General features: G+C 36.6%; 7 protein-coding genes, 1 long non-coding RNA gene and 1 pseudogene across 20 annotated transcripts in view; 6 read left to right on the top strand and 3 right to left on the bottom strand.

Moving 5' to 3' along the window:
- Positions 1–6981, bottom strand: part of LOC127409976 (potassium/sodium hyperpolarization-activated cyclic nucleotide-gated channel 1) — a 13692-nt gene extending 6711 nt beyond the window's left edge. The window contains exons 1-4 of the mRNA XM_051644952.1: positions 6941–6981; positions 6238–6427; positions 5026–5130; positions 4782–4919 (exon numbers count right to left, since the gene is read on the bottom strand). Coding sequence (XP_051500912.1) covers positions 4782–4919; positions 5026–5130; positions 6238–6427; positions 6941–6981 — 474 coding nt within the window. The remainder of the gene's footprint in view (positions 1–4781; positions 4920–5025; positions 5131–6237; positions 6428–6940) is intronic.
- Positions 6982–31983: 25002 nt separating this feature from the next.
- LOC127409974 (protein broad-minded-like) lies at positions 31984–85964 on the bottom strand (annotated as a pseudogene).
- A 694-nt stretch (positions 85965–86658) lies between these two features.
- Positions 86659–91734, top strand: LOC127410257 (inactive hydroxysteroid dehydrogenase-like protein 1). The gene is made up of 4 exons (XM_051645426.1): positions 86659–87029; positions 88869–89320; positions 90077–90295; positions 90395–91734. The coding sequence occupies exons 1-4, from the start codon at positions 86810–86812 to the stop codon at positions 90464–90466; spliced, it is 963 nt and encodes a 320-aa protein (XP_051501386.1). The 5' UTR covers positions 86659–86809; the 3' UTR covers positions 90467–91734.
- Positions 91735–97969: 6235 nt separating this feature from the next.
- Positions 97970–98863, top strand: gja11 (gap junction protein, alpha 11). Its single transcript, XM_051645427.1, has one exon. The coding sequence runs from the start codon at positions 97970–97972 to the stop codon at positions 98861–98863; it is 894 nt and encodes a 297-aa protein (XP_051501387.1).
- A 2115-nt stretch (positions 98864–100978) lies between these two features.
- On the top strand, positions 100979–104348 carry gja13.1 (gap junction protein alpha 13.1). Its single transcript, XM_051645428.1, has 2 exons — positions 100979–101124; positions 101856–104348. The coding sequence occupies exon 2, from the start codon at positions 101878–101880 to the stop codon at positions 102745–102747; it is 870 nt and encodes a 289-aa protein (XP_051501388.1). The 5' UTR covers positions 100979–101124; positions 101856–101877; the 3' UTR covers positions 102748–104348.
- Positions 104349–105203: 855 nt separating this feature from the next.
- On the top strand, positions 105204–109172 carry LOC127410262 (gap junction Cx32.2 protein-like). 4 transcript variants are annotated; one of them, XM_051645436.1, is made up of 3 exons: positions 105204–105298; positions 105842–105912; positions 106686–109172. In XM_051645436.1, exon 3 carries the CDS (start codon positions 106720–106722, stop codon positions 107392–107394), a length of 675 nt encoding a protein of 224 aa, XP_051501396.1. In that variant the 5' UTR covers positions 105204–105298; positions 105842–105912; positions 106686–106719; the 3' UTR covers positions 107395–109172. The 4 variants fall into 4 exon arrangements, with proteins under 4 accessions (XP_051501396.1, XP_051501398.1, XP_051501399.1 ...); XM_051645438.1 differs by having other exon boundaries at positions 106654–109172; XM_051645439.1 differs by lacking the exon at positions 105204–105298 and adding an exon at positions 105312–105409 and having other exon boundaries at positions 106654–109172.
- Positions 109173–114982: 5810 nt separating this feature from the next.
- LOC127410261 (gap junction Cx32.2 protein-like) lies at positions 114983–120726 on the top strand. 6 transcript variants are annotated; one of them, XM_051645434.1, is made up of 3 exons: positions 114983–115142; positions 115635–115699; positions 119053–120726. In XM_051645434.1, the coding sequence occupies exon 3, from the start codon at positions 119075–119077 to the stop codon at positions 119822–119824; it is 750 nt and encodes a 249-aa protein (XP_051501394.1). In that variant the 5' UTR covers positions 114983–115142; positions 115635–115699; positions 119053–119074; the 3' UTR covers positions 119825–120726. The 6 variants fall into 6 exon arrangements, with proteins under 6 accessions (XP_051501394.1, XP_051501393.1, XP_051501390.1 ...); XM_051645433.1 differs by having other exon boundaries at positions 115635–118516; XM_051645430.1 differs by having other exon boundaries at positions 114983–115228.
- Positions 120727–122703: 1977 nt separating this feature from the next.
- On the top strand, positions 122704–129133 carry gja1b (gap junction protein alpha 1b). 5 transcript variants are annotated; one of them, XM_051645423.1, is made up of 4 exons: positions 122704–122845; positions 124179–125095; positions 126120–126215; positions 126366–129133. In XM_051645423.1, exon 4 carries the CDS (start codon positions 126382–126384, stop codon positions 127522–127524), a length of 1143 nt encoding a protein of 380 aa, XP_051501383.1. In that variant the 5' UTR covers positions 122704–122845; positions 124179–125095; positions 126120–126215; positions 126366–126381; the 3' UTR covers positions 127525–129133. The 5 variants fall into 5 exon arrangements, with proteins under 5 accessions (XP_051501383.1, XP_051501381.1, XP_051501384.1 ...); XM_051645424.1 differs by lacking the exon at positions 124179–125095 and having other exon boundaries at positions 122708–122845; positions 126370–129133; XM_051645422.1 differs by lacking the exon at positions 124179–125095 and having other exon boundaries at positions 122708–122845.
- Positions 129134–132764: 3631 nt separating this feature from the next.
- On the bottom strand, positions 132765–134583 carry LOC127410266 (uncharacterized). The gene is made up of 2 exons (XR_007892101.1): positions 134316–134583; positions 132765–133119 (listed from the first exon to the last, which is right to left on the bottom strand). It is a non-coding gene; the product is annotated as an uncharacterized LOC127410266 (long non-coding RNA).
- Positions 134584–144179: the final 9596 nt, after the last annotated feature.

Genomic DNA, 144179 nt, shown 5'->3' with positions numbered 1-144179 from the left:
CAGAATCAGCTTTATTGGCAAGTATGCTTACACATACAAGTAATTTGTCTTGGTGACAGGAGCTTCCAGTGTACAACAATACAAAAATAATACAAAAACAGCAGCAAGACATAGATAATAATAAAAAATGAAAAATTGTTATACACATACGTACATACACACACAGACACACACATACATACATACACACATACACATTCGTAGTGCAATCCAATACAAATCTTTTATCTGTTATGTACAGTGCAAATACCAATCTGTTATTTATGGTGCAAATGTTTGTTTTGTTTTTTTTTCAGAGGAATGAAATGGCAGAAGAGGTTGGATGTGTTGGATAAATATAAAAAAAAGATTAAACTCTGTATTACACATAGCTATTGCTCAATGGGGCAGTTTAACTGTTCATGAGATCTGAAGCATCAGCCAGAAGGCAACAGTTCAAAAAGGAAGTGGGCATGGTAAGTGGGGTCCAGAGTGATTTTTCCATCCTTTTTCTTCACTCTGGAAGTGTATAGTTCTTGAAGGGAGGGCAGGGGGCAACCAATAATCCTCTCAGCAGTCCGAATTGTCCTTTGTAGTCTTCTGATGACTGATTTCATAGCCGAACCAAACCAGACAGTTATTGAAATGCAGAGGATAGACTCAGTGACCGCTGAGTAGAACTGTATCAGCAGCGCCTGTGGCAGGTTGAACTTCCTCAGCTGGCAAAGGAAGTACAACCTCTGCTGGGCCTTTTTCACAATGGAGTAAATGTGTGTCTCCCACTTAAGGTCCTGTGAGATGGTAGTGCCCAGGAACCTGAATGACTCCACTGCTGCCACAGTGCTGTTTAGAATGGTGAGGGGGTCAGTGTTGGGGTGTTCCTCCTAAAGTCCACAATCATCTCCACCGTTTTGTGCATGTTCAGCTCAAGGTTGTTTTTACTGCACCAGACAGCCAGCTGTTCAACCTCCCTTCTGTATGCAGACTCATCGTCATCTCGGATGAGGCCGATGACAGTGGTGTCGTCTGCAAACTTCAGGAGCTTGACAGAGGGGTCCTTGGCGATGCAGTCATTGGGGTAGAGGGAGAAGAGAAGTGGGGAGAGCACATGTCCCTGGGGGGCACCAGTGCTGATTGTACAGGTGCTGGAAGTGAGTTTCCCCTGTCTCACAAGCTGCTGCCTGTCCAACAGAAAGCTGGTAATCCACTGACAGATAGACATGGGACAGAGAGTTGGTGTAATGTATTCTGGAGTATAGCTGGGATGATGGTGTTGAAAGCCAAACTGAAGTCCACAAAAAGGATCCTTGCATATGTACCTGGTCTGTTCAGATGTTGCAGGATATGAAGCAATCCCATGTTGACTACATTATCCACAGACCTGTTTGCTCGATAAGCAAATTGAAGGGGATCTTGAAAGGTCCAGTTATGTTCTTCAGGTGGGCCAACACCAGTCTCTCAAATGATTTCATGACCACAGACGTCAGGACGACAGGTCTGTAGTCATTAAGTCCTGTGATTTTTGGTTTCTTTGGGACAGGAATAATGATTGAAAATTTGTAGCAGCATGGGACTTCACACTGCTCTAGTGATCTATTGAAGATCTTTGTGAAGATGCAGGCCAGCTGGTTAGCACAGAATCAGAGACACGCTGGTGAGACGCCATCTGGGCCTGAAGCTCTCCTTGTCTTTTGTTTCCGAAAGCCGCAGCTTACATCATCTTCACAGATCTTAAATGCAGGTTGAGTAGCAGGAGGGGGGTTGCAGGAGGTGTTGGTGTTTGCGTGAAGTGAAGGTCAGAGTGGGTGTGGGGTGTGAGATTGGGCCTTTCAAATCTGCAGTAGAACACATTCAGCTCGTCAGCCAGTTGTTGGTCCACCACAGGGTTGGGGGTAGGAGTCCTGCAATTTGTGAGTTGTTTCATGCCACTCCACACTGACACAGGTTCATTAGCTAAAAACTTGTTTTTCAGCTTCTCAGAGTATCTTCTTTTAGCCACTCTGATTTCCTTGTTCAGTTTGTTCCTGGCCTGATTGTACAAGATTTTATACCCACCCCTGTAAGCATCCTCTTTGGCCTGACTAAGCTGCCTGAGCTCTGCTGTAAACCACGGTTTGTCATTGTTGAACTTTAAATAAGCTCTGCTTTATTGGTCCATCTCTTTACAGTCCTTACTACTGGCTTGGTTGATTTTAATTTCTGCCTGTATGTTGGAAGAAGATGAACCAGACAGTGATCAGAGAGTCCCAAAGCTGCTTTAGGGACAGAGCGATATGCATCCATTATTGTTGTGTAGCAATGATCCAGTATGTTCCTGTCTCTGGTGGGGTATGTAATGTGCTATTTGTATTTGAGCAGTTCATGTGTGAGATTTGCTTTGTTAAAATCCCCAAGAATAATAATAACTGAGTCCAGGTATTGTTGTTCCATGTCTGTGATTTGATCAGCCAGCTGTTGCAGTGCCGCATTCAAACACGAGTTTGGCGTGGTATACACACTCACCAGAATAAACGAGGAAAACTCCTGCAGTGAGTAGAAAGGCTTACAGTTAATAAAGAGCGCTTCCAAATTAGGACAGCACCTCTTTACCATTGTTACATCTGTATACCAACTTTCATTGATGTAAAAGCATGTTCCACCGCCTCTCGTTTTCCCCGTTAACTAACGCTCTGAACAGCTGGAAGCCCCGCAGATGTAACACGCTGTCCGGAATGGCTTCACTCAGCCAGGTTTCTGTGAAGCACAAGGCAGCAGAGGTCCTCCTCCACTCAAAAAGTGTGATGGAGGCTGAAGGTAGCTACCAGTACCACCGCTCCCTATAAGCATATTACACCATCTGCGTAGGGCACCAACTCCCTAGGGGGGCACCATCTTACCCGAGGGTGGTACCAGAAACTCCACCAGCTGCCCTTACTCGCACGTTATACCTTATTCAAGGACCCAAAAGCAGTCGCGGATCAAAGACAATCGCCTCGTGCTCGCACCACGCATCACATTTTGGACCGGTGTCAATTCATCACGGACACCAAATAAAGCAACCATGCGATCGACGGAATGTCCTGTTGCTCGTTGCAGCTGCTTAGGACAAAAAACTCTGAGTAACATAGAAAAGATGACTTTTATTGCATAATTTTTATTTTATATTCTTGAGTCACTGGTGTACTGAACTGAGAATCACCTCTTTTAGAGGTGTCCGACATACTGAGAATTGATGAGTATGCTGCTGTTGAGCATGCGTGAACCGCGGACATGAATGAGGGGGTGAAATGTTTCAGTCAAGAGATGTAAATTAGTTTTACTACTTAAATTAATTTTACTACTAAATGAGTTTCTCCTGCCACTGCTACACAGATGATATGCAGCTCTACCTGTCATTCCAGCCTGACAACCCCACCATCTCAGCTCGTATCTCTGCCTGCCTCTCAGAAATCTCGGCTTGGATGAAGGAATGTCACCTTCAGATCAACCTTGCCAAGACAGAACTCCTCGTGATCCCAACCAACCCATCTGTTGACCACAACCTCTCTATTCATCTTGGTTCAACTACGCTAATTCCAGCCAGGACAGCCCGTAACCTGGGAGTGGTGGAGAATGACCAGCTTAACTTCACTGCCAACATCTCATCAACCGCATGGTCCTGTAACTTTGTGCTTTACAACATCAGGAAAATCAGACCTTTCCTGTCTGAATATGCTACACAGCTCCTGATCCAAGCTCTGGTCATTTCAAGACTGTAATGCCTTGTTGGCCGGTCTCCCAGCTAGCATGATTAAGCCACTGCAGATGGTCCAGAACGCTGCAGAGTGGCTGGTCTTCAATCACCCAAAGAGGGTCCGACTCTTGATTTCACGCCATTGGCTGCCAGTAGCTGCCCACATCAAATTGAAGGCTTTGACTCTGGCCTTCAGGACAGCTAATGGAACAGCTCCCTCTTACTTCAATTCACACCTCCAAGTCTATGTCCCAAATCGCTCTCTGCGTCCAATGAAGGAGTGGAGCCTGGTGGTCCCGTCACAAAGAGGCACAAAGTCCATTTCACGATCATTCACTCTGTCTGGTCCTCTGTGGTGGAATGGGCTTCCAACCTCCACACGATCTGCTGATACCATCTCAGCATTCAAGAAACAGCTGAAAACACATCTGTTCTGCAAGCACTTAACCAATCAACACTAAATGCACATACTTTTTAACAAAAAAAAAAAAGCTAGCATCTTTACTACTGCAGCCACTGTGAGAACTTGGCAGTGCGATACTGAAGATATTGTTGACTTTTGTACGACAAATTGCTTGTTTTGTTCCTCATTTATAAGTTGCTTTAGATAAAAGCATCTGTTAAATGTAAAATATACTATTGAGTATTGTGCATGCAGATTACATTTGATGTTGTTATGAGCTGGATCATGGTTTCTGTAAAAGAGGTGAGTTAATTAAAACTAGTTTATTCACTTTATATGCTTTAAACACATAGAAAAACTGCATTTGTATATAAGTGTCAGTATTGGGTTCTTTATCATTAATGAAACATTGATGACAATAAACACCCGTATTATAAAAACTTAATTGAATAAAATGTAATAATGAGCAATATGCGCTTACATATGGCTTTATTGAATGTGTTTGAGCATGTATTCCACAATGCCGGGGTATTAGCATTATGTACAGTGACGTCATTACACAATGACGTAAAAGAACTGGTGAATCATTTTTTTTAATTGGTTTGTGGAAAAGAATCAGACATCCCATCACTATTGTCCTGTATAAATATGAAAGTGAGAAACCAGCTGTATTAAAACTTAACTTACACCTTCCAATTGAGAGCAGAATCTCAGCAGCCTCGGTACACGGAGAAGACGAATCAGACCCAGAACCCTCACAAACATAAGCACCCGCAACATCTTCGAAGCTATCAGCGAACTTGCATCCGCATGATAATGTTGCTCCTGAGAAAAATTAAACATGCTTTTTTGAGAAGGGTTACTTAATGTATATTTAATATCAATGTTATATGAATGATGCTTGTAATATTAACAGGCTAAACAAAACTACCAAAATAACAATGATAATGTCCACAGGAAAAGCAGCAATCACATCTGGAAAGAACCAAGTACTCAAGTAATCCTTTCGGATATGTTTTGGATCAAGGATGGGCACCTATACAAGAAACAAAAAGGTAAAGCCATAAATTTTTATAAGAATTAATCAAATGCTCATCTAAATGAATAAATAAATAAAGACAAGATAAAAAACAAATACGATAACATCTTAATCCTTAAACTCATACCTCGGGTCTTTAAAGACCCGGGAACTCATTCCACCCCCTGTACCTCATCCATTTTTTGGAGTTGTGTCCAAACCTCTTTAGTATTCCTCAATCTATCTCTTATAAATAGTGTGACACACACACACAAAAGTTTTTATTATTAAGTACCAAAAGTGTATAGGGTCTCTGGACACCCGAGGTATGTAAGAGTGTCGTTTTTTATTATTATAATATTTTTTATAATTATTTCAAATCTATTTAAGTTTACTATCACAGGATATCTATTTATTTGTGTATTACAATAGAAATGAGTACTATATTCATACAAATAAATACTATATCACATTGACTTTCTGTACATCAATGAACTATCAACAATGGTGAATTATCATTATTTTATATGCATATACACATACATAATATACTTGTTATTTATTTATTTTTTTACACAAGGTGGTGCTGATGTTTCAGTGTTTGTCTTGATTTACATTTGACATTGCTATTTGATGAAGAAACATTGAAGTAAACTATAGCAAGTACAACACATGAAAAGTTTATGACTATTGTCATTTGGGTGTACTACAGAAATAATAATACACATAAGCTACATATAAGTTAAACATACATTACACATGTGTAGATTCTGTGTTATGTGTTGCTCAATATGTGTTTGACTGATTCAATATCAGTGTGAAAATAATGAATCCTGTTCTTGATTTGTCCTGATTTGTTACATTATCTCTTTAATTTATGAAAAATAAAACATCAAAATATATTTTATTAGATTGTTTTCTAATTGTCTTGAAAATATTTGTTAAATGTTACACTATCTGGGCATTTTGTACATCCATTTTTGATAGATATAAGTGCCAGGTTTCTAAACCTGAATTTGTAAGAGCGTTTGGGAAAATTACCATGCATTTAAGGGTTAAACATTTCTTGTAGTGAAATTTGATATCTAAATATTACATTACAAGAAAATGAAGACACATTCATACCTGACCATCCAAAAAACCAATCCGAAAATTGAGGCCAACATCAAAACAGAAAACAATGTCTGAAAACACATTAAATGACAGCCAGCATTTGTGGGCAACATCATGCATGTCTTCGGAAAATGCCATTTCCAGAGGAATTGTTATGAGGTTCACGAATGTCAAGGCCACCATAAACATAAGATGGTAATGCCTGTAGGAGAAACAAAAGCAAAAGTCAGCATTTTTATCAGAAAAAAATTTAATATAAGATCCCAGTGTGGTTTAATTGTGTTCATTTATTTACCTACAATTTACCAAAAATTAGGCCTTTTCTAATTTGAGACCGTTTTGGACTAGATGTTTGAAACCAAAATGCAAAACCACTGCTGGAGAAAACAAGCATTTGTGTAATTAACTATACTTTTAACTCAAAATCATACAGTTACTGAGATACAGCCCTTGAGACAACTTCCCATAAGTTCACTACAACTAAATATAAAGACAAGTCCTCACAAATTTGGACGGTAGAAGAAAAAAAACGAAAAAAAAAAAAAAAAAAAAATTAAGTCTCTCAAAGTGAAACTTGTTTTCTTTTGACAAGAGAGACTGTTGCCACGTTCTCCCTTACTAACCTCCTAAAAGATTACTGCCATGTTATTAGTCACTACCAGAAAAAATACATCTTATTAGTTTATATAATGGCGATTACACGGAGTGTAATTACCTTACGGTACTCAATGGGTGTATCACCCAGCTTTCACCCATCGCGACGGAATGCTTGATCAACTCACCGCAGAATACGTTCGTTAGATCTTTATTTTTATTTGAATGTAAAAGAGGCGCGAGGCGCAAGCAGCGCGCGGCACAATCAGTATTATTATAAATATATTAAAATTATGTTAAAATATATTATTTATACATTTATATTAAAATCTTTTTTTTTTTTTTTTTTTTCAGGTACATTCCAGGCGGAGCTTTTGAATGAGGAAGCATTATGCAGAAAACCATTCTATGTTGTGAAAGTCGAATATATATATATATATATATATATATATATATATATATATATATATATATATATATATATATATATATATATATATATATATGAAAACATAACATTTGGTAAAATATCCAAGGAAAGGAGACTCCTGAAGAGGGGTATCTCTGCGTACCAGACTGACCTCTGAGAAACATTTACTCAGAATATTTCACCAATCATGAAATGTGTCCCGTTTCTGTTGGCTGTTTAAAAGAACTAGCAATTCGCCAAAGAATAATTCTTTTGAGTCGGTTCTTTTCAATGAATTGGCCAAACGGGCTGTGCAAAACTGTCTGAATCGATTCGTGATTCAGTACAATTCGTTCGAACCTCTCTCTCACTGAATCATTTGGAGCGGTTTCTTACACAGTAAAACAATATCGGGTTACTTACGAATACAGCGCTGGATACAGTGTAAATTTACCTATTGTCAACTGAAACAAAAGGCTGTCTTTTTGAGAGGTAACTTTGAGAAACTTCAGCAGTGCCATGTGAACAAGGGGCTGTTCAAACTGAACGTATTTTGCGTCCGCTCGCGCTGTTTTTCAGTCGTTTTCCATGTGTGGAAACTGTGTCACGTTTCTGTGTTTTTAGCATCTCTCACTGGAGCGCTGCATTTTTAGATGCTGTGTCAAGTTAAAAAGAACTTCAACTGATAAAAACTAGTCTTGAGACGCCTCCATTCTGCTCTTTTTGTTGTGTTTTGCTTATTTTGCGCGAAAACGCTAAATAAGCGACCCCTGAACCCCCCCTAGATATAAGGTTTATTAGGCAGATTTAGAGGTATGCAACATTTTATTCCAGATTGTTCTGCACCAGGTGAAGTTTCAGCAAATAAACAGTAATGCTTTTTTCCCTTCTATTCTAGTGTACTAAGGGGCTGCCGTGACTTGTTAAAACAGTGTATGTTTACTGTGTCAGTACTGTTAAGAATTGTCTATATGCTTACATAAAATACAGCTATACCAGGAGAAGATACTAGGAAAAGATATTAGAAAGTAAGCGATTTCGGGTTCGTGCTTAAAATCTGACAGTATCGTTCGGGCCAAGTAGGATCGGGCCACACGGGTTCGGGTCTGGTTTCATTTTAAGAGCCGTGCAGACCTCTAGGCAGATTTCTGTGGATACCCATAGATTAAATCCTGCAGGTGCCCATGGCTGGGGAGGAGGTGGGATGTTGTCAGGCGCTTAGCTAAGCTAGCAAGAATGCTGTGTTGAATATATATATATATATATATATATATATATATATATATATATATATATATAGGCCATCCTTGATAGATAGACTATTGTGATTGGACGAAGTAGGTCAGCTGGGTGTCAGCTGATGCTGAGTTTGCCTCTCATGGCCTGACTGAACTAACGTTTGCACTGTATTTTTGTCACCTCACTATTTTACAGCATAAAGTAGGTATACATTCTCCTTTCATACTTCAGTCAGGTGTTGGCAACCTTTGGCACATAGAGGGGTAATCACTGGCACACGAGCATCAGCGAGAAAGGTCATGGCGGTGTTCTGACAATCTGTGCTACCTGCTCAGGATGTGCTACCAGCAGTAAAAACAGTGATATGTAAAGTTAAATCATGGATGGCACATGTCGGGAGGCACTAGAGAACCTGTCATTATGTACTACAACATCATGAAATGTGTTAAAAACCTAGGTAGCACATCTTGTCAGGCAGATAATACCTATCAGGATGTGCTTACCAGCATATCAGATAGTGTGATATGGTGTGAGGCTGTACTAAGCCCTGTCCCTACCCCAAACCCTAACCCTAAAACTATGCGAATATAGCATTGGTAGCACATCCTGATAGGTAGCATATATTTTCAGGGGCTTAAAAAGGAATATTTTGGGTTCAATACAAGTTAAGCTCAATCGACAGCATTTGTGGCATAATATTGATCACCACAAAAACTGATTTTGACTTGCCCCTCCTTTTCTTAAAAAAAAAAGCTAAAATCTGGGTTACTATAAGGCACTTACAATGGAAGTGACCTGAAAATGGCTGTTCTCCGATGGTCTCCATCCAACCTGACAGAGCTTGAGAGGACCTGCAGAGAAGAATGGTAGAAAATCTCCAAATCCAGGTGTGCAAAGCATCATACCCAAATAGACTTGAGGCTGTAATCGCTGCCAAAGATGCTTCAACTTAGTACTGAATTAAGGGTCTGAATACTTATGTCAGTGTGATATTTCAGTTTTTTCTTTTTCTTCCTTTTTAATACATTTGCAAAATTATCAAAAATATGTTTTTTACCTTGTCATTATGGGATATGGAGTGTAGATTGATGTGAAAAAAAATAGTATTTAAAGCATTTTAGCTTAAGGCTGCAACATAACAAAATGTGAAAAAAAAAAATTAAGGGGTCTGAATACTTTTTGAATGCACTGTAGCTAATGACACTCCAGCTATACTGTACTATAAGTAGCTAGCTACTTCATTGCAATTAAGCTGCACAACTATCAATTTTATAAGTGAAAACACAACCTTACTTTGTCACTTTTATTAATTAAATAGCTCCCATTATAATTAACAAGGTTGTTTACTCTGGAAGCGTCCTTTGCATCGCATCACACCACACCTTCTGTTGACGGACACCCCGATTCTTTCAATGTGGACATCCTTAAGTCGACAGGGGGTAGACTGCAGAGTACACCAGTCAGAAGTTGGAGAGGAGGAGCAGTTGGTCAGGTAAAGATGCCATTCAAGAAATAAATCACTGAGGCAAACAAACACTTTTGAAAAGAGCAGAGATCAGTCATTTTTATTTATAGTGCCTTTCACAATACACATTTCAAAAGCAACTTTAAGGTTATACCTCAATGTCTTAAAATGTCTTTAAGCCTCCATGTACATACACTCACTGAGAACTTATCGTCCTAATAAAATGCCTGATGTGGTCTTCTGCTGTTGTAGCTAATCCGCCTCAAGGTTCGACATGTTGTGCATTCTAAGATGCTATTCTGCTCACTACAATTTTCCAGAGTGGTTATCTGAGTTACAGTAGCCTTTCTGTCAGCTCAAACCAGTCTGGCTGTTCTCTGTTGACCTCTCTCATCAACAAGGCATTTCTGTCTGCAAAACTGCTGCTCACTGGATGTTGACACCATTCTAAATAAACTCTAGAGACTGTTGTGCTTGAAAATATCAGCAGTTACGGAAATAATCAAACCAGCCCGTCTGGCACTAAAAATCATGCCATGGTCTAAATCATTAAGATCACATTTTTTTCCTCATTCTGATGGTTGATGTGATCATTAACTGAAGCTCCTGACCCGTATCTGGATGATTTTATGCATTGCACTGCTGCCACATGATTGGCTGATTAGATAATCACATGAATATGTAGGTGTACAGGTGTTCATTATAAAGTGCTCAGAGAGTGTATGCCAATGTACAGTGATTTAGCTATATAGTATTGATGGAGATGTTAAAATTGTTAATATAAATAATTTGTTGTTTTTTCTGTGAGGGACAGTTATATCACAATGAGAGAGGGTGAGTAGCTTGTCAATTGAGCAGGTAAGAATTAAAATTTTGTGATGGGGAAGAATGTTTGATATGATAAACAAGATAAAACAATTTAAGAGTATTCTTTTCTATTTCTATTTATCTAAATTGAACTGTTATTATGCACCATGTAATGAGTTGTAATGAAACAATATTTTGATCATAAATGACTTTTAATATAGCATAAAATGGGTTGATGGCCAACAGGGTATTGGGCTATAGATGTTAATGATGCAATCCTGTTATTAGTACCAACTATTACAATTATAATAGAAATCATAACAAGCATAGTATAGTAGCCTATGTCAAAAAATGTCTTTCATTGAATTTATCCTTAATAATAAATATACCCTCCAAAATAATTAAAAGCTACAAAGCACATGTTGATCAAACCATCTCTTCCTGTCTAAGTGGGCAGATCTTAGCCAGAATAATCTGCAGAATGGGCCAGACATCATGCTGATAGTCATCCCTCAATACTGTTCGCATCTACAGTAATTAAAAGAGGTTTGTGTTTTGAGAAAGCAGAGGCAGCTATGATATGAAGCCAAACATTGTCTTGGTAGATGATATAAAGGATCATTATTTAATGCTACAGGATACTGTCTAATAATCTGAATAATTATGAGATTGACTAGATTTACTCGGTATGAGAATGTTTAATACAATTTCACGACTATTTCATCATCTAAAAAATGTGACAAAAGGCTGTTCCTCATTCGCCACTATACCATGTTGACATGTCACAGAGTTCTAAATAATCCCAGAGGGAATCAGCACTCTTTTTTCCCCATATTGGCTGACTGGAAATTATGGGGAACTCTGTGGAATGGATTTAAACATGTTACACAAAGCCAGAAGTACTATTATAGCTGATAAAATTAAAATACTATTTTATTTAAGCATTAAAAAATATTAATTATTATTAAATAATTATATTTAAAAATATATTAAATATATTAATTAAAATATCATTTTATTTTAAATACATTTATTTTAAATAATATTAAATTAAATTAAAGCACAAGGGATAGGGGAAGTTAAATAAAACACTAAAATAAAAGTTCTGTGGAAGTCTGCTGAGCTTTATCCAAAATTATGCAGGTGCAGACTAAAAGCAGGCCTAGTGATAATTTAGCTGTGACGTTTGTGTGTGTATGTAAGTGTGTATTACTCGATTGGGGCACGTCAATAATTAACAGTGGCATAATCCGTAATGTTTGTGTTGCTGGCACCAACATTGATGTCAATTATATTTGATATCTCAGTTTTTATTTTTACCAAGAATAAGCATTCTGTGAAATGACTGATAATTATGTTTAAGAGGAAATAAGGAAGATGTGCTTTGAAAAGCTGGTCTTGAAGCTCTTCCTGCGTCGTGCCAGGGGCTAATCTCCTTTAGTGATGGGCACCTTTTGACATGATTAAATTTCACAATATAAGGCCATTTATCCTAATAAGTACTTTTTGATACTGGCTCATAATTCAAAAAATTATAGAACTTGCTTCCATTAAAGGGATAGTTCACCAAAAAAGAAAATTCTTTCATCATTTACTCACCCTCATGCCATCCCAGATGTGTATGACTTTCTTTCTTCTGCTGAACACAAACAAAGATTTTTAGAAGAATATCTCAGCTCTGTACTGTATGTCCATACAATGCAAGTGAAAGGACAAGCATCAACACTACATTCTAAACATTTTTTTTTATTTTTTTGCTCTGCAAAACAAAGAAAATCAAAAACTTGGGATGGCATGAGGTAAATGATGAGAGAATTTTAATTTTGGGGTGAACTATCCCTTTAAGTAAGCCCTTGAACAATAGTTAACCTCTTAACAACGGGTGGGTCATAAATGACCCACTTGCATATTTATTTATATTTAATTTATGTTTAATGCATGTGAAACTGCTGAACTGTGAAATTGTAAATTAATATTGACATCCAATATATCATTTGAAAGATCTGGGTCTCAAGAGTTTATATTTTAAAGAGATTTTGACGATCGCAAAGAAACAACAAGATTTTATTAAACGTGTCAAGAGTGAAAATCAAAACTCGGAAAATGAAAAAGGAAGTTCTGACTGTTATTGTCTTCCAGTCAAACACAGATGAGCACAATCCTTCAAACTTCAGTATGCTTTTCATTGCAAGAGTCCAATAAATAAAATCAATTGGAGATTTTAGTACAAAAATATACAAATATGAAGAAATATTGATCAATCTGTCTTTGTTCAGGTTTAATTTATTCAACACAAGTTATCATTCATGTCCATTTTCTGCGAAATCTTGCACTCTGTGTAGTTTCAATAGCAAAACACCCAAACATGGGGGTCTTATGAACAAAATGAGCCCTCTCAAAATGTCTGTGCAGTTGTGATTGGGTAGTCACTCAAAATAGCCAAACAGGACAGTCAACACGAGCAACGTAAAGATTTGCATCATCCATGTTTGTCTCTGGATAAAGCCGGCCAATGAAAAGCTAGATCATTTTTGACTGATGGGTCATGTAGCTAATGAAAAGATGAAAACAACGATATGAGGGTTGTATATACACTGGCTCCCTGGCTTGAGGCAGTGGCTAAAGACCCGGGGTAAATGGCAGAGCAAAAGTCAGATTTGTATTTGTATGGGAAAAAAAATGAACAGATGCATATTTATTGTAAGTAAAAGTTTATATACATTTATAAAATGCATAAATATATATGGAATGCATTATAATATATTCCCAAATAATAATAATAATAATAATAATAATAATAATAATAATGATATCTTCATGTATATTTTGGTTTGTGTGGTATTTTTTACATTGAAATATAAACAAATTGTGTGTTTTGAACCACTTTGATAATTGGTTTACGGAGTTACTACAAGTGGTGTATTGGCGCCTTCAAGTGGCCTTTTTTTGGAAGTACACATATAATTTTTTATACTACAATGATACATTTTTACTCTTGAGTAACAAATTTCTGAGTGTCTACTTTCAAACGAGCTCAAGTTTGTGTTTGTAGATCAAAGGATTCAAGAACTGGAAGAGTTTTACTTTGGGTATGTCATTTCCAAGCTCAAGCACAAAAAGGCCGGATGTTAACTTAAAAAGGCTTGCTTTATGGAGTTTGTATGGGTAGTTGATTTGAAATTCTTTCAGAAAGTTGACAAGTCCTGCTATACTCCATCTAAAACCATTTTATACAGCATTTTGCTAATTCTTTTATGACTTACTTCCATGGAACACAAAAGTAGGAATTTTGAAGGATGTCCCATTCGCTGATTTCAGTACAATGGCAGTTGACAGTGACTCACTTTAAGGCTTAAAAAGGACCCGAGGTATCATAAAAAATAGTCCATGCGACTCATGCATCATATTCCAAGTTTTCTGAAGGCATTTGGTAGGTTTTTGCGAGAAACAACTCTAAATGTTCATGACTGCACCACTTAGACCCTGTTTATACCTGGTATTACCATGCATCTCGGGTGATCCGATAACGTGGTGAAACGCATTTCTGTTTACACCTGGTTACTTAATGCACCTCCTGTGACTACTTGTGTTCAGATTTGAAGGGGAGGGTCTTTGTTTCATGACGACATACATCAGTCACTATATCATTGTGTTACTGCTTGATAATAAAGCGCAACAAAGTCAGAAAAGACAAAGAAAGCAGGAAAAATGCATATACACCTCAAATGTGATGATGTCACATGGGTTTTTGACCACATTCGTATGTGGTTTTTGTGATCTGATCACAAAACGTTTTAGACCCTGTTTAGACCTATAATTAGGGCTGACGACATGTGATTGGATCAACTGTCATTGTATTAAAATGAGCAAACAGGGCATCTTTTAAAAACCCTACTTTTGTTAATTAATATATGGAACACTTTTTCTTTTTGTTGGTTAATTTTTGTCTTTTTATGTCATCGAATATTTTCTTTGGACTGTCTGTTTATATGTGTGTCTGTTATCATTCAGTGTTTGACCACTGGGATGTATGTTGGGTGACGGGAGGGGCATATATTCATAAAAGTTTTCATGTGCTGTTTGTGTTATTTTGAGTATGGAATCAATAAAATTTGCTAATGACAAAAAAAAAATAAAAAAAAAATTTAAATAAATACTACTTCTGTGTTCCACAGATGAAAGAAAGTCATACTAGTTTGGAATGACATTAGGGTAAGAAAATGATGACACATTTTCTTTGTTTGGGTGAACTATTCCTTTAAAAGAAATGGTGGCCAATTACAGGACCTAAGACATACACTTTCCTTTATACACTAATAATTTTAACCTAAAATGATGTTTAATAAAAAAAATAAATAAAAATAAAAATACTCATACACAAAAGCCATGCATATACAGCTTGCTTGGAATAACAGATGAGGACAACTTTTTGGGGATTGGCTAAGGCAATGGTGCAAAGGAAAAAAACAAAAAAACAAAACAAAAAAAAAAAAATAATAACCAAAAACCCTTTCAGTGTCAAATCTCATCGCTGCCTGGTGTCTGTGCAGTAATTTCATAAATGACCTGATGCCAAGTGACAAGCCCCTCAAAGATCTCCTTAAAGGGGCTCATGTTTAATGCAAAAACATCTCGGAATTGGCAGTCTCCCAGAATGTAATGAGCAATCTCAGGCAGCCTCATCTGCACCTTACTGGTCAGAATGGCAATATATTCCTCAAAACAACCATTAAAGGTAAGGTGTGTAATTTTGGCGCTCCTAACAGAATTGTAAAAATAATGATTGTTTTCAAACAGGTTTCCTGAATATTCCCAATTTTCCAATGGTCAGACAAACAGATAATCCCACCCCAAACTCACACCACTGGTTGAGCCAAAGTTACTGTGTTGGACTGGTCGGGATGCTCAAACATTGTTTTGAAAGCTCCACAGAACCACAGCGTTTACACTTTTCGGAGGTAACGTACAAATTGCTTACCTAATTGTCTGCACATTAAACTTAAACGATTATATAAACTGTCAACCAAATCATCTGAAAGTTTCAAAACAACTGCAATTTCCTCCCTAAGCATCATAGTTATGAATCCCATTTTCAGCGTATCACATAAAACTGATTTGTAAATGAAAGAAAATGTCAATTAAAACCATTTATGATAATTTGAACCAATGTATTTCAGGTTTTTACTTGATGTTAACATCCTTCTCCCATTGACTCACTTTTGTTTAGCTATTGTGGTATAAGGCTCTACTTTAAACCAAGAAAATTGCTCTTTGAGTCATAGGTCTAATAAGAAGAAATGGTCTAATCATTATATCCCAGGGATTTCATAACCTGAGATGATTTAGCTCCTTGCCACCAACAACAGGAAATGAACAAACAATGCCCGTCACAAATAACCACGAAGGCCATTTGTAAGAATTTAGGAGCTGCAGTGAAAAATGTCTTCATTGCCAGCTTGTATATTTTCCTCCTAGTCATCCTTCTGAGAAAATGGCCCCTCTCTAGCATCTAAATTTAATGAAGCGTGTAGGTATGTGTGTGTGCATGCAAGCCACCGCTTGTCATCAACAACGTTATTGCCAAGAACTCTTGTGTTGGTTCTATCTACCAGACTTTTCTGCAGCACATGCACAGTGATGACTGTCATTAATGTTTCAGTGAAAGCGCCCCTTCGAGGCCGCTGCTAGTCTGCTGATGTGGCTGTATTGATGAATGAAGAGCATTAAGCAGAAGCTTGTTTGATCTGATCATTGGAGGAAGCCACAGAAGCTGCTGGCATACCAATTTACACCAATCATTCATCTCTCCTTGCATGCTGTCTGGAAGCACTCAAACAAGGATGCTGTTTATTTTTGACTAATATATATACTGTATATATATATATATATATATATATATATATATATATATATATATTGGTGAAAGAAATTCCCAAGACATTTTTGACTGGTGTAGTAGCACAGGGAAAGAGGATATTATTGGTCTTCGGTTACATGGCCACATACATTTGTTATTGGGGAGTTTGTAATCCATTAATTTTATCCTAGGTGGAGTCATTAGTGGTGCTTGCCTTAGTGGAGCTATGTCTATAACCACTGTTACTATTGCTCATACTTAGTGTTAGGGATTGAACAAAACCCCAAAATTGTTAAATGTTGCTGTGTAATTTGGCCTGCATTGATCCTTTGCTAATGCTATGATGGTGAATTACATGATAAAACAGGTTAAAAATCAGACAGTAACACTTTACAATAAGGTTATGTTTGTTAACAGTAATTAGCTAAATATTTTATTTGGACTAACAATGAATATAATTTCTACATATACATTTGTTACGTTAAAAGTTGTATGTTAACATTAGTTATACATTATGAAGTATCATGAACTTACCATGCACAAATAAACATTAAAGAAGATAAATAAATGCTGAAAAAAAAAAAAAAATTTCATGATACCCAATGCATTAACTAATGTTTAAGGAATGTTCCATGTTCAACACAAGTTTAGCTCAATCAATAGCATTTGTGGCATAATGATGATTACCACAAATAATAATAATTTAAACTCTTCCCTCATTTAAGCTCTCCTCAAAGTGGACCATTAAAAAATGGACACTTCGAAAACCAATAATGGCTAGGTCATAATTGATCCTTTGAATTTTGACAAAATGGATGACGACAACCTCAAAATGGACCCTTCGAACATGGACAAAATGGATAACGCTGTCCGCACGGTGGACCCTTCGAAAATGGGCATTGCCTTCCTCCACTGGAACCTTCAAAAATGGACAAAGGTAACCTTAAAATGGACCCTTCGAAAAAACATACTGGCAACGTCACAATGGTACCTTCTAAATCTGTCAAAATGGACAACACCATCCTCATAATGGACGCTTTAAACATGGACAAAATAGATGAAGCTGTCAACACAGTGGACCCTTCGAAAATGAACAGTGCTGTCCTCACAATCGAACCTTCGAATATTGACAAAGGCAACCTCAAAATGGACCCTTCATAAACGGATAACGCCTAGGTCATAATGGATCCTTTGAAATTGGACAAAATGGATAACGCTGTTCGCATAGTCGACCCTTCAAAAATGGACAACAGCAACCTCAAAATGGACCCTTCAAAATTGGATAATGGCCATGTCACAATGGACCCTTCGAAACTGGACACAATTGATAACACTGTGCATGCGGTAGACCCTTTGAAAACGGACAATGCGGTCCTCATAATGGAACATTCGGAAAAGGACAACAGCAAACTCAAAAACACTTCAGAAACTAACTTTCCAAAAATAGACAAAATGGACAACCACATCCTCACAATGTAACTTTAAAAATTGACAAAATGGACAATGCCTTCCTCACCATGGACCCTTTGAAAATGGACAAAATGGACACCACTGTCCTCAAAATTGACTTTTCCCTCACAAGACTTTGTCCTCCATCTTTCCCAAGCATGAGAATGATAAATTACAGACAGTGCCCATTGAAATTGATCAAGCTTGTCTAATTGGCCACAAAAGAATATTTATTCAATACTTGTAAATAGTGTCAGGCTGAAACCTGCTGTTTTAAACCCATAATCATAAAACAAAAGCATTCCCACTTCTAATCAATACTGCACGCTAATATATATATCACAGTCATCCATTTCCCATAGACATGAACACATATTTTTTTTGTTGTTAATTTGATATAAAATGGTATGCACCACTTAATGAAAAAGAAAACAGGGCAAAGGAAACCAAAATAACTCTAGCCAAATGGAATAGTGGGTGTTGAGTGAATAAACGTGCCATCACATTGCATGAACAGCTGAAAGATTTTTTTATTGTGTCTCCTGCCTTCTTTTAAAGTGTCTATTATGAGCGATGATTTTACATAATGCATCAGCATCTGTGTGGTGAACATAAAAGTGGCACAAACTTATGAAACCATTTAATGGTGATGTGATGGTTGGCATCTTTCCTGACAAAGGTTCATTTAGTTCTAGCAGATGGTAATCCAATCAAAAGACACCCTAGGTGTTTGTTTTTGGATGTGTTTTGCTGTAAATGGATAAGTAAACATGCTGCTTTTTGACTAGAGTAACATGGTGGACATTCAGATACAACCATATTTGTACTACAAAATACAATAATACAGATTTTTTTATTTTTTTTATTTTGAGTGGTGCTTTCTCGTGTGAAATTGTTGTGGGTGGTTGACAGAGCATTGCTATGTTGTTGCTTTTGCTTATGTATTCTGAGTGGTTGTAAGTGCACTGCTATGCATTTTCTACGTTGATCTGGGTGGTTGCTTATTGGCCCAAGTCAAAAAAGCCCACCCCCAAGTTTTAATGATATTCTGGTCACTACATAAAGTTTGGGTCCCTCTTTCATTTAATTCTATGGAGTAACACTTTACAATAGGGTTGTAATATGTAAAGGAATGTTTCAGGTTCAATACAATTTAAGCTCAATCTACAGCATTTGTGACATAACGTTGATTACCACATAAAATAATTTCGACCATAATACACACTTAAAAGCATAGCCACAAGACAAACAATATACATGTTAACATGATTTTAGTGTGATAAAATCTCATACTAATTGTGTAACGTTATAGCCAATACTACAACTTTGAGGTCATGTCACAGGTAAACCCTGTAATCTAACCTGTAACCTGTAAAGTAAAAATAAATGTTACAGTGAGGCACTTACATTGGAAGTGAATTAGGAAAATATTAGGAGGATTTAAAGGCAGAAATGTGAAGATTATAACTGTATAAAAGCACATTAATTCTCTGTTAAAACTTGTGTATTATTTGCACTTTTTTAAATCTTTGTTTTAGCAGACATTAACAGATTTTTGCTTTTTGTAAAGAAAAGAAGGGGCAAGGAAAAAAAAAATCAACATTATGCCACAAATGCTGTCAGTTGAGCTTAACTTGAATCAATGTCCATTTTCAAAGGGTCTGATGGAAAGACAACGGTGTTGTCCATTTTCAAAGGGTCTATTATGAGGAGGAAGGTTTTGCATCTGCAACAGTAAGGTTCAACACAGCTTTAATGACACCAGTGAGACCACAACTGACAGGACATTTGTGTACTACTGATCCACTCACCTTTCTAAAGCTGGCTGAGAGTCCACTGTTCTTCTCTGTCCTCCAGAGGACCTCTGTAGGGATCAAAGTGCATTGGTTAACATGTCACACAGCAGTGCAGTCTGAATAAAAAAGCCTCACCTCCCTGACTCCTACTCGGCTTTGGTGTACACTTCTGGCATAATAACTTCACTTGAACACTATCTGGGATCTGTGTTCCTGTGGCGAGGAGACATGTTCATGAACAATGCTACTTTGCCCAGGTTATCTACACTAGTTCATCATCTCACACTCATATTTGAACCATTAGACCCCCTCTGTGCTCTGGTAAGTATTGTGTTTCTGTAATTGCAAACGGACTGCTTGCACGATAATGCTAATGAGACTTTTGCAATTAACCTGATGGTCTCGTCAGGTGGGCCTGAGGGGAGCTGCGCTGATAATGTTATTATGGGTTAGATCACGTCGGCAAAAGAATTGCTGTAAAGAAACAATCTCCCAGTACAATAGGAGCCAAGCTGCGGTAGAATTGCAGAGCAGCAATACAATTCAGATGCTCAGCAACAGGATGTTATTGATGGTGTATTTGGTGCATTTGATGAGAGTCTGGTTCCAACTTGACTGAGGAAGAACATGAACAATACATAATGTCTGTTGTAAATTATTGGCTACTTTTTGTGTGTCAGAAGATGGATGTGTTGGGTCTGTGTGGTAATCTTCTGCCTCTCGGCCTGTTCTCTTTGCCTACTTTCTTCAGTTTCTTCCTTGAAGAACATCTCTTTTATGTTCAAAGTCTGCAGACTTTGATTCTCTTTAGAGTCCGTTTTCACCTTAAGCCTTCTCTATTCCAGGAGGACCAAGAATCGACTTTCTTCCATCTCAACCACTTGCATTAGGAACCAAGCATCAGGCCATCGTTGATGCTATTGGGCTTTCAGTTAGTGAAAATGAGATCTGAAGTCTTGCATTCTGATCACGGGCTAATCAGTCCACATTAGAATGGATACAGAGAGAAAATGGATTCATTCCCTAAGCCCTTGAGATTGTCAAGTTTGATAGAGATGGATAATGCTTGTGATATCTTCTTCAAGACCCTCAAATTGATTGTATGTACATCAATGCACAATACCTTAGTGAAAAGAAAAAAGGTTTAAACTAGCCTTAGCTGGTTTAAGCTGGTCTAGCTTGCCTCTCAGCTTTGCCAAGTTAAGTTCAGCTGGTAAGCCGGCTGGTATCCCAGCCTGAACAACTGACCAAAACCTCTCTAAATCCCCTCTGGGAGACCTGCTAAGACCAGCAAACCTGGTTTAAGCTGGGGCGGGGGGGCTTGGTGGGTTTGAACACCAAACGCTGATAACTAAAAAAAACTAAAAAAAACACAGCTAATAAAAAAAAAACTTGTTTATATGAAACTTGAAATCATCAGGTAATTCTCTACTTTTAATGTCAAAACGTAAACAGATATGTGTACAACACTTACGCACACTGGATTTTCCACTAAGAATGCATTAAAGGTATTTACATGTATTTAAATCAGGGAGATCAATAAGTGCTGATCGGTTTATGTTTAAAGGAATATACTGGTTTCAATACAAGTTCAGCTTAATCGACAGCTTTTGTGGCATAATGTTGATTACCCTCCAAAAATATGTCTTCTCATCCCTCCTTTTCTTTAAAAAGAAGAAAAAAAGTAGTGCAAATCAAGGTACTTACAATGGAAGTGAATAGGGCCAATGTTTTGAGGATTTAAAGGCAAAAATGTGAAGTTTATTTTACAAAAGCAATGACATTAATTATTCTGTTAAAACTTGTGTATTATTTGAGCTGTAAAGTTGATGTTGTTTTTGTGGCCGTTTTAGTGTTTTAGGGTTTACAGTGTTACATCGTCTTAGCAACGAAGTTGTAAAATTGGATAAACTTTACACAGAATATGTTAGTAAGCCATTTAATCACACTAAAATCATGTTAACATGTACAGGTGCATCTCAATAAATTAGAATGTCGTGGAAAAGTTCATTTATTTCAGTAATTCAACTCAAATTGTGAAACTCGTGTATTAAATAAATTCAATGCACACAGACTGAAGCAGTTTAAGTCTTTGGTTCTTTTAATTGTGATGATTTTGGCTCACATTTAACAAAAACCCACCAATTCACTATCTCAAAAAATTAGAATACATCATAAGACCAATAAAAAAAACATTTTTAGTGAATTGTTGGCCTTCTGGAAAGTATGTTCATTTACTGTATATGTACTCAATACTTGGTAGGGGCTCCTTTTGCTTTAATTACTGCCTCAATTCGGCATGACATGGAGGTGATCAGTTTGTGGCACTGCTGAGGTGGTATGGAAGCCCAGGTTTCTTTGACAGTGGCCTTCAGCTCATCTGAATTTTTTGGTCTCATGTTTCTCATTTTCCTCTTGACAATATCCCATAGATTCTCTATGGGGTTCAGGTCTGGTGAGTTTGCTGGCCAGTCAAGCACACCAACACCATGGTCATTTAACCAACTTTTGGTGCTTTTGGCAGTGTGGGCAGGTGCCAAATCCTGCTGGAAAATGAAATCAGCATCTTTAAAAAGCTGGTAAGCAGAAGGAAGCATGAAGTGCTCCAAAATTTCTTGGTAAACGGGTGCAGTGACTTTGGTTTTCAAAAAACACAATGGACCAACACCAGCAGATGACATTGCACCCCAAATCATCACAGACTGTGGAAACTTAACACTGGACTTCAAGCAACTTGGGCTATGAGCTTCTCCACCCTTCCTCCAGACTCTAGGACCTTGGTTTCCAAATGAAATACAAAACTTGCTCTCATCTGAAAAGAGGACTTTGGACCACTGGGCAACAGTCCAGTTCTTCTTCTCCTTAGCCCAGGTAAGATGCCTCTGATGTTGTCTGTGGTTCAGGAGTGGCTTAACAAGAGGAATACGACAACTGTAGTCAAATTCCTTGACATGTCTGTGTGTGGTTGATGCCTTGACACCAGCCTCAGTCCATTCCTTGTGAAGTTCACCCAAATTCTTGAATCGATTTTGCTTGACAATCCTCATAAGGCTGCGGTTCTCTCGGTTGGTTGTGCATCTTTTTCTTCCACACTTTTTCCTTCCACTCAACTTTCTGTTTACATGCTTGGATACAGCACTCTGTGAACAGCCAGCTTCTTTGGCAATGAATGTTTGTGGCTTACCCTCCTTGTGAAGGGTGTCAATGATTGTCTTCTGGACAACTGTCAGATCAGCAGTCTTCCCCATGATTGTGTAGCCTAGTGAACCAAACTGAGAGACCATTTTGAAGGCTCAGGAAACCTTTGCAGGTGTTTTGAGTTGATTAGCTGATTGGCATGTCACCATATTCTAATTTTTTGAGATAGTGAATTGGTGGGTTTTTGTTAAATGTGAGCCAAAATCATCACAATTAAAAGAACCAAAGACTTAAACTACTTCAGTCTGTGTGCATTGAATTTATTTAATACACGAGTTTCACAATTTGAGTTGAATTACTGAAATAAATGAACTTTTCCACGACATTCTAATTTATTGAGATGCACCTGTATATTGTTTATGTCTTGTGGCTATACTTTTGAAACAGTGAGTATTTTAACGTTTACGAATTAAGAGTAAGATAAGTCAAAATAACAATAAATAACACAAATGCTGTCAAGCTTTAACTTGGAATATTCCTTTAAACCCTTTATGACCTAAAAGGAAAACTGTTTAAGGAGTTTACAAGGTTGAAATGGGAAAGGAGGCGGGAAAACGTAAAAACACAAAGAACACAATACTGCAGCTGCATGTGGCTCTCTTTCTCCCGAACTGCCGGGTTCCGCTGCATTTATCCCTCTCCTCGGCTGATTAGCCCAGTTGGGGGCCGGGTATGCGTAGTCATCCTCGTCACACTCCTGCCTCCTTTGCCTCAGGCCGGGGAACCCCCGACATAACGTACACCCCCCCCCCGCCCTTTTCCTTGCCTCTCTAGGGCTGGGGGACGAGGGGAGGCGGCCGTTCCTCCGTCCCCCGGCGGATGGCCACGGCTGCTCCTTTGAGCGGATGGCAGTGGTGAGGACTCCATGACAGCGCATCCATCCTCCTCCTTCCCAGGCTTCAGTACCAATTTAACAAGGTTGAAATGGGAGAGAAGGAGGCAGGAGCCGGCTGAACCGTCAAAATAATGGTTTAATGAAAACTTAAACAAAAAGACACAGAACACAAACGCGCACACACTGCAGCTGCATGTGGCTCTCTCTCTGCCGAACTGCCACGTTCCGCTTCATTTATCCCTCTCCTCAGTTGATTAGCCCAGCTGGGAGCCGGGCGTGCATAGTCACGGCCCAGCCCCGCCCTCCTCGTCGTCACATTTACATTATCACACATTGTTGGCTTTTTAAAAGCATAATCGTTGTAAGATGTGAAGAAAAACTGCTTAACTTGGCCTTAAATACAATCTCACAGCAGATTTTTCAGGAAGTCGAATTTGCTGTTATAACTGGGAATAAATTAATATGAAGGAGAATAAAAAGCATATTTATTTACCAGAAAAAAAATCAGGCTAATGCAATCCTTAAGCCTAATACAGAGACAGATGGTCCTTAATTATAGCTTAATCAGTTTAATTATCCATAATTAGCCTTTTTTTAATTATCCTGCCATTTTGGTCTGTTAGATACATCATCAAAATCCATGTCACAAAAAAGGTTGCTACTATCAATTTACAACAAGCGAACACAAGACAACAGTTCAGCTTTTTTTCGGAAGACTGTTGGCTAACGAGTCATTAAATAATTAACCTGATTAATTCGAAAAGGCTCGTTAAGATTACACAACGACTTAATCAACCGATGACGCACAACTGAGTTTAATGCAGTATTTTTATCATGACATTCACAAATTAAAAGGATGCATGTGGACTTATTTAACTTAACTTCTTGAAGTGCAACAGAGAAAGAGTGAAAAATCTACACTTTGAAGAAACTTTTTCAACATAAAATTATAACTGGAAATTCCTCCTACTACTGGGTAAACACTATGTAATATTTAGCAGTTGTTGAGAAGAAGAAAGACACCTCTCTAATGATCTAATTCATTATTCACTGTGTGAGTTACAGATGGTGAGGGTGCGAGATTGCATCTATGTGCTAATGATGGCCTGTCAAACTGATGCAGCCTCTCTATACAGCTTCCTTAGAAAGGGAATAAGAGAAGGCAGATATTAATGCAGGCCTTCAGAACATGCCATATTTGATTTCTGCTCTGAGGCAGGGCGTCAGCAGGGAGTCTCGACAGACAAGTGATGTGCTTATGGGTGCTCTGTATCCCTCTTCCTGGTCACTGATTATGTTAATGAAGCTAACACCTGAAAAACATTGGAAAAAGTGAGAAAAACTCTGTTAAGGAAACAGTTTACCCAAACATTATTTGTCATTATTTACTCATCCTCATGTTGTTCCAAACCCATATGCTGTTATTTTTTTTCCCATGGAACTCAAAAGGAGAAATTTTGAAGAATCTATACACTACCCTTTTCCATACAATAACACTTCAGAATGACAGTCCATTGAAAAAGCACCATGCAAATAGTTCATACAACTTGTGAGTTATGAGTTTTCTGAAGTCATACGATAACTTTGTGTGACAAATTAAAACTGAAATTTAAGTTAATCACTAATAATCTTTAACTGTGGCAAAGCCCTGTAATCTCATTTGCATCTGTGTCAGATAAAAAAATTATTCCAGGTTTGACGCATTGATGCAAAACACTAAGGGTGTAACGGTTCACTCATCTCACGATTCAGTTCGGTTCAGTTCACGATTCTTTAAACTTAGCCTGAATCAAGAAAAGTAAAGACTGAACGTTTATTTTTATTATTACTATTTCTTTAAAGACATATGCAAAACAGTTCATTTTCTTTAAAATTTTGCTAAAAGTACAGTTCATAAAAGTGCTAAATATCCATCAGAGATGTACTGGGACCAAAAATCAGCCCAGAACAGGGAAATGGTGAAACCAAATGGAAATTACATTCATTTAAAATAATATTGTCTCTGATTCTTTTATAAATATTCTTTTATCTAAATATTCTTTTAAAAAATAAATATATATTGGAAGTGTGTGCTAATCCAGTTAAATTATAATAATTTACTGAAGAAATCAAATCAGACATGACATTTGACTTAAGGATTATATTCCACCATAGCATTATTATACATAATATTCAGCATTATACTGCATATAGTAGATTTTTATTAATATGGCACTATAATTAAACCTCTGTAATCATTATTTTCTCTCGTGCAGTCAGAGCAGATCAGTCTCACGCTTCAAACGGATATTCAATCTCTTGCACTAAAAGGTTTCACTTTCAGTTTCAGCTAAACTCATCCTACAACACCTGTGGCTACTAGTGTGCAATCGTAATTTAGAGCGCCTTGTGTGCAATGAAGCGATTTCCATTTGTATGCCCGCGATTTGTAGGCGTAGGACGTCGTGTGTACTGGTTAGACCAAAAGTCATATGGGCTACTTAAATGGTGTTTTTTTTTAGAGCTTGACAGACTTGGTCACTTTGAACTCTCATTGTATGGAAAAGAGCTGCATGAACATTCTTCAAAAATTCTCGTCTTGTGTTTTACAGCATATGGGTTTAGAATGACATATAGTGGGAGTAAATAATTACAGAATTTAAATTTTGGGTGAATTATTTCTTTAATAAAACAAGAGGTCCGATACAGATGCTATGTGAGATGGGCTACACGTAAATGTCCTGAATCAACAATACTCTACCTGATATACTCTGACATTTAGCTAGGCATAAGTAGCATAATTTAGATGATGAATTTCATTTAGAATTTAATTTTGTTTTAGATGAGTCAACAGATAAATTCAAAGGCCTAAAGTTATGCCTCAAGTTACAAAAGAGCACTCTGGTTCATGGTGAATGGATGAAAATGAGAGAAAGGACAATAAACCTTTATGAGTTTGCCATGTTAAATAAAATATTCCTGCAGTGTAGGCAGTTTCAGGGATATAACTGCAGACTACAGTAGTCGGTTTGCCAATGCCATACCAAATAGATAAACATAATGCTTCAAGAGCAAACAAATAGAAAGCAAATGACTGCGATAACTTACAAAACGTCATGTCCACTTTTAACCTGTCTAGCGACACCCTGTCACGTGTGTGAGTTATAAAGCAGAGAAGAGAACTCAATGAGGGGGAAGAGGCTGGTCCTTTTAAACTTTTCTGTCTGGTCACACCCCGAAGAGGCTCTAAGCCAATCAAAGGCGGCTTTTCAGATACCATGTGATCATCTCTGAAACGGGTTCAGGATGGGCAAGGAAGAGGCCCAGCCATGCCCTCCTCCTCGTCACAATCTCTCTATTCCTAATTCTGAAGGTGTTTAATGAGTCTTTGTTCTTAAGGTTTGTCTGTTTTCACACTCAAATGTGAACATACTTTTATCCTGACTTTTATATAATGAAATTGGTGTAAGAGACATGACATCTGTTAACATCAACATTCTCTACATAAAAAGGCAAGCATTTACACATGAAATATGACATTCTCTCTATTTATGGTTACTTCACTACACAAAAGTTTGTGTGTCCTGACTGAATGAACGGAACAAAGGAGCTTCTTTTGATTTCACAAAAACCCCAGGCTTATATGGTCACAGTTCTTTCTCTAGAATGTGCTTGCCAGTTGTGGGGGTTTGGGGTAAAGGTTGTTTTTTTTTGGACACCCTACCTTGTTTTGTGAGAGTTACATTGGCCAGATGCAGGTCAGCTCAGACTCCTTGGCGCCAGTCCGAATTTCTAGCTTCTTAATGCTTAGAGGATTTTCCCAGAATTATAGGCCATCTTGGTGTAATTCTGTCTTAATTCTTCTTAATTTCCTTCTGCCTGGCTACTCAGATCCTACATTTCCATGGATGCCATTTTTGGCCAATGTCTTTCTGATAGTGGAGTCATGAACAGTGACCTTTACTGATGTGAGAGAGACCTGTAGTTCCTTGGATGCTGTCCTTGGCTCATCACTGTTCTCTTGGAGGAATTTTGGAAGGTCGGCCACTTCTGGGAAGGTTCACTACTAAGCCAAGTTTTTCCCATTTGGAGATAATGGCTCTCACTGTGGTACTTTGGAGTCCCAGATCCTTTGAAATAGCTTTGTAACCCTTCACAGACTGATGTATTTCAATCACATTTTTCCTCATAATGTCTGGAATTTCTTTAGATCTTGTCATAGTGTGCTACTGGGTGAGACCTTTTAGCCAACTTCATGCTGCTGAAAAAGTTATATTTAGGTGTTGATTTGATTGAACAGGGCTGGCAGTAATCAGGCCTGGGTGTGTCTAGTCCAGCTTAACCCCACTATGAATGCAGTTTCATAGATTTGGGGATTTAGTAACTAAGGTGGCAAATACTTTTTCATACAGGCCCAGTTGGTATTGGATAACTTGTTTGCTTCAATAAATAATATTATCATTTAAAAACTGTATTTTGTGTTTACTCTGATTGCCTTTGTTTTGTGCTAGATTTTGTTTGAATTTTTGAAACAATTTAGTATGAGATATACACAAAAACAGAAGAAATCAGGACACAAATACTTTTTCACAGTGCTGTAATAAATAAATAAGTGATGTACCGATGTACCGTCAATGATGCACAATTCGCATTACAGCACAGGCAGCTAGATGCAGCTACCAGAAGAGATGTCGAGCATGCATGTGAGCATCTGTACCACTCTAAAGCAAGCAATGGTCCATATAATTTTATGTTAGGATGATCTTTTGTTTCTTTTATTTTAAATAAAAAAAATTAATCCTGATAGTAATCCCAATTTTTACCAAACGTAACTAATCTGATTACACTGTTTTTTATGTAACTGTAATAGAGTACAGTTACACATTTTTTGGTATCCTGATTACGTAATGCATTGCAAGTATTCTGTTACTCCACAAACCTGCTTATTGCTAGCTGTTACTGCTATAAGTGATCTGTAATTAGATGAGATATTATTTAACTTGGTGAACTTTAAGGAATACAGAAGTTCACCCAAAAATTTTAATTTTGGCATCAATTATTCAACCTCATGGCTATTAGAAACTGTATGACTGTCTTTCATGGAAAACAAGGAGATGTTTTGATGCTCATAATGCTCTGTCCCAAACAACAAAAGCTCCATGGGCTATTGAGCTCCAAAAAGGATAGTAAAGTATATGGCTTGTATGCGGTATTCAAACTTGGCCTATCATGATCGGTTACAAAACATGTTGTGTTTGGTAACTTTGATGATGAACATTGGGTGTGATGCATGTCAGTGAATTCAAATCTGAATAAGCATGAATTAGATTTGAGAGCTTCAGCAGAGGGCAACATTTTCAGTGAACAACGTCTTAAATTTCAGTCTTTTCTACACACAAAGCTATTGAATATATCAGAAGACATGGAATATAGTGTGCTATTAGCTATGAACTACTTTTATGGTAGTTTTTTTTATTTTATTTTTTACTTGATGGCCCCTGTTCAATGTATCATTCTATGGAAAATAGCAGCTCTGAGATTCTACAAAACATCTTATCTTGTGTTACAGAGAAGAAAGAAAGTCATACATGCTTGGAAAAACATGAGTGTGATTAAATGAAGAATTTTCAGTTTTGGGTGAACTATCCCTTTGAAAAGGTTGAATTCAGGTATATTTGGCCAGTTTTTGCCCTTTATCTAAAAAAAAAGAGTCCCAATATACCTGAATTAACCCAATATCCAGAATAAGCTGTATTTGAATGTGTCAACACCATGGATGACAGCTGTGAAGTAACAAAAAAATAACATCAAACATCAGAGCTATTAGGAAGAACAATTAGGACAAATGTAAAATGTCCTGATGTTTTCCATATTAACATTTTATTGTTGATATGGAAAAATAATATTACAGTTTAATTAGAAGTACCTATTATCCTACCATCCATGGAGTTCGCTAGTTCGAATCCCAGGGCGTGCTGAGTGACTCCAGCCAGGTCTCCTAAGCAACCAGATTGGCCCGGTTGCTAGGGAGGGTAGAGTCACATGGGGTAAACTTCTTGTGGTCGCTATAATGTGGTTCGTTGTCGGTGGGGCGCATGGTGAGTTGAGCGCGGATGCCGCGGTGGATGGCGTGAAGCCTCCACATGCGCTGTCTCCGTGGCAACACGCTCAACAAGCCACGTGATAAGATGCGTGGGTTGATGGTCTCAGACGTGGAGGCAACTGGGATTCATCCTCCGCCACCCGGATTGAGGCGAATCACTACGCGACCACGAGGACTTAAAAGCGCACTGGGAATTGGGCATTCCAAATTGGGTGAAAAGGGGGAAAAATCCACACACACAAAAAAAGCAGTACCTATTATCTAAAGACATTAAAATGCATTCACTGCCTATTGTTGCTGATAAAAAAAAAAAAGAGGGAGAGAGAGAAAATAAAACTCTAAAACGGTTCTGCAGCTTTGAACTCACAAGGCACACTGCGTCATGGCTTTCAAAGTGTTGAAAGTGTTCAGTACTGACAGACAACTGCTTTTGAAATCCTGCAAATAAAGGATTGCTTTGGTTGAGTTTTTATTTCAGTTATATCTTCCCCTGCATTCAACTTCAGCATGACATTAAGAGGCATTGTTACAAATAATTTCCATTCCAATCTTTAATTTAGATGAAATGTACATAGATATGGTCTATAGTACTGGATATGAACAAATCCTTAAACATTTCAGGCATTGTTTGAATGGTTTCTCTGTTGTTCAGATAAAACGGTGAACAACAGCATGCACACACACACCCACCCACACACACTAAAAAGTTTAACTTATGGATGAAACAAGGATAACAGTGCATTTGATCTTATTTACTGCAGCCAAGCTCCCAGCAAGAACTGTACACAGTGCTCCCTTAAAACAATACCACCTCTGTATTTTCCCAAAAAGTACTGTATGCTAGTGGCTGTAAAAGGCTGCATGTCAGTGCATATATAAAGTGCAGTGGTCCCAAAAAGTATTTGGACACTTAGGCCACACTTAAAAATATATAGTATGACAATATCTTTACATTATATAACAAAATGTCTAACCGAGTACAATATATTTTAAATAAAGATGATGAACAATGATGACTCCAAGATGTTACAGATACAGTATTACAGCTTCATTTTCTCTTATAGCATAATTTTCTGTAAAGCTGCTTTGAAATGATGTGTTGTGAAAAGCGCTATACAAATAAAAATGACTTGATAAATGACTTGGCACAAAGATAGCACAACCATGCTTTTCAAGCAAAACATTGCACAAACAATAGATGTACTGTTTAAAATGAAGACAAAGATATTTGGACAATTTCTTGTTAAACATTGTGAATTAAGGCTGTCAAATAAAAATGTGAAATTTGAATCTTCGTCTAATTTAATATAAAAATGCACATTAGAATGCTAAAATTAGTGTTGTAACACTCTAGGTGACTGTTACACTCTCTCTTATGGTAAAAGCGCAGAGGTTGTTATCTTGGTATAGAAGATCTCTGGTAGTACTATGGCATGGTATTGGCTACTGTGCAACACTAAGTTAAAATAGAACCATCTGCTGAAATGTTTCTTTTCTCGTTTTACTTTTTTACTTATTATTTTAGAATATAAACTGGCTAAATCTTTTGACTTTATCATTTACGCACATTTGTTAACAACCAAAAATGTTCTTTGCAAAAACAATCACTACAGCACGGTGCTGATTGGTTTATATTGATTTGTTGCACCCTCTTGTGGAAGTAGGAGACTTCTAGGTTTTTCCCCCTACTTGAAAAAAAAATGTCCTTAAAACTCTAATATAATTCGAATTGTGGTTATATTTCAGTGAAAAATTTGAATTTAGATTCTCAGCCCTATTGACAGCCCTACTGTGTATTATGTCTATAGTCAAAGTGATAGTTCACTTAAAAAGAAAAATAATGTCATCATTTATGCTCATGTTGTTCCAAACCTGTATGACTTGCTTTCTTCAATGGAACACAACATGAGCTGTTAGGCAGAATGTCAGTCTTAATCACTATTCAGTGTGATTACATCTTTTTTCCATACAATAAAAGTGAATGGTAACTGAGGCTAACATTCTGCCTAACATCTCCTTTTCTGTTCCACAGAAAACAGAAAATCAAATGGGTTTGAAATGACATGAAAATGAGTAATTGATGACAGAATTTAAAATTTTTGGGTGAACTATTCCTTTAAAGAAGCACATATGGGTGTGCTGCTCTTGTGTCCACATACTTTTTGGCCATATAGTGTCTGTTAATTTCGAGCTTATTGCACCTTAAGAAAGACCTGCTGGTCCTGTATCTGTGTGTGTTGCAGATATCCTGCTGCTGGTGTCGGAGGGCAGCGATGCACATGTAAACCTGGTAATCTGGTCCCATGACGACGCATGTAGCCACACACTGACAGATCTCAGGCCAGTCCAGGTAGTTCCAGAAACACTGGCCAAGCCACTGAATACAAAGCAGCAAAACAAATGGAGGGAGAGAGAGAGAGAGAGAGAGAGAGAGAGAGAGAGAGAGAGAGAGAGAGAGAGAGAGAGAGAGAGAGAGAGAGAGAAACAGACAGACAGACATAGACAGAGTGGGGAATGGAGAGAGAGAGCAAAAAAGAACGTGAGAAAAATGCATAATGTTTAGATCATATATTGTTCAAATGAATCAGTATAAGATGCTGGATAAATAATCTACAAATTCTAACACGATACCCTCTTGACTGTGATCTGATCTGATCCAGTCAATCGCAAACTTACTGTTAGAATTATACTTAAAAGGTGATGTTTGTAATTTGTTTGATGTTAAAATAGTGTAAATACTAAATAATATTTGGCTATGTGGCAGAACAATGTTCTGTTTGTTTGATCATCCTGATCAATACAACATACCAACATTGGCTCACAAATCACTATTAATGACATATTGTAGCAAAACATTTTGAATCTTGGATCTCACATACAGAAATCTCTGTCACATGCATCTTTGCTCTTGAATTATAGTATGCAGAATTCACTTTTATCCATAGGCTTCTGATAGAACATTTGTTTTGTTTCAGGTCTTACAATCCTCCTCAGAAGCTATTCAATTATTCTGCAGTATCACATATGTGGTACCGATATTGCCATACCTGCCTGCTGCACATTCAGGCCACTCCACTAGGCAATTTATACAACATCTGTGTATGTCTTTTAGACACTCTCCCTGGTTTTGTCTAAAACGTGAAACACTCTCCCGAGTGCACAGACAAGGATGCCCTCTATGATGGAGGTGACACTCAATTTAAAATAGAAAATCTTCTTTCCTACAGTTTCTGCTTTCGAAACTAGTTTCTACAAGTTTTGGAGATTCAGATATGTTCAGGGTTGGGAGGGTTACTTTTGAAATGTATTCCACTACAGATTACAGAATACATGCTGTAAAATGTAATTTGTAACATATTCTGTTAGATTACTCAAGGTCAGTAACGTATTCTAAATACTTTGGATTACTTCTTCAGCACTGGTAGATTTTTTTCACTTGTTTTGACTATAAAAACTCTGCCAGTACAGTAAGACAAAATGCACATGTTAAAAATACATTCTCTGAAAAACCGAAATATCTTATGCAATGTTGTTTCTAAAACAAGATCAATCAAACTGATCTTGTTTTAAGGATTTTTAGATATTTTTACAGGAAAACAATAAAAAAAAATTATTATCAATAATACGATTTTTGCTCTAATATCAAAGGTCTTACTAGAAAAAAGAAATTATGATCCAACGTGAATTTTCTTGATAAAAAAAAAATATGATTGTGCCTGGTAACGTGCATATAAAATGGCTAGAAATAGCATTTTAGCTTAGCATAAAGCTGACAACTTACACAAGGTTTATTTCTATTTCTTCTGCTCCAAACTTACTTCAAACTTACTTCTCTGTCTGCTCGTATGAATGTAACACATCATAAGAAAGTGTTTCACCACTGTTCAAATGCACTTTGGATGAAAGTAATCTCTTCAGTAATCAAAATACTTTTTGAATGTAACTGTATTCTAATTACCAATGATTTAAACTGTAACTGTAGTGGAATACAGTTACTTATATTTTGTATTTTAAATACGTAATCCCGTTACATGTATTTCGTTACTCCCCAACCCTGGATATGTTGTAGTTATTGTTGGACTGAGGTACTGTAATTTGATTTTAGTCAGCTGTGAATGTATTGATTAAACCCTTTAGCAGTTTAATAGTTCAGTCTGCACTTTAGCAATAATAATTTTCTTGTCAGAGAGTGTATATAGATTTTCTCCATGATAAATGTTATTAATGCGCAATTACTACAACAAAGTGGCAGCTCTCTTTAGGGTAACTGAGTTTAACAAGATACTGAATATCATACAACACACAACATATCTAACTGAATGTCTCAAAGTATCAGACAGAGACAATTACAGCAGTCTTCTGCTGTTTAGTCTGACAGTTTAATTTATAATGTATGAACAACAAGGTAAACAAAGTTTAAACTGATGCTACAGATCTCTCAAACCTTCTTTCTGCTTTCCCCTGATATTACACAAAAGTTCAAAAAAAGCTGTGTATATTTTAACGCTTTGCATTTTACCCGTGTATTTATGAAGAAAACAAAAACTTGTTTCTCAGAAAGATTTTAAGCTCATTGCTTTTATTTTTTTGACGACAGTGTGTGCATGTGCATTTAATTAAATTGAAAACTTTTTTTAAAAATGTTTTTATTTTATTAAAAGTTTTCAAAAACCAACCAACAACATCTTCCATTTAAACAACAGTAGGCCCACTCAATTTCCAGGTACCTAATTCACATAGAAATTATTTTTTTAGTTTTGTCAGTGGAATTTAAAAAATATCCAGGCCTGTTAAGAGAGTCAAAGGATGACGAATACAAAAATAAAATCCACTGAATGCAGAAAATACAGTTAGTCTTCAATAATATTTTCCTTTGCTGGAAAAGGTCATATTTGACTAAATCTGACAGAAGATTTGAAGCAAAGTTTTGAGATCATACGTATAAACCCAAGAGAGAGTGCGGCACTGAGTAATCACTGCATTAGTCTAGGAAGATTCTCAGTCATTCAGGTCACTGTAGAATGTCCTTGAATCTTTACATTTCTACTCTGGCAGTAACGCACCTGTTCACCTAGCAATCATGATTCACAATGTCAGAAATGCGGCTCCCACAAAGATTTCTGGCTTACGTTGCAGCAAGTGATGAGGTTAAACACCAAGATATCAGCACCATTCAATAATGAGGATTGTGAATTAAGTCAATCGGATGAGTGGTAAAATGTCGTGTACAGCCAACATTTAAAGGGATAGTTCACTCAATACTTCTGATTTACTTTAAAATGTGAATTTAACCTTGAATAGTGCTTTTTCCTCAGTGACTGGTTTATTGACCCATTGGATTTCACACATGAAAACTATGGAAAATAAGATGAAATGGTCATATATGTAAATTACAGGTTTGTCCCCAGATTGTTTTTTGAGTAGTGGAGGAGAGCTTCTACGATTTCCGAAAGTGATGTTCTTCAAAGCATCAGGTGAGAGGAATATAAATTTAAATTCTGGCAGAAGAGGCCAGTCACACTGTATCACTCAGTCATTCACTAACATATCAGATTGAGAAGTAATTAAAAATGTAAAATAACATAATTCAGTACATTTTAGAATACAGCACCAGAGAGGGATTGAAGTCAGACATTCTGAAGGCAGAGAACACCAGAGGAACCACAGCTTTGAGCAACATCTCAACGTAATGAGCGGTGCAAGAGTAGATCGGATGAATGCCTGACTGGGCAATCTCTAAAGGGAGGTGCACCTATAATACAAAAAAAACAAACAAAAAAAAACAAACCATAAATATTATTAAAGTTAATAGACAGCCTGACAGATAAAGGGATAATTCACCCAAATGAGAACATTTTGTCATTTCCTCACCCTCATGTTGCTCGAAACATGTGCTCTTCTTTCTTCAGTGAAACAAAAAAGAAGATATTTTGAAGAATGTCAGAGCTGCTGTTTTCCATACCATGAAAGTGGACTGTGATTTTTACTAACAAGATCCAAAAAGAATAAAAACACCTTAAAAGCAGTTATGACTCATGTGCAATATTCCAAACTAAATGTAATCTAACTGAAGATTATGTATTTTAGTGAATAAAAACTTATATGTATAGTATGTTCCTCACTTAAAGCTATTGTATGGTTTAGAAGACTTAGTTTGAATACAGCGCAAAACAAGTCATATGGACTACTCTAATGGAAGTTTTTTTTTATTCTTACCTTTTGAACATTTTTTATAAAAAATATAAAATCACCATCGACTTCAAAAATTATTCCTTTGGTTTGGATGAGAGAAAGTAAATAATTGTTTTCTTAAAAAAAAAAAAGAAAAAAAAGAAAAACTCGTGGTTACAATGAGGCACTTACAATGGAAGTAGGGCCAATTTTTTGAGGGTTTAAAAAAATTGTGATGCTTAAATTTTTAAAAAAGCACGTACATTAATTCTTCTGTTAAAACTTGTGTATTATTTGAGCTGTAAAATTGTTTAAATCATAATTTTTACAGTAATTTTAGGGTTTGTTGACATTACATCGTCATGGCAATGAAGTTATAAAATTGGCCATAACTTCACAAAGAAAAGGTTAGTAAGCAATTTTATCACACTAAAATCAAGTTATCATGCAAATTTTTTATGTCTTGTGGCTATACTTTTGAAATAATGAGTGTTTAAATGTTTACGGATTGGCCCCAATTCACTTCCATTTTAAGTGCCTCACTGTAACCTAGATTTTTTTTTCTTTTTTTTTTTAAAGGAGGGGCAAGTCAAAATAAATTTTTGTGGTAATCAATATTATGCCACAAATGCTGTCGATTGAGCTTAACTTGAATTGATCCAGGAATTTTTTTTTAAGGATGCTGGACAGCACAGACAACAATAGATCACGTCTGTTATAGTTCACTTTGGATGCAAGAGGGTATCAAAGTAAACCCATGCTAATGATACAGCCAACATTTCATTACCTGGGTCTGTGTCTTCCTGTTAAGTGGGGACCATGGGAAATGTGAGTATTGTCTTCTCTTCTCTTGATTTTCATTCTCTGTCCTCAGCTGATTGATTTACATGCACTGGCACTCCGACAGCACATAAATATGGAACTGTTATCAGACAAACTCCTGTATGTGGAGCATTATCATTTCCCCCACATATTTTTACAGCTGAAACTCTATTAACTGAGCTCTGTTTACCATCTGCTGTTCCGAGAGAGAGATTGCTCCATTCAAATTTTATAGGTGCCACTATAATGACTTTGCCCAAGTAATATCATGGTATTCAACATTTCGTCCTAGTATTAAGGCTCTTCCTATGCAAATGGTGATTGGAATGATAACTCAGGTCAAAATGCACTGTTTTGTTTATGGTATGTGGATATGGAAGCTACACAACCTTATACATATAAATCCAGCAGTTTATTCAACGTGGGAGGGATGCAGCTGTTACTAGCTTACAAAATTCCAGCAGCAGCCAAGCTTAAAGGGACAGTTCCACTAAAAATACAAATTCTGTTATCATTTGCTCACCCTTATCTTGTTTCAAAACCCTATGACTTTTTGTGAAACTCTTCTGTGAAACAAAATAAGGACATGTTGGTCAAAATGATGGCCTCAGTCACCATTCACTTTCATTTTATGGAAAAAATGATCCAATGAATGTGAATAGTGACTGAGGCTGTCATTCTGCCTAACATCTCTAGAGTCAGATGGGTTTGAAACAACATGAGGGTTAGTAAATGATGATAGAACTTGTATTTTGTGTGTGTGTGTGTGTGTGTGTGTGTGTGTGTGTGTGTGTGTGTGTGTGTGTGTGTGTGTGCAGTTTGTTGCTCCAGTCTTCTCCAGCTGCAAGTAATGAAGGTTGGCATGAAAAAGGAGGATTCTACAGCAAGAGGGAAAGATAGTAGGACTTAGAAACGCAAAACAAAGCTTCTACTAATGGATAAGGCTGTAACTCACAGAGCTGTGCAGTCTCTGGGACCACAAGAAGGCAGATGGCAGCAGACAGGAGAAACGCAAAAGCAGACTGAGTGAGCGGCCCATGCCGCCGTGCATGAACAGGAAAACTGTGGAGGAAAACCAGTCTTGACCAGGATAACCACCCTGAAAATAAGCTGGAACATGGGTCAAGGAATCTTCAGTAGATGTTAGAGGTCGACCTATTTGGGATTTTCAATGGCCGATAAAGATGCCAATATCTATAGAGCAATATCGAGAATGTCCATACAGTGATCCCAAAAAGCATTTGGACACTTAAGCCACATTTAAAAATGCATGAATTGTATTGCATTTTATACCAAAACTACAAAATAAGTGACATTTATTTTAAAGAAAGTCCAAGCATACTTTTTGAGATAATTCAAAGTAATTAATATATATTATAGTTTATATATAGTCCATGGACCTCAAGATATATAAAAGTATTTAAGGGGGTCTGATCAGATCTGTTAATGAAAAGAGCAAGTGTAAATGCTCTCCAAGACGGATTCTAGACGGATATAAAACCGGATATAAAACCACCTCCAGAGGTGGATTGAGATGCATTCCAAATGAAACAAGTCAAGTGTAAATGCATCTGGCTGTTCAAGCTACATATGTAAACTTTACTCCACCCAAACAGTACTACGTCATCATGGGGAAAATGCGGAAACATAACAGCTGCTACCGAGTATTTGCACAGGGCTCGGGTTGCACAGTAAATAATAACAAATAAAGAAATGGAAGCCCGTTGTAGGAGAGATATAATTTTTTTAATTTTATTTTTTTATGCAGATTGCTAACAAAACTGAAACTAATCACTGACAATACACACAGCTGACGTGCATGGAAATATCCTACCTACAACAAACTCAGAGGGGGAAAAATACACACAAACACAAGCGCACTGGGCAAAGACACTTGGAATCAAATCAATCACATATTTTAAATTCACCCTGCATTCACATATTCACAGAAGTAAACTGTTTATTTGCATGTAGGACTGGAATTGAAGATCTGGGGCCGTATGAATAAAGCTGCTTAGAGTAAAATTTTAGTCTTAAGTGTGTCAAAATTCTAAGAATTCTAAGAAACGTCATTTTGCTCTTTTTCCTAGACTTAAGAATAAGTGTGATTCATAAAGGTTCATAAGTATTAAGACTTGGTCTCAGCTCCTAAATGATTTAAGATTGCTGGAGAGGTATCCTTACCTAGTTAAGAGTAGCACGATGACTGTGTTATGTTAAAACCACGCACTCTCCAACAAATAAAGCATGTGTTAGACTTACATGATCGTGGAATTTGGGCAAATATGATTCTTAGGTGAGCAAACAGGTGAAATCCATCAACATTTTTTAATTGTATCAGATTTTTTTCATTTAATAAATACATTGAAACCTGTTGTTGTGAATAAAGCATTTAAAAATCTGATGGGCCTAAACTTTCAGAGGGATTCAACAACTAACCAACACACCCTAAATATCACTTAATTTATAAAAATCAATGATGAAAATTAATAATTTTAATATCAACACAATTTAATTATGATTAGTTGGACATCTTCACTCTAGCATGATGAACCTCAAGTGACGTCACTTTACAGTAGTGAATATGTGTTTCTATGGGGGGAAAAAAGACATTTGAAAAATGTCAGAGCTGCATCTGAAAAGAACCAAACCCAAGCACTTTATATAAAATGTATAATGTCTAGATTTCTTCTGCAGTTATGCGCTTGAGATGTTTATGCCCTGCTCAATAATTTACATTTTATTGATTTATTCTTATTTGTAAATATTATAAACTCAAAGTTATGCAAATTTCCATATATATTTGGCAAAACAACTAGTCCAAAACAGCAAGAGAGTCATTCTTATTTTAAATAGGCTTACTTCACAGAGCAAGTGTGTGCAACAGAGAAAGGGACTGCAATCTTTTTGACTAAAATATTGATTTTGATCATATACTGTTGATATGCTGAATGTCAAATTTACTTCTAAATTGAACAGTTATGGGATTATAACAAAGAGTTTGTTTTATTATCTTTAAATTAAGTTTTTAAAATTGAAATCACATTCAATATATACTGTACAGGAAAATACATTAAAACTGTGGACAAATGCTTGTTTTTTTTGTTTTTGTTTTGACAATGTGAAATGTATATGCAATTTATATTGCTATATATATATATTATTATTTTTTTATTTTTTTTTTGCATAAATTGCATAGCACACACCTTTACATTTGCACATTGTTTGAGGTCGACATTTGACAAGATGTAGAATAATGTTTAAAAATACATGAATTGCTTTTTCATTTAATTAAATCAAAGGATGAATTACCAGAAAATACCCTATTATCAAAATAAATCATGAATGAATGAGTGATGTCATGCCATTCTGACATAATACCCTTGCAGGCTCACTATTGGCTGATTCAGTGTTTGAGGGCAGCCATTTTGTGTAGAAGTCATTGTAGTCCTTATTTCACAACACTTAAGTGCAACCTCAGTCAGCACTTAAGAATCAGGCTTAGACTTTACTGAAAGTTGCTTTTAGTGTCTTTAAAATGCTCCTGCTCTTACGCAAGTCCTACTTTTTGCTAAGAATTTTTTAACACTTAAGTCAAAGCTTAAGACCATTCTTAAGAGCATTTCTGAGTTTTATGCATATGGCCCAAATTTATATTTGTTTGTGGAGACACATTTATGACCATGTGTAAATAGAATATGCTCTTTCAATCGGATAGCAATCTTATCAATAAAAACGCATGAAGTGAGCAAGTGTAAATACACACTAAATGAACATTAAAAGGTGGAGTGTGCAATTTTTACACCCCTAGTGTCACCAAATGAAATTGCAAAAATGTCTCCGCCTTTTTCAGAGGTGAGCCAAACTCCCCACAAACTCACGTCATTGGTTGTGCCAAAGGGATTTCCAGGCTGGTCAAGATGCATAAAATGTTGTGAAAGTACCACAGAGCCAGTGTTTACACTTTCAGGGGAATCAACCTACAAATGACTTATAGTTGCCTCTCCATATTCCTTTAACTAATCATTTGATAAGCATTAAAATGTAATGATGAAATAATATAAGAATGCTTCCACTACAATACAAAACAACTAGGATACAGAGCTCAGAGGTGACATTGACTTGTTGCTAGGAAAGAAACTCCTGACAGAGCTTAAGCAGAAGACACAGATCCTGTTTGAAATCATCTCTCAGGAACTTTAGGAACTTGCCATACCTGTAAACACATACACTCACACAGACACATGTTGTTATTCATATCTTTATGAGGACTCGCCATTGACTTCTATTATTTTTATACTGAGCTAATTATATTAATATAGCTCAACAGAAACACACAAGCACACACAAAACTCTTTTGTAAGCCTTCTTCATTAAAGGTGAATAGACATCAAATGTTTCTCCCATAACACTGACTTGCGCTCATTTACATAATTATAACTTTCTCAAGGCAATATTTCTAGACTAATAAGAACAACTATTGCTATTGAATTAAATTTAGTTTTATCTGCACTCTCTCCCTGGGAAACACAGCACCAAATGAGGGTTAACAGAGAGTTACAATTACCTAAATGTGCTGTTCATTAGAATGCATCGTCTGATTACAGTCATAGTAGATTGCCTCAAGTCAACATATCTAAATGGGTTCATATTTAGTTTAACTTGTGTGCTGACAATCCAAATAATGCCAGAAGCTCAGCAAAGCTGCGTAACAATGAATCTTTTTGAATAGCTATGGGGTGAATTCACGAAATAGTTCCGCCACTTTTGCACGCCGTATTTTAAACCACTGAGTATTTAAATTATGTAACTGTAATTTGTTTTCTGCGCAAACACCTCTTTTTTTAATTAGGCTAATTATAGATTGCACCTTATTTCACAAAACTCAACTTTATTTGCCTGACTTCTATGAACCCCCACAGAAAGCAGACGGTAAACGTAATTGTTTGTGTACATTTTCTTGTAACCGTGGCAGCAGTAATTCATCAAAAGACGATCACATGATGGGAGAAGAGTGAGCGTAGACAAGCTAAATTTTAAAGAGCCAATTCAGCAGCGATGCTGTTAGCCTGCTGTCCTAGTAAAGTATGCCAACACACAGTATTACTAAAAACATTAAAGCAACATCAAAACTACATCATGCCAAAGAAATCCAGCTGAAAAAATAAAAATAAAATCATTGAAACCATGCGTTGTGATAATTAAACGTGATCTAGAACATTTAGGTGTCGTTCACACCAAATACATTTTTGCCTCCGTTTGTGCCGTTTTTCAATTATTTTTCTATGTAAACATGCAACAGATGAACATTCTTGAACTTTTGCAGCATCTCGCTGTTTATCCAGCATCTCACGCAGGAGTGCTGCCTTTTTTTTTTAGACGCCGTATCAGGTAAAAAACATTTTTTAAAAATGGTTAAAACGCATTTCGAGACAACTGCATTCTATTTTATTTGTTGTCCTGCGCTTAACTTTCTTCAGTGCAAGAACAAGTTCAGTCTGAACGGCCCCTTAGATAGCACCAGAGGGGCAGGAATTTGTTGATTAGCAGGTTCCCCTTAGCCCCTGTTGGTAGATGTAGGAACTACATCCTCTGGTGCTTAAGAGCATGTTTCCCCATTGACGGCCATACAAAAACAACCATGTATTCTGACAAAATATATATATTTTTAAAAGAAACATTTTGATCACACACATTAACACATCACACCACATCTTTTTCGCATGACCGCTTCTATGTGGCAGGCTTCTTAAAGCATGAAATGTACTTGTTTTTCCCCCATCTCATTCTATTGACCTCACAAGCTCATGCATGAGCCTAAAGCATAACAAAGTACTTTTCAAGGCAAATCAGTTCACTTGGCGGCCATATTTGGAATGCTCCCAAGCGGCTATTTTCTATGGATCCAAACTCTATTTTCCTGACTGGTCCAGCTACTGCACATTCACATTCTGGAGTTTATTGACAGGCGATGTCTGTATCTAAGAGGTGATTGGCTCTTTAACTGTAAGGCGGGTCTTCCAATTTTACATCCACCATATTGGGCTTTCCAATTTCTCCCATTCATTTTAATGCAAGTGGTCCATCTTGGGCTAAACAGTCTTTGAGCGCAAGTACCAAACAAGTACTCACTCATGAGGTTGGAAGCAAACTTAACTCACACATCCTTGTTGGACACACAGAAAAAGACGATGATAAGGAACCTGTTCCCTGCACTACATGAGCATATCTTATGCATTTGACAAAGTAATCTAATAAACAAATGGGAACTCTTGATTTTGCAGTCTTGTGTCATGGTTATTTAAACAATATTGATTATAGAATGAATTAATGAATTAATGAATGAATGAACGAATGAGCTTTATTGCCAAGTATGCTTACACATACAAGGAATTTGTCTTGGTGACAGGAGCTTCCAGTACACAATACAAAACAGCAACAAGACTTTTAATAATAATAAAAAAAATAAATAAATAAAAAAAATATTGAAAATAAAATAAAATATATATTGAATACACAATAGACAATAAATATATACACATGTATATACACACTCACACACACACACACACATATGTAGTGCAAATCTAAATACAAATCGGTTATATACAGTGCAAGGGAATGTAATGGCAGAAGAGGTTGGATGTGTTGGATAATATAAAAAGACTAAGCTGTGTATTGCACATTAATTATTGCTCAATGGGGCAGTTTTAACTGTTCATGAGATGGATAGCCTGAGGGAAGAAACTGTTCCTGTGCCTGATGGTTCTGGTGCTCAGAGCTCTGAAGAGTCGGCCAGAAGGCAACAGTTCAAAAAGTTAGTGGGCAGGGTGAGTGGGGTCCAGAGTGATTTTTCCAGCCTTTTTCCTCACTCTGGAAGTGTATAGTTCTTGAAGGGAGGGCAGGGGGCAACCAATAATCCTCTCAGCAGTCCGAACTGTCCTTTGCAGTCTTCTGATATCTGATTTCGTAGCTGAACCAAATCAGACAGATATTGATGTGCAGAGGACAGACTCAATGACTGCTGAGTAGAACTGTATCAGCAGCGTCTGTGGCAGGTTGAACTTCCTCAACTGGCAAAGGAAGTACAACCTCTGCTGGGCCTTTTTCACAATGGAGTCAATGTGGGTCTCCCACTGCAGGTCCTGTGAGATGGTAGTGCCCAGGAACCTGAATGACTCCACTGCTGCCACAGTGCTGTTTAGAATGGTGAGGGGGGACAGTGTTGGGGTGTTCCTCCTAAAGTCCACAATCATCTCCACCGTTTTGAGCGTGTTCAGCTCAAGGTTGTTTTGACTACACCAGACAGCCAGCTGTTTAACCTCCCTTCTGTATGCAGACTCATCGTCATCTCGGATGAGGCCGATGACAGTGGTGTTGTCTGCAAACTTCAGGAGCTTGACAGAGGGGTCCTTGGCGATGCAGTCATTGGGGTAGAGGGAGTAGTGGGGAGAGCACACATCCCTGGGGGGCACCAGTGCTGATTGTACAGGTGCTGGAAGTGAATTTCCCCTGTCTCACAAGCTGCTGCCTGTCTGTCAGAAAGCTGGTAATCCACTGACAGATAGACATGGGAACAGAGAGTTGGTGTAATTTAGTCCGGAGAATAGCTGGGATGATGGTTTTGAAAGACGAAATTAATTCCACAAAAAGGATCATTGCATATGTCCCTGGTCTGTCCAGATGTTGCAGGATATGATTCAATCCCATGTTGACTGCATCATCCACAGACCGGTTTGCTCGATAAGCAAATTTAAGGGGATCTAGAAAGGGTCCAGTGATGTCCTTCAGGTGGGCCAACACCAGTCTCTCAAATGACTTCATGACCACCGATGTCAGGGTGACTAGTCTGTAGTCATTAAGTCCTGCGATTTTTGGTTTCTTTGGGATGGGGATAATAGTGGAACGTTTGAAGCAGCATGGGACTTCACACTGCTCCAGTGATCTATTGAAGATCTGTGTGAAGATGGGGGCCAGCTGGTTAGCACAGGATCTAAGACATGCAGGTGAAACGCCATCTGGGCCCTGTGATTTCCTTATCCTTTGTTTTCGAAAAACATGGCACACATCTTCACAGATCTTAAGTGCAGGTTGAGTAGCAGGAGGAGGGGGGGTTGCAGGAGGTGTTTGTGTGAAGTGAAGGTCAGAGCAGGTGTGGGGTGTGAGATTGGGCCTTTCAAATCTACAGCAGAACACATTCAGGTCGTCAGCCATTTGTTGGTCCACCACAGGGTTGGGGGTAGGAGTCCTGTAATTCGTAAGTTGTTTCATGCCACTCCACACTGATGCAGGGTCGTTAGCTGAAAACTTGTTTTTCAGCTTCTCGGAGTATCTTCTTTTAGCCACTCTGATTTCCTTATTCAGTGTGTTCCTGGCCTGATTGTACAAGACTGCATCCCCACCACTGAAAGCATCCTCTTTGGCCTGACAAAGCTGCCTGAGCTCTGCTGTAAACCATGGTTTGTCGTTGTTAAATGTTAAATAAGTCCTAGTAGGGATGCACATATCCTCACAGAAACTGATATATGATGTAACAATATCTGTGAGCTTGTCCAGATTGGTGTCTGCAGTATCAAAAACACTCCAATAAGTGCAGACAAAGCAGGCTTGTAGTTCCAGCTCTGCTACATTGGTCCATCTTTACAGTCCTTACTACAGTCTTATCAGATTATTTTCTGTCTGTAGTTTGGAAGATGAACCAGACAGTGATCAGAGAGTCCCAAAACTCCTCTAGGGACAGAGCGATATGCATCCTTTATTGTCGTGTAGCAGTGATCAGTATATTTCTGTCTCTGGTGGGGCATGTAATGTGCTGTTTGTATTTGGGCAGTTCACATGTGAGGTTTGCTTTGTTAAAATCCCCAAGAATAATAATAACTGAGTCCGGGTATTTTTGTTCCGTGTCTGTGATTTGATCAGCCAGCTGTTGCAGCGAGGCATTCAAACACGCGTTTGGCGCGATGTAAACATTCACCAGAATAAACGAGGAAAACACCCGCGGTGAGTAGAAAGGCTTACAGTTAATAAAGAGTGCTTCCAAATTAGGACAGCACATCTTCTTTAATGTTGTTACATCTGTACACCAACTTTCATTGATGTAAAAGCATGTTCCACCGCCTCTCGTTTTCCCAGTTAACTCCGCAATCTGATCCGCTCTGAACAGCCGGAAGCCCAGCAGATGTAACGCTCTGTCCGGAATGGCTTCACTCAGCCAGGTTTCTGTGAAGCACAAGGCAACAGAGGTTGAAAAGTCCTTGTTTGTGCGGGTGAAGAGATGTAGTTTGTCTGATTTGTTAGGAAGAGAGCGGAGATTCACTAGATGAATGCTCGGCAGCGCTGTTCGAAAGCCATGACAACGGAGCCTGACCAGCGCACCTGCTTGTCTCCCGAACAACACAGCCGCGCCTCCAACCAAAATGTCCAGCAAAACGTCTGAATATTCAAAAAACGGGAAAAGATTGACTGGTATATGCTGTCGAATGTTCAGCAGTTTGTCTCTCGTAAAACTGACTGGAAAAAGATTACTAAACACAGGACAAACAAACAAAAACAACAAAACAATAGGAGCGATCCACACCGAGGCAGGCATCCGCGGCGCCATCATGATGTAGAAACATGTAACGTGTTAAAAAACATAGTGAATTAACTTGTAATACATAATTCATAATGTTACATCAATCTGAAATGATGACCTTTTTAAACTTTTAATTGTGCCACTCATCAGGGTCTGGTGTAAAATTCCATAAGAAGAGTATTTATAATTATTTATTAAATTCATTTACTGCCTAATTTGATCGCCCAGGCCACACTCACATTACTGTAACCTACCATTACCGCACGTATGTTGGGTTATGAGCATTGTGAGGACATCATTTTTCTGTGGCTGCAGAGCAAGTCACATGATAATTGATGCCAAGATCGTGGCTACTTACAGGGGAGTCGGTGGGACCCTGCACCAGCTGAGCACTGCAATAATGATGAATGCGAATGCTAACGGATTCATCTCTCTAGGCATTTTAGAGCTTCACGGACAACACAACCCACTGAATAGACTGTACGTCTATCGCTCACAGTCTTGTTTTCAATTGCAGTTTTTTTTATATGGTGTCTACCCTTAAGGTCCATTAGTGTTTTCATCAACCTTTGCAAAGTTTTACTATTAGACACAGCTGCCGTTCCTTTGAAGTTCCGGTCTGGTGATGGTGCAAATACATTACCTGAGGGATATCCCCACACCTAACTGCTCTACAGATGTCAGGCTTAGAGTCTGTGGTCCACCACTAAAACCAACACCAAAAAGAGAAGATAAATTATTTTCCATTTACACCTCCTCTTCAGGCCATCGATAGCAATTTAATTTTGGCAAATGCAGCACAAATGGAGTAGCAAAAGAGCACTGAAAAATGTGTTGCTGAATAATAAGTTTATCTCAGCATTGACTTACCCACAATTCAACATCAGCTGTGCAATCTACATTCATCATGCTTAAGAGTGGCCTTAATTGAGTAAATGCCCTTGGTGAGAGTGAAATGAGCCCACTGATATAATTATGGGGCCATTCCTCCATCCTCATTAATACCACAACAATGTCAGGACTGTAATGATGACATAATGTAGATGAATGTGAAGTGAAGTGACTGATCTTGATTGGCTGGCAAAGGAGCCAGTGGGAACATAGGGGTTAAACCTGAATGACAATTCATAGTTCCTGGTGCTCACATCAGTAAGCGGTTGTGACCAAACTGCTAAGTGAGATGAAGGATGCAGACTGTGCAATGAGAGAGGAGAATACAAACCCACGACCAGAGGTATGAATCATGCAAGAAATCGTGCAAAATAAAAAGAGCCCAAAATACCAACAGCAGGATACTTCCCATTTAAATTATACATACAGGTACACATATACAGTATGTTTTAATGTGTTGGGAAGTCTAATCCATTTTAGTGGTTGGTTGGACATTTCGTCTCAATGAACTGGGTTAAAAAACTGATTCACTAATTAGTTTGACTTTACCGGTAAATTCTGCTATTTATGTTTATGTTTTCAATAAGGTTAAATAGATTGTATCAAATGTTGTAGTGCTAACACTTTCAACATGTCCCCCATGTTTTACTCCCAAACATTCTCCCATAGATTTGAGTGATTTACAAGTGTTTTGTAAATCGGTTCAACCAAGTTTTACATAAAATTGCTTCAAAAGAATAATTTGTTTGCAAATTGAACATTACTATCAGGTTCAGGGAGATGCTTGACCTTAAATTAAAAGATCATACGTTTCCCACAAACCAGACCACCATTAATCTGCTGTTTTAATTGATCCTTCACCCTAACCATGACTCATACAGAAAAGTGTAATTGAAGTCTTTTTTTAAAGCATGAAAGTTTAAGAGATCTTTCTGAAATAAAAAGGAAAATTTGACGTTTATGTAGAGCGAATTTGAGAGTGTACATTTTTCTTTGAATCAGCCAAATTAATATAGCTCAACCCTGCAGATATTCCTTTCAGCTGGGATTTTTATATATATATATATATATATATATATATATATATATATATATATATATATATATATATATATATATATATAAAGAGCATGGCCAATATTATTTTTCTGAACCATTATGTTTGATAAATGAAAAAACCCACAGAGATTGAACTAGCCGCCTATTTTCTAAATAATTCAGTTTGTATGAATAGAAGGCAGTGAATATACCATGGTGATATTATTCTCATAGATTTGAAAAACTTCAGACATGTATTTTTCATCAACGCTCTACCTAGAAGTACAACAGCACTTTAAATCAAGACTTTGATACACAAAGATATATGTATGCCTTCCAAAGGGTCATTGTCAGGAAAAGGTGCCAAAGGTGTGTCCCCATGACTTTTGACTCTTATAATTAACATGATACTGAACTTAGTCACATTATTTTTAATTGGAATATCAGCTGACTTGCATTTCCCCATTCATCACCAATACATTTTAATAGGTTATATAGAATTTAATCTATATTTAAATATTTTTAAAATCTATCAACTAATAAAAATGTAATTCTGTAAACTGAAATGCTTTATGCATTTCTGAGAAAATGCTGAATTTGTCTTTGTTCTTGTACTTTCTGTTCAACTATGCTATGCAGCCAGATTTTTCACATGACCACATGGTTCAACAGAGGCAAGTTTCTCTTATACTGGCCTTGTCAAGCTCAATAGTTCAACTCTTTTAAAAAGTCAAGATAGCACAAGTCTTTTTACAGTGAATATAAAATGCTGATCTTATTTTCATAATATGTGCTTGCAGGCTTTCTTCTTGCCCTCAGATATGGATGATATCTATGTTAGCTAGTATTTGTGATATATATATATATATATATATTTTCACTAAACATTTAAGTGCTTTTGACTGACCTTTATATTTAGCAGGTGGAAAGAAGCAGTCGGTGGGTGAAGATGAAAGATGCAACACAACCCTCTGCAACAGATCAGCAAGTACTAAAAGAGTAGCAAAAAGAAAATAATTTCTTTAAGGTCAAGGGAACCGGAAGACATTTATTCTCCCTTGAGTGCATGGCAAAGGAATCAAAGAACATATTGAGCTATTGAGTTAAAAAAAAAAAAAAAAAAGACAAAGAGATACAATGAATACTTGTACTTTTATATCTTAAGTGCTTGTACAGTTCCTAGTGGAGCTCTATTGTTCTGTCTATCTGTCTATCTAGTCCAGTATTCATTCTCTCTGTGGGCAGAAAGAGAAGATATATATTCCAAGCTGAGCATCTTGAATAATGCTTTATTAAAATCAACATGGAAAAGCCTAACATAGATGAAATTTAGGTTGCAGTTCACTGAATAAATTTGTCTGTTTCGTCATACAAAGCTATTGTATGAATTCATAAGACTTGATATATTGTGCACGAGTCATATGGACTACTTTTATGCTCCTTTTTGTGCTTAATGGAGCTTGGCAAAAATAAATCACCATCTACTTTCCATTTAAGGAAAAGAGCAGTTTAGAAACTCTGCTTAACATTTCCTTGTATCAGACAAAATAAAAAGGTCAGATTCAGATCATAGAATAGGCATATAAATTGATTTCTCATGAAATTACCCCATTAAATACATAAAAACTTTCAGATGAGATTCACACAGCTAGGCATCAAGCTTGCTGTGAAGTTCAGATGGAGCTGAATGTGGGTCATACCATATCCATTGAGAGTGTTTTATTCTATAGTCATGGTCTTGCAGAACTGACTCCTGCAGTCATCCATCCAGCTAGCGTCCCTCTCTGTTTTTTTAGAGGAGGCCAAGAAAGCATTGAGAAAGAGTCCATATACAAATAGACATCAATAACTGACAACAAAGTCTGTGACCATTTTTATGTGACGCTAGTTTGTGTACTACTGTGTAAATACATGGCCCTCAAAATGACAATGTGCTGACTCAGTCCTTACCAACATCTCAAGGCAAGCCAAAAGAAACGTCATTGAATCAACGAATGGTCCTTCACCCATGTGCTGATACTTATTCCTAAAATAAAAATGTTTGCTAGCTGTTAAGAAACTCCATCCTCTATTTATTGAGCCGGAGACAGCTGTCACTATAAAAATAAAGATGTATTGCCACGACAGTAAAGAAGAAAATTAGCCTGTAAAAAAAAAAAAAGAGAGAGGAAATCTGTCCTTGAAGTTCTGACAGTGTATAGCTATGGAAGATCTTATGAATTAAGAGATGAAATGTAAAATTTAGGAAAATAACTTGCACTGTGGTAAATTCACTAAACAGTAGCACCAATTTTGGAAGGTATTTCAGTACAAACACCTGTGTCATATTCAATAACCCCCTGCCATCCAGTTTACCCAGGCACTATCCGCGCTGGTATAGCATTGTGACATGCATATTTCAATGAATTCACTTTCATTCTTTTAAAGGGATAGTTCACCCAAAACATTAAAATTCTCATATTATTCACTCACCTTCATGCCATCCCAGATGTGTATGACTTTCTTTCTTCTGCTGAAAACAAGAAGAATGAATATTTGAAGAATATCTCAGCTCAGTAGGTCCATACAATGCAAGTAAATGGTGGCCAGAACTTTGAAGCTCCAAAAAGCACAGAAAGGCAGAATACAAGTACTCCATATGACTCCAGTGGTTAAATCTATATCTTCAGAAGTGATATGATAGGTGTGGGTGAGAAACAGATCAAAATGTAAGTCTTTTGTTACTATAATTTCTCCTCCCTGCCCAGTAGGTGGAAATATGCACAAAGAATGTGAACTGCCAAAAACAAAAGAAGAAGAATGTATAGACTATAAATGTAATGGACATTTATAGTAATTGAGGACTTAAATATTGATCTGTTTCTCACCCACACTTATCATATCATTTCAGAAGACATGGATTTAACCACTGGAGTCATATGGATTTCTTTGATGCTGCCTTTATGCTTTTTGGAGCTTCAAAGTTCAGACCACCATTCACCTGTATTGTAATCACCTAGAGCTGAGATAATAATTTTTTTCTTATATTTGTTTGCGTTCAGCAGAAGAAAGAAAGTCGTACACATCTGGGATGGCATGAGGGTGAGTAAATGATGAGAGCATTTTAATTTTTTGGTGAACTATTCCTTTAAGCGCAAACAAGCCTCCATTATATGTAAATTAGACATATAGATTGAAAAAAAAAAAAAGAAAAAAGGTCAGCGCTATTTGTCTACTGTAATTAACTTTGCTCTATTACTGCCCAATGCAAACAGATGAAAAACAGGAGTTTGTTAAAAAAAGATATTTATGTACTTTTTCTATTGATCATGGCAGCATTAATTTATCAAATGATCAAATATTGGAGAACAGAATTTAAATTTTTAATCTGGTTAATTCTTTTCATAAATTAGAATAATATTTACTAGTTTTGTGCGGATAGTCTAGGGCATGTCAAAAACGTAATATTTTGGCAGAGGGTTTGTGGACACCATTTTGAAACAACCACAGTCTTTTTCCAGAACAGCCTGTATTTCTCCTGAGGTTACCTGTGGGTTTTTCCTTGTATCCCAAACAATTCTTCTGGCAGTTGTGGCTGAAATCTTTCTTGGTCTACCTGACCTTGGCTTGGTTTCAAGAGATCCCCGAATTTTCCACTTATTAATAAGTGATTGAACAGTACTGACTGGCATTTTCAAGGCTTTGGATATATTTTTATATCCTTTTCCATCTTTATAAAGTTCCATTACTTTGTTACGCAGGTTTTTTGACAGTTCTTTTCTGCTCCTCATGGCTCAGTATCTAGCCTGCTCAGTGCATCCACGTGAGAGCTAACAAACTCATTGATTATTTATACACAGACAATAATTGCAATTTAAAAAGCCACAGGTGTGGGAAATTAACCTTTAATTGCCATTTAAACCTGTGTGTGTCACCTTGTGTGTCTGTAACAAGGCCAAACATTCAAGGATATGTAAACTTTTGATCAGGGCCATTTGGGTGATTTCTGTTATCATTATGATTTAAAAAGGAGCCAAATAACTATGTGATAATAAATTGCTTCATATGATCACTATCCTTAAATAACATTTTTGTTTGTTTTGCATGATCAGTCATATTTTCAAAATCAATGGCAAAATTTCTGTCAGGGTATTCAAACTTTTGAGCACAACTATATCTTTAAGGACCTTTTTGTAAGTGAATATCCAGCATTTGCTGTGCACTACTCCTTTTTTTTATATATTCAGAGCACCATAAATTAATTGTGATTCATATTATTAGTACATAATGTGTGTTGTAAACAAGTAACAATGTGTTCCTGTTACACAGAGAGAAAAAACTAGGAAGCAAGTCTTATACTGTATCTACCACATGATCAACTCATAGTAAGTAGAAATATGTAAGCAGATAAGGAAAGAGGAGGAAGTCTCCTCTCAGAAGGGCCACTAACCACACCAATTCGAAGCAGGAAGTGGTTTCTTTCCACAGACAGACCGTCAATGATAAATTCCCTGGGGTCAATAATGGCAGTATAAACAAGAAATACAATGAATCAATATTTAACCACAGTAAATACATATAGTGGGTTCAAAACATCTGAGACCATAATGAAAATCTGGGAATCTTATTTAAACCTGAAAATAAACCTGGAAAGTTTTAGAATTTGGAACAAAAAATAAAATGTAAAATGTATAGGAAATATTTAAGATTTTGCACTATTTCTAGGCCACTAATCAAATCTTTGACCATGTTAACTTTGTATAAAAAGTCAAAAGTTCCTTGCTTCGATTAAAACATAAAAGATGCTCTTAGGAACTTTTTACATTCAATTGTTATGCCTTTAATAAAATCTTTAACAAACCAAAAAAAAAAAAAATAAAAAAAAAGGAAACAAAATCAGTGTCATACTGAACTGCATTCAAGCTGAATGTTCTGCCCCTGCATTACAGTAATTAATAATGTGAGAAGTTGTCTGTCGCCATCTAGAGGACATTGAAAAACATTGCAAGACGCTGTATAAGAGGAAGTAGGTAGTTATTAAGACCACATGGCCAGTACTTAAGACACACAGACAATGTATTCCTGGATAATCCTCATCAATCCTTGCTTTTGGAAGTTGTAAGAGAGCAATAGCTGGAAGTTTTGTATTTATATGGCATATGTTGAAATATTTTTGATAATCTAAAGTTTGAAAGAATTATATTTAAACTTGTATAATGTTAGCCATAAACACAGTTAGCATGTTACCAATATGCATTAGAAACCTAGTTTATATACAATGGAAGATGTGCCATATTATTTTATTTGAGAAATGTGCATTCTGTCAACACTGAGCAACAGAGTAATGTATACGTAGGTAGTTGTGTATTTATTTGTATGTTTAAAAACCTTAAACATTCTGTTAAAAGAATGATTAGGAAAACTTCTGTTATATTATGTTATTTAGTTTTACTCTGATTCATAATAGAGTTGAATCTTCTTTATTCATTAAAATACTGAAGCTTGCTTCCTGACTCTGTCTGTGATGACAGTTTAGATGAGTTTAGCTTGCTGTCAATCATTGTAAAACAATATGCACAGAGGGAGGACAGTATAGTAAAAAAGCTGCTGGACAACCAAGCAAGCATCAATAGAGAATCATGGAGGATAAATCCAGCAAAAGTAAAAAGTCTTCTTCAACTGGCTCTAAACGTACATCATCTTCAAGATCTTCAGCTAGTAGTGTTGTAGCCAAAGCTGCACGTGCATCATTTGCTGCAAGAGAGCTGCTCATGAAAAAATGAGAAGGCAAGATTAGAAGCTGAAAGCCACATTGGAAGCCACACTTAAGGCACTACAGGTGGAAAAAGAGGCAGCCGCTGCTCAGGCTGAAGTTCTAGAGGCTGCAGCAGATGTGGAGGACTGAGGAAGTGATAAGTATCTCAGTACACCTCAGTCTGTCGAAGAGCAGACAGATGAGCATGTTAAAGATCAGACTAAATGGCTTATCTTAGAAAGCAACTCTTATGCTTCATCACCACACAACATGGACCTGTCATCAACAGCACTACATAAATATCAGGTGGATCCACTCAGGTGGATCTTTCACGCCAGGCTGACACAACTCCACAAGTTGCAGCAGATGAACAGCCACAAAACATTGTGGTCACAAAGCCATCTGAACTGCTAACTCCTAAACCAATAAATTACCAGTTACCTAGCAGCCAATTAATAAAACAATCTCCTTTAAAGCATGAACTACCTTCACCACACTCAGCCCAACCTCTCAACATCTCTCTCCAGCACTCCTTTGCACATTCCTCACCAATCACCAGGCTACAAGCAGATCACACCCAAGCAGCAAGCATGACAGACTTTGCAAAATATCTGGCATGTAAAGAGCTTGTTACCACTGGATTGACAAAGTTTGATGATTGTCCTGAAAATGATAGAGCATGGCAATCTTCTTTCATCAATGACATTGAAGGCTTGCATATCACAGCAGGTATCTCTTGGCAAAGTGGCTCGGCCGAGAGTCAGAGTATGTGAAGAGAATCAGATCTGTGCATGTAAACAAACCAAAAGTAGCTCTTCAAATGGCTTGGGACAGACTCAATCAATGCTATGCTGCACCTGAAATTGTAGAAAGTGCACTTCTCAGAAAACTAGATAACTTCCCCCACATTTCCAAAGACAATATCAAATTAAGAGAACTTGGAGATCTTCTCATGGAGTTACAGTCTTTAAAAGATGGATACTTACCAGGGATAGATTACCTCGATACTTCTTGTGGCATCAACCCTATTTTAGACAAATTCCACATAGTCTACAGGAGAAGTGGGTTTCCATTGGTTCAAGGTACAAAGATGAACACAATGTGCCCTTCCCTCCATTTTCTTTCTTTAAACAGTTTGTATGTTGTGAAGCCAATACATGAAATGACCCCAGTTCATGCTGTCTACCAGCTCCACCACAACTTCCAGGTATGACAAGTCCTCATTCATTCAGAAACACAGCACTAAAAGGTATACTATCTGTACACAAGACAGACGTAACTTCTCCTATAGAAAACCAAACTGACAAAACAGCAAGAGGAAAATGACATATCAAAATACTGTCTAGTCCACAAACTTCATCCCCTTGCAAAGCCCATAGAGGAACACAAAACTTACCTGAAGGAGAACAATGTATGCTTTAAGTGTTGTGCTTCAACTTCTGATTTAGCCAGAGACTGTAAAATGCTATTGAAATGCAAGGAGTGTGAAAGTGACCACCACACCACAGCCATGCATCTTAGTCCTGCCCATTGGATTTCAACACCTGAGAATACAGAGCAGGAAAAAGAAACTAAAGAAAACCTCAGCAGCACAGCCTCTATAACTTCCCATTGCACAGAGGTGTGTGGCATAGGTCAGTCAGCTCGTTCCTGTTCATAAATATGCTTGGTGAATGTATACAGAAAAGGAGCAAGAGCACTCAAGTCAAAAATGTACGTGATTCTTGATGATCAGAGCAATCGCTCCATGGCTCGATCTGAATTCTTTGATCGATCTGAAGTTCAAAGCAGCCCATCACCTTACTCACTCAGAACTTCTGCATGCATCATAGAGATGACAAGCAGAAAAGCACATGGTTTTCAGATTGAAGCAGTCAATGGAGGTGTGAGCATCGATCTTCCACCACTCATTGAATGCAATGAAATCTTTGACAACAGATCAGAGATATCAACCCCAGAGGTAGCACTTTGCCACCCTCACTTGAAGCCAATTGCAAAATACATTCCAAAATTAGATTCTAAATCCTGCTTTTTCTTGGAAGAGACCTCATCAGGGTGCACAAGGTCAGGCAGCATATCAACAGCCCTCACAATTCACCCTTTGCTCAGAGACTTGATTTAGGCTGGGTTCTAATAGGTGAAGTCTGCCTTGGTAATGCTCATAAGCAAACCATAAACAGCTTCAAGACAAATGTGCTCGAATGGCAGACCTTCCTTTCTTACACCTTTCCCAGGTCACATTTCTTTGAAAGAGAGGGTAAATTATGGTGGGGAGACAACACAGTGAATTCTACCAAATGCAGTCAGAACAGTCCATGAAACGGTTGATAATCTTGGTCACAGTGTTTGAGAGGACTAAGGATGACAATAAGTGTGCTCTCTTTCCTTTGAAGACAAAGTCTTTCTAGAGATCATGGAGAAAGTGTTTCATAAAGATGAAACAAATTCCCAGGTTGCTCCTCTACCTTTTAAAGTATCTCCACCACTACTTCCAAACAATCGAGAACAAGTACTCTCATGGCTCATCTCCTTAAAGCGCAATCTTGAGAAAATGTCTGAAATGAAGGAACACTTCCTGGGTTTCATGGAAAAGGTGTTTGAGAACAAGAATGCTAAACTGGCTCCTCCATTGAAAGAAAATGAGGAATGCTGATATCTACCAAATTTTAGAGTCTACCATCCACGAAAACCAGATCAAATAAGGGTGGTCTTTGATTCTAGCGCACAATATCTTGTCATCTGTTTGAACAACATCCTTTTCACTGGGCCAGATTTGAACAATTCTCTCCTGGTGGTGCTAATATGCTTCCAAAAAAGAACCAACAGCAATAACTGCTGACATACAGCAGATGTTCTATTGTTTTGTGGTGAAAGATGAGCATAGGAAGTACCTGAGGTTTTTGTGGCACAAAGCAAATATGTCAAAAGAGATCACTGACTATCAGATGAGAGTGCACATTTTTGGTAACAGTCCTTCCCCTGCCATTGCTATCTATGGTCTGAGATATGCTGCACAAGAAGGTGAGCATGTACATGGGTCAGATACATGTCAGTTTGTGGAACGTCAGTTATGTGGATGATGGGCTGATATCTTTGGCATCTGCTTCAGTTGGCATTGATCTGCTTAAGCGCACCCAGATGGCATTTGCCCAATCAAACCTAAAACTTCACAAACATTGTCAAACTCTGCCACGGTGATGAAAGCCTTTTCTCCAGAGGATTTTGCTAAAGGTATAAAAGACTTGGATGAAACTCTTCCAAGCCAGAGAAGTCTTGGATAATGTTGGGAGATACAGTAGTTTCGGATACATTCACCTTCAAAGTTGCAAATGCAGAGAAACCTTTCACACGTCATGCAGTATTGTCTGTCATCAAAAGCCTTTTGACCCTCTTGGCCTAGTAGCACCAGTGACTATAAAGGGAAGAGCTCTACTGTGAGAAAATCTCTCTTGAAGAAGGTGATTGGGACACACCACTTTCAGATGACAAATGAGGACAGGGAAACATGGAGACATTCACTACAGGAATTAAAGAACCTTCATATCCCACGCACCTACATGATGCACTCACTCTCTAAAGCTAAGCATACTGAAGCACAAATTAGATGCATCCAACAAGGCGATAGCTGCAGTAGCCTACCTTTGAGTCATTACTGATGATGGACTAAGTCAAGTAGGATTTGTCTTAGGCAAAGCCAAACTTGCCCATCGACCAGAACTCACCATTCCACACCTTGAATTGTGTGCAGCAGTGTCGTTGGTGGAAATGGCAGAACTGATACTTGAAGAAATTTACTTTAAGCCAGATGCAATCAAATATTACTGTGACATTAAAGTGGATCTCAGCTACATATTCAATGAGACCAGACATTTCTTTGTATGTACACAACAGAATGCAACGTATCTGCCAGAACACAGCCCAGCACAGTGGCATTTTGTTCCAACAAATCAGAACCAGCTGATTATGCCACCAGGTCAGTACATGCATCTTAACTTGTCAACACACAGTGGTTCACTGGTCCAGCTTTTTTCCACAAACCCAGTCTAATTCACCAAGACACATAAGAAAACTTTGAGTTGGCCAGCCTAGAACTGGATGTAGATATCCGGCCACAAGTTACAACAGTCTTGTGACTCACACAACAGAAATGCATCTTACATCAGAACACTTTAAGCGGTTATCTTCATGGAGATCACTTCTGAGAGCCATTGCACTTCTCATCCATATAGCATGCACATACAAGACAAACTCAACTGCTTTTTCAAATGAATGCAAAGGTTGGCACCTATGCAGAAAAGCATGGACTCCTGAAGAGCTGTTTACAGCAAGGCATGTTAACCTCAAATCTGTGCAGAGAGATGCATACAGTGATGAGCTAAGGGCCTTAGCAGGCTTTTGGATTTTAAATGGTAAAAGGCTCATCAGTTTCATCCAGCATCATTGTGTTATATGTTGAAAGATGAGGGGAAAATTAGCACAACAGAAGATGGCAGATCTTCCTTCGGAACATCTTGACATGTTTCCTTTTACATATGTGGGTTTGGATGTATTCGGCCCATGGACTGTCATCACCCGACGCACTAGTGGAGGTGCAGCAAACGGCAAGTGCTGGAAAATCCTTTTTACTTGCATGAGTACTAGAGCAGTGCACATTGAAGTCTTTGAAGCCATGGATACGTCAAGCTGTATTAATGCTTTATGTCGCTTCTTTGCTATCCGGGGACAAGCAAAACAGCACAGATCTGACTGTGGAATGAATTTCATCAGAGCATGCAGAGAACTGCAATTAAGTGAACAAGGTTGTGCATGGGAATTCAACCATGCATCACACATGGGAGGTGCGTGGGAATGGATAATAAGGGTCAGACGCAGAATCCTTAACAGTATGTGGCTGCAGAACAAATATACCCAATGAGGTCCTGTGCACATTAATGGATGAAGACCATTGGTTCGTCTCCTCTGATTCAGTCACCACTACTCAAATCAAAATCAAATCCCTTTATTGTCACTCAACCATATACACAAGTGCAACAGTGGGTGAAAATCTTACTCTTAACCCCTAACATGTTGCTCACCCAAATGACTGTTTCAATTATTCTTTCTGGAAACTTCATTGAAAAAGAGCTCTTCAAAAGCCAATGGAGTCGGGTTCAGGCTCTTGCAAATTAGTTCTGGACCCGCTGGAAGCAATAGTTCCTTCCCATCTTGCAACACAGATGCGAATGGACTGTAACGTATCCCAATCTCCAAGATGGAGACATTGTTCTCTTGAAGGACATTACCCTTTCTTGCAATGAGTGGCCTATGGCAGTGGTCACTGCAGCCTTTCCAAGTGCTGATGGTAGGGTGAATAAAATAGAGGTTAAGACTACGTCTCAAGGCATACCCAAACAATTCTTCAGACCAATCTCAGAGGTCATTCTGCTGCTTCCTAAGGAGGACTGAAATTTAATATTAGTTGTAGTGACATCTAACAACATCAGGTGGGGAGTGTTATGCCTCTGTATTAAAGTAATTAATAATGTGTGATGTTTAGTTGTCTGTCGCCATCTAGAGGACATTGAAAAACATTGCAAGAAGCTGCATAAGAGGAAGTAGGTAGTTATTAAGACCACATGGCCAGAACCTAAGACATACAGACAATGTGTTCCTGGATAATCCTCATAAATCCTTGCTTTTGCAAGTTGTAAGAGTGCAATAGCTGGAAGTTTTGTATTTGTGGTTTATATAGCATATGTTGAAATATTTTTGATAATCTAAAGTTTAAAAGAATTATATTTAAGCTTATAAAATGTTAGCCATAAACACAGTTAGCATGTTACAAATAAGCATTGGAAACCTAGTTTATATACAGTGGAAGACGTGTCATATTATTTTATTTGAGAAATGTGCATTGTCAACATTGAGCAACAGAGTAATGTATAGTTAGTTGTATATTTATTTGTATGTTTAAAACCTTACACATTCTGTTAAAAGAGTGACTAGGAAAACGTATAACATATTTCTTATTTTCTTTTTAGTTTTACTCTGATTCATTATAGAGTTGTATCTTCTGTATTCATTAAAATAATGACGCTTGCTTCCTGACTCTGTGATGAATGGAGTTTAGCTTGCTGTCAATCTTTGTAAAACAATATGCATGGAGGGAGGACAGTTTACTGAGGAAATACAGCAAAGTCAGAGCTGTTCACTGACCCTTCACCTGCGGACAGCTCTATGACATTGTCTCTCTGACCCTGCAGCAGTAACTCACAGAGGTTATACTGAGACTACAGTAAAAGATATGAATCCAGGTTATAGCACAGAACACTTAAGAGCCTGGAACAGTTCAGAGAGAAAAGAATAGAGAAAATATTAAGTGTTTAAAAGGAAAACAAACAACATTACTTCAATTTCCCATTGCTGAAAACTGAAAAAAAAACAAAAAAAAAAACAAAAAAAAAAACTGGATTATCATTTCTAAGACCCAAACATCTTGCAATCTATCAGAATGATATTAAAGGGATAGTTTACCCAAAATGAAAATTCTGTCATAATTTTTGTGCTGAAACATTACCATGGAAATTAGCATGGAGGCGTAATAATCATGAAATCCTACAATGGACTATTGAGACAAGGATATTCTTTATGGAATGGAAAACAATATAGTGGCATATATCAGTTGCTGAGAAGCCAGAGGGACTGAGCTGCTGGAATTGTAAGGTGACACTGATTTTTCTCTCTAATGGTTTCTAATGATGTGATTCAATGCAGCTGAGTGGAGCTGATTGGAGAGGATTCTCAGTGCAGCCATTAAACTGTAATGTACTGTGACTGAGGTTGAATCAGTGCAGCATCAGTGGTTCATTCGCAGTTTAAAAAAAAAACTAAGAATGACAACAGTTTTTCAATCTACATTCTCTTGCTACAGTCTTCATCTATTTTGAAGGCAAAAACTTTGCATCCTAATTCGCACTACTACACTGTATGCATGTTTTTCATTCCTCTTTGTATGTTGTAAGACAGTGAGCTAGTACTGAGGATACTTTTAGGGTTTTACATTTAAAAACTGCAGTGTGAGCTTTCGTCTAAAAAGTCAGAAATGTCACTCAACGTAAAAGCAAACATATGCACACTTGCATCACTTTGGCACACTATTTCTAATGTACTATGATTTGGGATGCAACAATACTAATGCATACAATTTAGGCCAGATATTGTGCGAATTGCAAAACATGCATTATTTGCAGTGTTGCGCTGGCATATTTATTCCAAACAAATATATGTAGCCAGGAGGGATGGACCCAGAACAGGAAGCGATTAATCTATGCAGTTCTGTGATATTGTCATCATGAATACCATAGGGACTTCAAAACTTAACCCTGAATGACCGTGGGTGTGAATTGCATTGCATGCATTTTGTAAACAAGTCAAATTTCATTCAAATACAAGAGTGTGGGATCGGTTCATTTATAATGTGGGTCTCTCCAGAGGCGCATGAGTCACTGTTCTATCATTTGCCATAGACCCACACCCAGAAACTCCCGTTGCTTTATGTACCTCTTCACCTCTCTCTATCTCTCCACCATCCCAAAAGCCAGACACTCAGTCCTGTTATAACAGTCTCCCCTTCAGTAAAATGCTATGAGAGCTCTGTAAATGAAGTGGACAGGCTATCAATAAGTCATTTTGTCAAATCAAAGATGCTGCATCTTTGACTTGGGCCAGTAAGCAACCACATTACAACACACTAAAAACCACTCAGAACACATAATAACTCATATTGCTATGCTCTGGCAACCACCCACAATACCCTAGCATCATGGCGGGGCATGGCGGTAAGCACACCTCACATTTTCTTTAGAAAATGCAAAAAAAAAAACAAAAAAAAAAATGTAAATAAATAAATAGTAATTAATACCTCCATCAATACATCGTAAACGTCCTGAATGAAGAAAAAGTCTATAATTCTATAAGCAGAATATGCCTGGGGATCTTTATTTTACAGTGCTCTCTGCATCTTACATCTTGACTTGGGTAAGAAAACAAAACCAAACATGACGGAAAAACAAACAAAAACAGCACTTGGTTTCATCATCACAAATATCTTCAGATGGCTACAAGTGATCACTATCGGCAACTTCCCCAGCAAAATACCATCTAAAGCTTTATATTTAGGCAGAATGACATTAAGCCTGGCATTACACAAATATATAAAAATAAAGAAACAAACAGACACAATATTTATTTAGAATCTCAGTCAATATTGAGTCTTCAGTTTTAGATAAAAGCTGTCTGGAAAAGCATTGCTGAGCACAGATGTCATGTGCCACAATGACATTTAGCTAAATGAGCATATGTCGAATAAAATAATGTAAAATAATGTCGAATAATAAAGACTCAAGAGAAAGGAAAGAGCCAAGGCACTTTTTTAACTGTAACATTTTTATCATGATAAAATAGATAAAAATTTCCTGTTATAGGAAAAACTGTATGATTCTGGTTCCAGCAGGGAAAAACTATATACTAAATGCAAAAAAAAAAAAAAAAAAAAACCCTATAAATGTGCAGTTAGTTTAGGAAAATAAATAGGGTTATCAACTTTTAAAAAGGAGGGTAAAACACTTGCCATTTCTTTTGTTATTTATGTAAAAAGGCCGATCATTCAAACTCTACAGTATTTTGCAGCTAAATTGATCACTTGGTAGGCGCTAGCCAAATTAGGTAGATGCAAACATGGAAGGGTTGCTTGACATGCCCTCATCCTCAAAAACCATAAACAAATTCTACCCAGACAACATTAAATATGGTTTCAATAGCAACTAGAATTAGCATGGCTTGTGTCGACCACAATGTGGTTTGTGCAGTGAATTATTGGCTGCCAAGAGACACCATTAAATTCGAGAGACATTTCTGAAAACAAAACACTCAAACTATAAAGACAAGCCTGTTTTCAAAAGGTTTTGAATCTGAACACATCACAATAAATCATCAAAACAGAGAGGTTGCATTCAAGTGATGTCATGTTAATAATGTTCCTTGCTGGTCATGGTAATATTAATTAATGTTTGATTTTAAGGAGACTTCTGATTACTTTTGCAATCAATAAGCAATTTTTTGACCTTTTAATCCATTATTTTGTTCCTTATAAGTTCCTTATGAAATGTGGGGGTTATAGTATGTTATATTCAAAGATAATATTGGCATCATCTTTTTTTTATATAAATACCATCTGAAGAGGAAATAATTACCACAGCACTATGTAACTATGTAAATGTGATCTCACCATGTGGTAAGTGATCCAGAGCACTGAACCCTTTACTTTTCTCTTACCTGATAATAAAGAGAGAATAATAAAGAGGGCAAAATGCATCTAGAGTAGATTACACCATTCAATTTCACTTCCTTTGAGAGTCTGAGCTCTTTCAAATCCTGGTAACACCCTGTCTGGCATTAATTCAGGATAATCATAGCATAGAGGACACAAAGAGTTAAATCAATCTGCCATTGATCCCTGGAGAAGAAGAATGAATGGAGAGAAAAAAGGCTAATCAAATAATAAGCCTCTAGAAGAACTCTCTGTCATTTTTCTGCTCTTGCTGTTACTGGTAGAGAAGACAGAACTATTGATCTTACCTCGGCCTAAACGTGTGGGACTGCTCATTGTTGAAAAGAAAGTGAATCTTTGCATCAGATTCAACAATATGGGCAAAACAAAGCAATTACAATATCTTTTCATCTATAAATAAATATTTAAATAACAAATCGTTAGGTTATGTCATAGGCCTAGAATTTCTCACCTTGGCTAAATTTCTTGGGTCTTTAATTTTATGACTATTTTCCTACGATTTTTCATTGCACAAAAGCGTTTTGCTGCCAGAGCGAAGTCAGATTTGTCTAGTGTTTCTCTACAACTTGAGATGCACATAAGCCTGGTGTCCTTCTCTCCGGAAGACGGCAATGCAAGGCTGTTTTAATGTGATTCTGAAATGAGAAGTTTCTCACTGCAGTCATGCAAGATGGGAATAACGGCTGCTTTTGTCAGGGATACAACACTTTGCAGTCGCGTATTAGGACTCCGCAAACTTTGGGAAAGCTGTTATCACTCGGATGCCATCACACTGTACACTTTTGGCATTAACTAAAGTGGTTGCTGATGCATCTTGTTAATATTTTCACCGGACACTATGTCAGACAAATTTGAATTTGTTGGACATTAGGACATTTTAACAGTCAGAAAATGGTAATTACCAGCTAATGGAAACTCTGGTGTCCAAATATTTGATTGGTAGAGAGTGAGTCTAAGATTATAAAGTATAAGTTTGGTGTTGAGAGGCAGGATGCACAAAAAATAAGGTGATCATCTCTCTCAAATTGTATTCAGTCTTGTTAGGAAGTGCTGGATGTGCCAGCAGTTCCCAAACAGGTGAAGAGAGCAGGAAGGACTGAGTGACAGGAAGGACTACAGACATCCACACATAAATAATTACTGGTATTACTCACAAAAACACAACAGTTCAGTTCCAGGTCATTCATTACCACTTAAGATTAATGCTTCTAATCAAAGAGTTTCCCGTTTCTGGTCTTATTGTACACAAAACTTTATTGAAAATGTAATAACTTGCTCTGCCTCTGAAACAACTGACTTCACCAAGACCACCTGGGCTATTTAGCTATTTATACATTGTTTTAGCAATCTCACATTCAAGTCTAACTTCATTCTGGCATGAAATGCCCACTTTTCAATATCCAATCAATTTCCAATGAATGGAAGTTTCCCAATGGGTTACGAATTTCATGTTGACTTTAAAGTGTATATTAAAGTAGCATTTAGTAACTTTTTTTGTTTGTGTCATCTTGGACTTACTGATACCTAGCGGCTTGGATGCAGCATAATTCAAAATCAATAGTATTCAGTTTCAGATGCCATTATAGATATTTACTATTCACAGTTAGCCATGATTAATTTAATCCATGAGTGAATATGTCTAATAACAGGGCAGTTTCTGAGATTAAGCAAGTAGTATTCAGCTGGTCATGTGATTCTAACATGGCAGCCCTCATGAGGAGACCCTCTTCATGTAGAATAAAACAGCTTTTATAAGGTTACTTTGACCCGAGTCTTCATCTCATGTGAGTGGTTATGATTTTATACATATATTTAAAAATGACAATTAATTTAATTTGGAGTAAAACTTTTTTGAGGAGGAAAAATTACTGAGTACATCTTTAAAAGTGACAATTTAAGTATCACCTGATAAAGTTTCATTTAGCCAAATAAAACTGTGTGTGACTGGTGACTGATGGTGCGTAGCATTGCTAAAATAATTTATTCATGAATTACTAAGCTTTTAAACACGCTATGAAAATTGGCAAATCTAAGTCTATGTAAATCCATAAAATCTAATTGAAGCGTAGCTCTTGCTTCTAAATAACTGTAAATAACACAAAATGTTTTACATAGAAATACTGTGAATATTTATTGAAAAGTGAGTGATAGGAGGTGAGAACCTTATGGCAGCTTCTGTCGATGGGGTCCATTGGGGTTAATCTAGGATTGATAACCCTTATGTCCTCTCGGCCACATTCCAGGGCTGACCACAACTCTACCACAATAGTCTGGACAAAGCCTGTAAATCCGCTCAAAGTTTAACAAGTTTAACAGCTTGAAATCCAAGTTTCAGTGTTAAAACATTTCCTTCTGTATTGAGCAACACTTTTTATCATGTCAGTGAGTAACTTCCTCTGTGCCAAAGCCCTCAATCAATAGTAACAGAACATTTTAGGATTGTAGAGACACTAACAATGTAAATACATCTAGTAAATTTTTAACATGGCTTTGTATTTTCCCTTTCTCCTGACAGATTAAGATAAAGTATTTGTTGATCTTGCTCACTTGATGTGCAGTACATTAGTCATCAATAATAACTTTTAGCTACCTGATTTTGATAACACCAAATACAGACTCAATTCAGTTGTCTTGTTGGCGGCTGCTTTACAGCATGTCAGAATGAAAGTGAGACAAAGGGACCCAAAAGCAGAAGAACAGTTCAAAGGATTTATTAACAAAAGCAAATGTCTATTGAAACTGGACTGGTGAAGGCTGGTGACCCTGGCACCGGCTGGAGACGAGTATTAGATAAGTAGTGGCAACGCAGTGGGCAAAGGGAGGAGTGTGTTCGTAGACAGGTGTATGCATTGTGGAAGTCAGGAGCAGATCCGTAGGAAGTGTCCATTGAAGCATGGTGTGGTTCAGAGAACAAAGCCCAGGCGTATTCTCGACACACGGGCAGAAACGAGGAATCTTCCAGTGGCAATTCGTGGGCGGCGAGGACAGGCTTACAACCAACAGATACACGAGACAGCACCAACTAAACAGAGAGAGCAAGGTTAACGTTTGACAGGTCAAACAATAAACTAGCAAAGATAGTGAGGATACACAAGGATTAAATAGGGAGTGCAATTAGAGTGGAACAGGTGTAGCAAGCACATTAATCAGTGGCATGACCAGCGCCTCCCCGGGAACGATCAGTGTTCCCATGGAAACACTGATCATGCATGCATGTGAGACAAGAGTCAACATTCCTGTCTTGGTGGAGTTTTTGAAAAACTCTTTTATTAACTTGTTTACACAATGCCATAAACTTTGCAAACTTTGGCAAATCTTAAAGCACCTGACAAATCAATGAAATAAAACTGTCAATTGTTCACTATGTGCGTCAAACTTCTTTTCATTTTGGCTTCAGTAATATTTAAATATTTACTATATAAATTACATCTCACAGATGTAACATTTAAACTTTTAGTATAAAGTGTATTATATTCCAATATTCAAAGCTACACTATGTAACTTTTGGCCCTCTAGCAGTTGAAGCATAAAACTGCAGGTTACTTGAGGAGGAACACTGTTTTGGTAATTACATGAGTTGTGCTTAGACTCTGCTCTTCTGTGCGGATGAATCTGATGGCTTGAGGAATAACCATGGTTACAGGAGAACATCTTTTCAGAGCGAATGTCACTAACAACAACAAAACTCACCCCTTCCCCTAAAAAAATAACGAAAGGAAGAAAAAGACGTATATCCGAAAATATGTCTTATGAGCAGGTAAGTAGCTTATCTTCCACTGTTTATGACTTATTCAAAACAGTTGTTTTAAAATAAATAGCATTACAAAAGTTAGGCAACGATGACATACAACATAACAATTACTAGTCATATCAGATAAAATCAAATGGTGGAAACTATTATAACTTAGCAAGCAGGCAAATAGACCAAGGTAGTAACTGGTTTAGAGATTGGCATTGTTACCAGAATAAAAGTTCTGTTGTTTTCCCTTTTTCTTGCAGACTCTTATCGGTTTGAGGTTTCTTTATTTAAAAAATGGGTGATTCCCCAGAGGGTTCTCTTTTTGAATGATCTATGGTCAATGTTGCTCGTTTGTTGTGGCTACAAGCTTTAAGCTTCAAACTACTACCACACCTATCAGCGCACATACACATGGATCTTATTTTTCTTTTATTTACGGGCATAACGTAAACATTCACAGATGAATGACGTATGCAATTTCCTGCCAAATCCGTCCCTATAGCTCTAAAATATAACTACTTATTATAGGCTTACCACAGTGAATCGGGTAAGGCAAAAACATGGTTTGGAAGACGGATTGTTGGTGTAACTGCTCATTAATTAAATTTTATTCATTTCTAACAAAACATCTTACATAGTGTAGCTTTAATCAATGGATGGCCTCATATGTATACACGGAGGTCTGGGCTAAGCCCTGAATGTCCACTGACCCTAGAATCGTCCCTCAGTGTTACAGCAAAATATTTGATACATTTTAGAAAGGTTGATGTGTAGATTGAGAAGTCTTCTAATTTATGTTGGTGCAGGGCACAGCGTTGTTTCCCCCTTTTCCTCGCCAGTGCTGTTTGTAATGTTGAGGCTGTCTAGCCATTTAAGAGGTTTTACTTCCTTTAAAGCACAGTAATGTAGAACAATTTGTGTATAATTTTGAATGGGTTGCATAAGTTTGTGATCTGCACCGCAGTATCGAGTGAAGCCTGGTAAAATCGAGCATATGATTAGCTCTGCGCTATGCTATATCTGAAGCATTTTCCTGTGTTAAAATACTTAATATGCAGAGACAACTATAAGTACTGTAAGCCATTCTTAGGTCAATCAATTACGTATGGTGTCGCTAGTTTCTCAGAAATGACATTCTTCAGCTTTATTTTGCTTTGGCGCCCCAACATTCACAGAATTTTCAATGTAGGAAAAACCCTGAAAACATCATCCGCCAAACTGGCTAGTCAGAGTGATTTTTACCCGCATTTGGTGGGTGGGCAGGTTTTAATGTCAAGCCCTGGTAATATCACTGATCATATTACCTGCAGCTTTTTGGTGAATCTTGAGAACATGTAGGTGACACACTCATTAATGGCTCTGGTTTGCTGAAGGAGCAGCAGTCCTTTTGGTGTGGTGGCAAAATTCAGCAGGTTGTCTAACAGCATCTCCTCCCAGGCCACCCTGAAGAATCAGGAGCTAATTAGTTCTCATTTTCTTCATTCTCACAAAACAGCAGTGGGAGGCCATGCTCATTTTTAGCACAGAAACAGACAGCTTGAGCAGGAACAGGAGAAGACAGGAGACATTATGAAGAGATACTCACATGCTCTGCAGCTCCTGAGAGGCCAAAGCTGGTGGAGCTCCAGGAACAGGGTGGGAACTCTCTCCGACAGTGAGCTGGTCTGCGGGGAAGAGACTTCACTGTCAGGGAGGATTCCTGCATGGCATTCAAACTCCACAGCGAAATAATGAGACAACACATTATATGCCATGTTGATTCCCTCAAACTTGCCCCATCAAAGCAGGGGAATCCTGAGGGTTTCATTACCTACCGTGAAGCACTTCATGGTAGGTAATGAAAAAACTACTGTTTTTGTATTCTACAAACCCTCTTCACAATGCCCAGAGAATGGACGTTCAGTGGTTCTTCAAACATTAATATTGTTTTGCTCAGGGAACAGACAGATGCTGTCCAGAATAAGCTAAAAATTGTGTTTGATTTTAAAGGAATTTGACAGGTTCAATACAAGTTAAGCTCAACTGACAGCATTTGTGGCCCAATGTTGATTACCACATAATTAATTCCCTCCTTTTACTTAAAAAAAAGTCACTCAAAAATACTCACTGTTTTAAAAGTCACAAGATGTAAACAATATGCGCGTTAACATGATCCAAGTGTGATTCAATCGCTTACTAACTGTTTATGTGTAAAGTTATATCCCATTTTACAACTTCATTGCCATGATGACATAACACCGTAAACTCCTGTAATCCTGCAAAAACAAAGATTTAAACAATTTAAGCTTCAAATCTCTTCCTCTAAACCCTCCAAACATTGGCCCCACTCACTTCCGTTTTAAGTGCCTCACTATAACCTTGATTTTTGCTTTTATTTAAAATAAAAGGTGGGAAAAGTCCAAATGTATTTTTGTGGTAATAAAAATTTTGCCACAAATGCTGTCAATAGAGCTTAAACCACTGACCTGAGAACCGAATGATGATCTAACGGACCACGTTACTACATAACCAGCCCACAAACAAACACAGCACATCACAATACGCTATACATAAAGAATAAAGAACACTTTCTCATGCTGTTCATCCCAAGAAACCTCAGAAAAACAGCTGTTTTTAAAATGTATTAAATACTCTGCTTTCCTCGCATTCCAATTCCCGCATGCATGTTCAATTCAGACATGATCATCCATATGCCCTATTCCCTTCAAAGACAAATACTCTGTGAGAGCTTCAGAGGGCTGAAAGGTGATAACTGTCATTCAGAAATACGTTTTTGTGTGATTCTTATTGGAAATTCTGTTTGGAACAACCGTACATCATGGATTGTGCTCATCAGCGCAGGTAAGAACACAGTCATGTGCGCTGATCAGATGTAGGGGGAAGGTGCGTTCTTGTTCTAGAAAGCATTTGTTTGGACACATTTTCTCAGCAGCTATGTGACGTTATGATTTTGCCTAGGTCTGTTTAGCCGGAAAAGAGAGACTGCATAATTTAAATGCATATATCTGGTAGCTACAGATTAGACCTGCACAACTTTCAGAAAGAATTTTGGACCATTCTTCCTTACAGAACTGCTTCAGCTCAGCCATATTCTTAGGATGTCTGCTGTAAATGGCTCTCTTGAGGTCATTTCACAGCATCTCTATTGGATTAAGGTCTGGGCTCTAACTGGGCCACTCCAAAAGGTGGATTTTCTTTTTTTGAAGCCATTCTGTAGTGGATTTACTTCAATGTTTAGGGCCATTGTCCTGCTGCATCACTCAACTTCTACTGAGCTTCAGCTGGCACACAGCAACCTTGATGTTATCCTGTAGGATATCTTGATAAACTTGAGAATTAATTTTTCCTCGATGATGGCAAGCGATCCAGGCCCTGAAGCAGCAAAACAACCACAAATCATGATGCTCCCTCCACCGTACTTCACCATTGCGGTGCCCTTTTTACGTCATATGTAGTGCTGCTTGTTCTTCCCAAACAATTAAACCAAAGTTTCATATAACTTTGTAATCCTTTCCAGCTTTATGCAAAGCAACAATTCTTGATTGTAGGTCTTCTGAAGTGTCTTTTTTGCGAGGTATTGTCCACTTCTGCAGATGCTTCTTGTGAATAGCAAATTAAAATGTTTGAGTGCTTTTTATAAGTCAAAGTAGCTCTAACCCACACATCCAATCTTGTTTCATTAATTGGATGCCAGGTGACAACTCCTGATTCTAATTAGCTTTTTTTGTCATCTTTTAGCCTAAGGATTCACTTTTTCCACAGCACTATTAATGTTTAATGGGATGTGTCCAATAAAGACACAAAAGATTATAACTGCTTGTGTGTTGTTAGCTTAAGCTCATTATGCTTGGTCTATACTTGTGACTTTAATGAAGATGAGATAACATTTTATGAGCAATTGATGCAGAAAAACTGCTAATTCCAAAGGGTTCACATACTTATTCTTGCCACTATAGATTACCTTAAAGCAAACAGATATGGACTAAAAGCAGCAAAACTTTCATTTTGATTTCAAAGGTTCTTTAAGGGCTTTGTTGCAACTACCAACAGGTCATAATAAAAATAAACAGTCTGGAGTTAAGGAATGAGTTTAGTTGCATTTAGTCTATGAAATGTAGGCCAGGACAGGGTTATGATATGTCAGTATGGGGCAGGGATAGGTCAGATGTCTAGATAAAAATTCAATTCAGAAGATGATACGTTTTCCAGTCAGTGAGTAATAAAAGATGTTTTTTTTTGTGAAAATACTAAAAACGGCAATGGCTTGCTATGATACATTTCTATGGAAAAAAAAAAAAATTACAACATCAAGGGTTGGTGATACACCACATGAGTTATTTTATCTATGGGTTAAAGGATTAATAAACTATTACTATTATTAAACTACCAAAAAATCTGCACTAATAACTTAATAACACTCATCCAACCACAGAATTTCCCATATTTCCCATAGCAAACATTTAAGAGTTAAAGTTCAGGCTGTCTTATCATCATTAATAATGATGACTAGGAGGAAACTTTCCCAAAAATCATGCTTTCAATTTAAGAAGTTTAATAAATATAACCCAATATCTTAAAAAAATACAGCCAAAAAACAGGGACAGTGTAGCCTAGGGTCTACAGATCTGGGCTGGTTACTGAAAGGTTGTAGGTTTGAACCCCGCATGATTTTCATGCGAAGGGTGTGGGTCACTTTTGCCGGGAAAATCCAAAGGATGTGATGTTTATGTTTATGCGCACTCCCGAGAGCCTTGACTCAGTGCTTCTCTTCCTCTATTCAACAGCGACAACAAACTGCAACACTAGGTAACGTTATCCTAGAGATGGAATCCAGCAAATGTCCGGCTCCCAGCACAACACCGACTCCTACACAAACTCTGAGTAAGGCCCCCCCCCAAAAAAACAAAAAAACATTTATCTACTGAATCCCATCTGGCTAAGCGGAAATGTGATCATGGTCAAGCAAAAACTAGAGTGAACATCGGCAGGGCATTTGATTCCTGGAGGGAACTTCATTCGGTTTTGGGGATCAAAACTGACCCTGAATTGACGTTCTTCTTATTGGACAGGTAAGCTTACATAACTGCAAAGCATGTCAAACTATAGTGCCATAAGGATTGATCTGTGTAATTTTAGTTAACTTGATCTTGCCTGCACAGTAACTGTCATAATCAATGTTAATCTGTAATTATTCAGCAAGGTAAACTACAATAACACATGAAATGAATACTAGACAATGTTCAAGATAATGCAAAAAGACCCATTCATTAGTGTAACGTAACTTGGTTATACAGAAAATATATACATTCTATTATTATAAAACAATAGCACATCGATATATCAAAATGACAGTTATGATGGAATCACATCAATACTGAATTGTGTCAATATATTTATAATGTACAGTCTATTTTATAAACAGCTACTGTCATCATCCACCAAATTTAGCTAACAGCTACTGATAAAGCTGGCTAGCTAGCTAACGTCGACATAGGCTATCGTATAAATGCAGTCAATGTATCATGCAAAGAAAAGTGATTACTTCAAACTACAGTCTCGCATAGTCAGATCTATATCCACACTTTGTTTTAGCCCTGTTCCAGCACTGGAGAGTCAAATATAATATACAGTCTCAAAGTTTGTAATAAAACAATCATAACTGTGTAATTTTAATTATGCTACCTCATCTGTCAGCATGATGCCAGTGAATCACGTTGTCTCTTTGTACGTTACATCATTGTTTTGGATGCTCGCTCAATCACGTCCCTATGGAGTGTGTGCACGAGCACGAGCAACAGGTAGCTGGCTGCAGTTCACTTAACGGCCACAGGTGTCATTAATAACAAGGGTTTCTGAATCTTACATACTGCACCTTTAAGATATTCCCTTAGTTTTTTTTTCTTTCACAGAGTACATCTATTATATTCTGTTCTAGTCTAATGTTAAGGTATTTACATTGGTTTCTGTTTATTTCACAGAGTACATCTATTCTATTCTATTCTATTCTATTCTATTCTATTCTATTCTATTCTATTCTAATGTTAAGGCATTTCCCTTACTTTTTGCTCCTTTCACAGAGTACACCTATTATATTCTTTTCTATTCCATTAGAATGTTAAGGTATTTTCCTTGATTTTCATTTCTTTCTCAGAGTACATCTATTTTATTCTATTCTGTTCTATTATGGTATTTCCCTTGGTTTTCATTTCTTTTACAGAGTACATATACTCTATTTTTTCTTTTCTATTCTATTCTAATGCTAAGGTATTCCCTTGGTTTTTGTTTATTTCACAGAGTACATCTATTCTATTCTACTTCTATTGTTAAGTTATTCCCTTTTTTTCTTTTACAGAGTATATCTATTCTATTCTTTTGTTAAAATATTCCCATTGGTTCTGTTTCATTCACCGAGTACATCTATTCTATTCTATTCTATTCTAAAGTTAATACATTTCCCTTACTTTTTGCTACTTTCACAGAGTACATATATTATATTATTTTCTATTCTATTCTATTAGAATGTCAAGGTATTTCCCTTGATTTTAATTTATTTCCCAGAGTATATCTATTTTATTCTATTCTGTTCTATTATATTGTATTGTAAGGTATATCCATTGGTTTCTGTTTATTTCACAGAGTATATCTATTCTATTATATTATGTTCTATTATATTCTATTGTTAAGGTATTCCCTTAGTTTTTGTTTCTATCACAGAGTACATCTATTCTATTCTATACTATTAGAATGTTAAGGTATTTCCCTTGATTTTAATTTTTCACAGAGTATTCTATTCTATTCTATTCTATTCTATTGTTTAGGTATTCTCAATGGTTTTTGCTTCTTTCACAGAGTACAACTATTCTATTCTATTTGACTGTTACAGTATTCCCCTTGGTTTTCATTTAACTGAAGACACAGATGTCACTGAGTAATGACAGGTTCTTTTCTTCTCATAAGACACTCATCATCTCATTATAGGGAGTATAATGAGTATAATGATAACATACTGTATATGCCACAAGTGGAGACTACCTCAGCATGACACTAGAAGGAAGAAGAAATATTGAATGTAACCTCAGAGTAAAATTAGATTTACTTACATTTCACCCTCAGCCGAGATGAGATTTCTGTCATAAATCAGCAATAATAAACCTCGTTCAGAGTTAGCGATTCTCGCCAGGATGTCTGCAATGTGAGTCAGGGAACTTTCTAGGGAAATTAATTTGGGCTGCAACAAAAGACAAATAGAAATGCTTGGGGTGAACACAATAATGCATATAAATAATAAAAGAAAGAAGCAGATGAATTCTCTGATTAGACGTTCTAAGGATATATTGTGTTTTAGAATTTAAATTAACTGATTTCTCCTGAAGTGTAACTGTGTAAAAATATTCGTCTTGTTCTATTTCCGACTCTATTTCCATGATGATACTGTGGCATCAATCCCTCTCTTATATGTACAATCACTTTTTTTTTCTAAATTCCAACTTTGTCTTTGTAGTGAAACAAAATGCCATTAATGTATCAGTTGGTCTAGGTTATTTTACATAAGAAAAGCATATTTCACATAATCAGGGTCATGTTATGAAAACAGGATGTTCCTTGCTCTTTTAAAATAGAAGGATTTTATGTACAATTCTCTAACCTTCACAACGCAAAACTCCCTCCCCACTCTACCCAGACCATTTATCGAAACTAAGCAGCAAAAACAGGTCATTCAGAACTTGTCATGGCATAAATGTGTAATCAACATAATGGTCTCTTTAATGAAGCAGCAGTCATATTTCATAATCATGTCTAAACACTTGATAATGCATGGGCTTGTGGGAGTGATCATGTAGTGCTGACCAGCTTTCAGCAGGGTGAAAATGGGAGCCAGCAGAATCTCTATAACAGGGATTTGGTAGAGGCACTCCACAGCACACTCAGTACGGTCACAGAGAGTCCTCAACACCTCCATCACAAGATTGGTGGGGGACAGGCAGGGTTTCTGCAGGTTCGAAGGAATTAAATTTAAGACTTTTTAAGGCCAAATAAAAGAAACATTTTAGACCACTTTATATATATATATAAATACATTAAATAATTAATTAGCTGGTAAATTAAAAAACACTGAGGCTTTTTGGATGTGTCTGGACATGTTCTTTATATTTTATTGTGCATTTATGTGTTTTCTTTTTTTTTTTTTTTTTTTTTTAAATAAGTTAATACAACATTAAAACTCTAAATTAATTAATTAAGAATGCATGTAGCCTAAAGTATGTAGCCTATATTGTGACCCTTCTCTTTAGTCACTTGCTTTCCAGCAAGACGTGATGCAATAGACCAATGCCTTGGCAATGTCACAGCTTATGTCAAACACGGAAGTGGTGGCAAAAACCATGCGTAAACTTTTATCGGATTACGTTGTTGAAAGATTATTCAGAGGGCTCTTGTTGACTGCTGTGGCTTCAAGCCATCAACAGAGCTGACTGGACTGAGGAGATCATTTCAACTTACAACTTTGCAGCAAACATTTATAGTGAACATGATTACATGTTTGTTATTAACTCCTTTCATTATAGTAATTGTATTGCTAAGAATATGTTTGTATTTATTATGGTTTTGTGTCATACTTTCGTTTAATCATGTAATCTGTCAAATCTTGTTTTTTTTGTTTTCTTTTCCCCTTTTTCACCCAATTTGGAATGCCCAGTTCCCAATGCGTTTTTAAGTCCTCGTGGTCGCATAGTGATTTCCCTCAATCCGGGTGGTGAAGGATGAATCTCAGTTGCCTCCGCGTCTGAGACTGTCAACCTGTGCATCTTATCACGTGGCTTGTTGAGCACATTGCCACGGAGACATAGCACAGTTCTCTTTCATAATTTCATCTGTTAACATTTTCAATACATCATCCACTGCGGCATCCACGCTCAACTCACCACGCGCCCCACCGAGAACGAACCACATTATAGCGACCACAAGGAGGTTACCCCATGTGATTCTACCCTCCCTAGCAACCGGGCCAATTTGGTTGCTTAGGAGACCTGGCTGGAGTCACTCAGCACGCCCTGGGATTTGAACTAGCGAACTCCAGGGGTGGTAGCCAGCGTCTTTTACCACTGAGTTAACCAGGCCCCCCTCCTAATCTGTCAAATCTAACACAACAGTCAGCGGTCTTTCTGCCACCACTTACTGTGCATGCAGTGACATTTTTGTAAACATGACCTTATTCATAGATTCACAGTATGTTTGATTTTTAATGGGAATGGAAATGAAGCTGTGAGGGATAGACTTACCATCTCTTCAATGGCTACACGGCATAAAGCTATAAAAAAACTCCTAGATCACATCTGATTTTCCACAACTCATGTTGTCTGGAGTTTTGTGTCTATTGAGTGTCCTTGAAAATATATTTTTAAAATGTTTTGTCTGCGGAACGATCCAAAAACACTTTAAACTGCAGTACAGCCCATTGAAGAGACTGTAAGTCCATCCCTCACAGCCTTGTTTCATTCTTGTCAAAAATTAAATATGGCGCTGCTGTGAATAAGGTCTAGCATGTGCTGAATAACATTTATATATTTTTTCTTGGCAGATACCTTTAACAAATACTTTAACAGGTAGTTAAAAATGAAAATGAAATTTCTGTCATCACTGCTCACCCTTGAGTCTGTCTGATTTTTTCTCTGCCATGGAACAAGATGTTAAGCAAAACGTTTAGTCTCATTCACTGTCACTGCATCTTTTTTTCATTCAATGAAAGTGAATGGTGACTGAAACTCCCTAATATCTCCTTTTGATATCCACTGAAATACGAAAGTCATACAGGTTTGCAACAGCATGAAGGAAAGTGATGACAATTTTTATTTTTGTGTGAAATATCTCAAATGTCAAAACTCATCAGTTACCTTAAAAATGGTCATTTAAAGTTGATAATATGTATTGAAAATGTTAACAGATGAAATTATGAAAGAGAACTGTGCTGCATAATTAGTTATGATGTATTTTGAAAACAGATTATATACTAAATATTAAATATAGATAATATATTTTCATATTATGTTTATTATTAATATTATAATATTTATATAATTATATTATTATTACTGTTTTGTATATTACTACTAAAATTGACTGATTCAGATGGCAGAGAAAATACCTGTATTTGTCAGATGGTTCTCTAGAGAGATGGAAATGAGAGATGTAACAGATGTAACTCTGTTAGTTCTGTTAGCTTTACAATTCTTGTCAAAGATGGTGTAAAATAAGCTAGCGCCACGATCTGAAAGGCGTCAAAAGACCGCTCCAACCTCGAGCGCATGCAAATTGCAGCTTTGACAGCTTTGTCGATTATAAGCAGGAGCGATAGTGTTAGCGCATCGCTCGCTTACAAAGACGCAGAATAACGGCATTTGCATTTCGGATTAACGGGTTTATGAATGTTTATACATGTGTAACATCGTAAGTTCAGTAAAAATGCGCTTCCTTGCGCACACTCACACGAAACTCAAGCGTCAGCTGCTAAATGCTGGATGTACGAGAGAGAGAGAGAGAGAGAGAGAGTGGTTGATGATGATTTTGACTCACGCAGATTCTGCAGATTTAAGAGTCTCCTCTATTCACGCCCCAAAATTTAAGACCTCAGCAAATTAAATTTAAGACTTCTTGTAATTTATTTAAGATATTTAAGACTTTTTATGGCCTTACATTTTAAAAAGTACATTTAAGACTTTTTAAGGACCTGCGAGTGCACACATACAAACACCGACATACACAGCTGTGTGATAACTCGTTAGAAGCTTCAAGACACCATGCTTGTTATTGGCTGAGATTCTTCACGGTTACTACAGAGCTTGGCTAATCAATGATTTACAGTGCAGCACAAAATGTCCTGTGAGGACAAACCAAGAGGAAATTTGTCTGAGACAGTCAAGAAACAAGAATTCCTTTGTTAAGAAACTAGGAATGTTAATCTTATTGAACATCCTAATAGGTACACTATAAGATGATTAATTAATCAAATTAATCTCAATAAACTGCATACTACATTTACTGAGAAAAGCCCTAAAATTAAGATAAGTTTAGACATTAGATTATTGTGGTGGGCGAGTAAATAATTGAAAATACACCTACAAAAAGTGGCATTGGAAGTCAGTATACTGATTATTTCCATATTACTGAACATAAGCAATTTCGGTGGCACTAAATGACAAAAACAGCTGAGAAAAGTGATGTCCTTTGGAATTCACCCAGGGTCTAAAAGGTTAAACTGACAGTTCTACCAAACAAAATATAACTCTTTTAAAAATGTTACTTGCCTCAATACTTAAATAATCTGCTTAAATAAACGTTCTAATCAATACTTAGCTACACAAAACTATATTATCACTGCTACAACCAAATACTGTATATAAACATTCCTTATTTCTTTGGTCAAAAGAAATTTTTTTAAAACTAAGAATATTTGTAATTTATTCTCCCAAGGAAGTAAGTCTATTTGATAAAGCAGAGAAAACCATAAAAAGGATCTTTGTCCTGGTCCTGATAAAAAAATAGCTAATATCACTGTGAGAAGGAAAACCTGGCACACCCGTATTAGCATTTTACTAACATCCAGATAATGACGGTCATAAAAATTACACAGATTGCCCGTAGATTTTAAGTTGCACTCACAGGCAGGCGTGGCTGAGTTTCTGAGACTTTACATTTATTTTCGAAATGTAACGGGAGTGTTAATCAGTGTAGTGCTCTTATGACACACATGTATGAGTTATCTCACCACAGGATGGTTTTGGGTGTTGGTACATGATGTTGATCAGAATCACCACTAGGTCAGTCGAGGTTACCGGATCTGAAACAGACGACAGATTACAAATGTAGAAAGGCTTCGGAGATATAGTTTCGTGAGTCAGACTTGCTTTTCTCAAACGACAAGCTGGGTTTGTTTCCTCCCATTTACACTTAGCTCTCTGTTTCTTCACTTTAATGGGGAAAATGTTCCTTCCATTAGTGTACATCACAAGCCTCCCGAGCATGCACAGCGAATGAATGAAATAAACGAACTCCAACTATTAAGAACTGTAGAGAGTTCCCGGAACAGGGCCTGAGGGGCAAAACACAAGATCATCTCATTCTCTAAACATTCTATAAATTAATTTAATCATTTGTATTCAGCCTCCCATTTCTAAATTAGCATTGAAATCTAAATTCCTTGAAGTAAAGTGAGTGCAGAAAGGTAGCATATTTAAACGCATTTAAGAGATGGAAATATTTTGTGGCTATTTAGAGATTTTGGCAATCTTCTGAGGAATATGTCTAGGTCAAAAGAAAGAACAAAACCAAGTCTGTTTTTAATACTATTAATATGTTTTGCATTGTGAAAATATTGTCATGTTTATTAAAGACACCAACTCCCCTCCCCTCCCCACCCTGCCCCACCATATCATTACCATAATATATATATATATATATATATATATATATATATATATATATATATATATAAATCTAATTCTTATTACCTCAATGCAATAATAAATAATGATATTACTTCAACTGTAAAGTATATGCACATCATGGTACTATTTGTTGTTCTGCCCTTAATTTATTCATCTTTCAATTGAAAAATCTTTGTATTGCAGTATAAATTACTGTATTACAGTAATGAGGATCTAATGAGAATAACTATTGAGAATAATGAAAAAAAATTAAAAAATAAAAAAATAAATAAAAACAACACCTCTAAATACCTTTAAGTTAAAATGTCTGTGAGGTAATGAGTATTTTGGGGAATTAATGTGCTGAATTGTCTTAATGGTCCTAAAACATCTTAACGGTCCTAAAATAGGCTTATTTTATGCAAAATATAATTTCATATAATTGTATATTTCATATAATATCTTTTCTTTTGATTTTAGTGTGAAATGTGACCTGGACATATTTTCATGAGATTTAACTTATTAGAGATTTAAAGAACATTTTAACCTATTTAGATTTTTTTTTTTTTTTTTTTTAAGATAAGATAACTTGATTCTACTGTATTATGATGTCTGAAAATAATAAGTGACTGTTCTGTGGAAGCAACAAAAATCACTGTATACTGACCCTCAGCACAGAGTCTAGATAAGCATCTTTTGAATCAAGCTGATGTGTTAAGAATGTTTTACACCTGTGGGTAGTTCGAAAGTCTGGTAGAATTTCCAAGCAGAAGATAACGCGATAAGTCAATAGTGTGAAAATATTTGTGTTGTTTTCTTCATATGTGTCTTCCAACTGAAAAACAGAACCAGGCTTCTGGGAAAGCTCTTCACTGTAAACCCACAAACCCTTGGAATTATCTACTTGGAGTGATAATCTAACTAGTTGACCATGAGAGGAAAGTCTGTAACAGCATGCAGAGGAAAACGTGCCAGGATGCCAGATAAAGTTTGATAGTAAATGTGCACATTGTGGGCAAAAGGTCAGCTGTACCAATCTGCTGATGTTCTAGGCTGTGGATAGTTTCCAAGGTTTCCTCTCTTACAGAATAACAGGAATCAATGTAATAAATGCACTGTTGAAGAGCATTAAGAATCTAGGAAATAGGAATAATGAAATTCACAATTAATCACTTGGGGTCACTTGGAATAATCTGTTTATTTTTCCCATTTAATTTGAACTGGCCAATGAATATTGACTGTGTTCGGAATAGCATACTATCATACTACTCTTACTACTGCAGTATTCAGCATGCACACTATGCACAGTATGTGACTTTTCTGTATGCATAGAAAACCCAGATAAGCAACTACATTTCCCAAAATGTGCAGCATACACCACATTTTAAATGCGCTAAACTGGACCTTCAATTTCCAGTGTGACGAATGAATATTAATATCAGACGTGACTACTTCTTTTTATTATTATTTTTACTTATTATTTGATTAGACTGCCAAGAATGAAGACGTCTTTTAGAGAAAACTGGAATAAAATGCAAAATCCATTTTTATGTGTGAAATAATAACTGGACGCCACTCGCTGAATTAAACAAACTCGTATGGTGATGTGAAAACCTGTGACAAACGTAATGAGGGCATGTGACAACAATGTAGCATACTACTTTGAAATGTTTTCTGTTGCATAATTTGTATTGTTTCACAAACCATTTTAAACAAAATAATAGGCCGTATTCTTTATACACTAGGCAGTAAGCAGTAAGCAGTATCGACTAGACTTTATAATTAGTGTTAGGGATTAGCGTTCACAAATATGGATGCAACATGGTGCAACTGGCCAAAGACTTGTATTTTCTCTCAAGAAGCCTTAAGACAACGGTTGCTCTGTAGTAGCCATGCTGAAAGACAACAGTTTGACATCCATTTGAACTGTATGCTGATAATTTGATTAGAGATACTTGACATAACAAAATATGTTGAATGTTTTCTTGATGAATCTTGGCTCACCATACATTTCTTATACCAGGTGGCTTTGATATCCAGTAGAGAGATTAAGTGTATGGGCTCTGGGGATTTCTCTGTGCCATGTTCAGAATGTAGAGCGAGAAGAGAGAGGGTGCTCTCTATGATTTCCTCCATGTATCTGGTGCCGTAGGACAAAGACTTAATTCAAGGTAACTGATACACTCAAGATATAAAAATGTCCTTAAGTATATAATATTTTGGAAATGTGTATAAAACACCACAGCTCACTTCTCAGGGTGTTGTATCCAAAATGGTGTCACCTCTTTAAGTCATTCATTAACTTAATCTGGAATGACCAAAGAAAATGTAGGGTTCAGGAAAAAAAAAAGTTCAATTAATCTTTATCGAAGCAAGCTAAATTCCAACTCAAATTGATTAATGAGGAAGGAGGAAGGATATGACACATACTTGTTTGAAAAGACGGGCGAGATCTGGTCTGTTTGCATCAATACACTGGGAAAATTCAACTTGTGGTACAGAAAATAAGCCTCCAAGCTTTTTGCTGCAAAAGGACATTGATACCTTATGAGAATAAATGAAGACCACACAGTTATCAAAATATTGAAGCTTTTCAGAACCAAAGAATCCTAAACTATTACCAATGCTGCTGTAGAAATCCTTAGTCACATTTAAAGGAGAAGAGGAAAATGTTTTTGCAAAGAAGCGAAGTACCTTATCCTGTGAAAACATAGTGACACAGTGTACACAACACATGCAACACACTCCTACATAATGTGGGATTCAGCAGTTAGAGAAACCGGTCATGGCCACAAGATTGCACCTCTTCTGTGGAAACAGGCAATTGCTTGATAATATTACTCCTAATATCTCCACTTTAAGCTGTTAAGGAACATAACTAAGTGCTTACACTGAGCTCAGGATCAAGGTCGGCGAGCGCAGCGGAGAGGTTACTGCGCAGGCCAGTCCAGCTTTCACAGCTCAGAACATCAGAGGGAGGGGCATAGCACAGAGACTGCAGGGCTTCCCAGAGTACCTGAAATTAAACACAAAGATCATCCTGAATTCTTTTAATGAAAATGACCGCCCTATCCTGATGAGGTTATAAAAAAAACAGAAGAACTATGTGAAGTATTTAGTGTTGTGATTAAGGAGTGTTCTGGGATCAATACAAGTTACAGTTGAAGTCAGAAGTTTACATACACCTTGGCCAAATACATTTAAACTCAGTTTTTCACAATTCCTGACATTTAATCATAGACAATATACCCTGTCTTAGGTCAGTTAGGATCAATACTTTATTTTAACAATGTGAAATGTCAGAATAACAGTAGAGAGAATTATTTATTTCAGCTTTTATATCTTTTATCACATTCCCAGTGGGTCAGATGATTACATACACTTTGTTAATATTTGGTAGCATTGCCTTTAAATTGTTTAACTTGGGTCAAACATTTTGGGTAGCCTTCCACAAGCTTCTCACAATAAGTTGCTGGAATTTTGGCCCATTCCTCCTGACAGAACTGGTGTAACTGACTCAGGTTTGTTAGCTTCCTTGCTCACACACGCTTTTTCAGTTCTGCCCACAAATTTTCTATCAGATTGAGGTCAGGGCTTTGTGATGGCCACTCCAATACCTTGAATTTGTTGTCCTTAAGCCATTTTGCCACAACTTTGGAGGTATGCTTTGGGTTTTTGTCCATTAGGAACACCCATTTGCGACCGAGCTTTAACTTCCTGGCTGATGTCTTGAGATGTTGCTTCAATATATCCACATAATTTTCCTTCCTCATGATGCCATCTATTTTGTGAAGTGCACCAGTCCCTCCTGCAGCAAAGCACCCCAAAACATGATGCTGTCATCCCCATGCTTCACGGTTGGGATGATGTTCTTCGGCTTGCAAGCCTCATCCTTTTTCCTCCAAACATAACAATGGCCATCAAACAGTTAAATTTTTGTTTCATTAGACCTGAGGACCTTTCTCCAAAAATTAAGATCTTTGTACCTATGTGCACTTGCAAACTGTTGTCTGGCTTTTTATGGCAGTTTTGAAGCACTGGCTTCTTCCTTGCTGAGCAGCCTTTCAGGTTATTTTGATATAGGACTCGTTTTTCTGTGGATATAGATACTTGTCTACCTGTTTCCTCCAGCATCTTCACAAGGTCCTTTGCTGTTGTTCTGGGATTGATTTGCACTTTTCACACCAAACTATGTTCATCTCTAGGAGACAGAATGCGTCTCCTTCCTGAGCGGTATGATGGCTGCATGGTCCCATGGTGTTTCTACTTGCGTACTATTGTTTTTACAGATGAACGTGGTACCTTCAGGCATTTGGGAATTGCTCCCATGGATGAACCAGACTTGTGGAGGTCCACACATTTTTTTTTCTGAGGTCTTGGCTGATTTCTTTTGATTTTCCCATGATGTCAAGCAAAGAGGCACTGAGTTTGAAGATAGGCCTTAAAATACATCCACAGGTACACCTCCAATTCAGTACACCTCCTATCAGAAGCTAATTGGCTAATTGTCTAAATGCTTGACATCATTTTCTGGAATTTTTCAAGCTGATTAAAGGCACAGTTAACTTAGTGTATGTAAACTTCTGACCCACTGGAATTGTGATATAGTCAATTAAAAGTTAATCAATCTGTCTGTTAACAATTGTTGGAAAAATTACTTGTGTCATGCACAAAACAGATGTCCTAAACAACTTGCCAAAACTATAGTTTGCTAATGAGTGGTTAAAAAACGAGTTTTAATGACTTCAACCTAAGTGTATGTAAACTTCTGACTTCAACTGTAAGCTTTATCAGCAGCTTTTGTAGTATAATGTCAAATTGTCTGTTATGTCAGAAAGAAAATTAAACTTGTTCCTCAGTTAAAAAAAAAAAAAAAAAAAAAATGTGGTTACAATCAAGCCTTACAATGGAAGTCAACTGGCTCATGCACTTTGAGGGATTAAAAGCAGAAATGTGAAGCTTGTATTTTTGTTAAACTTTAATTCTTTCTTAGAAAAATGTGTATTAAGTGAGCTGTAATGTTGTCTCAATTCTATTTTTTGCACTGGGACTACTATTCTAGGTGAATTAACTTCTAGGAATTTTTCTCTATGTAAAAAGTCATTTTCTTTCATCCTTGCATGTATCATCCATAATTTAATATATATTTTATATGAGTTTACCAGCTTTGCATGGTCATAACATGAGGTAATATATTGGATTATAATTTGCATAGAAACATTTTGTAAGCGATTCTATCATACTAGTTTCTGTTAACATGTATAATGTTTAAATCTTGTAGCTATACTTTTTAAATGTATGTATTTTTAGGTTTATTGCATTGCCACTTTTACGTGCAATGTAAGTGCCTAAAGGATAATTCAGAATTACTTTCTGTTTAATCATCATTACGCACCACATACAAATGCTGTTGACAGCTTATCTTGTATTGAACCCGCAACATTCCTTTAAGTGTAAGTAGGTGTGTGCAGGGAGCATTCACCTCTCGTGGTCGACATTTCCTATTTCTTCAGTTGATCTTTCTCAACTTTAAAACACACCATCATGGTCTGTTTTAGTGTCTGCATCATCTGTTTATACCTGCAATTAAAAAATAAATAAAAATGTCATCTTCATTCAAGTCACATGACACATCATAAACTGCTAGCATTAACAGCTTAACAGTACTGGGAAGGTGAATAAATTAATTTCAGTTTTAAAATACATCTGATCAATCTACTTTTATCATTGCACTGATGCAGATATTTTCGCATCATGTAGTGAGAAAGCATCCGATAAACAGTTTTATCAATCGCACAAAAAGCACAAGGTAGTTTTACTTTCATCATTTCAGATTCAAAAGATTACTAAAGACTAATTTCAATGCATTAACGCAGATATTTTTCATCATGCAGTGAAAAACTATTATCCAAAATGACTTAGGAGCCATTAAGACTGTAGGCATTCTTCTCCCCCATAGATCTCCTGATTAAAGAGAAAAGGTGTTAAGTGAGATGTGTTTGGCCTTTAGTAACAGTACATGGGTGTAGTATACATGCATTAAGTAGATAGACGCACTTTATATAAGGAAATTGCACGGTAACAGCAATCAGTGTATTTCGCTAACATTTTTTTCTTCCACAACTTTTAACCACTTATTTGCCTTTACTGGTTCAGTATATTATAGCATGCCACGTATACTATATCACACCACAGGACATGTAATTCATGTCAACTGCCTATTTGGAGACAAAAAAAAAAAAAAAAAAAATGCGCTATACATACACAGTATAAAGAGAACTAACTTATCCATAGAGGATAAATAATTATAATAGTTAAAGATACAGTAACAATTATGTATGTATATGTATTCCATATTCTATATCCATACATTCATACATCTGAGTATTAGAGCCTTAGGATTAGAGGCAAGCTATCTGTCATTAAATGTTACATATCAACTTAAAGATTCAGATATTCAGAATTCAGGTTATGATATTAAGCTAAAAAGAAACCTAATAAGAGTTCCTCATTAGCATAGCTACATTTAGTATTCACATACAGATCATTTTAAACTTCACCCGTCATATTTTTACGTCATACAGGAGCTGACCAAGTAAATGAATTGCACTGCCTCCATATCATTAGAAAATATAAAAAAAAAAAAAAATGGACGTTTATTAAAGCACAGAGTAATAATTAAATCAGTTTTGCGTCAGTTACTTTCAGCCGTTGCTATGGAAATAAGCCCAGTGTAGATGAGGCTTTCGCAATACCGTTTATAAAGCATCCGTTTTATACAGATATAATCCCGTGGCACAACAATATGAATATATTCCGTGTCTAGCAACAGTCCGTCACCAAATAATGTTAAATAAATAAGTTAAAAACAAAGAAAACAGACGAAGTTGTGATGCTTGTTTATGTGAGACGCTGACTAAAGTCGCCTAGGTTGGTCACATGATAGTCTCACGTCACGTGATTGTTTATTTTCCGGGTTTCGTCATTCACGTGTTACAGCAGGACAGAAGAGGAGAGAAGTAGTGAAATATTGCTCATATTGGGTTAACAAAAACATAACTGGGCCAGCTGCGTACAAACGAATCCTTTGAAAGTAAAAGGCTATTTTTTCCCTCAATTTTTTTTTGTAGAGTTGTGATGGCGGCGGTCGACAGCTTCAAGCTTTTGTATAGAGAAATTGCCAGATCATGCAGTTGTTATGTAGAAACACTGGCACTGGTGGGTGCATGTTACACAGTCAGCAAAGCTGTTGTATTTGTGAGGGACTGTTATAGCCTGATAAGGCATCACTTTATTCCTCGTCTTGTTTGCCATAGAGATCTGAGTCAGCAGTATGGACAATGGGCTGTCATTTGTGGTAAGTTTAAAATTAATTACTGATTAATAATTAATCATTTATAATCACCTGTTTAACTCATTAAACGGTATGGTGTTGCATATATACAATCACTGAGCACTTTATTAGGAACACTATGTACTGTATATACTGTGTACAGATACAGTATACACTGGCGGCCAAAAGTTTGGAATAATGTACAGATTTTGCTCTTATGGAAAGAAATTGGTACAATGTATAGTCAGGACATTAATAAGGTGAAAATTACTATTACAATTTGAAAAAAAAAATCAGAAGTTCTTGTCTTTGAAGACTGTAGTGCACACCTTTGTATGAAATCTTCAGTTTTTTTGTCAATTTCAAGCGTTGTATAGCCTTTATTCCTCAGAACAATAATTTACTGATGAGTTTCTAGAGAAAGCTGTTTCTTTTTTTTGCCATTTTTAACCTAATATTGACCTTAAGACATGCCAGTCTATTGCATACTGTGGCAACTCAAAAACAAACACAAAGACAATGTTAAGCTTCATTTAATGAACCAAATAGCTTTTAACTGTGTTTGATATAATGGGAAGTGATTTTCTAGGACCAAATTAGCAATTTAGCATGATTACTCAAGGATAAGGTGTTGGAGTGATGGCTGCTGGAAATGGGGCCTGTCTAGATTTTATAAAAAATGACTTTTTACAAATAGTGATGGTGCTGTTTTTAACATCAGTAATGTCCTGACTATACTTTGTGATCAGTTGAATGCCACTTTGGTGAATTAAAATACCAATTTCCTTCCGAAACAGAAAAATCTGTACATTATTCCAAACTTTTGGCCACCAGTGTATATACACACACACACTCACCAACCACTTTATTAGGAACACCTGTACACCTACTTATTCATGCAATTATCTAATCAGCCAGTCGTGTGGCAGAAGTGCAATGCATAAAATCATGCAGATATGGGTTAGGATCTTCAGTTAATGTTCACATCAACCATCAGAATGGGGAAAAATTTTGATCTCCGTGATTTTGACCGTGGCATAATTGTTGGTGCCAGATGGGCTGGTTCAAGTATTTCTGTAACTGCTGATCTCCTGGGATTTTCAAGCACAACAGTCTCTAGAGTTTACTCAGAATGGTGCCAAAAACATTCAGTGAGCCGCAGTTCTGTGGACGGAAACAGCTTGTTGATGAAAGAGGTTAACGGAGAATGGCGAGACTGGTTCGAGCTGATGGAAAGGCAATGGCAACTCAGATACAGTAACCCCTCTGTACAATTGTAGTGAGCAGAACATGTCAAATCTTGAGGCGGATGGGCTACAACAGTAGAAGACCACATCGGGCACTTTTATTAGGATCATAGTGTTCCTAATAAAGTGCTCTGTGATTGTGTGTGTGTGTGTGTATATATATATATACTGTATGCAGGACTGTGCAAAAGTGTTAGACAGTTGTGAAAAATGTAAAGTTGGGATGTTTTCACAAATATTTCAATGAAGAAATGTTATTTATTCTTAATTAACTTCATACAAAGTAAATATAAAAAACTAAATCAATTTAGAACTTGCCACAATTCTATGTATTTAGGCTGTCTCAATTACTTCTGTCTCCTAATGTAATCCCAGATTGACTCAATGATGTTGAGATCTGGGCTCTGTTGGAGCCATACCATCTGTTGCTGGACTCCTTGTTCTACTTCTTTTCTATTTGCAAAAGGAATGTTTGGGAATCTAAAACTGAGAATTCCTAAGGACACACTAAAGCAGAAGATATAAAATAACCATCTTAAGACAAATGTTTTTTATGACACAGTACCATAAACCAATAACTTGAATTGACAAAAATGTATCCTCTTTTTTTGCATAGGTGCTTCAGAGGCAGTAGCAAAAGCATATGCAGAAGAACTGGCCAGACATGGCATCTCTGTGATTCTGATCAGCAATGACATCAGTAATGTGGCTGACACTGCCAAGGCTATCACAGACACTTACGGGGTAGAGGCCATTCTAATTGAGGCCGATTTCTCCCAGGGGCCCTCTGCCTGCAAACCTATCAAAGATGCTATCTGCGGTAAAGACGTTGGATTCATCATTAACAGTCTGGATGGGTCTCTGAGTCTGGACCTCTCTCAAGACTTTATGGACCTCTCTGAAGCTAGAGTGTGGGACACTATGAATAGAAATATAGTAGCTGCCACTCTTGTGACCCGCCTGGCACTGCCCACTATGGTAGAGTGTGGAAAAGGAGCAGTGGTCAACATTTCCATTGGGGGCTGCTCGCGTCCGACTCCTAGAAAAGCTGCCCTCTCTGCGTCTACGGTTAGGTTTCACATTACCCACAATGCACTTTAATAAAAACATTTTATATATGAATATATATCTGCTCTGAAATTACTTACAAGGGCTTATTTAAAAAAAAAAAAAAAATCCCATTTATCTATAACCATAATTTCAACCAAGTGGATTCAAAATGTTTAATGCAACAGGTAAAATAGAGTACAGTCTATTAAAAAATAATCAAGGGATGTTTTCCACACTGTTTTTTACTACATAAACAGAAGGAAGAATGGTTTTATTTATTGTGATAAAAACAGTAACAGTAATAGTTCCCTACATATATTTTAGTGAAACATTTTAATACATAAAAAATGTAATGCAGAGACTTCATTGAACATTTTTGAGTGATGATGCAAACGAATCAGTGATCAATTTATTAAAAAATTGACTCTTTGAACTGATTCACAGAATTATATAAACGTACCAACTCTATTTAGCCACTGACGTTATTAAAGCATGTTTGTCTTTAGATGTTAATATCTATTGTCTTAATCCTCTCATACTTGCAAATCACAAATCTAGTTTAGTAACATACTCTTTATAATACTTAATGGCCAAATAAAAAACACATTACAATCATTGTGATATTCACAATGTTGTTTAGTTTTATATTGCCAGAAAATCATTGCATATTGTGAACATTTATATCAGCCAGCCCTAACTGCCACACAATGGAACATTTTCAACACATTGTTTTACTTTGTCTTCTGATTCTATTGAGTTTTCTATTCCCCATAGGCCTTTCTTGATAACTTCAGTTGTGCTCTGAATTATGAATATGGACATCGAGGAATCTTCGTGCAAAGTTTGCTGCCTTTTAGAGTTGCATCTCAAAGATCTGAGGGCTCCGGTGTTGCTAGCTGGCTGGTGCCAAGTCCTCAAGTGTACGCAAGCCATGCTCTTTCAACACTGGGTGTCTCTCACAGAACTACAGGATACTGGCCTCACACCATGCAGGTACAAAAAGCATATTCCATTGAATTTATTCTGAGTGAAATACAGAACTCCTCTAGAGAGCACAAGTTTCAGTGCATCATTGTTTTATGTTTTTTCTAGTTTCGACTGGTGCAGTGCATCCCAGAGTGGGCATGGATACTGGGATCTCGTGTGTTTACACAGGCCATCTGAGAGGATCTCTTGCTTCTGATGTGGAAAAACTTTCTGGTTCTTGAAATTGGTTTTGCAGAGTTCAGTTTTACATTGACCAAACGTAGTACACCAGTACTTTGATTTGACCATCATTGTAGATGAATGATGAAAGTGTGTTGAAACCACTCACTCTTTACCCTATTATAATGAGTTCTGAGTTTAAGACCTCAGAATTCCAGTATATTTATTTGCACAATATGTTTGGTGGAGTGTTCTAAGTGGTGTGGATCATGGTTTTAAAGCTACATTAGACTGACAATTCTGTAATGTTTTTGCACTGTTGTTTTTTAAACTTTAATCCACTCCTTATACATTTGCAAAGATCACATATTTAAAGGAATATTCTGGGTTTAATACAAATTAAGTTCAGTCGACAGTATTTGTGGCATAATATTGATTACCACAAAAATGTATTTAAAATTTGCCTTTTCTTTAAAAAAGCAAAAATCTGGCTTACAGTGAGGCACTTACAATGGAAGCAATTGGGGCCATTTTTGAATGTTAAAGTACTCCCTTTTCAAAAATATAGCCATAAGACAAACAGTATGCAATATGCAATATGCATGGCCTCACCAACTTCCATTGTAAGTGCCTCACTGTTAACTTTTTCTTTTCTTTTTTTATAAAGGAAGGATGAGTTGAAAGTAATTTTTGTAGTGATCAACAATATGCCCCAAATGCTGTCATCTTAACTTGTATTAAACCCAGAATATTCCTTTTAAAAAATGGGAACACTTTACAATAAGGTTGTGTTCGTTAACTACATTAGTTGTTTTGAGTTAACAATAAGAAACACTTTTAAAGCACTTAATAATGTTGGTTAACGTTAATGTCAACATATACAAATACATTTGTAACATTAAAAGGTGTATATGTTAACATAAATATATTATTAACTAACATGAACTATAATGAACAATAGTGTAAGTTAACATGAATCAGGATTAATAAATATGTAAAACAAAATGTTCATTGTTAGTTCATGATACCTAATATATTAACTAATATTATCCTATACAAACTTATTGTAAATTTTACTGAAAGAAATATATTTAATAAATATAGTATTTATTTGAACTTCTAGGGTTTTTCAAATATACTGGCTATACTCTGCAGTGACTTATTTTTTAATATATATAATGTATGTATATGTTTAACATTGTGTAAGCAGTGGTTGGTTATTGCATTGATACTCATTTAGCAATTGAAACTATGAAATCATCAATAAAAAGCCTACTACAATCTAACTTTTTGAGGAAACTTTGTTTTATTTTGATATATCAGCATTCAGCACTTACTGTTTGGTTAAAGATACTAAGCTATTGTGTTGTATTTCCTATCTTCAGTGAAATTATTTTTGTATTAGTTCAGTCCAAGAACTTAATGTGTATATATATTTGTTTTGTTGTAGAAATTATGTCATGTTGACAGCCTTTGCTATCTCTAAATGCTGGGATAAATAGGTAAAATGTGGTGTCTAAACTTGCCAAGAACACACAACACACTCTCCTCACGTAATCTTACTCATATCGGAATTACAAAATGATAACTGCACTTTTACCCTTGACGAAGCATAGAAATGTTTTCAGCAATGGATTCTTCCAGTTAAGCCCAATATCAAATCCAGCTGTCTCTACAGAGAGTAAAATCATTTCAGAAATAGTTTAAATTAGAGTCGAGCTTTACGAATAACTTTTATACTAAAAAAAGGATAGTTCACCCAAAATTCTCACTCTTATGTTGTTCCAAACTCCTCTGAATTTCTTTCTTCTGTAGAACACAAAAGAATATTAGGCAGTATATTAATCTCAGCCACCATTCGCTTTCATTGCATCCCGAAACTGTCATCTCGTTTCGGGTTCCACTGAAGAAAGTAAGTCATATACTGTAGGTTTGGAACAACATGCGTGTGAGTAAATAAAGATATAATTTTCAGTTTTGTGTGAACTATATCTTTAAACTGGTAGTCTACTCATTATTTAGGTTTATTGAACTGTGCAATGAGCAGGCCTTTGTAACAGAAAAGATAATGTCATGTACAGTCTTAAATGAGAAACACGATTGAAGATGTTCGGGTTAAATACTCCAATTCTAGTTGTCAAGGCTGAAAATTGGTTGGAGTCTATACACTGATAGTGTGGGCATTCTCATGTTTGTTTTGGTACACCAGCTGCCTCTTCGATAGAGGAAAGCATAGAGAAATCCTGTTACTTGCATCTCTACTTAGCTCATGTAACTTGCTCTCCGTCTTCTCATAGTGGTAAGTGAAAAGAGCCATTTTTATCACATATAACAAATTATTTCAAAGGTGGAATGACATCACTAAAGTGCTTGCGTAAGATTTTTTGTCTTTTTTAAAGATACAATATGAATACTGGACATTTTGTGGGATGTCCATAAATGCATATGCTTATACTAGACTTAACCGTAAACTTAGTACAGACATCTAATCTTAATTCTGACCTAACCCAACCCTAGTTTATCCACTATACTGATATTGTGTAACAATATAAACTCTATAAAATGTTGTGTTTTATGATATGATTACAAGTCATAAATGAGAACTTAAGACATTCATTTATCTGCCAGCAACATTTCTTATAACCACATACAGGAATCTGATACATGGGAATATATGAACATATTTCCAATTCTGCTATTTGTTAAAGATATATTCTAAAGTACAATTGCAAACATGAACAAAAAACTTAGAAATATATGTGTGTGTGTTGTTTATTTGAGGAATTATGTTACATACTCTGCCGTTTAAAAGTTTTGAGGTCACTTGACTGAAATGTTTCTCATGATCTTAAAAATCTTTTGATCTGAAAGTGTATGCTTAAATGTTTGAAATTAGTTTTGTAGGCAAAAATATAATTGTGCCAACATATTAATTTATTAAATTACAAAACGAAAATGTTTTTTTTTAATGGATGACTTGGACCGAATAATTAACAAAAGCAGCCAATAAGTGCCCAACATAGATGGGAACTCCTTCAATGCTGTTTAAAAAGCATCCCAGGTTGATACCTCATGAAGTTGGTTGAGAAAATGCCAAGAGTACATTTCTGCAAAGCCAAAGGGTGGCTACTTTGAAGATGCTAAAATATAACATAGTTTTGACTTATTTTGGATTCACAGCATAATTACCATAGATCAGTTTCTGTTATTCCATAGTTTTGATGACTTTACTATTATTCTAAAATGTTATTTATTTAAAAAAAAAAAAAAATACATATAAAAATAAAGAATGAGAAAGTGACCCTAAACTTTTGACCGGTAGTGTATATTTTCCCAGTGTTTTGACATATATGTTGCATGTACAGTATATACAAGTACTGTATGTGACTTTTTATATAAATGAAAACCATAAATTAACATATTGTACATACAGGTGCATCTCAATAAATTAGAATGTTGTGGAAAAGTTCATTTATTTCAGTAATTCAACTCAAATTGTGAAACTCGTGTATTAAATAAATTCAATGCACACAGACTGAAGTAGTTTAAGTCTTTGGTTCTTTTAATTGTGATGATTTTGGCTCACATTTAACAAAAACCCACCAATTCACTATCTCAAAAAATTAGAATACATCATAAGACCAATAAAAAAAACATTTTTAGTGAATTGTTGGCCTTCTGGAAAGCATGTTCATTTACTGTTTATGTACTCAATACTTGGTAGGGGCTCCTTTTGCTTTATTTACTGCCTCAATTCGGCGTGGCATGGAGGTGATCAGTTTGTGGCACTGCTGAGGTGGTATGGAAGCCCATGTTTCTTTGACAGTGGCCTTCAGCTCATCTGCATTATTTGGTCTCTTGTTTCTCATTTTCCTCTTGACAATACCCCATAGATTCTCTATGGGGTTCAGGTCTGGTGAGTTTGCTGGCCAGTCAAGCACACCAACACCATGGTCATTTAACCAACTTTTGGTGCTTTTGGCAGTGTGGGCAGGTGCCAAATCCTGCTGGAAAATGAAATCAGCATCTTTAAAAAGCTGGTCAGCAGAAGGAAGCATGAAGTGCTCCAAAATTTCTTGGTAAACGGGTGCAGTGACTTTGGTTTTCAAAAAACACAATGGACCAACACCAGCAGATGACATTGCACCCCAAATCATCACAGACTGTGGAAACTTAACACTGGACTTCAAGCAACTTGGGCTATGAGCTTCTCCACCCTTCCTCCAGACTCTAGGACCTTGGTTTCCAAATGAAATACAAAACTTGCTCTCATCTGAAAAGAGGACTTTGGACCACTGGGCAACAGTCCAGTTCTTCTTCTCCTTAGCCCAGGTAAGATGCCTCTGACGTTGTCTGTGGTTCAGGAGTGGCTTAACAAGAGGAATACGACAACTGTAGCCAAATTCCTTGACATGTCTGTGTGTGGTGGCTCTTGATGCCTTGACCCCAGCCTCAGTCCATTCCTTGTGAAGTTCACCCAAATTCTTGAATCGATTTTGCTTGACAATCCTCATAAGGCTGCGGTTCTCTCGGTTGGTTGTGCATCTTTTTCTTCCACACTTTTTCCTTCCACTCAACTTTCTGTTAACATGCTTGGATACAGCACTCTGTGAACAGCCAGCTTCTTTGGCAATGAATGTTTGTGGCTTACCCTCCTTGTGAAGGGTGTCAATGATTGTCTTCTGGACAACTGTCAGATCAGCAGTCTTCCCCATGATTGTGTAGCCTAGTGAACCAAACTGAGAGACCATTTTGAAGGCTCAGGAAACCTTTGCAGGTGTTTTGAGTTGATTAGCTGATTGGCATGTCACCATATTCTAATTTTTTGAGATAGTGAATTGGTGGGTTTTTGTTAAATATGAGCCAAAATCATCACAATTAAAAGAACCAAAGACTTAAACTACTTCAGTCTGTGTGCATTGAATTTATTTAATACACGAGTTTCACAATTTGAGTTGAATTACTGAAATAAATGAACTTTTCCATGACATTCTAATTTATTGAGATGCACCTGTATATGTGTTTTACATGTGTTGCAATATATCAGATTTCTGTATGGTAATCTTCATTTCAAAAACCAAAGTTAGACCGAAAGCAATGGAAATTTCATTCTTATGCAGATTATGAAAACACATCAAGCTGAGATGAAGAAGGGAAACAGTATTGTCATTGTCACTATCAATGTTTTGGGTTTAAGAAGACTAAAAACCTTGGTTCCCACCAATGCTATTGAAAAGAGCCTGAAATCTGTCTCCTTTACAATAAGCACAATATTCGTAAACCCTTTGATAGTCAGACCTCGCAAAAAATATGAAAACTAATGATGTGAATTGCCCTCACGAAACACAAGAAGAGCTAATTTCTGAAGGCTGAAGGGGTTGCAACAATGCCCTTCAGGCGTGATTATATTCAAAATATGGCACAGCCTCCAGTGCCTTACCATTTTTATAAAGCGGTTACCACATATGAAAAAATTAAGGACACAAATGTTCATTAAAATGTTTTAAGTTGTAAGCAAAATCATTAAATGCCAACCTTTCTGCCAGAGAATATAGTCCCTGACAGTAAAATTTAAACAACGTTGTTAGGCAACAAGAATGACTGTCAACTGTGTGTGCCATGGAGTGATACAAATAGAAGTTCGGTGAAGAGGTCAGAGCTGTGCTTTCTCATGAATAAAGCACGGATGTTGACCAATCAGCATCCAGGACCAGAATTAAAATTGGCCCTCATAATCAGAAACAATTTCTGTTACTGCTCATAAAAACATTCTTAAAGGATTAGTTCACCTAAAAATGAAAATTCAGCATTGTTTACTCACCCCTGTGTTGTTATAACCCTATATGACTTTCTTTCTTTTTCTTAACAAAAAGGGAGATCTTCTTAAAAAAAATTGTGATTTATGGTGACTATCTCTTCAAGATTCAAAAGAAGGCAAAAGTATAATTGAAATTATTTATAAATATAAATTATTCCATGAGACTGATGATTGTTATGAAAGCATACGATAAGGTTTGGTGAGAAACAAACCAAAATCTAATGTATTATTTAGTGAAACTGTTCACTGACCATTGATCTCCTGTGTGCGTTCATGAGAGCAACAGTTCATGCTGCCCCCTCACGACAATGGGGTGTTCAAGCGAAAACTCATTTTGTTTATCTAAAAACAGTTCCTCCACAGCAGTAGCGACAACAGAGCACAACACATCTGCAAAATAGACAGAGAACAGAACTTATTAAAAATATATGAAGAGTTAGTAGTCGAAAAATTGATGCATTTCTATGCCTAGCCTTATTTTTTATTTAATTCTTTTAACAATTTTTTTGGACCGGTGCCAGTTCACAGCTGACGGAGTTCTGGGAAATAGAAATAAGAAATTGACAGAATGTACCGTCGTTCGTCACTGCTGGTTAGGACAAAAACTCTGATAACCATAGAAACTATACCTATTATCGAGTTTCGTTTCCCGTCAGTTTAGGACACGGTGAGACTGTGACTGCCTGTAGCCTCCTTTATGTTTCTGTTTGATTTCTGAGTTCTCCATTCAAAAAAAATAAGGCTGGACATAGAAATTCATAAATTCTTCAACTACAAACCCTTCAGACATGTTTAGTAAGTTCTGTTCTCAGTTTTGTGTGCAGCTGTGTTGTGTTCTGTTGTCGATCTACCACTATGGAGGACCAGTTTTTTAGATAAACAAAATTAATTTTCGCTTGACTGCCCCATTGTCGTGAGGGGGCTGGTGAACTTTTGCTCTCATGCCCTATCATGAACGCGCACAGGCGATCAACAGTCAGTGAACAGTTTCCCAAAATAATACATTAGAGTTTGGTTTGTTTTGCACCAAACCTTATCGTATGCTTTCATAACAATCATGAGTCTCATCGACAAATTTAGTAGATTTCTGAATAATACTTTTGCATTCTTTTGAAGCTTGAAGAGGTGGTCACCATAAACTGCCATTGTATGATATCACTGAGCACATTTTTTTTTTTTCCAAATTTCTTCCTTTGTGTTAAGAAAATAAATTAAGTCATATAGGGGTGTGTAAACAAAAATCAAGTTTTCATTTTTGGGTGAACTATCGCTTAAGGTAAATTTGTCGCATTGAATTTAATGCAACAATTAAATAAGAAGGATTTTACGCATGACACTCAAATGCATTCTGCTTGTGTTTCATGAATGAGTCAGTGATTGTGTAAAAATGTATGAAAACAAATTAGGCCTCATTCGTGAAACAGAAGCAGAAGACATTACTGTGTAAATAGTTCATAAATCCATTTTTGCGGAAATTGTTTTTGGAAATTTAAATTTAATTGAATGCAGCATGCAAGAATGGTTTTATGAACAATTTACACAAATTTGTTCTGCTCGTTTTTCATTAATGATGTCCAGTATGTGCAAAGTATGTGTAAACATTTTTATAACATATATATATATATTTCTCTTGTGTTGCTACTGAATCACTCTTTATCAACCAAATCTTTAATTTCAGGAATTCAGATAAAGAAAACCTAAAGATGGGTGAATGGGACTTCCTTGGGAGACTTCTGGATCGAGTCCAGACACACTCAACAGTGGTGGGGAAAATCTGGCTCACCGTCCTGTTTGTGTTTAGGATTCTAGTCCTTGGTGCCGGTGCCGAGAGAGTCTGGGGCGACGAGCAGTCGGACTTCATCTGCAACACGGAGCAGCCAGGGTGCGAGAACGTGTGTTATGACATAGCGTTCCCTATCTCTCACATTCGCTTCTGGGTTCTGCAGATCATTTCCGTGTCCACACCAACTCTAGCCTACCTGGGCCATGTTGTCCACATCATACATGTCGAGAAGAAAGTCAGAGTGATGTTGAAGAAAGAGCTTCAGAACAAGCAAATCAGTCTGTTCCTCAGGAAAGGCTACAAACTCCCTAAATACAGCAGCGACAATGGGAAGATCAGTATTCGAGGGTGTCTACTAAGGAGCTACATTCTGAGCTTGCTTTGTAAGATACTTCTAGAAGTTGGGTTCATCTTTGGCCAGTACTATCTGTATGGCTTTACTCTTCAGGCCCAATATGTTTGTGCTCGTTTTCCATGTCCTCACAAGGTGGATTGCTTCTTGTCAAGACCAACTGAGAAAAGCATCTTCATTTGGTTCATGCTGGTGGTGGCCTGCGTCTCTTTACTCTTGAATGTCATTGAGATCTTATACCTGTTTGTCAAGAAGGTCAACGAGTGTCTTAACCGCAAGCAGGACTATACCGTCACTCCCGTGACCCCGGATGTCAACAGAAAGGACAAAAATAAAGATCAGGTGATCCAGAACTGGATGAATCATGAGCTGGAGCTTCAGAAGAGGGAACTTGGCAATGAGGCCACAAAGAGCGTGGCGTCAGAGGACCACAGAGCTGACATGCAAGAGGTCCATATCTGATCAACAAGTCTCTGTACACAAGGTCTTTCACACGGTCAACTTGAGCAAACAGCCATTGGACCAAGTGACTCGTGTCTGGTTGAGACACCCCAATCCAACATCTGACAACTCCCATGCTTGCTGTTTTGTCCTTGAGAATTTCCATTGAAGTTTTATACAAAGTACACTTTACTTTGACCCTTTGTTTAACACATCAATACTGCCCTGCTGAAGTGTTTACTGAAAATAAATTGGTTTTGTTTTTCATTTTAGTCTGAAATCATACTGTTGTGTTTTGTTGTAGCAAATTTCATGTCAAAATTGTGTTATGTAAACTGTTTTTATCAATTGTTTCACATTTATCAAGCTGATTACATTTTGATTGAATTTAGTTTCTGTTAAAAAAAATGAATCAGTCCTCTCACTTTTTGTCCTTTAGAATTTCAGTTGAAGTTTCAAATAAGTACACTACACTATTGATATTATATTAATGAAAAAGTCTGCTGAAAAATTACCTGCTCTCATTTTTTATTTTAGTCTGAAATTATACTTCTGAGTTCATGTGTATAGCAATAAATGTCAAACTTCAAAATTGTGTCTTGTTAACTGTTTTACTGTCTGTTGCTACCTTCATCAAGCCGATTAAATGTAAATACTGATTGAATTGAATTTCTGTTCCAAAAAATGTTTAATAGTTTTTCTACTGTATTGTACATTAGAAGTTCCACTGAAGTTTGAAATAATGCTCTGACTTGTCCCTTCGTTTCTTTTTTTTTCTTTTTCAATTCCCAATGCGCTCTAAGTCCCCATGGTGGCGTATTGGCTCGCCTCAATCTGGGTGGCAGAGGACGAATCTCAGTTGCCTCCGCATCTGAGACCGTCAATCCGCACATCTTTTCATGTGGCTTGTTAAGTGCGTTACCGCGGAGACCTAGCACATGTGGAGGCTTCACGCTATTCTCCGTGGCATCCACGCACAACTCACCAAGCGCTCAACCGAGAGCAAGAACCACATTATAGCGACCACAAGGAGGTTAACCCAACATGATTATACCCACTCTAGCAACCGGGCCAACTGGTTGCTTAGGAAGCCTGACTGGAGTCACTCATGCCCTGGATTCGAACTTGCGACTCCAGGTGTGGTAGTCAGCGTCTTTACTTGCTGAGCAACCTAGGCTCCCCGTCCCTCAGTTTCTTTAAAAAAAAAAAGCACAATTAGGGTTCAAATGAGCCACTTACAATGGAAGTGAACGGGCCAATCCGTAAACTTTAAAATGCTCACTTTTTCAAACGCATAGCCACAAGACAAAAACAATTTGAATGTTAACATGATTTTAGTGTGATAAAGTCACTTACAAATCTTTTTGTGTAAAGTTGAATCCAGTTCTACAACTGTGTTGTCATGATGACATAATGCCGTAAACCCTAAAACCCTTAAAAACAACTATTTAAACAACTTTACATTTAATACACAAGGCTTAGCAGAATAATTAATGTACCTGTAAGTGCTTTCATAAAATTAAACGCTTCATATTTTTGCCTTTAAACCCTAAAAAAATTGGCCCCATTAACTTCTATTGTAAGTGCCTCACTGTAACTTCATTTCTTGCCCTTTAAAAAAAAAGAAGGGATGCAAATGCTGTCGATTGAGCTTAATTTGTTTTGAACCTGGAATAATCCTTGAACAAATTAAGAATACTGTATATTGCTGAAACGGTTGCTAAAAATGACCTAGTTTCATTTTTCATTTTAGCCTCAAATCTTTTGCTTTTCATTGTAATGCAAGGTTCAATAAACCTCAAAATCTGTGTCATGAAAACTATGCTTTTGTCAGCTGCTACATATTCATCAAACTCATTAAATTAAAATTTTGATTGAATTTAGGATGTTCCAAAAAATGAGATGGTTTACTTGTAGTTTGGAATAAGAAGAATTAAATAATAATAATAATAATAATAATAACAATAATAATGACATCACTATGATTTACATAATATGATTACTTAATAGCTGATAGATGTTTACGTTTAATTACGTGGGTCAGAACACTGAGTGTGGTACAAACTGGTACAAAAGGACCTTTCAATCATTAATGTGACACTCCTCTACATGCATTCAAGATCCAGTCATTTTCGTCTGCTTACCCTCAGACAACGTGACAGTCGGGCATATTCAGCAATTGCACAATCTCAGCAAAGCCAAAAAATCAAGGTTCAACTATTGTTGGCTATCATTTGGTATGTGGCTTAGTTTCTATCAGGAAGAGGTGTACTTCGCTAAAGGTAAGCTGTAAATCAATATTTCATATTCTTTTCAATTACACATTTTTCAAGTTAGTCTACAGCATAATGCTATGTTTGTGCCATCAGAGGAGAGTGTTTAAGAATAATTAGAATGAATGCAAATTAGAATGAATCAAGACTGCAATCATGCTAAGTGCCCAATTAATTACAGCTAATTAACGAGCGTTCTCATTGTACTGTACAGTACCTCTAAAGCTTGAGTAACAAATTCTTCGTTGCTTAAAAAAAAATTGTTGTTTTAAACCAAAATTTGTTCTCTTAAACACTTACCAGTAGCCAGAGATATTTCTTATTCCATGATTCAGATCTAAGACAGTAAAGTTGTTTTCTAATGCTATGCAAACCTTTATATTTTGTATCAATATTAGCTTTTTTTTTTTCACTTTTGCTTGTACCATATGTTCATGTATTACAATCAATAATCTGTTAATAATGTTTCTTATAGTCCTTGAATCTGTGTTAATGTTTACTCTACAATTTGGTATGCTTTTCTTTATAAATGTTTTTGGACTCAATAACAACTAAACTTGTCTGAAGGACTTATTAATTATTTATTAAGTCTAATAACTGGTGGTCTTAAGGGGGTGGTCTTAGTATGTTGTTAATGAAGCCAGTCCTTTAAAAGCTTATTGATTAGATGAGATATAAAATGGACTTTGCCTTTCACCTGTTCTCCTTCCCTTTCTTATTATTCCCTGGTTTTTTTATAGGAACGTCTGAGCGTCAATAAACATGGGAGACTGGGGATTTCTCTCAGCTTTGCTAGACAAGGTGCAGTCCCACTCCACCGTCATAGGCAAAATATGGATGAGCGTTCTCTTCATCTTCAGAATCCTGGTGCTAGGAGCGGCAGCCGAGAGCGTATGGGGTGACGAACAGTCTAGTTTGGTTTGTAACACATTGCAACCTGGTTGCGAGAACGTGTGCTACGACTGGCAGTTTCCCATCTCCCACATTCGCTTCTGGGTCATGCAGATCATCTTTGTGTCCACTCCGACCTTGGTCTACCTCGGTCATGCAGTGCAAGTCATTCACCAAGAAAAAAAACTCAGGGAGAAGATACAAATTCTTGGTGAGGGCAACATGTTGAAGACACCTAAATACACAGACGAAAGGGGCCACATCAAGATTAAGGGAAATCTGCTTGGCAGCTATTTGACCCAGCTGTTCTTCAAAATCATCCTGGAGATTGCTTTTATTATCGGACAGTATTATTTATATGGGTTTATTATGGTCGCTAAATTTACTTGTTCCCAATCCCCTTGCCCCTACACCGTTGAATGTTTCATGTCCCGTCCCACAGAGAAGACCATCTTTATTATATTTATGCTGGTGGTAGCTTGTGTGTCTCTTGTATTGAATGTAATAGAGGTGTTCTACCTGTTGTGCACCAAGGTGGGATGTCGGTCCAACAAGCGACAGACACATAATATTAATTCGGCAAAAAATCCTGCCAAACTTTCATCTTCTTGGCAGCCAAAGTTGAGCGCTGAGGACGCTCTGAAGCAAAACAAGCTGAACATGCAGTTCGAAAGTGGGCAGAGTCTTGGAGGAAGTTTGGATGGGGCAAAAGAGGAAAAACAATTGCTGGCAGACCATTAGAAGTTAACTTTTGTATCCCAGAGAAGTCCTCACTAATCCATTTCAGTTTTCGTTTTCAAAAGTCTTCACTTTCGGTGGAGGCAAACTTTTTTGTGTGGATGAGAGGAATAAATGCAGCAAAATGTATGCATTTTCAAAGGAATACCTTTTAGTGTGGACGTCGCCTCAAATAAACCTTGAAATTGTACAAATTCTAATAGGTTTTAAAGATCCTATGAAATCAAATTGGAGGCTTTTGTGGCTTTTAGTCCATGTCTGGTAGTCCAGGTCATCAATATGCTAGTGTACTTCTAACAGTTCACAAAAATGTACTTTTAGAATATAAATATGCATTTAAAAATGCACAGTCTCTCCCTTTTGGGAAAATGGACCAAAATTATTAATGACTCATACTGCACTCCAGGCCTGGTTCCAGATCAAAATCACTGAGGGTGCTTCTGAATTTTGTGGGGGTGCTCTAGTAGTAAAAGTGAAGACACAATAAAGCATCATCTGTATAAAAATAGTACCAAATACCAGGCTTTTAGTGAACACTAGGAGGTAAATTTTTTTCACACTTAAACTAGGCTAACATTTAGTAGTATGAATACATTATTAAACTATTGAAATAAAAATATTATATAGGGCATGACCATGTTTCCAACTTAGTATAACAGGTGATGTAAAACCATGAAAATTTATAATATAATGATTTCCACATGACTTTTATTAAGTCTTTAAGGAATGAAAGAATGAAGCAGCAGGCAAACGATATTCTTTATATAAGTACAATTCTGACGATGTGGATGTAAAAAATAATTTTGATGAACTCACAGTTTTATATATAAATAACACTGCCTTTGTTTATAAATGTTTTGGAGAAAAAAAATTACAATGATTTGTGCTATGTTTTCTACATGCTGTATGAATGCAGCGATGTATTAAGAAGTCCTCAGTTGAGGGTGCTTTAACATCCATTTTAGGGTGCTTAGCTCATATTGCCCAATCAATTGCTTTCTTGAATGAGAATGACCCTCCCCCTAATACCAACTGCCTCTGGCTAGCAAGTAGCAAATTATGGTTAATGGCTGTGATGCATCTAAAAACCTATAGGCTATTTAAAAAAAGGGATGGTCCCTTTGATGTGTGCCACCCAAAATACCTTTTTCGTCAACACAGGAAAGAAAACTGTGCTTGTGAAGTGACTTCTTCGGGTCTTTAAGAGAAAAATCTCTCCATTTATTTTTTTACTTATTGTCTAGTATTTACTGACACACTTGATCACTGAGACAGATTGCATTATTAAAAAAAATTTTGTGATTGCACAATGCATGTTTTTGCTTTTAATTGGATGGTTTTGATGTACTTTGTCAATAAATACTTAGTGTTATGTGATGTATTTTGAGTAAATATGTATTAAGAGTCACTGAATACTGTACGCATGTCTTCTGTGTTTTGATGTTGTCATTTTCATTTTTTCCTCCACATTCATTTGTTGCAATTTAGACAAATTATAGTGATGTTTATTCTGAATGTAAACTCCATCAGAACTGGTTTTGGTGATGTTTAAGAACAGAATGTAGGACAATTTCCTTGTTTGAAATAAAACTTTTGAAAAGAAACCAATTTCTTTTATCATGAGATTATCCATTTCAAAAACACATATGATGGCAGCCTTCTGTGTTGCCAATAATTTTATTTAATACTACTATTCAAAACACACTCTTTCAAAACTATTCAAAAAAAGCTGTTTCGTTCTTCTGCTTCTTTGTACTTCATTCAAGAATGCAAATAACAGTTATATTACACCTATGTTGATTTTACCAACCTATCCCAAATATGGACATGCTGCTGATTTACCATGTGTAGTTTCATGACATTTAAAAAAAATTCTAAAACACAAGTTTAGTAAATTCACCTGATATAGCTGGTATTTAATTATTTTGCGTCCAAATCATTTCAAAACCTTTGCTGTACAACTGCAACCAATGTTCTTATGTGGTTATTTTTATCTACTGTACTTGATACAAAATAACTACAGCTCAGGTCTGATGTAAACCCTAAAGCTCAAACACTGAAGGAATTCTTTTTTATAAAAGCTATTGTGCATGTCAAGGGAATGTTTAATGCCCCCTTTTTCTGTTTAATGCACAATATTCCTTGTTTTTAGAAATTATTAATCAAATCTATGGAAAATCAAAACGCTGTGTCAAGCCATGTCAATGAATTGCACTTTGAAGTGTACAGTATTTTCTGTATTTATATGCATGAGTACGTGAGAATACAAGTGCAAAGACAGATCTTGTCTCACATTTATGTACCTATGCTAGACAGAACTGTAACATGATTAATAATTAACTTCAGGCTCAATTTTATCCTGTTATCCCAAATATGGCCACGCCACTTTAATCATTTGTAGACGTCAAGAGGAACGTGACAGCAAACCACACACACACACAAAAGATTGTGAAATTACACTGAACTGAAGTCCAATCTATACACTTGATGCATGGCATTTAATCGTTGGGCAACATAGTCAATCAGGACCAGATTGAGACGCAAGTTGCCCTAGGTAAAAAAAGATTTTCCTGTGTGGTTCTTGATATTGATTGTTGAATAGATAATGGTATTACTGTGTTAAGTTTACTGTGGCTAAGAGGGTGAGATTCTAACAAACTAGCAGGTAACTAAACTGATTACAATTTAACAATGTTGCATTGTTCAGTTATGCGGAGGGATTTTGGTAATTTACTGACTGTTAACCATTCACTTTTTCCAATTTGTTTGCTTGATCAAAAAAGTAAGACATTCATTGTAAAACACTGTTGAGTAGCTCGAGGGTTGCATTGTGAAACAGCTGCCTACTAATGAATCATTTTCTTTACCTCGCTCAAATTTAAACTTTAATATAATGTTTCACAGCTTGGCATTATTTGTTTCAAATATTTCTTTAAGGATATGAATATTCAATATAGTCAACAAGGAAACAATATGCTGTGTTGTGAACTTATGAGTTATGGAACAATGTTTGACAATTCAAAATGTCTTATGGAAACATATTTACGTTTAAAACAAATTTGTGCTTTTAACTCGTGTCTTATTTGCTTTGTCTTAGATTTTAACGTACAGCTGCACTTAAACCCATCTTATACTCTGTACATCGGATTATTATTGCAGTCCATCAAGGTATTCTGGTTACCTTATCTTTGTTTAGATCATTTTTTAAATTATTACTTAGACCACAAGCTATATTGTATGAAGTGCAAATGTGGAGTTGTTACCTCAAGGAGCTATTGCTACCTAATCTGACCGTCAAAAATGACATTTTTTTATACAACTTAATATAGTCAAGTTGATTCAGTCATAATAAATAATATATCTGACTGATAACACTTAATGTTGGTATACACTGAAGATAATGTGCTTTATGTTGTTACATCTAAATTGACTGTTTAATTAAAGTCTAAAAATTTATTTAACAACCTGAATGCATTAGGTTACTCCAACAAAACTAATTTTAAGGATAAGATCAGTTAGAATTAGCTCCTTAAGGTGGCAGGTCACTGTTTTTTACAGTGTACAACAAAAATGTATCATTAATTAGCATTGAAAACTTTGGTAATACATTAGTTAATATGAACTAACAATGAGCAATGGTTTTTCAGCACCTATTAATTTTGGTTAATGTTCATTTCAACATATACTAATAGATTTTGTTAATTAAAAGTTTTATATGTTAACACTACAGTAGTTAATGCATTATGAACTAACATGAACTGACAATGAACAGTTGTGTTTTTATAAATGAACATTAACCAAGATTAATATCTGCTTTAAAAATATATTGGTCATTGTTAGTTTCTGATACCTGATACATTACCTTACATATTGAACCCTATTTTAAAGTATTACCATTTGACTTTTAAGAGAGCCAGACAAATCGTGGCTTTCTTTCTCAGTTCTCTAGGCAGAGAAGGTTGAAGAAGCACAAGTATGGGAGAATGGGGCTTCCTCTCCAAGCTGTTGGACAAAGTGCAGTCTCACTCCACAGTCATCGGGAAGGTGTGGCTCACTGTACTCTTTGTCTTCAGGATCATGGTTCTCGGGGCCGGAGCAGAAAAGGTGTGGAGTGATGAACAATCAAAATTGGTCTGCAACACGAAGCAGCCAGGTTGTAAGAACGTGTGCTACGATCACACCTTTCCAATCTCCCACATTCGCTTCTGGGTTCTCCAGATCATCTTTGTGTCCACACCAACACTCCTGTACTTCGGTCACGTTCTGCATGTCCTCCACAAGGAAAAGAAACTGTGTCAGCTTGCCGAAAGCCAGACTGAGACTAAAGGCCTCAAACATCCCAAATATACTGATGATCATGGAAAAGTTATAATCAAGGGGCAATTGTTAGGCAGTTACCTGGCCAGTCTGATTTTTAAGATCTTGCTTGAGGCTGCGTTTATTGTAGGCCAGTACTATATTTACGGTTTTGTAATGATCCCTAAAATAGAATGCTCCCAGTCTCCTTGTCCTCACACTGTAGAGTGTTTCATGTCTAGACCTACAGAGAAGACAATTTTTATCATCTTTATGCTAGTAATGGCATGTGTTTCTCTGCTGCTGAATGTGGTAGAGATGTTCTACCTGATTTGCCGCAGGTCAAAGAAATAATATGAAGCGTAGAGTTCATTCCCCCAAGACTTAAATGTATCCAAAATGCACATTACAGGTATGGCAAGCTCTAAAAAAATTTGAGGCAAAAAAAGAAAAAGAAAAAAGAATGGGTTCACCCAAAAATTTTAATTCTGTCATTATTTGCTCACCCTCATGTTGTTCCAAACCCATATTACTCACTTTTTTCTGTGGAACACAAAATATTTGTATTTTTTTTCAGAAGATCTCCACACATCTTTTTGCCATATAATGAAAGTGAATAGTGACTCTGGGCTGTCAAGCTCCATAAAGAACAAAAAGTAAATAATGTTATTTAAAAATGAGTTAATAATGACATAATTTTCATTTTTTGGGGGTGATTTATTCCTTGTGCTGTTAAAGATACAGTAGCTAAATAAATCTTGTCTCAGAATGTTATAATTGATATTTGGACCTGTATTTGAAAAGTATTTAAATTTTGTTATAAGTTTGCACAATTTCAGTTTCCTGTTGTATGATTATTTGTATTTTGGACAATGTTTTGCGAGAATGTTTTTGTGAGTTGCAAGAATGAATGCTGGTGGATATCTGTCAATCCATATGGTATTTCAGGTAATTTTATAAAGATTTAACACTTGCCTCCATGGTATGATAAGGTAATGACTTATCACATGACTTTCAGTTATCTTATCATATGACAGTTTTGAGACACTCTTTATCTACTACCAAAACAGAACAGTAACAAGACTTGTCACCCATGTAGTTCCAAACTTCCAAGACTTCCTTTCTTCCATGGAACACAAGAGGAGATGTTAGGCAGAATGTTAGCCTCAGTCACCATTCACTTTTATTGCATCTTTTCGATTCAGTAGAAGTGAATGGTGACTGAGACTAACATTCTATTTTTCACCTCCTCTTGTGATCCATAGAAGAAAACAAGTACTATGGATTTGGAACAACATGAGGCTAGAGTGAATGATGACATAATTTTCTTCTTACTCTGTTAATTTAAAATGTAACCCATGGAGGTCAGTGTGGAACTGTACATGAGATCAGTGTTAGTATTTGAAGTTACTTGTCTTAGTAGGCCCCTGCTGTTAAATCATACTAATTCTTGCACTAGTAGATTTTGCTGTAAATTTAAACCATTGCCTTGTGAACTGGTGTTAAAATGTGAAAATAATCTGTTGAAACACTCATTGTAAATAATGTAATTGTTTTTCTTAAACATTTCAATCTGTGATACAGAGTCTGTTTATTTTATTTTTTATAAAGTATTGCTTACCTAATGATGTATGTGGAGACATATATTTTATTATTGAGAAATGTAAGCGCTCTAATGAAACACTGATGGAAATACTTTAGTGGAAGCGCATAAATAAATAAAAATGGGTAACACTTTACAAAATATTCCATTCATTAACATTGGTTAATCCATTAGGTATCATGAACTAACAATGTACAACATATCTTTTACAGCATTTATCAATCTTTGTTAATGTTAGTTAATAAAATAAATAAATAAATAAATAAATACAATTGTCATTGTTATTTCATGTTAGTTCATAGTGCATAAACTAATGTTAACATATAAAAAATGTATTACTATATTTTGAAATAAACATTACCCTGCTGTAAAAGTATTGTTCATTGTTAGTTCATGTTAACTTGTTAACAAATGGGACCTTTTTGTGAAGTGTTACCTAAAAATCTTTCAGAAAATGCACTTGTAATGGTGAAAACACATAACGTGGAATAAAGTTTTACCTTCATTACTGCTAGAACAGTGCTGACCTAAGAAGTTAAAAATAAACCTATTTTAAGTTGATAAAAGACCTTTATAAATTGTCACCTATATATTTTAAAACAAATGTTTTTGTCATGCACAACTGGAATTGCTATGATTGTTTACTTATGTTATAAATACAATCCCCTAACTCTACCCCCTACTCCTAAACCTAATCCTCATGGAAACCTTTTGGCATTTTTACATTTAAATATATATATATATATATATGTTTTTTATGCCGTTTGAATTATGATGACACTAGGGGTATCCTCATAACCACATTTATAGCATAATACCCTTGTAATTACTAGTGTGTAACCTAAATATAGTTCCTCGTAAACCACAAAAACCAACTCACTCACACACACACAGACAGACACACACACGTGTATATAATAGTAATATAATTATTCTAAACATTAAATATTATAAATGTGAGGTGTATTATTTTGACAAAATGTTTAAACATTTTGTCTTTTTGGCAACCAGTGCCATTTCAGCAGTGCTGTAAAATTTTGCCCAAATTTAGCTTTGTGGTCTATAGGCGCCACCAAGAGGTAGTAAGGAGTGAGAGACATGAAAGGCTACAAATATTTTTTTTGATTAACTTTTGACAGTTTATTCCACTTTTAAAATTTAGAAACATGTAACCATTTATCTTGCACCTTAAGAACAGTCTTGTTTGTTGTTTTTATGTGTATTATTTACATTTGCACATATGATCACTTATATAATGCTAAAATAGGCTACTACAGATAACAATCATGCAGTAGGCTATATAAAAAATATTTTTACACATGAATCTACCTAAATTTTCAGCTTAAAAGGCCTTGTATTAAAATGTATTGGCTTGATTAATTATGAAAATGGTTTGATCAAATTATTATAAAGAGTTTTAAAAAATATTGTAGTTTTGTACAAAACTACAATAGGTAAATGTGTTTTATGTCAGGGGGATCTATCACATTTCTGGTATAAACAACAACAACAACAACATCAACAACAACATTGCTTCCATAAAATATTATGAAAATCAGTGCATGACTTTATTTGAGGCCTAATAGAGTGTTAATAGCAGTCAAACAAATTGTCTGTTCATTGGTATTGCACATCTTTGTTAATCTGAATCATTACAAAAGCAGTTACATTAAAGCTTACATTACAGGTCAGTGTTTTGCTCTAACAATAATGAAATTAATAGACAGCAAAAGACAGACTATGAGTTTATTTTAGCAAAATGCTTCAGAGGAGGTTATTGTTTGTTTATCGATCACTAGGCTCTTTCTGTGCTTGGCTCTTTGACCCATCAGATAGAATATTTCTCCTATATTCAAAACTAAAGACATACACAATATTACAAGCTTGAACACAATGAAGACGCTCTTTTCGGTTGGACGGGATGTAAAACAATGCAGGCCAACCTCAGAGCAAGGTTTTGCAAAACAGTCTATCTGTTTAGGCATCCAAAGGCCAATTAAATGGTACTGGCCCACAATAGAACCTGCTTCAAAAACAATGGTCACAAAAAGACTCATCATATAACAACAAAGAAGGCTCCCTTTGTAGTAAACCTTCCCGTTGTTGTCATCAGTGTACTTTGGTAGTTTGACGCCCCTTCTCTCAGTCTGGTTTTGTAAATTTGTCCTCGTAAACCAGAAAAACCAACTCACACACACACACACACACACACACACACACACATATGTTGGTACAGCTATCATTATGAGGACTCTCCATAGACATAATGATTTTTATACTGTACGAACTATAGATTCTGTCCCTTAACCCTAACCCTACCCCTAAACCTAACCCTCACAAAAAACTTTCTGCATTTTTACATTTTCAATAAAACATAATTTAGTATGTTTTTTTAAGTGATTTGAATTATGGGGACACTAGAAATGTCCTCATAAAGCACATTTATAGCATAATACCTTTGTAATTACCAGTTTGTAACCTAAAAAGAAAAATGTCCTTGTAAACCACCCAAACCCCCAAACACCAAAAAAAATAAGATTAACCAAATCAATACATCGTCTAGCTCTGACTCAAGACGTTTTGCAATACATGAAAATTCTAAACCCAGAAATGTCACCACTCACATGTTATGTGATGAAATACTCATTTCAAAATACTTTTTTCTAAATCAAAAAAGTGCATAGCACAGTGTCAAAAGAAAAAATCTGACCGTTTGCACTGTGTTCAAAATGTGTTTGTATTTGTTTTTTATTAAAGAACCACCAGTCAAAAGTTTAGGATCCAGGCATTAGGGAGGCCAGCAGAGAATGCTCCCCCTGCAGTCCCCCAGGTACACTATACTGTAAAAAGGCACCGTCCTTAATCCGAGGCCCTGACTCGCTGTGGTCATTAAGAATCCAAGGGCGCTTCTCGTAAAGAATAGTGGTGTTATCTCAGTATCCTGGCCAAATTCCCCCCATGGGCCCTTAACAATCATGGCCTCCGAATAATCCCCATCCATAAATTGGCAATATCACTCTACTTTCTCCTCTCCACCAACAGCTGGTGAGCAGTGAGCGTACAGGTGCATTATGGCTGCCGTCGCATCATCAGGGTGGATGCTGCACACTGGTGGTGGTTGAGGAGAGTCCCCTATTAACGATGTGCTTTGATTGTTATGTCAGAAAAAAAGCGCTATATAAATGTAACGTATAGTCATACAACTCATAATGTTGATCGAGAATTTTGTAATTTATGCATTAAAAAAAAGGCTAATTTTAAGAATATTAAATACTAGATTTAGTTCAGATTTTTCAAACATTTTTGGGTCAATTACATTATTTCTATTTGTTTTATTTGATAGTTGTTAATATTATTGGAAAATAGTAATAATAAAAAATGTGTGGCAGTGTAGCTCTTACTACGACATCCAAAGCATGTTAGTTTTAATTTATAGCCAGGGTTTTGAAAGAGTCAGACTTGAAATTTTTAGACATTTCATATTAATATATGTGTCTCACCAGAATTCAAACATTTGCCTGACATTTCTAGTATATGAAAACACAGTATTACTCTGTTAATGCCACAGAGACCTATAAATGTATAAACAAACAAACAAACGTCTTGGTAAATATGTGATTAAATAAATATGCATGAACTATTTCTAATTGTCTTGTACAGTTGGCAACATTACACCACAAAATATTTCTACATTCTCCACATAAATTATAATTATAAGAGAAAATGGTAATACAAGGTTTTTATCTTTATAGACTGTGGTTGTTCTCTCTGTCTCACTGTTGAAAGAGGACATAGAACACATGAAAGGACATAGGTTAGACTATGCAATGCACAACAACCAGTCTGCACTCTTAGGCGTGTTAATAAAGCTTCCTCATCCCAACCATCCTTTTATTTCTTTTTTTAGTTGTATTTTTTAATGATGCAAGCCATTAAGAGAAGACAATGTCCATCTGCGCGGATGTGTATGTTGTCTTTATGGTTGTCATGAGTGGGCGACCAGATATCAGAGGAGAAAAGCTTCTCTTTTGCTGCTGTCATTGCTTGACTGCTAACGTTTAGGTGCGTCTGAAAGAACATTGATGGCATAGCTAATAACTTGAATGCTCCATATCTGTTCTTTGCTCTGGATAAACAAAACTAGCCTAACCCTATTAATGTCACAAATACCATCCAAAATTTGTAAAACTACCCATGGATACATGGGAGCTCAAATGGCCAACCCAGAGGGTTGAGGTGGAAATTATTATTTATAAAACACTGAATGCAGTTTATAGTGGTCAAACAAATTCTTTACAATTCTGAATTGTAGCCATACTCATAGAAAGGGACATGTTTATAGAAAGCTATACTTCTTTACTTCTGCCATCAATTTTTTGAAACCATTTGGTTTCTTGAAAGTTGAAGTGTAAAAACTCTACAGCACTATAGCCTCACTGAAAATAATTCCAAAAGTATGCTAATGATTATTTTCAGACAGGTTTTCCTGAGCACTCCTCCCATCTACCATTGGTTGTGCAAACAGATAGTCCCACCCCAAACTCACACCATTGGTTTAGTAAATGCTGCTATGTTGGGATGGTCAGGATGCTCAAACAAACAGAGTGCCATAGAAACTCAGTGTAACACCTTTTAGGGAAATCAGCCTACAAATGACTTATAGTTGTCTCTACGTATTAAGCCATGATAGGAGTAATTATTTTAAGTTTTTTTTTTTTATTTTATTTTTTTTAATTACATTTAAAAAAATGAGCTTTTACTTTTAGTCCATATCTAGTTGTACTATGTACTATGTTGTACATTATGTGTAGTAAAGTGGTAGGTAAATCCAAACATAATAATCTGACATCCAGAAAACAGGGCCATGAACATTTATATATATATATATATATATATATATATATATATATATATATATATATATATATATATATACTATATCACATGTGTTATATGGCCTTATCGGTGTCTTATACAAGTAAGCAGAGATTAACCGGAAGGTCAAGTCAGGCTAAAAGTTCACTGTATATATGTTTCATTGTCCACAGATCTGCTTCCCACGCAATTACACATGAACAAGAATTCAAATACGTGTGAAATAATGATAAATGAAAGCCTCCTTAATGCTGAAAAAAGGGTCCTGAGTTTGCAAAAATACAGATATTGCACAAGGCTTATACATGAATTAAAATCAAGTATTTGTTAAGCTCAATGTATGCTTTTTTATGCACATAATTAAAATCTTTGGTCACACTTTATATTAGGTGGCTTTAACTACTATGTACTTACATTAAATACATCCTAGACTATGTATTTACTGTGTAACTATATGTTGTTCTGCAAAATTCCCACATTTGCTTCTACTGAGGTTGAGGTACAGGTAGGTTTAGGAGTAAGGATAGGGTTTGGACTTAGAGTTATGTTTTGGGGTAAGGGCTGGGTTAGGGTTAGGGGTAAAGTTAATAGTGTAACTACAAATTTAATTTAATGCAAGTACTTTAAATGTAATTACAATGCAACAACATATATGTAGAGTATAACATAGTAAGGTATAATATGGTATACCACAGCACAGTACAGTATAGCATAGTAGAGTGCAGTATAGTATATTTTAGCAGCATGGCACAGTACAGTACAATATACAGTGCACAGCACAAATTAGTATAGTAAAATACAGTACAGTGCAATATAGTATACTGTAATATAGTATAGCACAGTATAATATGGTATGGTATAATGCATTACAGTACAGAGCAGCATATATATACATTACATTTATGCATTTGGTAGACGCTTTTATCCAAAGCAACTTACAGTGCACTTATTGCAGGGACAGTCCCCCTGGAGCAACCTGGAGTTAAGTGCCTTGCTCAAGGTCACAATGGTGGTGGCTGTGAGGATCGAACCGGTTACCAGTTGTATGCTTTAGCCCACTACGCCACCACCACTCTACTACTCAGCATAGTATAGTATAGTATAGTATAGTATAGTAGTGAACCTTTGAATGGCAGTGTTTACAAGGACAATCCCCCTGCTGTAAAACAGAGTTAAATGCCCTGCTCCTGTGCACGACAGTGATTGTAATTTCTTATGGGGCACAAGCCAGCATTCTTTGAATAACCAGCCCTAAACTTTACTCACTACACCACACCACCACCACAATCAACACTTTCACCCAGCGATATAATCAAGATTGATGATGCAGGCAAATTTCACTAATGTGTGAATGTATGCAACTAGATATAAAAAAAGAGAAGTTAAATTATCTGGTTTAAACTAGTTTTCTTCTATCATGCTGGGTGGAGCATCCTGTGACCCAACAGATACAGATAAATCACAATTCATACAAGATGACTGATCGAAAAAATCGAGTCTCGACTGAGAGTCTGTCACCTCGCTGATAATTAGGCTACAGATATTTCAGGTTTTAACGGCAGCGTTGTTATTGAATGATCTTAGAATCTCAGAATCTTAAAACAAGCTGATCAAGGAAAAACATGTATGTTATTTTTCTTTTTCTTTCAAGCATTATTACTAGTAGTACTTGTTTTCTGTGAAAGTTTACATTAGCAGCCATTTGTCCAGGTAAGAATATTTTGAGATATTTTTGAAATATTATTTAAAAATGTCATGTATTCTATATAGGCTATAACTTATTGTCAGATATATTCAAGCAATATATATATATATATATATATATATATATATATATATATATATATATATATATATATATATATATATATATATATGATGACGAGTTATTTATTTATTTATTTATTTATTTTATTTTTTTTTGCATTTTATTAAATTACGGAAATAGCTTGATTCTGTCTGTAACACTATGTGAAGTAACAGAGAAAAAAGTCTTTGTTTCAGATCACCAAAATCAGTAAACAAAAAAACAATTTCCTTGTTGTTTTTTATTTGTTTGTGTCTGTGTGTTTGTGTTTGTTTATCTCTAATCCATAGCTATGTCATATTTCTACAGGGTGGTGACAGATTTTATTAAACCCACAAGGCATCTAAAAGTTTTTTTCTCCATAGCAATCATTGGTGAGTCAAAATTGGTAAGATATGATGGGGCCTTTATATGAATTGTTTATCGTGAATATTTTTGGGAAGTGAACACAGCAGCAAAATCATTTTCAGTTTGTGGCTGTCTATGTATAAGATCTGAGGAAAACTGTCTATTGCCATAACTGCCTGTGTGCGTGTTCCAAATTCCATATTACTCAATGAATGAATGAAGTATGAATAAAAGTGAGTGATGAACACACATTACAATGACAAATGAGTGTTATTGAAATTCATAATTATTTAATTAATTAAAATAATTATTTTGTAGGTTAGTATTGTTGTCTTTTTTTGTATAGCTTGATTAAAAGTTGGGCTCAGCAGTACACAGTATGATATGCTTTGTTGTCATTTGTGGGGAAATGCTTATGATGCTAAAATACTGTGCAGGGCTGAAGTTTCTTAGTAGAATTAGTAGAATTGTAGACATGGAAATTTTAATTAAGGATAATTAGACTTGTTCTGGTCGTGAATGACTGCTTTTGGTTTAATGCAATTACAGTGTACCTAAAAGATGGTTATTTGGCGCCATCTACACGGCTTGCAGAAATTGTCAATAAACGAATCAATAAATTAATCTGAACAAATCTTTTTGGTGAACGGAATCAAACATGTCCGTGGGGATATAATACATTATTTAACTATTCCCTTTTATTCATTTAAAAATCACAGCAACGTTTCGATCAGAATGATCTTTGTCAGGCACACATCAATAGGCAACACATCAATTTAAGTACATTTGTTACAACCAAACACATCATTATGTTCACCTGATAATAATCAGGGTCAATAACTTAATGAGAACAATTAATTAGAGTTCAAACGTCAGCAAATTATACACCAGTCTCCCACAATTGCAAACAATTCACAAACATCAGTGAATCACATGATTGTAAATTTAAGTAAAAACGTTTAAACAGCAAATATCAGATACAGGTCAAAGTACAAAAAAAAAAAAAAAAAAGGTACAAAGGTAAAAGTTATCCCAAAAAGTCACAGGATGGATATCAAAATCCAAGGAGTACACAACAACCTGACTATAGATCAAAGAAAAGCTGAACTGGAAATAAAAAAAATGATAAAACTTTTATAGTAAAAACAGCAGAAAGGGTTGCTCCATTGTAGTTATGAATTTTTCTGATTATGATCAAGAAGTGAAACGACCATTGAGTGACAATGTATTTTATCAAAAATTGAATTCTGATCCCACCAAGGTTTTTATGACTGAGATTCATGAATACTTGCAACATTGTTTGGATGGGGGTGAGATAACAAAACAGGAGTTTACTTTCATGAAGTTTGATCACCCAAATTCCCAAGTTATTTATATACTTCCAAAAATACATCAAAATCTTGAAAAGCCTCCAGGAAGACCCATTATCTCTGGGATTGGGTCTCTTACTGAGAAATTTTGACCTTTGTTGATTAAAACCTATTGTGTCTTCATTACCCTCTTTTGCTATGGATTCAATTGACATGATTAAGATCTTGAAAACTAATGAATTGTCTGATGATATATTATTCGCCACCTTTGATGCTGAGTCTCATTATACTAACATACCACACTAGGGAGGCATTGAAGCTATTGATGCTTTAAGAAATCCACATCAAAACAAAAGACCAAGTATTGACTGAATCAAAACATTAACCAATTTGGTGCTAACAAAATATTTTTTTTTTTAGACACAAGATGACTTTTTTCAGGTACAGCCATGGGAAACACTATGGCACCAAATTATGCCAATTTGTATGTGGGTTAATTTGGACAAAAACACATTTTCAATTGTTCTCAGAATCCGTTCTTTTCGCATATAAGACTCTGGCGTAGGTACATTGTAGACAACATTGTGGTCTGGTACTGAAAATGAACTGCTGCAGTTTCAGCACTTTCTTAATGCAAGTGATGAACATCTTCGATTTACTGTCAATTTTGACTCATCCCAAATTAATTTTCTTGATATTTTGATTATTAGGGATGGCGATTTCTACAGATCTGAACAGAAAACTGACTGATCGTAAACACTCCCGTACACTCCTGCATGGACAAAGTTATCATTCTACCCCTCTGAAGCGTAGTTTGCCTATTAGTCAATTTAATCGTATATGTCATATTTGTAGCTCTAATGAGTCTTACGCACTACAAAGCATTGACTTAACGAAAAGAGTTAGAGAGAGAGGTTATAACGAAAATTGGATACAGTCCACTGTAAGGAGATTTGAAAATAAAAATCAGGACGTATGCTTAACCACAAATCAGGTTAAATCTGATGAAAATAAAGTTGTTTGCTCGTTCCAATACTCCCCTATTTGTACAGACTTAAAGGTGCACTCAGTAATTCTAAGCAAATATCTCCTCACAGTCTGCTAGCTGTCCGTTCTGTGGGTGGGCTGAAAAAACACCTAGGATTTGTATACAGCCCTGGTTCTGTAAATGGGACAAAAACAAAATGGATCAGACTGATCCACACAACACTACTCCAACCAATCAGCAACAGGGTGTGGTTCTTGCACGTGCACAGGATGGGGGGTGGGGGCAGGGGGCGAGAGGGAAATTCATTAGAAGAGCAATGGCAAATCTGGCTGATGCAAACTTTCTAAACTCCAAGGAGGACAAATGGCTGAGAAACAGACCAAGAGAAAAAGGTCAGACGAATATAAACTAAAAAAGAAGGATTACGATAAGTTGAGGGCTAGGAGCCGCGTCAACATCGGCGAGGCTGTTCAGCGGTGGAGAGACCTCCGAGAGGTAAAAGGCTTGAAGATGGATGCAGAAGTTGCTCTTTTTCTTCTCGATAGGTGGGTAACATAAATTGTTTCACAGAACCCGTATATGCTGTTGTTGTGATGTTAGATTTAGTAGCAGGAGGGTTGTGAGTGTCTGGAGCTGGGGCGGACCTTCCAAAGGAGCACTGAAGGGAGGGGTGTGTTTGTTTTGGCAGTTGAGTTCGAATATTAACAGTGTTTCTTAGGAATCGCTGAGTGCACCTTTAAAGAAGATTGTCAACAAACACTGGTACATTTTAAATTCAGATCCCGTTCTTTGTTATGTTTTTAAAGAGTCACCTAGATTTGTATATAAACGTCCCCCTAAGATTCATAATCATGTCATGAGAGCTGATTTGCCTATTGACCGTCCCACTCATTTTTTGTCATCTATCCCATTTGGCAATTATAGTTGTGGTCACTGTGCCCAATGCAGTTTTACCGTTAAAACTAATGTTTTACTCAGTGTGACATACTTTCTTCATCAGTGCTTTCTCTTAAAAAAATCCACTCATCACATTTGCAGTGGTTCTATAGATGTTTTAAAATTATGACAATTTACCCTCCAGGAAACCCTGAGCAACTGAGAACATGGGAGACTGGGGATTTCTCTCGGCTTTACTGGAAAAGGTGCAGTCCCACTCCACTGTGATCGGCAAAATATGGATGACTGTCCTCTTCATCTTCAGAATCATGGTTTTGGGAGCCGGAGCAGAGAGCGTTTGGGGTGACGAGCGATCTCACTTAGTATGCAACACTCAAACACCTGGTTGCGAAAATGTGTGCTACGACTGGAAGTTCCCCATTTCACATATTCGTTTCTGGGTGATGCAGATCATCTTCATATCTACTCCAACTTTGGTGTATCTGGGCCATGTGGTGCACGTTATTCATCAAGAGAACAAATTGAGAGAGGAGCTGAAAAGGAACCCAGTTGCAAAGTCACCGAAATACTCGGATGAAAAGGGCAAAGTCATTATTAAAGGCAGCATGCTGGGTAGCTACTTGACTCAACTGTTTATTAAGATCCTATTAGAAGTTGCTTTTATCGTTGGACAGTATTATCTGTATGGATTACTCATGCAGCATAAGTTCCATTGTGACCAAAAACCCTGTCCAGTTGTGACTGAGTGTTTCATGTCTAGACCCACTGAGAAAAACATCTTCATGGTTTTCATGCTGGTTGTAGCATGTGTTTCTCTGGCTTTAAATGTTCTAGAAATATTCTATTTGTTTTGTAAGAGGATAACTAGGAAAAAACACAAAAATAGAGAGATAATGTATACTCACGAATCCAGATATCCTTTGCCGCTTTCTGTAGAACTTGAACCTGTTAATTGAATGAGACACAATGAGCTAAACATGGCCCTTCAAAACAAGTGGGACCAAAGCAACGTTGGCCTTGATGGGGCCAGACCTCAGCTTAAGATTCTGTCAACGTACTAATAAAGTCTAGCATGCATATCAATAAGTTATAGGAAAATACATACTTCCAATGTAATCAACACTATCATTATAAGTCAATGTTACACTTAGCCTATATTTAAATTCACTTTATTTTACTGTACACTAGATGGTGCTGTAATATTTAACAATTTGCTCACACACTGACTCACCTGTCATTACAAGGACAGTGATTTCTTTTTCTCTCTGTCACGCCAATAAAAAGTAACACTAACAGATCAAAAATATATTTAAAAAGCCTTTATTGTCAATGGCTATAACAATAAGAGTTAAAAACAGTGGAAAAAAGAGGGCTGCAAACCTACACGTATCAGCAAAAAGCCTTCTTCAGGGTGCAGCCTACAACACAATTAGGTTTGCAGCCCTCTTTACCCCACTGTTTTTAACTCTTATTGTTATAGCCATTGACAATAAAGGTTTTTTAACTATATTTTTGATATGGGGGTGTGCCTTGATTTTCCCTTTTTTTTTTTGTTTTTTTTTTTGGATTATTATTTCCTCATTCAAGAGCACCTTTAAATATTTTTTAAAGAACTTTGGAGCATACCGGATTTTGTTTTTTGAATAAAATGTAACAATTTAAATAACGCACTCAACTATTATTACACTGTTCTTCCTGCATTATTGGTAAACACAGAAACTCGAAAGATGTTCAACCAAAGTTTTTTTGTGCTCTCACCAAGTAAAAACACTGAGAATATGTAGATAATGAATGATTGCTTTACTATAATGTATAATGATCTCTTAATGTATGCCAAATAAATCCAGGTTTAATTTGCTTTTAATTGTATAAGGAATGAGATCAGTGGAATTGAAAAGAGAATGATCATAAAAAAAAATTTAGTAGCCTAATTGTTACATATATATATATATATATATATATATATATATATATATATACATACTATATATACACACACACACACACACACACACACACACCGATCAGCCACAACATTAAAACCACCTGCCTAACATTGTGTAGGTCCCCCTCGTGCCACCAAAAAAGGCGCCAACAAGCCACAATTGTACAGAGCAGTTATCTGAGTTACTGTTGACTTTGTCAGTTCGAACCAGTCTGGCGATTCTCTCTTGACCTCTCTCATCAACAAGGCATTTTCGTCCACAGATCTGCCGCTCACTGGATTTTTTTTGTTTTTGGCACCATTCAGATTCTAGAGACTGTTGTGTGTGAAAATCCCAGAAGATCCGCAGTTACATAAATACTCAAACCAGCCCGTCTGACACCAACATTCATCCATGCATTATCTAATCAGCCAATCATGTGGTAGCAGTGCAGTGTATAAAATCGCAGATACAGGTCAGGAGCTTCAGTTAATGTTCACATCAACCACCAGAATGAGGAGAAAAGGTCATCTTAGTGATTTGGACCGTGGCATGATTGTTGGTGCCAGATGGGCTGGTTTGAGTATTTCTGTAACTGCTGATCTCCTGGGATTTTCATGCATATTAGTCTCTAGAGTTTACTTAGAATGGTGCCAAAAACAAAAAAAACATCCAGTGAGTGGCAGTTCTGCAGACGGAAATGCCTTGTTGATGAAGAGGTCAACAGAGAATGGCCAGACTGGTTCGAACTGACAAAGTCTACAGTAACTCAGATAACCAATTGCGTGGGTTGGCGCTGTTTTGGGGCACGAGGGGGACCTACACGATATTAGGCAGGTGGTTTTAATGTTGTGGCTGATTGGTGTATATATATATATATATATATATATATATATATATATATATATATATATATATATATATATATATATATATAATCATTATTATTATTATTATTATTATTATTATTATTATTATTATTTTTTTTTTTTTTAAAGAACGCTCATGCAAGAAGATGACAATTACACAATGGTCTCCATCACTCCAAACACAAAAAAATAAAAATAAAAAATAAATTAAGATTTACACATTTCAATCGTATAACGAATGTATTAATTGAATTGAAATACATTTAAGCTGTATTAATTTAATTTTAGTTAAAGATTACTCACTTCAGGTTGATGGAAATTTGCTATATGATTGAAATGCATAAATCTTAAAAAAGGGATACATTGACAAAATAATAATAATTAAAAAAAACATAGTCTGTTTATTTTATCTTTTTATTATTTTTTTATTTTATTGTTTATTTAATACATTTATAACCAGTTTTTATTTAATTTGGTAAAGAAATACTCAATTCAGTTTGATGTAAATTATATATATATATATAACAATAACAATTAGGCTATTAAGATTCCTTCATGATCTTTCTCTTTTCACTTCCACTTATCTCATTAATATTATGTTATACAAAAAAAAAAAAAAAAAAAAAAAAAAAAAGTTTATAGCATACAGTAGGCAAAGCTTTATTTGAACTTTTAGTAATAAAATTAACGAAAACATATCCATGACAATATATACAGTAGCTTAACAGATTATTACATTCAGAAATGTCATAACAATATAATATAATATAACATAATATAATATAATATGAAAATACATTCATATTATATTAGCCTCATGTTTATTACTGACGAATTAATAAAAGTCACAATGACATGTTACAGAATTTCTAGACAATGTCTCAAAGTTTTCAAAAAAAATAAAAAAATAAAAAAATAAAAAAAAATAAAAAAAAACTTTTGCTTTTAGCAGAAGTCCATAAAGAGACAGTGGACGAGGAGGTCTTGTGACGTTGACAGTCATGTGACTTCGCCAAACTTTGTGAGTCTGCTTTGCCTTCCCTCTGACTCTTTTATAAGCGGGGAAAGTTTGATAAGTGTGCCTCAGTTTCCCCATAGTCGCTTTACTTGGGATTTTGTGCCTGATCTACAGAAGTGACGGAGAAAGTCCCTACAGGGCTCTCCACTGTTTTCTTGTCTCCAGGTAAGATTTACACACACTCTTAAAAATTTTTAGAAACTTTTTATTTCTTTACACAGCGGCACTAATATTCAGGACTGAGCGCAACACAGTGGAAAGTTTAAATCTTTTTTTTTTTTTTTTTTTTTTTAGGCTGCTCTTATTAAATGGAATTTTAATTTAAACTAACTGAACTAAACTTGTGAGTTTACACGTTTATAATAATGCTATTATAATATCATATAATAAAGTATAGTCATATTGTTCATATATTTAAGCTATTTAAGAGGCAGAAATGCAATTATAGAAAATTAAAACAGAGAAAATTACATACAAAATATTTGTGTCTGAATTATTTTATTTTTATTTATTTATTTTATTTTTTAAGTTTTGAAAGAAAAGACAGGTGAGAATCAAAAACATGATGAATGAACTGGAACTAAATGTACATTTTTTTTTTTTCGACAATCAGCTAAAGATTATATATATATTTTTTAATAACTGTAATAGGCTATACGACTTCACAGGGAAGAAACGGGATGCTTTTTCCACCTCAAAAGCACGCAATAGGGGGTGCTGTTCATATGTTGAACCTGTAATACTCAAGCGTTCATAGCTGATTTTTATGATGACTTCTTATTTTGTGCATTGTAATTACAAATTTCAATTCAATTTATTTTTGGCTTGTGCCAAACAGTTGGACAGAATAGTTGGTCAGATTCAAGGGTCATATAGTGTTATCTTCATAACTGTATCTTCAAATCAATAAATATACAGACCAGATATCTCAATATCTAATGCATCTCTAAACTGAGTACCATGCAAGAGTTTGCCCTTATAGTGTCATTACAGACAGACAAAACCACCCGTTTTTTCGCCAGTCATTTCACTCTTTACGAAAAATGGTTCTAAAATTGCACCAGAAAAGGGTTCTTTAGCTTGTAACAATAGCAGAACTATTTTTAAATGATAATATTTAGCCTTGTTGTTGTTCCATGAAGAACCTTGCATTGAAAGTGCAGGGGTAAAGAACCTCAAACCCCAGCATAGAGAACAATGTCTTTAATTGGAACTATTAATATTTAAAAAGCCTTTAAGGGACTTTATTGCTGAAACACATACCCAATTTAAACTGTTTTTTTTTTTTTTTTTTTTAAGGGGGATTTGGTTTGTGCCAAAGGGCCAACAATATGTCCAGTATACTAAAGAGATGCTCCTCTTCATGCCTGTAGCAGCACATGAGTCAGGCAGTTTGTGGGGATGGGGGAGTGGACGTGTATCTGTCTGTGGGAGAGGGAGAGCAGTAAGGCTCGTCACCTGGGCTGTCATTATCTCTAACACCTGTGTCTTGTTATAGTGATGGCAGAGGGAGACCTAAAAGGCAGACGGATACGGCAGTAGCCAGAGAGAGAAACAAGAGAGACTGTCCCTGCATCTGTAGCAGTATGACGCGTTTGTGTGTTTGTGTGGCTACTAAGAGCCCATTTTGTTTACGTTTTTTGAGTGACGCTGAAGGGTACTCATACTCATGTTGACAGTTTGCTACCTTCTGACTCTCCCATTGCTCAACTTATGAACGTGTTACAGTGGTGCCGAAACCCGGGAGCGATCGGAGGAAACGTCGTCATGGAATCTTCACCACTGGGCTAAGTCCCTCGCCGGCATCCAGCAAAGTCAACTTCAGGCCCTCATGGAGTTACGCCTGGAGCAACAACTCCTGCTCAAGGCTCAAGCGGAGGACCGGCTGGTATTCCAGAGCCTGATCGACAGAGAGGGGGCTGCCGATGTGAACCCGGAGCCCTCAACATCAGTGACCCTCATCAAAATGGGGCAGAGTGATGATCTTACTAAAAAGGGGACCCCCAATCCGGTCCAGTGGACAGAGTCGTGCCAACAGGCTTTCCTGAAATTAAAATCTGCGCTTTGAGGGGGGCCGCTTTTACATGCTCCTAATTTCTCTCTCCCCTTTATTTTGCAGACGGATGCATCTGACAGGGGGCTGGGGGCGGTACTCTCGCAAGAGGTGGGTGGGGAGGAACAGCCGGTGCTGTTCATAAGTTGCAAGCTCTCCTTGAGGGAGATGAAGTACAGCACCATTGAAAATGAGTGTCTTGCGATCAAGTGGCCGATCCTCACCCTCCGCTTCTACCTGCTGGGGCGTGCCTTCACCCTCTGCTCAGATCACACCCCACTCCAGTGGCTCCACCGCATGAAAGTTACCAACGCGTGGATCACCCGTTGGTTCCTGGTGCACTTCAGCCGTTTAAATTCGAGGTGATCCACAGACCGGGGGCACAAATGGCTGTGGCAGACTTTCTCTCCAGAAATGGGGTGGGGGGGGGGAGTTGGCAGGCCGGATGTTGCCCCAGCCTGAGTCGGGCAGTGGAGGGTATGTGGGGATGGGGGCGTGGCCGTGTATCTGTCTGCGGGACAGGGAGAGCTGTAAGGCTTGTCACCTGGGCTGTCATTATCTCTAACACCTGTGTCTTGTTATAGTGATGGCGGAGGGAGACCTAAAAGTCCGATAGATGCGGCAGTAGCCAAAGAGAGAGAAACAAGAGAGCCCGTCCCTGCATATGTAGCAGTACGACGCGTTTGTGTGTTTGTGGCAACTTAAGAGCCATTTTTGTTTATGTTTTTTTTTTTTTGAGTGATGCTGAAGGGTAATAAAATACACTGTTGACAGTTCTCTGCCTCCTGACTCCTCCATTGCTCAACTTACGAACTTGTTACACAGTTATTCAGAAGTTCTTAAATGGTTCCTTGTGATTTTCCACAGCACAAAGAATTAATAAAGGGCTTGCTTCCCAGTTCAATTCTCATTTCAAGCAAATGTTGTGGTTTTTTTTTTATTATTTGAAAATCTCTGCTGTGACTGGAAGAACAGACACCTTGCTAAATAAGCACCTTAAATTCCCCAGTCGAGCCATGTCCTAGTGGCTTAGCCATGTTTTCTTGATAATAAAGAGGCTTTAAGATAGTTTAATCAGAAGATATATACTCGCTTTCTGCAAAAGTTGTGGAAGCATTTAGTTGAGAAATTGTATTTCATGAAATACAAGATGGTAATTATTATTTTATTAAGTCCTAACAGTTATCTTAAAGGAATAGTTCATTCAAAATAGACAAAAAAATAAATAAATAAATAAAAAAGGAAATATTAGACAGAATGTTAGGGACTGACAGCCTCCGTCACCATTCACTTTGTCATATTGCATTTTTTTTTTCTTCCATACAATGAAAGTGAATGGTGACTGAGACTAACATTTTGCCCAACATCTCCTTTTGTGTTCCACAGATGAAAGACAGTCTAACATGTTTGGAATGACACGAGGGTGACTAAATGACAACATCATTTTTGGTTGAACTAGCTCTCTAACAGACCTGAGACCAGGTTAACTTCATGTTATGTAAATCTTACATTTAAATCATGATTCTTTTCATAATGATGTCCAGATCAGGCACCGAAGTCTACTTTCTCTCATCTTGTTCTTCTTATGTGCCAAAAAATACACTATATTACATCTCAGCTTTTTCTTTTTAGCTAGAACTCCCTCAAGATGGGTGACTGGAGTGCTCTGGGAAGGCTCCTTGACAAGGTGCAGGCCTACTCCACAGCCGGAGGGAAGATCTGGCTCTCTGTACTCTTCATCTTCCGGATCCTGGTTCTGGGAACTGCAGTGGAGTCGGCCTGGGGGGACGAGCAGTCGGCTTTCAAGTGCAACACCCAGCAGCCTGGTTGCGAGAATGTCTGCTATGACAAATCGTTCCCCATTTCACACGTGCGCTTCTGGGTGCTGCAGATCATCTTCGTGTCCACCCCTACGCTTCTGTACCTAGCACATGTGTTTTACCTGATGCGCAAAGAGGTGAAGCTGAACCGCAAAGAGGAGGAGCTGAAGGCGGTACAGAACGACGGAGGTGATGTGGATCTCCATCTGAAGAAGATCGAGCTCAAGAAGCTCAAGTATGGCCTGCAGGAACATGGCAAGGTGAAGATGAAGGGTGGTCTCCTGCGCACCTACATCGTGAGCATCCTTTTCAAGTCGATCTTTGAAGTGGGCTTCCTGATGATCCAGTGGTACATATACGGCTTCAGTCTGTCGGCCGTGTACACCTGCGAGCGCTCGCCTTGCCCCCATCAAGTAGACTGTTTCCTTTCTAGACCCACAGAGAAGACTGTCTTTATTATCTTCATGCTGGTGGTTTCTCTGGTCTCGCTTGTGCTCAATGTTATCGAGCTATTCTACGTGTCATTCAAACGGATCAAGGACCGCGTGAAAGGTAGACAAAACGAGTTCCAAACCGGCACCTTGAGCCCTACACCTAAGGAACTGTCCCCCACAAAATACGCATACTACAATGGTTGCTCCTCGCCGACTGCGCCACTTTCGCCAATGTCACCGCCAGGCTACAAGCTAGCCACCGGCGAGCGGACCAACTCTTGTCGCAATTACAACAAGCAGGCCAATGAGCAGAACTGGGCCAACTACAGTACGGAGCAAAATCGTCTTGGCCAGAACGGCAGCACCATCTCCAATTCACATGCTCAGGCCTTTGAGTACCCTGATGATACGCACGAGCACAAGAAACTAACGGCAGGCCACGAGTTGCAGCCATTAGCTTTGATAGATGCGCGGCCGTGCAGTCGGGCCAGCAGCCGCATGAGCAGTCGAGCGAGGCCCGACGACCTGGATGTCTAGCTGTGCGACTTGGTGCAACGTCATGACACTAGAGGACTGATGCAGGAAGTGAGACGGGCTAATTTCCTGTACCGAGGGGGCGGGGCTAATTCCGCACAAGTTCCTCACTAGACTCTAGTCGATACAGAGACATAAAATTACTCACACTGCTGGAGGTACTATTGATTAATAATGTTATAACTAGCAGAGCTAACATGCCCTAACAACTGAACTGTCGGGGCCAAGGGCACAAACAGGGCAAACCTGTCCAACTCTTAATTCAACCCACCAGAATATGCCTTGATTGATTTTTTTTAAAATGCCACACAATTCCATTTTAACATGTTGCACTCCTATTTGTAGAATTGTATTCTAACCCCCACATCACACTTTTAATTGGATCTCAGTTGATGTCTCATATTTATGACCTCAAATCCATGTTGTCCAACAGGCTCCTAGTGTTAATGAATTAATATTTATTTATTCATAAAGACTAACAGGATATCCACCACTAGATAAAGACTGACTACTACTCAAGATTATGTCTACATAATTAATACCATCCAATCACATATTTATTGACAATAATCCAAATTTCAACAAAACGTTAAGAGGATTTTATTAATCACAGTGTGACTGTCATTTTCCTTATAAACTTTGAATTTATGTGGTGTCAGTTTATTGTTATTTGATGATATTCGTTGTTTTGGGTGGTGGTATGATATGGAAGTGTCTATATGTGGACTAAGCTGCTGTACCAACAGTCAAACAGCTTGAGTTCTTATTTTTTATTTTTGAAGAAATTGTGCTCTAAAAAGTCTCTGAGAGAAAGACTTTATTTTTGTTCTCATTTAAAATGCCATTTTTATTTTCATCTTTTGATTTTTGGATTAAGAGAGGAGGGGGGATGGAATGAGTTAGAATTAAATTAGAATAATAGAATTAATGTTTTTTCTGTCTTACCTTGGAGTGAATTACCTTTTTTTTTTTTTTAACTCAATGTAATCATTGCTGCTTGAGAGATAGAGATTTAGTACTGTAAATCAAGCTAACTATGTCACAAATGTGAGTTTTTAGAAGACTGCTTGTTAGAGCTGGACTAATATTTAGTCAGTTATATTAAGAGATATATGCCAGCGTAGCTCCACAACTACCAAACACTAGTAGATGAAATTTCATTATGGACATTCTTTTGTTTTGATTTTCAAATTTTGCATCATAGTATTGGTACTCATTCGCAGAGGCTCATGGATCTTTCAGCTACAATGGTGTTTGCACTGAGATTTTGGCTAGGGTGTTATTTGATGCAAAAAGGACAAAAAAGTTCTCTGTTATGCATGTAACTAATTTATTTTACAACACACTACAAGGTGTAAAATCACTACACTTTAGCAGTGCTCTCACAGAAACCTTGGTTTTTGGATGTCGAGTAGCTATTTTAGGCAAAATTATGCATCTGGTAAATAAAAAAAAAGGGGGTTTTAATTGGAAAAAAGTTAATGCCATTCCATGGGAATCCACTGTTGTACAGTGCGCATGACAGTGGAAAAACCAAGCAATGAAACAAAAAAAGACATTATTCAAATCTGTGAAAAAGCAATTTAACCAATAAAGATTTTTTTCTTTGTAATTTTGTATTTGTGTGACTCAGTAATATATTTTAATGAGCAAACTTTCATGAGGTTGTTGAACAGAACATTTTCAGTACTGTAAGTAGATATTTTTAATACTCAAACTTTGCTTCTAATTACTCATTACTCATTTCAGTATTTTTGTTTACACCCATACAGAGGCTTATGATAAACAAAAGACAAAATGCACTGCAGTTTGTCTGGTGCCAGTATATAAAGGTGTCTGGTGCAGGCGTTTTATCCAAGAGAATTAGCCCTACACAAACCACTGTGTTTAAACAGACAATAGCAACCAAAACAGTGTAACGTCCAAAATCCATCTACGCCAAGACTGACTTGCAATCCAAAAGACTGATAAGTTTTTACATGTATGTTTTAAAATGCCCCAGAAACTTTCAAAATTTCATCATATAAAAAAAGATTCAGTTCCTTTTCTCTTATCCAAGTTTCCTGTTTAACCTTTCCACAAAGCAAAATAAAACCATATGCCTGGGCCGAGTTTGTGAACCACATGGGGCTAGAGCAGAAGAATGAGAAAAAAAAAACATGAGACTTTGATCTAGTGCTAATTAATGTAGATCTTTTGCAACCAGATTTATCACAGAATCCTAGTGCATATAATAGAGCCTGAACTGATCAATTCTGCCGGTAATCATCAGAACATGATAAAAGGTAATGCACATGGGAAGGGGCTTGTAAAAAAAAAAAAAAAGGAGTTAAACAAATTTAGTTTCTATATATATATATATATATATATATATATATATATATATATATATATATATATATATATATTAGAACACCTAAGGGACACTTTAAAGTGTCTGAATCATTTCCATTATACAAAGACCAGTTTTGCATTATATTTCTTAATATATATATATATATATATATATATATATATATATATATATATATATATATATATATATATATAAAGGAATTGATAAAAATGTAGAAATATAGCACATACTTCAAGCAAATATTTCCAAAAAGTTTGTTTGAAATTATTGAACAATTTGCATGTTGTCAAACATTAGTGGAACATGTCTACAGTTAATGTGATGACAGGACACCTGTGTGAACTTGAGGGGAGCTGACTTACAAGTCATACAAAAGTCATTGCAAAAATGGCTCGGTAAAGTGAAGTTGCTTCTGAGAAACACTCAATCAGCATTTGTTAGTGGTGCCATTTTGTTTGATGTTTTGTATCTAATGCAATGACATCCAGCCAGTTTTAAGTGTGACCTTAGTGTCCAAATGCTACATAATATACAGTCCAGTATAAGTCACTATTAATACCACTAAATATTTAAGTAATGAATCTGAAACGTCAGACCAACATACGTCTTAGAAACCACTCAGTGCACTCTCAAGTGATGAGTAAACACGTCTAAGCTGAGTTTATTTCATTTGGGTAAGCATAGTTTAAATGAATATATAGCAGCAGTCTTCTGCCCACAGACTACTGCAGTGTGTGAGTTGTACATTTCCTGTGCCCATACAGCCACCCAGACCACAACTTCTGGGTGGTGCTGGGAATCCATGTTATAGCTGCTAACTTTACTAAAAATGGCAAACGGACTTCTTATTATGACACTGCCCATGTTTGATACAAACAGCTGCTGTTCTTCTCTCATAATATTTTATATTGGACACCCGCCTAAATTTATTTTGTAATGACACGTCTTCACAAACCAAACTAAACCATTTCCCCCTCTCTATCCATGCAAAACAAGTTTACAACAAATTCTGAAAAAAAAAAAAAAAAAAAACATCTAAACACAAGATACATTTAGTTGAGAAGCAAAAAGTCATTGAGAAATATAACAAAATAGGCCAATGGGTCTGAATTCACATTTAATTATTTTTTTTTTTTTTTTTTTTTTTTTTTTTTTATCCTATTGGCAAATTTTTTTTTTTTTTTTTTTTTTTTCATGTTTTAAGCATAAATCTCACTAAATAAGTATATTTATCTTGTTTTCTAGTGTATAAAAATCCTTAAACAAGAATAATTGACCTCCATCATGATCAGCTACCTAAAAGTACTTAGAGCAGTATTTTGATTAAATCCCTGCATGGAGTTCTTTCCTGCTGGTATCTGTCAGTGGTTACAAAGTATCAGTACATGAGAACATCATATATCATTCCCGAAAACAGTCCAATTCTTCTTGGAGCTCAGCAAGAGCAGTGGAATGCTAGCGCACACGCTGGGTGTGAAATTGTGTGATACTTTGACAGTCAACATTTGAGGGGATTGGCCGCTTTTCACCTCTGGGGCAGTGCGCATATCATGCACAGTCATGCTTCCTGAGAGATCTGCCCACTCCCTGCTGTTTATATAAGCATAAGCAAACCAAAACAATAGGATGCTTCCAATCTTACAATGGCGAGAACCACCAGTCCCAAATGGTGTCTCAGATTTCTGTGAGGTTAGAAATTGGATTCGTCCTCATTGCATTTTTTCTTTAAAATTTTCCACTGCTGGATGGACCGGGATTGCTGAGAGAAAAGCTGCGGTTTTATTAAACATAGAAGAGCTGCCCCAAACATGTCTATTGAGGTGGAGAACATGCACAGAGTCAGAGGAACTTAGCACTAATAGACTCTCTCTGTCATCATGAGCAAAGCTCTGTTCCAAAACCGAGTTGCCTTGCTGTCTACTGCCTAAATAGGCAGCTACTTTCTAAGGTAGCATCCTAAATTAATTTAATAAGAAACCCATTTGAAAAGCTCTACATTTGCATCAACTCCATGTGCCACACAAACAACCTTTTTAACACACTGTAAAAAGTGTAACGGACAATTATTTGCTTAAAGATAGCTTAAAGACAATGGATCATGCGGAAATTCAACATGTTGCGGTTCCCTGACATCGATCCCATTCTGCTGGATTACTGACAAGCAGCATATCCCATTGGACATTTTTGTATCAATTTAAATGTGTTTACTTTTTCCTGTGGTGCTACTGATAGCACTTTGCGCAAGCAGCCTTAGAGAAACAAAGTTCTGGTCCCATGAAAACCAGGACGTAATAACATAAACAATGGTGAGCGTGATTTGGAGGTTACATTACTCTACTGACAGTTGGGGTTTGGGTTAGGGTGTATGGTTAATAAAATATACAGTACATTCCTGTTGACTGTATTACCACATTTACAACTAAAACCAACTCTCTTTACAACTCGATTTTGGCTCCACTTTGTAGACATTTGATCCGGAAACTTGGTTGCAACTCCAGTTGGAGCTATTTAGTTCAAGGCCCATTAGTTCAACAACACTTCAGGCTTCAGCCACTGGGGACAGTTGTTCAAGTTTCGTTGAGCACAGACTGATTTTAGCTGAAGAACGTTCGACCTACTGTTGCTGACTTCACAGTGAGAGCAGTCTGAAAAATTACTTTCGTTGCTGTATTTTAATAAAGTCAGGATAATTCATATTACAGTTAGATATAATATTTTTGACTTGAATAAAACCAGTTCATTTAGGGTTAGGTGTTACCACAGGAAGCATATTTGTTAGGTGACCTGACAAAATATTTTTTATAGTGCATGAAGCACACTGGAAACTCGACTCAAAATGTATTTCAATACTAATAATAAGCATAAAAACACATCACTCACACAAATATTGGGTAAAATAATGCATTTTACTTTAGATTGAACTTTTTAATCAATAATACTTATCATTAAATGAAATATCTGCCATCTTGGGTAGATTCTTATGAATGAAACAGTCTTACAAACTTTGTATAATTTATCCTTAGAACTTTTTTTTTTTTTTTGGAAAAGAGCACAAAAGTCTCTCTGTCTCTCTCGTTTCTTACCAAATCATCACACTTCTTTCAGTCTGATACTATTACTATTACACCTTCTTTATTACATTGATTCAGTCCCATGCTGGCTGTTTAGAGTGGGTTAATGTTAACCATAGGCAACTGAGCTCCTCCCTGCTAGGTCAGGCCTCTGAAGTACCAGCAGCAAGTCTGCAAAGAGAGACATGTGACCCCAAGTTTTGCCATGTCCTTTCATGGGAATATCTGATGTTCAATGACACAACAAAAGTTCTGGGCAGTTTAATTTCAATTTCATTTAACTGAATACAAAAATCATTCATATTAAGCATCTGCGTTATTAATAATACTGTATATAATTAACAGAATGGTGATTGGTTGCAAGCAATTTTGTTCACCATATTTCACTATGCTTTTGCTGTCACTCATCAAACACACAAAGCCATACTTCTATGTTTCTTCATTTAAGGGCACACAAACTATTTATTATTAAAAGCGGTCACCCAGACATTTAAAGTTAGAGAGCATTATATGAGAGACAGAGTTCATGAGATGCATGAGGCCTCTTTGATCCCTCAAGTGCACAGCGAAAGAAGGGACTAAAAGATTGCCTCAAAACACAGACACAAACTCATAATATGGATGCAGGAAACTGGGTAAAGCAAATGGCATGCATAAGCACCAAATATCTGGCACAGGAAAGAGTAAAGAATGGAAAGATATCTTGCTAAGTATAATTGTAAACATTTTAAAGTAATGGTTTTGGGACTTTACTCAAGAACCGGATCAGTCCGATTTGTGAACAAACCATTCAGACAGTTTTTGTGAGCAAGATCAACCGATTCATTGGAATGAAAAAACAAAAAAAAAAAAACTATTAGTTTACAGAAATTCAAATTCTTCACTATTAATGAGAGCTAGGGCAGATATCAAGATTTTCAGAGAATAATGACTTTAAATTTTCAGTACATTCAAATATTCTTCCACATATCTTTTTTTCTATGGAACACAAAAGATGTTAGGCAGTACTGTTTTTTAGTCTCAGTCACTATCCACTTTCATTGCATCTTTTTTCATTCATTCTGCCTAACATATTTCATTTTGTCATTAAAGTTTGGAAAGATATTAATGTGAGAAAAATTATGTCAGAATGGTCAGCTATGAGTGAACTATTCCTTTAAGCACTAACAAAATGGAGTGCAAATAAAAAAAAGCAGGCAAAAGAAAGAGACAGATGAACCATGGAATGCATGCAAATGAATGAGGCAGAGAGAGAGAGAGAGAGAGAATTAGCCAGAATAAAGTGCAAACCCAGAACACGAGCACTAGAAGAAGAAAAAAACCAAAGCATGACGTGTGAGCACATGCAGCATATTCCAGATACAAACCCTGTTCAGAGTGAATCAGCAAAGTCCTTGGAAGAACTGAAACAAAGTCTTTCTTTTTTTTTTCTTTTTTGTAATAAGAGGCTGTCACCCTCAGAGCAGTTGGTTGGCCATGTGGGACGGATTATACCATGATCCTGCCACTGTCTTCTCCGACAGCCCAGCTCCACCTTTGTTTTGATAGCAATTGCTCACTGGCTCCCCTGTCCAAGTGTAAAGGCCATTTAAACTTTAATATGGCAGGCTCCTGAGAGTCTCACGAGAGACTTAAAAGTTCACCAGGACTCTGTAAGATATCTCTAATTGAGGTAGATGGGGTTTGGAGAGTCAGGCACGCTGGGCCCATAGCTAAAATTACAAGACTTGTCATCGGTTACGGAGAGGTCAGGAGAGAAGAAAGTATGCAGCCCACATCCAAAGTCAATAGCGGTGTTGACTGGCATAAGCAAAATATTTCCATGCTCACCCCTAAACGCCGCTCTGCGTTTTTTCCCCTCACTTCCACACCAGCAACGTCCAATATTTCGACTACGGTCATTACTCTAAATTTAGCCAGATGCTCCCCGGTTTTCCACTGAGAGGTCCAAATTTGAGAAAATCGAGCCAGGAGTATTCTAAGCATGGGGAATAAAATGTATTTCATTTGCCTGACTGTAACTAGCATCAATTCAAGGAATGCAGGATTCTAAATCACTTGAGCAGTGCACTTCTGGCAATATGAATTTGCCATATCTAAAATTTTAGAGGGCTCTAGATGCCTAAAGCTACTAAGTGAGAAGGAACATGGTGTAACATCTTAAGGACATCAATGGAGTCATGGAGTCAGCGGGTCAGGCAAAAAGTGACCTGTCACTAAAATGCCATTAGCAGCCTTAACCCTTTGTGTATGCAATGAGAATCTGTACAGTACAAATCTGTGCTGGCTGTAAATATAATGCTCTAAATATACATTCAAGTCAAACCAGTTTTAAGACAGCTACAAAGTAGGTGAAAGTCATGTCAAATTTCAATTCAGTATGAATCCACAACAAATGGGGAGTAGTTAACTTTAAAGTAGCAATGCTAATAACTTAATTATATTTTTCAGTAGGGTTAGAAAGTAGCTCAACTATTTTAACAATGGTGTAGCTTTTCCAGTAACAAGCTACATTTTCTAATGAGTCGTGCTGTAGCACCACAAAACACTGCATTTATCACATTGTATTGCGAACACAGCACTGGAGCCGATGTGCTAATCTAAATAATCCTTACTCTTTCGTGTAGCGCTGGGAAAACCGAATCATTCAGGCCTAAGTTAATCAGTTCTTTCGGACACTTCTTCTATATGAACTGGTTAAAATAAACTATTCCCTTATGTTTATCGTTGGGAACTGCGATTCATTTTAATGAAAAGTTTTTTTGGGATGGTTCATGTAAATGAACTAGTTCACATAAATAATTTACGAAATCGAAGAATGAATTTATGTGATTATGTGATTTATGTGACATTATTTAGAACAAACTCTGGCTAAAACAAAGCGATTTTTGAGTTTGTTCTGGTTGTTCGTAACAGCTTGCCAGCGCGAACTTTCAGGAAATCTTTGGACCAGCTGCTAAACACCCTTTTATTGCCATTGATCCACATCATCGTTAAGTGTGACCTAGAGCTCCACCTACTTTGAGGTCAACAACTAATTACCATTCAGTCAGTTAAGATCAGTCAATATTCACACCTGAGTGCAGAGTTATTAGCGAGCTGGTGCAAACTTACCTACATCTGTACGATCGTTCACCTAGAAACATTTTCAAAGAACATGTCAAGTGATTTTTTTGCTTAATTATTCTACAAAAGGAATTAAATCTACTCAGATACTCTTAAGTGCCCATTCACTCTGTTTTTTGATATGCTGCTTCGCTCATGTGACATTTGCAGCCGAAAGCCATTCACATAAAATATTACAAGTAAAATATTCCTGGCATTTTTTTGTCTGCATTCAGCCACTTTAACACTCTTTAATACACCCATCTTAGCCGTATTATCAGTGTCATAATAATTTTCAATAACAGAGGGTTACCAGTGCACATTATATCCACGTATAGCATGTTAGCACATTAGCACCATGAATGCAGAATGTAAACATGTCAAATTACACATTATCTACTGCATATATATGACTTTAAATCATCGAGTGGTTAAACCAGCTTCTTTTATTGATCGCTTGTGAATTCTACTCATAGAATGGGGCATGAAGTCATTGAAAACTCATTTTAATGTCACATTAGTAAAGGGTTTACATGGACCCTGTGTTCCAAACAGAATAAATCAGCTTCCGAAGGGCACTTCGAAGGAAGAACAATCATGATAGCCATGCTGTAAGATTGCTTCAAACAAAATTTCCAGTAACTAGACAGACGTCTTTGACAGTTGTTATGTTTCTCACACCGCTTTTAAAAGACAAGTTCAAGTTACAACTCTGAAAAGAAGACCTCATTCTGTTTCATTTCGCTGTTCTGCGTCTTGCTGTTTTGAGCAAAAACCTGGATGTCTTGCATCCATCTGTGCTATTTTTAATCGTTGGTGTATGAAAACATGCACTAGATGGACGTCTTTGACCAATTTGATACATTTCCAGTGATTTGCACCTCGGTGCTGGATGATACTGTATGTGTATGCATCTTGTTTCACCGTGCTTTTGACTATGTATGTGCGTTTTTTTTCTTCTCATATCAGAGTGGATTGATTGTGAACCAGTCACAATATGATTCAAGCTTTGCAAAGGAACTGTTATTGAAGGATGGGGCAGTTAAAAACACTGTTTCATGCGATCGCAAAAACGTAAGTAAACAGTTTGATAGTTTTGAAGAGGAAGAGGGAGGGGCCAGGCTATGAAGACACACGGCCGGCCTTGAATTGGGCTAATCAGCCGGGAGGGGGATAAAGATGAGCCAGAGGCGCCAGTTTGTGAGAGAGGCGCACACGGCCACATTGTGTGTGTGTGTGTGTCTGTGTTCATGTTTGTTTTATGTTGTTTTAAGTTGAGTTTTACCATTAAAATTAATTTTAATTTCCTTGCCCATTCTTTTCCTGTTACAATAGTTTATGGTGCTGCTGTGCTTGAGTGAACAGTTTAATATATTCGGATGCAATGTGTTGTATGTGTGTTATGTGTAAACCTTGATATTTAGTTTTATAATGTTGTGTTGAGCTTGTTCATTCTCTTCCAATTGAGTTTCAAATGTGGCTGTATTCGAGGGGCTGCACGTTAGCCAGTCAGAACAGTGAGCATTTACGTTGAACTTTAAAGGAGGCACTGAGGCCAAGACTGAGCATTTCAGACAAAGGGCTAAAGACAGGGTAGAAAATGATCATATATTATGATCATATATTACTAAATTATGACTGTTTTTACTAACATTATCAGTGGACCTCATGGAAGATAAATTAAAAAAAAAAAAAATATTGTATGTCATGACCCCTTCAGGTATAAAATTGCATATATAACTAACTAACAACACTTGAATCCCCAAGAGACATTAAGTTGCTATGTTTGGAATTACACACTACCATGCAACTCTTACTAGTACAGTATATTTCATTGTATTCTGTAGTATGTATACTGTGCATTGTGTGTGAATTTTCTGTTTATTTATCTGTAGTATTCCTTTCCAAACACACAGTAGCCAGTGTTGCTTTAGGCCATGTCCACATTAACATATTAGTGTGGACGTGGCCTTACAGTCATAGTATTGCAAAATTATTCTGCTAATGAGGTCACGTCATAACACAGTCGAAATGTTTATAGATAAATATTGAATACACAGTTTTACAAACAATTGTAAACAACATTTTATACAACTGTGCAGTATGCAGGTAATCCATTCCCATCATAGCCAGTGTTTCACAGTCATGGCATGGCAAAAGGATCCTGCTACTTTATTGAAACTTTCAGAGAACAAAGAAGCAAGTGAATCACCTCACAGATCAGCAGTCTGATTATGTCTCAAAGATTTAGACCATGCAACGATATAGGGATCATTCCTTTCATTCAGGAAGAATTTAAGAATGTATGTCAGGATTAAGAGCCCTGTTTTTCTTTTTATCTCCTAACACACTACTAGCCGTTCAGGATATTTGAACCCTCTGAGAATGTATAGGCTTATGCGCTATTGGGTTTTCTTTCTAGAAGCTACAGCTGCTCTGCAACAACTATACATCATCATACTTCCAGTACATTTGCTCTCTGTCTCCAGAAAAATTCACAAGCATGTTTACAATTGCATCAGGAATGCTAAAGCAGCTTATAACCTTGTTAAAAAAAAAATGTGGCCATGTACAGTACAGTATGTTCACTTTTGCTGGCTGCTCACTTGCCAAGGCAGTAGTGGCTCTCAGATGCTGAGGAACTCTGAAAACAGCAGAAACTAGTTTCCCAAGGCACATGCAAGCTGCTTATATGAATAAAAAAATGATTTAGAGAGAATGACATCAGTGGCTATTGCTTTAAAGATATAGTTCACAAAATAATAACAATTTTATAAAAAAGTACAGTACTGTAATGTTGTACCAAACGCATATGCCTTACTTTCTTCTGTGGAATGCAAAAGGAGATGTTAGACAGTATGTTAGTCTGATACAATGAAAGTGAATGGCTATCATTTTGCCTAACATCTCCTTTTGTGTTCAACGGGAGAAAGAATACACAGTTTGCCATTGATAAGTGACATCTATGCTTCTGCTTCCACCCTCTTGAAAAGCACCAGCCGCCACTGGATGACATAGTACTCCTTTAACTGCTATAGACACATTCAATAAACAAACCAAAGTACATATCCACAACTTCTTAAACTCTTCTTGTTTTATTTTCCATGTTAGCACAAACAAGATTCTCAAACCACAGTGACTGTAAAAACAGACAATGCCAACAGTGCATTTAATTATATACCGAAGTGTGTGTCCTATCACTGAATAGGAAATGACTTTGACGAATGGATGTTTGAGAACTGAGGTTGGTTGCAATTCCACAAAGCTGACAGAAGGTTTTCTCATTTCTATAACGTTGCAGCATGCTAAGCCTGAGAAGAATATTTGACTTTAGTTTTACTCTACTGTCTTGTCTCAATGTCTGTCTCATCTCAGACCTGAACTGTCTCTGTACGTACACAGGTGCATGTTTTTTAGCCATCTGCAAATAACATTGCTCTTCTTCAAATTTACAGATTCGAGGATCAGAAATAAATATTTCTGGGAAGCCCCTTGTTGCTCCCCTGAGAGGGAAAAGTTTCTCTTTTTCCTGATTCCAAATGTAGCTGCTTAAGTAATGTCTCTTTAAATAGTCTTGATAGCCAGTATTTACAGTAAAGGTGAAATGTGTAGTTTTTTCAATGTGAAAATAGTAAATGCAATCCAATAATTGGTCCTAATTATTTGTTCAATAAAATGTTTACAATTGTTAGAAATTTTGAATTTTTATTTTAAAATTTGTTTTTATATTTTTTTAGAAAAATTTCTCATTCAGTCATGCATTTATTTTCATAGCACTAATTACAACAAAATTCATAATGTGTGTCTTTTACTAGCCAACACATTGTCACATGAACAAACAGTCAATAATTACAATGAGGTATGCTAAGTGTCACTAGCCTTAAAGGAATATTTCACCCAAAAATGAAAATTCTCTCATTATTTACTCACGCCATCCCAGATGTGTATGACTTTCTTCTGCAGAACACAAACGAAGATTTTTAGAAGAATATCTCAGCTCTGTAGGTCCATTCAATGCAAGTGAATGGTGAGCTGAAATTTGAAACTCCAAAAAGCACCTAAGGGCAGCATAAAAGTAATCATTAAGACTCCAGTGGTTTAATCAATATCTTCTGAAGCAATGTGATAGGTTTGGTTAAGGAACAGTTCAATATTTAAGTCCTTAATTAACTACCACTCGCTGGATGTTTTTTGCACCTTTCTGAGGAAACTCTAGAGATTGTTGTGTGTGAAAATCCCAGGAGATCAGCAGTTACAGAAATACTCAAACCAGTCCATCTGGCATCAACAATCATGGCACAATTGAAATCACTGAGATCACATTTTTTTCCCCCATTCTGATGGTTGATGTGAACATTAACTGAAGCTCCTGGTCCGTATATGCATGATTTTATGCACTGCACTGCTGCCACCTGATTGGCTGATTAGATAATCAGATGAATAAGTAGGTGTACAGGTGTTCCTAATAAAGTGCTCAGTGAGTATATATCTAAACATGAGAAGGATGCTATGTAGATCAGTATTGCAAAGTCTTTAACAAAGATAACAACAATTTTTTTTTTCGACTTATCCCTCCTTTTCTTAAAAAAAAAAAAAAAAAAAGCAAAAATCTAGGCTACAGTGAGGCACTTACAAATGGAAGTAATTGGGGCCAATTTTTGCAGGATTTAAAGGCAGAAATTATACGTTTATTATTTTATAAAAGCAATTGCATTAATTCTGTTAAAATTTGTGTATTATTTGAGCTGTTATGCTGTTTAAGTGTTCATTTTTATGGTTGTTTTCGTGTTTTAGGGTTTATTGTTTACACACTGTAAAAATGGATATGGGAACTTTACACAAAGAAGGTTAGTAAGCGATTTTATCACACTAAAATCATGTTAACACGCATAGAGTTTACGTTTTGTGGCTATACTTTTTGAAACAGTGAGTATTTTAATGTTTACAGATTGGCCCCCTTTCACTTCCATTGTAAGTGCCTCTCTGTAACCCAGATTGTTGCCTTTTTAAAGAAAAAAGAGAGACAAATCCAAATGTATTTTTGTGGTAATCAACACGCCACGATGCCACAAATGCTGTCGATTGAGCTTAATTTGTATTGAAAATGGAATATTCCCTCAAGCATATAACGTAAACTCTTTAAAAAGTATAGGAGACTGCATGAAGCAAATAATAGTTTGATGTTGTTCACAGCCAGACATTTATGTGCTACTAAACAGCAGAATTTGGGAATGGTTTTTAGCATAGTCAAAGCAGAAAGAACTCACAGTAACCATGCCAAGCACAAACAACAAACAAACGAACAGGGCGCTAATTAGCAATCAGCTCACAGTGGAACAAGCTGCTCTTAGTAGGAGCTTGGACATGGCACAACACTGAGCTTAGCGGAGTGGACTTTGTTACCCTCACTAGCCCCACTAAGAAAAATGAATGCTTTTATACTTATTCTGCAATATCCCTAATGTTTATGTGCTACTAACCAACACAAACTACAAGAAATTGTTTAGAATGAATGCTTAGCTACTTATCCAAGCCAAAACAGATAATTCCCACATTTTGATTTCAGTTTTAAGGAATAGCTAATGAGGTGTTATTTTAGCCACTCTCAGCATCTTGTGCAGCACACATTGGATTAAGTCTTGATGCAATAGCTTACACAGGGTTGGGTTGAGGACACCAGGGTATTGGGGAGGTTAAACTGAAAGAAATGCCTTAATGCAGGGTTGCCCTCAACGCCCTTTCATTTGAACAAAACATTAATGCCTCATAATGAATCTCTAGAATGTCATATGCATGTGCTTGTAGCAAATGTTAATTCAGCAAATGAAAATTCAGTGTGACAAAGAGAGAGAACCCAAGTCAGTATTCAGCATTCTTATGGTGAACCTTTTCATTTGGACAAGGAGAAAGCAAATGGACTAATGGATATAGGTTATAGTAGAAAAATTAACGGTATACAGTTAGCATACACACAGTGTTCCCACTTTTAAATGCTGAAAAAAACAGAAAAAGAGAAAAACATCAGAAAGACCCACTCTCCAACCCACACAACTAAATGCTTTTTCAAATTTTCACCACATGAGTCCGTGGGAGGAATTCAGTTCCTATGCAACCCAGTTCTGCTTTGCACGTCTCTAAGTCTGGCTTTCAGTCTCTGTAATACTGGCAACAAAGAGTTTGACACATACTTAAACAGAGTGCCAAACTCTGGATTCTTTTATGAAGGCTTTAAAAGAAACACCTTTAAATGCAAAAGTATGTATTTCATCAGCGCAGCCTGTTTATATTGCAATTATTTCTGCTAAAGATGCTATTAGACAGGCAACCCAGAAGCAATGAAGTGCGCACTATTCAAAAGAAGCTGACATCATTTAAGAGACAATGCCTGAAGTGTTGTGTTTGAGTCATGTTAATTTGAAGCCATGAGGTCACCTGGGAGGATGCTTTTTATAATGAAGAACCTCCATTGAGACATTTCTACAACAATGCATTATATCAAAACACTTTTACTCTAATGCATCATTTGAAAAACTATACATTTTAACGCTTGTATTTCAGACCTACCTACATTTACACATGCACTCCAACATGATTAGCTTCTGCTGTAGCTCACCTGATAGAGTGTTGGACTTTAAAGTTGGATACCAAGCCTTGAGCCCAGCCAAGGACACACGGAGTGAAAGAGAAGCAAAAGTTCCCTAGAAGCAACACAAAATGACATGTGGTTGCTTCAGTAAATGTGCTTTTCATGTCTAATTTGCTTTTAAAACACTTTAGTTTATAGGTTAGACGTTGATTAAGGGTAAGGATGTCTGATTTGCTCACCTCTCATTTATCTTTTAAGACGTTATTAATTAGATCTAGGCTAATGTTTCAGGTTAGGGAGGTTCGTTTTACTCATTAAAACCTCCATCTAATATTCACCTTTAAAACCTCGTCTGATTACGATACCATTTCACTCTTTAACTGGCGTCCCCCACTGGACATTTCACTGAGAAATTGCAGCAAAACGTGTAATGAAGCATGTCATTTTGGTTTGCAAAAATGTTGCCAAAATCACATACATTTCATGATATCATGCTGTAAATTTCACATAAAAAAAATGTTCATAGGCAAATTTATTATTAACAATAACTTATAAATCTTTAAAGACAGACCTACTGTTAGCTCAGAGGTTGTTAATCGATGGTCGATTAACAATCACGGAAAACAAACTGCAGCAAACAAGCTCTGCACCACCGCCCACTACAATGATGCATTGTGAATGAAACAATCGAGACGGTCTCCCATCACTCACAAACTATTTATATTACTACTGTATTTTGCCAAAAATAAATAAATAAATAAATAAAATATATATAGTTTCAATACATTATTCTATACTTAAATATTCTATACTATTCTATACTTAAAATCAAAAAATTTACATATTTCCATTGTTTTTAATTCAGTTACCTCATGCTTCATGGGATTGTAGTTTATTCCCTCATTAAAGATGACTTGTACCTTTGTCTTTTTTGTCTGATTTTCAAACACTTTTTGCTCTAAATCAAAGCTTGCACTCTTGTTCTTCACCTCGAAGCCAGCTGGTTTGGTTCATGGTTTAGAGGTCTTTAATGAAGAATTTTTTGAAATACTTATGAAAAAAAAAATAATGAGTCTGGGAACAGGACACCTCCAGAAACTAAGATGGCTGGAAAAGTTGGTGGGCACTGTTGCACTCTATTGCTTTTGGACAAACTATACACATTTTATGCTGTTTTCTCAATGTTTTCTGTACAATTGTTCGTGGAAACTGACGCCCCATTATTTGAATAAATTTTTTCAACGGCAGTTTATTATTTTGGTATAATCTATACCCAACCCTAAATGGCACATACTGTAAATTTAAAAAATAAATAAATAAAATAAAAAAAAAACTGGTTGGCCGATTTACATGTCAATCAGACCAGATGGTCTCTTCTTGTCTAACTGGGTGTTTCTTGGCCAGAGTAAACTACAGTAGATGCTAGACTAGAAGTTAAGCTACAAGTTAAAAGTCTGGCTATTCAAGACTGTTTGAAGTTACTGTCTTATGGTAGTTTACAGTTTCTCTTTTGCTTATGAAACTCTCATATTTGTGTATA

This window comes from Myxocyprinus asiaticus, chromosome 19, assembly GCF_019703515.2.
Source record: "Myxocyprinus asiaticus isolate MX2 ecotype Aquarium Trade chromosome 19, UBuf_Myxa_2, whole genome shotgun sequence".
Lineage (NCBI taxonomy): Eukaryota > Metazoa > Chordata > Actinopteri > Cypriniformes > Catostomidae > Myxocyprinus > Myxocyprinus asiaticus.
This window is presented reverse-complemented; position numbering and strand designations above follow the sequence as displayed.

What these genes read in the sequence shown, in the direction of transcription:
- gja1b (XM_051645421.1), top strand. Translation starts at nt 126,382, where the DNA reads ATGGGTGACTGGAGTGCTCTGGGAAGGCTCCTTGACAAGGTGCAGGCC.
- LOC127410257 (XM_051645426.1), top strand. Translation starts at nt 86,810, where the DNA reads ATGGCGGCGGTCGACAGCTTCAAGCTTTTGTATAGAGAAATTGCCAGA. An exon ending in CTGCCCTCTCTGCGTCTACG is followed by an intron (nt 89,321 to 90,076) that starts GTTAGGTTTCAC and finishes TATTCCCCATAG; the next exon opens with GCCTTTCTTGATAACTTCAG. An exon ending in ACTGGCCTCACACCATGCAG is followed by an intron (nt 90,296 to 90,394) that starts GTACAAAAAGCA and finishes TGTTTTTTCTAG; the next exon opens with TTTCGACTGGTGCAGTGCAT.
- gja13.1 (XM_051645428.1), top strand. Translation starts at nt 101,878, where the DNA reads ATGGGAGACTGGGGATTTCTCTCAGCTTTGCTAGACAAGGTGCAGTCC.
- LOC127410262 (XM_051645436.1), top strand. Translation starts at nt 106,720, where the DNA reads ATGGGAGAATGGGGCTTCCTCTCCAAGCTGTTGGACAAAGTGCAGTCT.
- gja11 (XM_051645427.1), top strand. Translation starts at nt 97,970, where the DNA reads ATGGGTGAATGGGACTTCCTTGGGAGACTTCTGGATCGAGTCCAGACA.
- LOC127410261 (XM_051645434.1), top strand. Translation starts at nt 119,075, where the DNA reads ATGGGAGACTGGGGATTTCTCTCGGCTTTACTGGAAAAGGTGCAGTCC.